At 46.3% G+C, this 144,179-nt stretch overlaps 1 protein-coding gene across 2 annotated transcripts; it reads left to right on the forward strand.

Annotated features, from left to right (window-relative positions):
• Positions 1–10,360: 10,360 nt before the first annotated feature.
• Positions 10,361–94,213, forward strand: LOC144784359 (hemoglobin subunit beta-1-like). Of its 2 annotated transcripts, XM_078663085.1 has the most exons (5): positions 10,361–10,445; positions 72,854–72,973; positions 86,287–86,405; positions 93,499–93,709; positions 93,926–94,213. In XM_078663085.1, the coding sequence occupies exons 3-5, from the start codon at positions 86,317–86,319 to the stop codon at positions 94,052–94,054; spliced, it is 429 nt and encodes a 142-aa protein (XP_078519211.1). In that variant the 5' UTR covers positions 10,361–10,445; positions 72,854–72,973; positions 86,287–86,316; the 3' UTR covers positions 94,055–94,213. The 2 variants fall into 2 exon arrangements, with proteins under 2 accessions (XP_078519211.1, XP_078519210.1); XM_078663084.1 differs by lacking the exon at positions 10,361–10,445 and having other exon boundaries at positions 72,803–72,973.
• The last annotated feature ends 49,966 nt before the right edge of the window (positions 94,214–144,179 follow it).

Consider the following 144,179-nt stretch of genomic DNA (forward strand, 5'->3'; position numbering starts at 1 on the left):
ACAGTTGTATTGGGGGTCCTTTTTAGGTTTCGCCCTGGCGTTGCAACTGCGTAGCAGTTGCTCCGCCCAGAGCGAAATCTCATGATCCTACATATGGGGCTTCGTTCCGCCTCTGTCTCCCATTGGCTAGCTCCATAAATGGAGGCTAGCCATTGGGAGACAGAGGCTGTCAATCACGCTTTCCCATGAAAACGCGATTCGGGGGCATTTCTTGGTCTTTTTTTAAGTCCTGCCCCTTTGTCCTGGGCCGCGCTGTCATTGGCTGGCCGGCCCGGGACCTGACTTGTTATACTTGTTAACCATAACTAGATTTAAAGACACGTTGACTTTCGTCTACATTAAAATAATACATCATGAGTTCATAACCTCTGTTTCAGAAGAAGACAAGAACAGGTGCAACTGCACTTCTGTATTAAAATTGTTGTTTGCTTTTATGTCCTTTAACCGGAAGCCCGTGCCGTCTGCTTTGGTAAACCCCGTGCTGAATATGCGCATGCTCTTTGAGAAACTACGGTCGGAGACGAGAGGAGTGTGCACATCGTTTCGCGTCTGTTACAGACTTAAAGTAAGTCTATAAGGCTGCATATACTGACATTATCCTGGCGTGTTGATTTGTTACAACTGTGTCCTTCTTCCGAGCCTAGTGGTTTATTAAAACTCTTGCCAAGGGCGGGTGCGGGCCATCATTCCACACCCTACTCGGTGGAGGTTACGGTAGTGCCCCCGGAAAGCCGACCAGTGACGCAGATAGGAGCTGTCAGGAAATCCAAGCTCTTGTCCCGGTACAGCACGTGTACAAATGCTCGTGGGGCCGTGCGCATGGCATTAAGGACACGTATCTAAAATAAATTGAAATGCTTTCGACTGACTATTTTTGAATGGGGCAGAGCTGGAAACGTGGTTGTTTCCCACGGTGAGATTAAGGTTTACTTCTCAAAATTGTAGTCTCAGGCAGGTCATAGTTGCTTGTGTTGAATTTAGCATCCGTGACGTGTTATTTTGTATACACAATGTGTCATTTGGGTGCTAGGGCAAACTGAGGTCACGACTGCAGTTCTTATAAATTCATCGTTTATCGCTTGCCATCTATGGCCCCAATACTACATGCTCATGGTGCTATAGTACTCTTCTCTTGTTTACACTCCACCCCTAAACTTCAACTTTGATAACTATATCTGTTGAAGAGCTTTAACTTGATGCCTGCTGTCCGCTTCCTCCCAGTAAATCAGACACATTGCTCTAAATCCTTTAATTGACCTTTCGTTTCTTCTCAGTCACCGTCTCTACCACATTTATATTCCGAAAAGTCTCAATATCCATCTCTGATATTAATCACTACGGCCAGCTTGGACGCCTAGTCTTTCTGATAAGATAAATTGACAATCCTTGAGGTGGGAAAAATGAACACATGTTCTGAACATAGACATTGCATAAAACGCACTGTTCTAAAAGAAGGGCATATTACTAGTAGCCATTCTCTAATCACCTTTCTAAATGAACACCTGCAGGCCTACCCTCTTCTGTGTAAGTGGCGTTTAACCTTGTTTTCTCGAAGTTTTACCTACACCTTAAAGAAGACAGCTGCATAGTTACCACATCCTTGTGACTGGGGGTGAATGTTTACATTGTTCAGCATTCCGTCCATCGTTTGTTCTTTTGCTTCCGTTGTCCTAAGTGGTCTGAGATTGTGTGTCACATGTTGCAAACCTGGCTGGTGATGTTAGCCTCTCATCCTTCCAGACTGGGAAAACAATCACCAGTTCACGAAGCTAACACATCTATGGAGTACTACATGCATGTGTTGCTGCTTCATGGAGTGTGCATATGCTGTATATTGTGTGGTAATCACTTTTCTCATATGTAGTGCTGTGCTGCCGACACATTAAACAAAAAAGTATAATTTACAGTGGCCCACTATTTGCCCATCTTAATAGTGAACACAATGTTAGGGTAAATATGTAGCAGGCTGGAGAAATAAAACACAATACATTCTACACTGTTTAAACCTTTTCGTGTTTTGGTTACACTGATTATTGGAATGAGTGGTCGATTAATATATATTTGAGCCCTTCTTAGAGATTTTATGTTGTGATCATGTTCTTTATGGTAATATATGTTCCGAAATCTCGATCACTGGTCTTTAACGTAATTTCGTTTGATTTTGAGGTTTCAAAAATAGCCATTTCCCAAGGGACCGGGTGGCACAGCATCCGGAGTCTATACACCTCTAGGTGATAGCTCTAAAACTGCCAAAGTCAGCAGGGAGTGTTTTTATAAAGGTGCGACCCTGAGGAATGTTCTTGTAAGTATGAATGCACAGTGGGAGGTGCGTCTGTGCCAATGTACCTGAATGCGTGCGGCGCGAGGGGTGTTGCTCCGAGTGCAGAGATTTCTGTGCCAGTGCGGGGTGAGTGGTGTTCTACAGGAGAAGGGGTGGGCCTGTGTGGATGCAGGAGAAGGGGGTGGCCCTGTGTGGATGCAGGAGAAGGGGGTGGGCCTGTGTGGGTGTAGGAGGACGGGTGGGCCTATCTGTGAGTGCAGAGGCAGGGGGGTTGCATGTGTAAGTGCTGATACAGGATGTGTGCCTATGTGAGTGCAACAGGAGAGGCGTTTGTGAAAGCCAGGGGAGGAGAAGTGGTTTCCTTGTGCAAGTGCAGGGGATGAACAGTGCTAGTGTGAGTTCAGAGTGATGAGTGTGTCTTTGATAGTGCAGCCAATTATTTGTACTGGCCATGCTTGTTTCTTAACTTCCTGACATTTTGACGCAGCGTGAACACATTACTTTTTGTGGTCCAGCCCACGTAGTTCAACTTGTCTGATTGCAAAAGGCCTACTGTGTGCCTACAACCTGTCCATTGCTTACCATTGGTTGTGTTTATTGTCAATCTCATTTATTTGCTTCTTATTCGATGGCTTTTTTTGTCTCGGATTGTACTCCGTGAGAGTGCATAGGTTTATCAGCTCTTTTCTTCTGTCCCCAGTGTGATCCCCACAAAATTTCCACCCCCCTATGTTCAATGTTTCTCTCTCAGAGCTGTTGGCAATGTAAATAACAATGCCATTTATTTATAAGTAAAAAAAAAAAAAAGAAATGTCATGAGCAATGCCAATAGCTCTAACTTTTCCAAAGGCGAAACCATTGTATTGTAAATGCTTGTTTCACTATGCCTTTCCTTGGTCATATTTTTTAGGCTTTTAACAATTTTTGCTGTCGACCGTCATTTGCGCTTTATTTTAGTAGGATGTTAGTTTGGGTTAGGGCGTTGTTTTACGAGGATTGGGCTTGTTATTTCTCTACTCGAGTGGCCGGCCAGTAAAGTCACTTTGTAATTTTGTATATTGCCTCTCACAACATGTGGTCTCCTTTATTAATTACAGCCTGTTGCCCCATCCTGTGTTGACCAAGAATATTTTTAATTGCGCACTGTGGTCAGTCAGGGCATACAGGACTACAAATCGTTGATTTCAAATACTCTTTATTGTATTATACCAATATAGGTCAGGTCAGGATTATAGGTAATAAAGTAGGAGATAGGGAAGAGAGTTCATGTTTGAGCGGGTCAGTTCCTTCACTGTGTCCCAGATTAACTCCTTTCTATCTCTGATGTCTGGTTCTTCGGTACTGGTTCCTGGTCATTCCAGCAGAAGAGGCGATATGATCTACTTCCCTCAAAATGAACAGATAGGACAACAAGTCAGGCGTCTGTACAGTCAGTCTTAATATGAAGGTGAACCCTTCACCGTCATCCAGGGTGCTCTGAAGTACCTTAAGCTGCAAGCACTGTCGTTAGTGTCACATATGACCACAACCTTCTAGTGCCTTTAAATACACATGCACATGCAGTGGCGTACCAAAAACCCTAAGGGTGCCCCTTTTTCCACCTGTTTAAGGAAAAGAGGCCCAAAAATGGTACTTGCCTTAAGCCACAACCATCCTGGGCCAAGGCTGAGGAAGTCCCACCGCCCTGCTCTTCTTCTGGCCGGTTTGACTCTGGCGCAGTGCATCCTGTTGCTATCCTGCCGCTTCCCGTCGATAACTCCTCCGTCTTCTGGCTCTCGTTCTGGTCCTCGCTGTCTCGCCTCTCCCACAGTGTCGTCTGTGCTCCTCCTTTTCCCCTCAACTCTGCTCCGGCGTCTTCCTGCTTCACCTGATCCTCTTTGCTCCTCAGCCTCTCAACCGACGTCCCGCCCGTCATTTACGCCTTCTTCCTCACGTCCGCCTGCAGTGCTGTAACGCCGACTCCCTCCTCTGAGTGTCCCGAGCCTGCTGCCATATTGAAAATCCTGTCAGAGGACGTCACGGGATTACACGCATGTTTCCAGGCACAGCGAGGTTCCTCCTGCATGATGTTGACAGCCGTGGGTGGAAAGCGGTTGTCTGCAGATATATCGGACTTCTAGGTTGCAATGCGGGTTTATCAATCCAAAAAATGCGCAAGTTACCTTCAATCTTATCGATTCTTAAATGCGCGAGTTATGTTCAATCTTATTGATTCTTAAATGCGCGAGTTACGTTCAAGCTGCGTGGCGTACGGCCGGCGGAGGGTTTTTTATGCGGTACTGGACGAGCGTTGTTGGGTTTCCAAGTGTGTGGAAACAAAGACAGTTCAGTTCTAAACACCAAAAATAAATTTGGGACAGTCCCTTTGTCCGATGATTGAAAGTGTGTGCCTGAAAATAATGGCTGTCGTGGCCGGGACCGCCACAGCCGCTGCAGTGCATTGCCTCACAGTGCTGACATGCTGCACTACACCAGACTGCCTGTGAGGCACCGCAGTTAGGGCCCAATTACAATGGCAGGTGGACAAAGTCACGGAAAACGGGACCGACCACCAGAGGTGGGACGGTCCGGTGGGGGCAATCAAGATGCGACTGCCACCCTGGCGGTCGCATCCCGCACCTTTTGCAATGCACCGCAATGTAAAAGTGGCATGTTGTGCATTGACATGCACAACGTGACAGGCACCGCGCGGTGCCTGCCACCTTGTTCATGCCAATGTAGGGGTGTACCATGGGTACCCCCCAAGTGCACCTCCACCCCCGAATACCCTTCGGGCCCCCAATGCAAAGCACAGCATGCCTTTCCATGGCAGCATTGCCGCCATGGAAAGTCCCTAATCCACCCACATCATAATATGGCGGGCGGTGCCTGCTAGGCACCGCCTCCATATTATGGGACCGCACGGTAGGCAATTGTAACGGTCTTTCCGCCCGCCGCTGTACCCCCACCTTTGTAATATGGCGGGGGTAATGGAAGGAGGGGCGGACAAATATGTCAGGCAGATCACCACCGTACATAACCTGGAGGCAGCCTCAGAGTTCGGGACACACATTTGTTTCATAGCAGGTTCAGGTGGATTGTGTTGGCCTTATAACTAGAGTAAAGTGTTTTGTTTGGGCGCTGTTTTGCCCAATCGGTTTTATGAGTCTGCATCTCAGGACTCCCCCCTCCCTTCAGCTGCCACATGTTGACTCTTAATTTTTCGGTTCCCACAGTAAATGTATTCCAGCTCTGGTTGCGCACTTGTCTCATTAAAGCAGCTTTTGCACCCACTTGTGTAGCAGTTTATTAGGATGCGCCATCTCTCCCGATATCACACTTACAGTTGTAGTATCATAAACCTCAGCAGGCCCTGAATGTTAGATTCTCTCTCCCTGGTGGTGAGGTGCATTTGAGGGCTCTATAATTGGAAGATGAGTCCCGCAATTACAAAACTGGTGCTTGTTTAAATATTTAGAATCAAATGTTGTAATGAATTGCGTTTATCAGTTCACAAGCAGGAAAACCAAAACATTTAACTAGTGGTTATATGCAACCGAGTCACAGACGAGTTACAGTGTAATGCGTGAGGGTGCAAACCATAATGGGACGCTGACTGGGCTCTTCCTTCAGTGGGCAGAGCATGTGATGTTAATAGTATTGAACTCCGCAAGGTGGTCGAGAAATTAGGAGGTGAGGCTTGTTTGTTTTAGCACATCTGTGATTTGCTTGCACTTTGGTGCCTGCCTGGGTCCCTGCAAAACCTCATCTTCATAGAGCAGGGTACTTTTCTGGTCTCTAGAGACGCTCCATTCCGCGTGCCCAATAAAAGTCTCGTTCAGGGCTTTAAGATGTCCGGGTCACCGACAGTTTTTAAAAGTGGGCATTGAACCAGAGGGAGCCTGCTCTGTTTTGCCCTGGTTTTCCCCCACACACCGGAGTCGAGGTTCACATGGAAAAAATTCATGTTACAAGAAACGTGGGGGAATATCAGCAAGGGCCTGCAATAATTATCGCTCAGCACGCTTAGCGCGAGGATAATTATCGCCGGCTAACGATGAATTTTATCGCTGAGATAGCGTGCTATCAGCAAAGCTTATCTCAACAGCGATAAAATTCCAGGCGCTAGCTGCCAAATGTGCGATTATCGCTGGAAATCCAGTGATAATCGCACAACGTTTGGCGATAGCTTTTTGCTAGGGCAGGGCAAGGCAGGGCAGACTCAGCCATGATATCCATCTTCCATTGGATGTCATGGCTAAGTCAGATGAAAAGCAGGCGTAAGGAAAGTGGCGATAACCGCGGTTTGCGCTACTTTTCTTATCGCTCTGCAGGTTAGGGTGAGACTAGATAATAGAAGAAATGTCGCTTAGCGACATTTCTCACGTTCTTTTGGGAAGGAACGACCACTTTGCATCTTATTAGAGATGCAAAGCTGGGCATTAATGGAAAGGGAGCTAAGGCAAGGATTCAAGTGATAGCGTGACCTTGCTAATAAAACAATAAAATTATCGCTGCTTTTTGGCCAAAAACAGATGCAAAAGCGGCGATATTTTTATTGCGCCACCTTGATGATATGCCCTGTGATTGTATAACCAAACAGCTCTACAGCAGCGCATTGATTCATTACCCAAAGCCAGTCTTTAAAATTTCCAGCTGACCTTCTGCAGACTGCCCTCCAGCTACATAACAAATCTACCACTCATTAAATGAATGAATGAATGAATGAATGAATGAATGAATGGAAAGAGCATTTGTATATTGCGGCGTTCACTCCAAGGAGCATCTTGGGGCTTTGCGGACAGAGAAAGAGAGGAGTCTGGCGATGTTGTACAGAGGAAGGGGAACTGAAAGAGGGAAAATTAAATTAGTGACAGATTAAATTAGTGAAAGCGCTAGGTGGTCAGGGGTGGCAAAGATCCATGTTTTAAGGAGCTTCCTGAATGTGAGTTTCGTATGAGTGTGCCTCAGCTGAGTGGGTAGGGTGTTCCAAGCTTTTGTCCCCAGTACCGCCATGGTCTTCCCACCTCGGATTTTTAATTTGAAACTGGGGACAGTTAGCAGATTCTCTGATGTGGACCGCAACGTGTGGTTGGTGTTATAGGGCTTGATTTTGGATCTTAAATATTCAGCGCCAGTTTCACTTATAGCTTTGTAAGTGATGGTCATGATTTTAAAGAGAATCTTTTTGTGGACTGGTAACCAATGAAGTACTTTGAGTGCCTCAACTGAGGAAGAGTGCCAAGGGGGCCTGATTACCAACCTCGCCGCAGATTTCTGGACCACCAGCAGTCTTTTTGTGACCATCCTTTTTGTTCCTGCCTATAGACTGTTGCAGAAGTCCAAAAGAGATAGGAGCAGGGCTACTGCAACAGTCTTCCTGGCGGGTAGTGGGAGTAGGTCAAAACATTTCTGGAGAGTTTTTATAGTTTGGAAACACATGCCTGCGATGATAAGTGCTTGCTTGTGACAGAATAGTGTGGGGTCGAATTTTATTCCTAAGTTTCTAGCAGTGTCAACTGTAGTAGGTGGGGCATCAGAGACCGAGGGCCACCATTGGGTGGGTCTAAAAACTTTGGACTTTCCGAAGAGCATGATTTCTGTTTTGGAGCTATTACATATGAGGTGATTTAGTTTCATCAAGTTCATTACTGCGGTGAGACAGTGATGGAACTTCTCTTCTAATGCTGTGGGATTTTTGTCCAGGGTGAGGATCAGCTGAGTGTCATATTCTTATGCAATTGATTCAATATCGAAAGTCGCTATCAGAAAAAGAAGTGGTGACATGTAAAGATTAAAAATGGGTAGGGCTCAGGGATCAGCCCTGGGGAACCCCCGATGACAGCCGCTTTCCTCCTGATTTGTAACTAACTAGTGTTACAATCTGATGCCTTTTGCCTACGAATGATGTAATCCAGGCTAGAGCCTTGTCTTTTATTCCGTTGTTCTTTAATCTGTCTCTCAGAATGTCATGAGAGGCAGTGTTGAACGCTGCCGATAGATCCAACTGAATCAGTACTGCCTTCCTTGCCCTGATCCAAGTCAAACTTGAGGGTATCGGTGGTGTGTAGCAGCACTGATTCAGTTGTGTGGCCTGGTCTGAAGCCTGATTGCTTGGGATGTAGGGTATTAGATTCCTGCAGAAACTCATTAAGTTGTGCATTGACAAATTTTTCAGTAATTTTGCTAAGACAAGGTAGTAGTGAAATAGGTCTGAGGTTGGAGAGGGTGGTGGGGTCCGGAAGTTTCTTTTTTTGAAGTGGCTTGACAGCAGCGGTTTTCCAGATGTCAGGGATTTTTGCCAGCCCTAAAGTGGCATTGATGATGTGGTTGATAACGGGATTTACTGTGTCTACTAGTGCATGTAGGATTTTTGGCGGTCAAGGGTCGAAAGGTGAGCCTGACTTACAGGAAAGGATGGCCTGCCTGGATTGTTCTAGATTCATTTCTTTAAAGCCTGTAAGTTTCTTTTTTGTTCCTTCCTCCTGGGTCCTGATTGGCTGGGGTGTTATTTCTGAGAAGTCTTTCTTTAGGTTTTTAACTTTTTTTGTCGAAGAACTCAGCAATCACATTGCATAGTTCCTGTGAGGGAGGGATTTCACGCTCTAGATTTGTAGGGTTAATGAAGGATTTTACTATATTAAAAATAGTTTTCTGATTGTCATCCGCCCTGTTTATAAGATTGGCGTAGTGATTGGTATGCTTTAAGTGCTGATTTGAAAAGCTTCATATCTTCAGCCTCATAGTGTTTCCCCCACTGTTTTTCCGTTTGTCTACACAATCCTATCAAGTCCTTCATGCGAGGGGTGAACCAAGGGGCTAATTCATATTTGATGGTGTTTTTTTTGTGGAGCTAAAGTGTTGGCCATTGACGGCATCCATTCATTAAATAGGTTATTGTCGGTCTCCAGATTTCTGGTGAGTAAGGGTTTGGTGACTTCCGCCAAGCTCTGTAGGTTGTTGTTTTCTATCATGCTCTTCCATTTCCGTGTGGGGCCCGAATTACTGGATTTGTTTGTCATTTGGGCATTCTTATAGACAAAATTGAAAGGATTTAACTTATGGTCTGACCACGTTATCGAGACCAGAGTGTCAACCATTAGATCAGTCACGTTAGTGCATATCCCATCCAGGGTGTGTCCTGCTAATGTGTGGGCCCTCAAGTCTGTTGTTTTAGACCCAGAGAGCTTATGATTTCTAAGAAGGTCTTGGTGTTAGGACTATTGGTGGCTTCTAAATGAAGATTGAAGTCACCTAGGATGGTAAAATAAGAGTATCGGACCACAAGGGAGCTTAGACTTTCTCCTAGGGTGTCAAATTGCCCACTGATCCCGGGGGCCAGTAGACAAGGGCCCCAGCGAGCGTTGTACAGTTGTCTAATTTGAAGTAAAAGCAGAAACGTTCTGCGTCCTTCAGCTCAGTGATATTAGTGATAGAGCATTTCAAATGGTCTTTATAGATTATGGCTATTCCTCCTCCCTTTCTACAATTTCTATCTAGTCTAGAGATGGTATATCCCTGGGGGAGTGCCTGTACTATGTCTGGGTTGGAGCATTCTGTCAGCCATGTTTCTGTGACAAAAAGGCAGTCGTGATTGTGGTCTGTCAACATGTCGTGGTTGTGTAGGGCATTTTTTGCTAATGATCTTGCGTCTATAAGGCCGCAGTGAAAAAGTTCATGAGAAGTTTTGTCCTTGGGAGGGATGCTATGCTCCACCCTCGTGCTAGACTCGTGATTGATAGAGCATTTGAATGTGTCACAAGTGAGGGAGCCTTTACTGATTTCCGTAAGTGATACGGTTTGGCAGTTTCTAACCTATGAGTTAAGTGCACGTAATTCGTCCATGGTGTATTGGATATTTGGTTTTGTGCTGGCAGCATTTCTGGCCCTGGCCACGATCTGGATGTGGAGGGGCCCAGACGGGCTTGCCTTTGGCGCGCCTTCGGTGTGCCATTGGTGCACCCGCTGCGCGCGTCTGCTGCGTGTCCGGTGCAGCATTCAGTTTAAATCCCCTCGAGGTTCCTGCCACTTCGCCGGCGAGCTGCCCGGGGGTGGGCATGTCCTCTCTGGGCGGAGCTGTATTTCTCTGCACAAGTGGCACTAGGTAGCTGTGGCAGACCGGAAACGCAGCCCTGACTGCTCAAAAATTTTGCAAGTGCGCGGTGCAGAAGAGCCTCTATCCAAGGTAAGGGCCTAACAAAGCGGCCGTTTACTGGAGTCAGATGCAACAAATGTGGGCACAATGAGATTCAAAAAGGCAATAGTGCAATTTGAGGTAACTTTGAAAAGTTAACAACAACAGTACTTGCGCAGTATTAAAAAGCGTTTCTCGCATTCCTCATTCGAACGCGAGGCACACAAATGTGTTTGGTTTTATGGGCGGCTCCCGAAGGCATTTCTTCAACTAAACTAATTACATGCTTAGGACTCTGGCCAGGGTGGCGAATCAGATTAGTCTCTCAATATTTTGTTGTGTACTAGTTTAATATCTTTTCTAATTCTAAGCCATTCTCGTGTACGTATTTCTATTTAAATGATTCTCATAGTCTTTACTGCAAACTTCAATGTACGTGGGTCTCTTTTATTCCAGTTACTTTTAAGCATTAATTCCCTGTACATTTTTTATAACCAATCAAAAATGCATATCACTACATCTGCCCGATGTTTTTTCTTTCTCTAATTGCCAGCACTTACTTTTCCTTCTAAAATGTTCCATGACTGCACATGAACATCGAACGCTTATGCTTCAGCATTTAACAATTTACTAGCTAATGTATGACATTTATGCACTTTTGAATTGACAAACCTGTGCTTTTAAAACACGGATATAATTCTGTGGTGTCACTTTGTGCTGAATTTCTCAAGTTAATTTTAATTATGTCCCTTCCAAATTGTATTTGTGCTGCTCCTAAATCCATAGTTACAAAGTGATGCTTGCTTGTTGACAAGAGCAATTCCCCGAGGAAAGCTTAAGAAGCTGTCATTGCAGCCAGTCACCTTAGCTTAAAAGACAATTCGCATTTTCAATGTATTTATTGTGCAAATTGATTCAATATTACTAACCATCCAGGGGTGACCTCAAAGTTCTATAGGAGAGGATAGTTCATCAAAATGAATGTGTTGAATAGCACCACATACGCCGTAATTAAATAGCCATTTAAACATTATCTTGGTCAAATACATGAAAGTGCCTGGTTATGTGGAAAATATACCTTGACACAGTACTCCTAAGAAAAGGTAGGTTAATGCGACCCCCTCCACTCCCCAAGTTGGATCTTCCTCACCCTACTATGTCCTTCATTCTGTGTCTTCTACCTCATTCCTTTTCACTGGATACCTCTGCCTCATCCCTCTTGCTCCTTCACTTCCCCTTGGTCTTTTCATGCTAGCATCCTCTATTCTTCAGTCTCGTCTCTTCTCCCTTTGGCTCTTTTGGCTCTTTTTTTCTGCTTCACATGCCCTTTTTAGAGATCCCGTCCCCCAGTTTTTTCACCCAACTTAAAGCCCTGGACATCTCATTTTTTAGATCGAACTTGAACAGCGCATGCGCTGCTCAGAGGCATGCAGTAGTAGAGAATGACTTTGAAGCCCCGTCCATATTTTTAATTGTCTTGAGACCTTGTCCTTCATAAATGCTGGCTTCCGAGTCGTTATTAGGCTTGTTAGTCTCTCCTTGGTACCGCCTTGTCTGCAATTGTTACCTCCCATAACAACTAGACCTTTTACTGGTGGTGTTACATTTTCTTCTATATGTTAGTGAGCAGAATTTTCTTTAATGCTCTTCCCCTATTCCACGCACGACATCGCATTAAAAATAGCAATGCCTTTTATATATGTGTTGGGTTTAGAACACATAAATAAAAGGCATTGTCATTTACAGTGCCAATAGTTAAAACGCTTGCAAAAGGACACCTACTGCATGGAAAATACTTGTTTCCAAAGTTGTAAGTATGCACATTTCCACTGAGACACTGTTTTTGCTTGGTCGTTGTTGGACGGCGACCTCAGGGGCGAGCAGGAAGTGTACCTGACCACCCTGGGGCCCACCTTCCTAAATACAAAGACAAGCACTGGCGGGAAACTTCTCAGGGGGAGAGTCTCGAATCTAGGATCGTACACACTATACCAGCACCACACGACAAAGAGACACCACACCGTAGCTTCTTAAGAACGTTTCTTTATCTCGTGATTCAAAAGGATCTTTATGATCGGCAAAGGCAGGTATTTACAAATAGGGCGAGGGACCATAGAGTCTCGGTCAGGGTAGGGGTAGCGGGGCAGTTTTATGATTCAATGTCAATATCGGTGCGTATCCGGCGCACAGCTCTCAATCCTCGAGCCGGGGGATACGATGCAATCTTTGGGGTCCAGCCGGACCAGGAGAGTCAGGGAGCCGCAAGTCACTCAGCAGGGCTCCAGCAAGATGTCGGAGGTCTTACGATCTTCAGGGGAGCCGCGAGTCACTCAGCAGGGCTCAGTAGTTCCAAAGTTGCAAGGGGAGCCGCGATGCACTCAGCAGGGCTCAGATGTTCCGAAGTTGCAAGGGAGCCGCGAGTCACTCAGCTGGGCTCAGTTGTTCCAAAGTTGCAGGGGAGCCGCGAGTCACTCAGCAGGGCTCAGGTGGTTCCAGCAGAAGTCCTGCTCCGCCAAGCGAGCCGCGACCACGTCAGCAGGGCTCTCGTCGTTCCAGAGTCGAATCTGAAGATAGCATCCCCAGTTATAGGACTGCTCCTCTTTGATCTCCGGAGTTCTGGTATGCGGGGGTCGTGGCACCTGGAGGCCGCTTGTTGGGGTTTCCTGCCACGCGGCCCTTTGATCCATTCATGTCAGGTTCGGGATGAGTCCCAGACACACAGCAGGCGTGGAGCCAGCCTTCAGGGTGGCCGGAGGGGCGATCGAAACCCATCTCTCGAGGAGAGGTTGGAGGTGTGAGAGAAACTGCTCCTCCCTCTCTCACTCAAGGAGAGCGCGCTGTCCTCCAGCAAGGGTGGCGCCTCTCGAGCCTAGGCCACGGATCTAGCAGCCATCTTAGATGCCGGGAAGTGGGCACACAGGGCCTACGGGCCAGGAAGATGGAGGAGTCCGGGGACGGGTGTGGGTAACATGGAGGGAAGGGTTGGCTAGGTCGGGGGACTCAGGGGTCGGTTGTGGGGTACAGCTCGGGAGGGGGCGGCTAAGGGTCAGGGAGGACCACGCCACGAGGCCGGGTCTAACATGCGTCCCCCCCAGCTAAAAGTCGGGGAGAACTACCCATCCTCTTGGGGGTTCTCTTCGCTGAGGCGGAAGAACCTGGAGAGGCCGTCAGCGTTGGCGTGGTTGGTACCCGGGCGATGTTCTACAGTGAAATTCATCCCCTGGAGGGAGATCGACCATCGCAGCAGTTTGGGGTTCTCGCCTCTCATCTGCATCAGCCACCGCAATGGTCGATGATCCGTCTGGACTCGGAAATGGGTTCCGAACAAGTAGGGCCGTAACTTCTTTAGGGCCCAGACTACTGCGAACGCTTCTCGTTCGATGGTGCTCCACCTCTGCTCTCTGGGGAGTAGCCTCCGGCTAATGAAGGCTACAGGTTGGTCTAGACCTTCCTCATTCATTTGGGATAGTACGGCCCCAATGCTGGGTTCCGAAGCATCAGTCTGTACCACAAACTCTTTTGAATAGTCTTGGGGCTCGTAGCACGGGGGCGGTACACATGGCTTTCTTGAGGGCGTCGAACGCCCCCTGGCAGGCTGGGGTCCACTGCACCTTCTTGGGCTACTTTTTGGACGTTAGTTCTGTGAGGGGACCTACGAGGCTGCCGTAACTCCTGATGAACCTCCGGTAGTAGCCGGTGAGGCCCAGGAAGGCTCGTACCTAAGCATGAGCGTCAAATCCGTTCCGCTCGCGGATTTCGCGGATTTTCGGTAAATCCGCAATCCGCGAACTCCCGCGAATTTACCGAAAATCCGCGAATCCGCGAGCGGCGGATTCGGGGGGCAAAAGTTCAAGCCTTCAAGCTTGAAGTTGTAACTATTTTAGGATGGCGCCGGCAAGCTGCCAGCGCCATCCTAAAATTGTTACAAAGTCAGCTAAGTTAGCTTCAACAGGAAGCACTAATAGATAAAATAAAGCAGGTGCCTGAGCACCTGCTTTATTTTATCTATTAGTGCTTCCTGATCGGTCTCTGACCTTTTATACACACAAGAGGCATGGACTCGCATGGAAGCTGGATAGAGGCCTTTGCCACCTTGACTTTCATGAGCGCAATCCTCGTGCTGTTCCTGTGGCCAGGAGCTGAAGGGACCCCTGCGTCCTTCGGGGCTATTGCATGGTAACACACACATGGTCGCTGGAACTAGCTGAAGCTCAAATTCAGTGACTCATTCATCAGCCCAATAACAATCGTGACCGTCGTCGAGGCTGGGCAGGTGTGCCTTCTTCCCAAATCTACCGTCGAAAATCAGCTGTGATGCTGGATAGAGGCCTTTGCATCCTTGACTTTCACGAGCGCAATCCTCGTGCTGTTCCTGTGTCCAGGAGCTGAAGGGACCCCTGCGCCCTTCGGGGCTATTGCATAGTAACACACACATGGTCGCTGGAACTAGCTGAAGCTCAAATTCAGTGACTCATTCATCAGCCCAATAACAATCGTGAGCGTCGTCGAGGCTGGGCAGGTGTGCCTTCTTCCCAAATCTACCGTCAAAAATCAGCTGTGATGCTGGATAGAGGCCTTTGCATCCTTGACTTTCACGAGCGCAATCCTTGTGCTGTTCCTGTGGCCAGGAGCTGAAGGGACCCCTGCGCCCTTCGGGCTATTGCATAGTAACACACACATGGTCGCTGGAACTAGCTGAAGCTCAAATTCAGTGACTCATTCATCAGCCCAATAACAATCGTGAGCGTCGTCGAGGCTGGGCAGGTGTGCCTTCTTCCCAAATCTACCGTCGAAAATCAGCTGTGATGCTGGATAGAGGCCTTTGCATCCTTGACTTTCACGAGCGCAATCCTCGTGCTGTTCCTGTGGCCAGGAGCTGAAGGGACCCCTGCGCCCTTCGGGGCTATTGCATAGTAACACACACATGGTCGCTGGAACTAGCTGAAGCTCAAATTCAGTGACTCATTCATCAGCCCAATAACAATCGTGAGCGTCGTCGAGGCTGGGCAGGTGTGCCTTCTTCCCAAATCTACCGTCGAAAATCAGCTGTGATGCTGGATAGAGGCCTTTTCATCCTTGACTTTCACGAGCGCAATCCTTGTGCTGTTCCTGTGGCCAGGAGCTGAAGGGACCCCTGCGCCCTTCGGGCTATTGCATAGTAACACACACATGGTCGCTGGAACTAGCTGAAGCTCAAATTCAGTGACTCATTCATCAGCCCAATAACAATCGTGAGCGTCGTCGAGGCTGGGCAGGTGTGCCTTCTTCCCAAATCTACCGTCAAAAATCAGCTGTGATGCTGGATAGAGGCCTTTGCATCCTTGACTTTCACGAGCGCAATCCTTGTGCTGTTCCTGTGGCCAGGAGCTGAAGGGACCCCTGCGCCCTTCGGGCTATTGCATAGTAACACACACATGGTCGCTGGAACTAGCTGAAGCTCAAATTCAGTGACTCATTCATCAGCCCAATAACAATCGTGAGCGTCGTCGAGGCTGGGCAGGTGTGCCTTCTTCCCAAATCTACCGTCGAAAATCAGCTGTGATGCTGGATAGAGGCCTTTGCATCCTTGACTTTCACGAGCGCAATCCTCGTGCTGTTCCTGTGGCCAGGAGCTGAAGGGACCCCTGCGCCCTTCGGGGCTATTGCATAGTAACACACACATGGTCGCTGGAACTAGCTGAAGCTCAAATTCAGTGACTCATTCATCAGCCCAATAACAATCGTGAGCGTCGTCGAGGCTGGGCATGTGTGCCTTCTTCCCAAATCTACCGTCGAAAATCAGCTGTGATGCTGGATAGAGGCCTTTTCATCCTTGACTTTCACGAGCGCAATCCTTGTGCTGTTCCTGTGGCCAGGAGCTGAAGGGACCCCTGCGCCCTTCGGGGCTATTGCATAGTAACACACACATGGTCGCTGGAACTAGCTGAAGCTCAAATTCAGTGACTCATTCATCAGCCCAATAACAATCGTGACCGTCGTCGAGGCTGGGCAGGTGTGCCTTCTTCCCAAATCTACCGTCGAAAATCAGCTGTGATGCTGGATAGAGGCCTTTGCATCCTTGACTTTCACGAGCGCAATCCTCGTGCTGTTCCTGTGGCCAGGAGCTGAAGGGACCCCTGCGCCCTTCGGGGCTATTGCATAGTAACACACACATGGTCGCTGGAACTAGCTGAAGCTCAAATTCAGTGACTCATTCATCAGCCCAATAACAATCGTGAGCGTCGTCGAGGCTGGGCAGGTGTGCCTTCTTCCCAAATCTACCGTCGAAAATCAGCTGTGATGCTGGATAGAGGCCTTTGCATCCTTGACTTTCACGAGCGCAATCCTTGTGCTGTTCCTGTGGCCAGGAGCTGAAGGGACCCCTGCGCCCTTCGGGCTATTGCATAGTAACACACACATGGTCGCTGGAACTAGCTGAAGCTCAAATTCAGTGACTCATTCATCAGCCCAATAACAATCGTGAGCGTCGTCGAGGCTGGGCAGGTGTGCCTTCTTCCCAAATCTACCGTCGAAAATCAGCTGTGATGCTGGATAGAGGCCTTTGCATCCTTGACTTTCACGAGCGCAATCCTCGTGCTGTTCCTGTGGCCAGCAGCTGAAGGGACCCCTGCGCCCTTCGGGGCTATTGCATAGTAACACACACATGGTCGCTGGAACTAGCTGAAGCTCAAATTCAGTGACTCATTCATCAGCCCAATAACAATCGTGAGCGTCGTCGAGGCTGGGCATGTGTGCCTTCTTCCCAAATCTACCGTCGAAAATCAGCTGTGATGCTGGATAGAGGCCTTTTCATCCTTGACTTTCACGAGCGCAATCCTTGTGCTGTTCCTGTGGCCAGGAGCTGAAGGGACCCCTGCGCCCTTCGGGGCTATTGCATAGTAACACACACATGGTCGCTGGAACTAGCTGAAGCTCAAATTCAGTGACTCATTCATCAGCCCAATAACAATCGTGAGCGTCGTCGAGGCTGGGCAGGTGTGCCTTCTTCCCAAATCTACCGTCGAAAATCAGCTGTGATGCTGGATAGAGGCCTTTGCATCCTTGACTTTCACGAGCGCAATCCTCGTGCTGTTCCTGTGGCCAGGAGCTGAAGGGACCCCTGCGCCCTTCGGGGCTATTGCATAGTAACACACACATGGTCGCTGGAACTAGCTGAAGCTCAAATTCAGTGACTCATTCATCAGCCCAATAACAATCGTGACCGTCGTCGAGGCTGGGCAGGTGTGCCTTCTTCCCAAATCTACCGTCGAAAATCAGCTGTGATGCTGGATAGAGGCCTTTGCATCCTTGACTTTCACGAGCGCAATCCTCGTGCTGTTCCTGTGGCCAGGAGCTGAAGGGACCCCTGCGCCCTTCGGGGCTATTGCATAGTAACACACACATGGTCGCTGGAACTAGCTGAAGCTCAAATTCAGTGACTCATTCATCAGCCCAATAACAATCATGAGCGTCGTCGGGGCTGGGCAGGTGTGCCTTCTTCCCAAATCTACAGTCGAAAATCAGCTGTGATGCTGGATAGAGGCCTTTGCATCCTTGACTTTCACGAGCGCAATCCTTGTGCTGTTCCTGTGGCCAGGAGCTGAAGGGACCCCTGCGCCCTTCGGGGCTATTGCATAGTAACACACACATGGTCGCTGGAACTAGCTGAAGCTCAAATTCAGTGACTCATTCATCAGCCCAATAACAATCGTGAGCGTCGTCGAGGCTGGGCAGGTGTGCCTTCTTCCCAAATCTACCGTCGAAAATCAGCTGTGATGCTGGATAGAGGCCTTTGCATCCTTGACTTTCACGAGCGCAATCCTCGTGCTGTTCCTGTGGCCAGGAGCTGAAGGGACCCCTGCGCCCTTCGGGGCTATTGCATAGTAACACACACATGGTCGCTGGAACTAGCTGAAGCTCAAATTCAGTGACTCATTCATCAGCCCAATAACAATCGTGAGCGTCGTCGAGGCTGGGCAGGTGTGCCTTCTTCCCAAATCTACCGTCGAAAATCAGCTGTGATGCTGGATAGAGGCCTTTGCATCCTTGACTTTCACGAGCGCAATCCTCGTGCTGTTCCTGTGGCCAGGAGCTGAAGGGACCCCTGCGCCCTTCGGGGCTATTGCATAGTAACACACACATGGTCAGCCCAAATCCGCAAAATCCGCGGATTTTGCGGATTCACGATCTGCAAATCCACAAAATCCGCGGATCGTGGATCCGCAAAATACGCCCATGCTTACTCGTACCTCTGTTTGGGTGGTTGGTGGTTCCCAGGCTAAGATGGCGTTGATCTTAGGCTGTAAAGGGGCGACATGCCCACTCCTGACCTGCTGTCCCAGGTAGACCACCGATCCTTGCCCAATCTGGCATTTGCTAGCTTTCACTGTGAGGCCTGCCTGGCGCATGGCCATCAGCACCTTCTGGAGGTGCTGGAGGTGCTCACTCCATTCTGAACTGAAAAACGCGATATCGTCCAGATATGCAGCGCTGAACTCTTCCAATCCGGCCAGGACTCTGTTTACCAGTCTCTGAAAGGTGGCCAGGGCTTTTTTCATCCCGAAGGGCATCACGCAAAAGCGATAGTGCCCATCCGGGGTGGAGAAGGCGGACCGCTCCTTGGCTCCCTCTGTGAGCGCAATTTGCCAATATCCGCAGGTCAGGTCAAAGGTGCTGAGGAAATGAGCAGACCCGAGACGGTCAATGAGCTCATCGGCGCGGGGGATAGGGTGAGCTTCGGCTCGGGTGATGGCATTGAGCCCCCGGTAGTCCACGCAGAACCTCAGTTCAGGGGCGACACCCGGGGCAGCGGCTTTCCGGACCAGCACCACTGGGCTGGGCCAGGGGCTGTCTGAGGGTTCGACCACCCCCAAGGACAACATCTTCGAGACCTAGGCCTGTATGCAGGACCGGACTCGATCGGGGACTCGGTAGGCTCGGTGTCGCACTGGCTGGCTGTCTCCGATGTCCACGTCGTGGACACACCAGTCGGTGACTTTGGGGATGAGGGAAAACAGGTCAGAGAACTGCCCCAAGAGCTGGCGGCAGTCTTCGTGTTGTTGGAGAGTAAGGGAGGGAGGGAGGTTCACTCCTTCCACGGAGCCATCTTTCTCTTTGGTGCACAGGAGGTCAGGGAGAGGCTCCGTTTCCTCTTCCGCCCCGTCATCTGTGGCGAACAGTAAACTCAGCTCCGTCCGCACAAAGTGAGGCTTGACGCGGTTCACGTGTATGACCCGCAGGGGGTTCCGGGGGGACTGGACGTCCACCAAGTACGTGACTTGGCTTTTCCACTCGATCACCTTGAAGGGCCCCGCCCACTTATCTTGGAGGGCGCAAGGTTTTACTGGGGCCATGACCCATACCTGCTGGCCCGGCTGGAACTCGACCAGAGTGGCATTCTGGTCGTACCAGCGCTTCATTTCTTCCTGGCTCGCTTCCAGGTTGGCCTCGGCCAGCTCCCGGAACTTCAGAGTCTGGTTTCGGAGGGTCAGGATGTACCGGAACACCTCCTGAGGGGGGTCTCGGGGTGCCGTCTCCCAACCTTCTCTGACCAGGCTGAGGGGCCTCCGGACAGGGTGTCCGTACAGTAATTCAAACGGGCTGAACCCCAAGTATTTCTGGGGGACTTCCCGGTAGGCGAACAAGAGGCAGGGGAGCAGGATGTCCCACTTACGCCTGAGGGGCTCCTCTAGGCCCATGATCATCCCCTTTAGAGTCCGGTTAAACCGCTCTACTAGGCCATTTCCTTGGGGGTGGTACGGAGTGGTGAACCGATAGGACACTTCGCATTGCTGCCAAAGGGACGTCATGTACCGGGAGATAAAGTTCGTCCCGCGGTCACTCACAACTTCTCGGGGAAATCCTACACGGGAAACGATTCCCATCAGCGCCCGGCCCACCACGGGGGCCGTGACGGTGCGTAGGGGGATGGCTTCAGGGTATCGAGTGGCATGGTCCACTAGGACGAGGATGAATGAATGAATGAATGAATATTGCACTTGGTATAGCGCATGGCTACCCTAAGGCATCCCAGCGCTTTGACCCAGGGCACGTCACCACCACTCATCGGAAAAGTAAGGTCTTTAGTTGTTTCCGAAACATAAGATGGTTCGGTTGAAGTCGGATGCTCTCAGGAAGACTGTTCCAGAATTTAGCAGTTTGCAAAGAAAACAGCCGTCCCCCCATTCGGGATCTTTTGATCCTTGGGACTGTCAAAAGATTAAGTTCACCCGACCTGAGGGTTCTAGAGGGTCGATATGGGCAAAGGAGTGGGCACAGAATATCAGGACTGTTGTTAGTGATGGATTTGTGGGCCATACACATGGCCTTGAATCCTATCCTCTCCTGAATCGGTAGCCAGTGTAGTGCACGCAGAGCAGGCTTAACCGAGCTGTGTCTGGGTATTTTGACCAATAATCGAGCAGCGCAGTTCTGGACTGACTGCAAAATTTTGATAGTGCCCATCGGAGCTCCAAGATAGAGTGCATTGGCGTAATCCAATCGAGAGATGATCAAAGATTGGACCAGGAGACGTCTGGAATCCGGTGGAAGGACGTACAGAACCTTCCTTAGTACCTTAATCAGGCCATAACATGTTGCGGCTACCTTCCTTGCCTGCACTTGAAAACAGAGAGCGGGGTCAAGCCAGACTCCCAAACTCTTGATTTGTTTTTTGGGGGTCAGGGGGGACCCAGGCAACTCGGCCACCATGAATTGAGGTTCATGGGGGCCTTGTGCCCCATGATCATGATCTCAGTTTTTGTCCCATTCAGTTTCAGAAAAGAGGCTTCCATCCAATTACAAACCCTAGTAAGACAGGGGGAAAGATTGTTTGGTCCAGAGGTTCCATCCTCAGACCTCGTTAGTGAGACCACTAACTGAGTGTCATCGGCGTATGTGACCAATTTGATTCCCCAGGGAAGCACCACCTCGGCCAAAGGCCTCATATAGATATTGAATAAGGTGGGACTTAATGAGGATCCCTGGGGAATGCCATAATGTAGGGGGAACTGTCTTAAAGTAAACTCCCCTTCAAAAACAGAGAATGTTCTTTCTGCTAAGAAGGATTGTAGCCATTTGAGGGCCACCCCAGAGATACCGGCCTCGCCGAGACGGCGGATCAACAAGGAGTGGTTAACCGTATCGAAGGCTGCGCTGAGGTCCAAAAGGACCACCGCAGTGCAGCCTCCTGCATCTACAATCTTCCTCGCTTCCTCCACTACAACAACCAGGGCGGTCTCAGTGCCCTGTTTTGTTCTAAAACCAGTTTGAGTAGGGTGAAGCACTGCCTCATTTTCAATTAAGGCGGATACTGCTAAATTTACATGCTTCTCCGTGATTTTACTTATCCCTGGCAACAGGGAGATGGGGCGATAGTTTGACCAATCCTCAGGGTCTAGATAGGCTTTTTTTAATAGAGCTTTAACTCTGGCCTGTTTCCACAATGGGGGGACCACTCCGGTGGAGAGGGAAAAGTTAATCACATCTCTCATGATAGGTACAACCACCTCAGAGACTTGTTTCAAGACAGAGGGCGGAGCCATATCCGATGGAGAGCCTGACTTAAGATTCTCCAAGAGTTTTTCTACTGTGGGATAGTCCATCAAGGGCAGAACATCCAAAGTTGGTGAGGAGACCAATCGAGGAGTGAGCTCAGTAGGGAGTCCATAGTCATTTACAGCCTCCTTCGCACAGAAGGCGGAATAGATGGTAGCAACCTTTGAGCTAAAGAAATTGGCTAACTCTTCACAACGTTTTAGAGGATCAACCACGTCATTCAGGGGACTAGACGGAGTAACTAATGACTTGAAGATCTTATACATTTTTCTCTAGGGGAGTTAGCGGCTTTAGAGATCTCCAGCTGGTAAAATGAAACTTGAGCTGATTTTAATTGGGTCTTATATACCCTAAGTGTTGCTCTATATTCCATTTTATCCTCCAGGGTGAAATTCTTTCTCCATTTCCTTTCTAGCCTCTTGCAACTCGGCTTGAGACATTTCAATTCTGCCGTATACCAAGGCATTTTATTGGAACCTCTGCGGTGCACTACTTTGCGTTTAGGAAGGGTAAAATCAAGGGCGGACTCTAGCCACTTGTTAAAAGCCGTATACGCTTCAATCGGGTTATCCTCCTTAATTAACGGAAGAGAATCCTTTAAGGAGGATGCCAACTCCGCCACCGGGAGTTTTGACCAGATCCGGCCTATCTTACTAGTTGTTATAGAAGGATGGAAAACATCAGCAGGTGTCCATGCAAATGTGAGTAGCGCATGATCTGACCATGGAATAAATTGCGACTCCTTCCACTGCATATCAGTGAGATTGGTATAGAAGTGGTCGATCAAATGGCCAGCAGAGTGGGTAGCTCCCTCTACAATTTGTTTCAGTGCTAAGGTCCCCAGTCCCTCAAGAAGATTTTGAGAAGTCAGAGCTTCCGATTCATCAATATGAATGTTAAAATCCCCTATAATAGAAAAATTAGGGGAAGTACTACTAAGGTGAGTAATTTTATCAAGGAGGGCATTACAAAAACTATTGTAGGGTCCTGGAGGGCGATACAATAAAATACCCGAAAGTGTACAGGTTGGGGAGAAGGAAATAGCAAATTCCAGACTTTCGCAGTCTGATAGCGGGTTGTCAATAGTACGACACTTAAATGAGTCCTTACAAATAATTGCTATACCTCCGCCCCGACCCTTTGGACGATCGAGCCTGCTTATGACGTAACCCTCGGGCAAGGCCCTGACAATATCCGGGCCTGAGACCTCTGAGAGCCAGGTCTCAGTAAGAAATAAAACATCAGGACTATGTTCCTCTAACATCAGGTGGATTTCGACGCTATGTTTCGGTAGGGACCGACAGTTCAGGAGCATTAGGGAGTATGTGTTCAGATTGCAAGTGGATGAGGAGGAAGGATCCTCCTGCTTTTCTCCACAGTGCGGACAGGGAATCAGAGGAAGATTGGAAGGAGTTATAAGTGGGCAGGACTGACCCCTGCCATCACTAAATGCCAACAGTTGATCCCTACCGTATATCAAATCTTCATCTCTCCTGATGTCTGTCCCCCTAGCCCCTGGTCCCGTCCTGTCATGGACGGGCACAGACGGGCTTTCCTTAGGCGCTCCTTTGGCGTGGGACTGGTGCATCTGCTGCTCGCGTCCGCTGCGCGGAGGAGTAGCCATCTTAATTTATACGATTCAGCCTACCTCCTTCCCCACCCTAGAACGCTGACCTGCCTCCACCCAATATGGCCGCCTCCGCGTCCCAACACCACTCAGTTACCAAATAGGCTGAGAGGGGTCACACTAGTCCAGATATACGGCGCAAATAAACTAAAATGCGTGCGGTTTAAAATCAGGACTATACACATTTTTTAATCAATTGTGCAGCGTGACAAGAAAATTAAAAACAATGCTACATGTGGCAACACAGTTTTACAATATTTAAAAAGGACGAGCTAACTCCCGGCTTCCGCCTCAGGAGTGGGATGATGTGCAAGGGTCTAACCAGAGCGTTTCACAGGGCTCAATTTATACGATTCAGCCTACCTCCTTCCCCACCCTAGAAAGCTGACCTGCCTCCACCCAATATGGCCGCCTCCGCGTCCCAACACCACACAGTTACCAAATAGCCTGAGAGGGGTCACACTAGTCCAGATATACGGCACAAATAAACTAAAATGTGTGCGGTTTAAAATCAGGACTATACAAATTTTTTAATCAATTGTGCAGCGTGACAAGAAAATTAAAAACAATGCTACATGTGGCAACACAGTTTTACAATATTTAAAAAGGACGAGCTAACTCCCGGCTTCCGCCTCAGGAGTGGGATGATGTGCAAGGGTCTTGAAGCGGTGACCTTGAGAGGTCTTGGGGTCCAGTGGCCCCACAATGTCAATTCCCACCCGCTCAAAGGGGGTACTGAAGACGGGGAATGGTTAGAGGGGAGCCTTGCGCTTTCCTCCACTTTTTCCACTGGCCTGGCACGTGGGACAGGACTTGCAGCGGGCCTCTACGTTTGCTTTCATTTTGGGCCAATAGAAGTGCGTGACCAGGCAGCTATACGTCTTGTCTTGGCCCAAGTGGCCTGCTAGGGTTACATCGTGGACCAAGCCCAGGAGGAAGTCTTGGAAGCATAGGGGTACCAGCAGCACGCGGGCTGACCCTAGCCCCGCTGACTTCTGTTCGCTGTAAAGGACGTCATTCTCCCAGTACAGCCAATGTGTTCCGGATTGGTCGCCCGCGGCCTGGGCTTGGGCCTGTTGCCGGGGTCCGACCAGGGAAGGACAGGTAGCTTGCTCCCGGCAGAACTCCTCTCGGGAGGGCAACCCCTCGTGGCGCCACTGCGCCAATTCGGGCGGATCACCCAGCTCGGTGATCTGTGCGGGGTCGGGGTGTATGGGTTCGTTGTCAGCGACATCTTCTCCTCGTGGGCAGAGGTCGGAGGTCTCGGCTGGATCGGCCCTGTTGTCATCCACAGGGGGAGGCTGGCAGTTTCATCCTCGACTTCCCCGTCGGGGTCAGTCGGGCTGCCATAGATCGGGTGGTGGCGCACACCCACTCGGGGAGAACCATCATCCCGAGGTGGGTTCGTCGCTCGACCTGCTTCCATGGATAACTTTCCAGGTCGTTCCCCAGGAGGCAGTCAACAGGCTCGGAGGTCCGTACTGCTACTTTCAATTTACCTGCTACTCCTTCCCACTCAAATGGTATCAGGGCTACCTTACACAAGCTCTCAACGTTATCTGCTGAAATTACAGGGCACAGGACATTGGGGAGGATCTAGTCTTCTCGTACTAAATGGCTAAGGACACCTGTGATGCTGGCTCCGGTGTCACGGAGGGCCTCCACTCGGTGGCCCTTTACTGTTACTAACTGGCGGTACTTCTTGGTGTTGGTAGGCAGGGCATTCCCGGGGACCATCTCCCTTTCTCCCAGGGATACTAGGGTCATGGCAGTAGGTTCCCATCCCTCGGTGTCCTCAAATTCCTCCCCTAGAGCTACATTCGCTATCAGCCTAGCCGGGGGAGTTGTGGTCAGGATACGTGGGGTCATTGGGCACTGGGGATCGCTAGCGTAGTGCCCGGGCTTTTGACATCTCCAACATGTGAGGGTCACTCGGTGCTGTCTACCTGGGGGACCGGCAGCAGCTGGTGGAGGTGTGGGGAAACTTGGCGGTGGGTTTCTCGGGGGGCTATGCTGGGGACCGGACTGGGCGTCCCTGGGTCCTCCCGGGTTTCCCCCCCCTCTCTGGCAGGGTGGTCCTTGATTGTTGCAGGGGTAGTCACCTACGGGGCCCCGGGCGACCCGGGTGCTCACCCAGCGATCCGCCTCGATGGCCAGCTTGCTCGGATCTGCGAGCTTGCTGTCGAGCAGATGCTGGCGTAGCTCCACAAAACAATTCGTGGACAACTGTTCCCACAGCATGAGGTCAGTTAGTTCTTCTATGGTGGTCACTTTGCTGCCCTTGACCCATCCTTCGAATGCTCTGCTAAAAAAGTTTACGTATTCCACCCAGGTGGTGCCAGGAATCTTTTTGCAATCCCGGAACCGCTGGCGGTACATTTCTGGGGTGAGGCCGTATCTCGTCAGGAGGGCCTCCTTCATGTGGCTGTAGGAAGTCTGCACGGAGGACGGGAGATCAAGCAGGGTGTCTCTCCCTTCGCTCAGGAATCGACCCCACAATCCGGCCCCCCAATCTTTCTGTGGGACTCGGTGGGATGTCTGGGCAACTTCGTAGGCCTTGAACCATTGCTGGATGTCGTCATTTTTGTAATATTCTTTGACCACATCTTTGGGGATGTGGACCTTCGGCTCTGCCGGGCGTCCGATCTCTCGGTTCCCTGGGGGCCGGTTCTCTTCGTTCCTCGCCTTGAGCTCGAGCTCCTTCAAGCTTCGCTCGTGCTCCAGCTGAAGTCTCTTCCCTTCATGCTCCCGCTGGAGTTTCTTCTCCTCCAATTCTCCTTGTACGATCGCAAGTTTCTTTTCTGCCAATTTTATACCGCCTTCGATCTTCAGTTTAGCCATCTCAAGCTCGTGGTGGCGACTTCTTTCTCGATCCGCGAGAGTTTTCGGGGATAGGCCCCCGTCTGGCACGATGCTTCGCACCTGGCTGCTGCTTTCTGTCTGGGGGAGTCCCGGTTCGTCTGGCTGCGCCGCCGCTCCTTCTGTGCGGGGGACTCCGGACTCCACCCAAGCTTTCAATGCTTTCTGCATGTTTTCCTTTGTTTTGAGGCCAGTGGTAGCGATTCCCAGTTCTTTGCAAAATTCCTTTAGCTATTTGTGCGAGTACTCCTCCAGTTGTTCTACACGGAATGCGGTACTCGCATCGACTTCAGTGGTACTCATGGTGGCTTCTTCTGTCGTCTTTGCTTGGTAGTGCGTTAGTCGTGTACTGTACGATCTCTAGATTGTGGCTCGTATCCCGTCGCTTGCCACCAATGTTGGACGGCGACCTCAGGGGCGAGCAGGAAGTGTACCTGACCGCCCTGGGACCCACCTTCCTAAATACAAAGACGAGCACTGGCGGGAGACTTCTCAGGGAGAGAGTCTTGAATCTAGGATCGTACACACTATGCCATCACCACACGACAAAGAGACACCACACCATAGCTTCTTAAGAACATTTCTTTATCTCGTGATTCAAAAGGATCTTTATGATCAGCAAAGGCAGGTATTTACAAATAGGGCGAGGGCCCATAGAGTCTCGGTCAGGGTAGGGGTAGCGGGGCAGTCTTATGATTCAATGTCAATATCGGTGCGTATCCGGCGCACAGCTCTCAATCCTCGAGCCGGGGGATACGATGCGATCTTGGGGGGCCAGCCGGACCAGGAGAGTCAGGGAGCCGCGAGTCACTCAGCAGGGCTCCAGCAAGATGTCGGAGGTCTTACGATCTTCAGGGGAGCCGCGAGTCACTCAGCAGGGCTCAGGAGTTCCAAAGTTGCAAGGGGAGCCGAGAGTCACTCAGCAGGGCTTAGATGTTCCAAAGTTGCAAGGGAGCCGCGAGTCACTCAGCTGGGCTCAGATGTTCCAAAGTTGCAGGGGAGCCGCGAGTCACTCAGCAGGGCTCAGGTGGTTCCAGCAGAAGTCCTTCTCCGCCAAGCGAGCCACGACCACGTCAGCAGGGCTCTCGTCGTTCCAGAGTCGAATCTGCCGATAGTCCCGAAGCATCCCCAGTTATAGGACTGCTCCTCTTTGATCTCCGGAGTTCTGGTATGCGGGGGTCTTGGCACCTGGAGGCCGCTTGTTGGGGTTTCCTGCCACGCGGCCCTTTGATCCATTCATGTCAGGTTCGGAATGAGTCCCAGACACACAGCAGGCGTGGAGCCAGCCTTCAGGGTGGCCGGAGGGGCGATCGAAACCCATCTCTCGAGGAGAGGTCGGATGTGTGAGAGAAACTGCTCCTCCCTCTCTCACTCAAGGGGAGCGCGCTGTCCTCCAGCCAGGGTGGCGCCTCTCGGCCTAGGCCGCGCTAGATCGGGCGGCCATCTTAGATGCCGGGAAGTGGGCACACAGGGCCTACGGGCCGGGAAGATGGAGGCGCGGGCGGGCAGTCCGGGGACGGGTGTGGGTAACATGGAGGGAAGGGTTGGCTGGGCCGGGGGACTCAGGGGTCGGTTGTGGGGTACAGCTCGGAAGGGGGTGGCTAAGGGTCAGGGAGGACCACGCCACGAGGCCGGGTCTAACAGTCGTTAATTGGGTGCCCACTTCCATGACAGCTTTACTTGTTAGTCGTCGCCTCTCTGTTTCACAAAGGAGACAACTGTTGCGTGCTCCTGTTTACCTTCTGTGCAAAGGGCTATGAAGCCTTTCTCCTGCCACTTCTTCATCACTTGGCAACATACACAGTCAGTGGGTCAGGTGTCGTTAGCACACAATGAGGCCTACAGAGAGCTGCGGAGTATTAGTGCAAGGGTATGTTCTCAAACCCTCCTCCTCTTGAGCGCACATGCAACACTATCAGCTAGTGCAGGGGCGGTCTTAGTCATGTGCAAGCTGTGCACCTGCACAGGGCTGCCAAGCCCCAGGGGCCGCCACGCCAATATATGTCCTTAATATAATAATCCTCTGAGGATGGATGCATATTTGCGTGGCGGCCCCTGGCAGGGATTTGGCGGCCTCTGGCTCTGTTCAACTTCCAAACACCCTGACCCTCCCCCTCTTCACTGGCCTCCGCACCTACGTTCCTCCTGGTTCCTGATTGGCTTCTTTTTTTTCCTACCCACTGCTGGCCCGCTGGTACAGGCGTATATAACATTGCAAGCAAAATGAAGAGAATTTGAGTACACCAATCTGGTTATTCGAAACGAAAGAGAAAGGCAGCTCAGCAGGCTTTCATAGCGTCACAGGAAGGTGCAATCTGGCTCCTCCTCCTAAATTTTATCATTCTGAGACAAATTCAGAAGGGTAAGAGCAGCCGTAGGTACTGGTCATCTAACCCCTTTTCAGGACGCTTTATTAAAACACCTTCCTGAGCTCCGGGGGGCTCCGCACCGCCCGGACCCCTCTTCCGAGGCCCCCTACCTACGCTTCCTGCCCATGGCCGCCATGAGCCTAGAGCCGCCCCTGGCTAGTGACTTCCCCAGCCAGCATAAACCAGTAGAGAGACGCTGCACCACTAAGTGGACTGAGCTACCAGTGCAGCCACTTTTGAAATATCATGTCAAAAGTAGGACCTAAAGAGAACACGTGGTTTTAAAGTGCTGCTCTGGATGATGACTTCACATGGCACACGACATACAGTGATCACTGCTCTAGTATCTTCTCCAAGACTAATACACATGTGCAGTGAGAGAGTGTACACAAGCATCGGCTTTGTGCAGGGACAGTGACGGACTGCGATCACACACATTAGCCTTGTGCACTCACAGTGCACTGCACATGTATTGGAAGTTGGAGTTGAGGCAGAGTGAAGCAGTGGGATGTTTGCCATCTGCCGTGATATGAATGGTGACTGTAAGACCTGCTGCTAAGGCCAAATTGCAGGTTCATTACAGTCTGCAGTTGGTTGATGATTACATTGAGCCTGAAACATCTCATTACTGGTGTTTCTGTCTGACGGTGTGTTGCACGCATGTTCTTGTTAAATCAGTCCCCTTACAGGGGGCTTCCTGGGACGCGAGTAAGAAATGCCTGATAAAGCTGCCTCCAAAATGGGTCTCTTTCCCTCCAGTCCTCTCCCCTCCCTATCATTGGTTTGCGGTCCTTGCTTCATACCCCTAATGAGCCGCAAGACTACATGTAGTGATTTGCCCACAACCCTTTTTAGATTGAGTCTGGGCAGCGCATGCGCTGCTCTGCAAGGCATGCTGTATTTAAGTATAAACTTGGTGCTCCAGCCATATTTTTCATTGGGGTGTATCATTGACCCTTGTAAAGGCTGGCTTCTGAATCGTTAGTAGGCTTTTTAGTCCGTCCTTAGTACAGCCATGTCTTAATTTGTAACCTCCCATGAGGACTGGCCCGTTTAATTCAGTTGTTACATAGTATGCCTTATATAGTCTGTAAGCAAAATTTTCTTTAATGCGTTTCTCTTACTGCAGGCATGACATACTTTCCTGCAACTTTTAGTGCGTCATGGGTGCTTTTACTTTCCAAGCAGCCTTGGACAATGGCGGTTGAGGTCTTGCATTTGCAAGAGTTTGAGCTATTGGCATTGTAAATGTCAATGTCCTTTATTTGTGTTAATTATCCAAACAAATAAATAAAAGGGATTGACCTTTACAATGCCAACTGCTTAAACTCTCTCAAATGTGAGAACCATTGCACTGCAAATGCTTGTTAGGAACTGTGACTCTTTTTGTATCATCAGAGCAAGAGACAGAAAGGCAGAGAGAGGAAATGGAAGAGTAAGAAACACATAGGAAAACCAGTGCTTAATTTGCAAAATAATAGGTGCCAGGGCCAGACCAGAAGGAGCCTGCAGCTTGTACCACCAATTAGCCCTTTTATCGCTGACCATCTCTCTCGCCTGCAAGTGTGACAGTTCAAATTATTCCAGGTCCCCAAAGCTAAGGGAATGGCTGGGAAGTCAGGAATTAGTCATTTTTGAAGTATATTGTATTCATAAACAATCATTGTTCTGTTAATTTCTAAATTACATGAACAGCGCCACCATGTGGCAGACTATCATAAGTGCTGTATTGACAATTCAGGCCCTATGCCGAGCACCGAAAACCAATTAAGTGACGGTGCCAAACACAAGAAAATACTGGCACAAGTTAAGCGCTGAGAAAAACAGTGGCAAAGTCAGAAATAGTGGAAAATAATACCCTGCATGAGAAAGCAGAAGAGACTGGTAGTGTAGAGAGGTGGAGACGCAAGGCTGAAAGTAAAATCAATAGCTTGGTTTTGCTATTCAGCAATACCATGACGTGTAAGTGACTGCAATCGGCTGCTGCAAAAACACTTGGGTTCTTACTTTTTTTTTTCACAAACTCTGTGCTGTTTAAAGGGTTATGACTGAAATAAATAAAAGAACGAAAAGAAAACGTATTTCTCTGATGCTACCTTAAATCTGAAATGTTACATTATGTTGGAGAAAATTGACTTTGCCACAGGTGTGCTTTCCATTAAAATCAACCCAAAGAAGGAGTGCACGCGCCGTTGCCTTCTGCCCTTGAATTGCTGCATTTGGTTTCAGTGCACCTCCACCCCTTCACCAGACAAAGTGTTGTCCTCCTCTGACCTGAAAGTCTAAGCTGTAGCAGACAGCTGTGTTCCACTCTGATGCTGGAGCACTATAGACTTGTCTCACTGCAGCCAATGATCAAAGTGTGAGATCCTCACAGTTGCGAAGAGTGACACAGGAGGTTAGGGTGGCAGTGGGAGCTACTTTGGCTCCCCTTTTCTTGACACTCCACAATAAATTCAAGGACCTCATGGTTGCTGAACCTGTTGTCATACCAGTCAGAAGCTTTTATGAGGCCCAGATTAAAAGGTTTTTGCTGGGCCCACAATGGCTTTCAACTCATATCTACCAAAGATCCCACTATTGTTTCAAATTATCGCCATGTATATTTAATTAATCAAGAATGCAAATGTTTTTGCGTCTATGGTTGACACTCATTCATTTTGATCAATCTGGCTTAATGAACCATAGACATTCTGTAAACAACACTAGATTATTATTTCATGTGATAGAAGCTATGGCATTCTTGACTCTACCCTCGGAGTTCTGGCATTAGATGCTGAAAAAACAAACAAAGTCCATTGGCAGTATGTATTTCGTACCTTGACGGCATTATATTTTGGCACTTCATTTATTTCTTGACTTTATTCTGGTCCACCTGAAAAATGTGTTATGAATGATAAAATCTCTAGTATTATTTTCCTTGTTGGAGGCACCAGACAAGGGTGTCCCTTATCATCTTTACTTTTTCTCCTTGCTATTGCACCTTTACTCATTGTCATCAGAATCTGTATGCAAATCGAAGGCTTTATTATTGCTATAAAACTTCAGCCTATGCTGATGATATACTAATATATATTAGTAATCCTTAATCTTCCATTCCTCCTCTATTAAATCTAATTTAAACATATTCTCATATTTCAGGTAGTACAATTAACACTAATAAAGCTGATCATTTGTCCCTTCAATGTTCATTATGCCTCTGATATGCTCCCCAACATTGAGATAATATGACAAAAGGAAAAACCTAAATATCTTGCAATCATATTTTCTCCATTAAACAATCAATTACATTGCAATGTAAATGCTATCTTAATCATAACAAAGACAAATTTCATAAGTGGTCAGTCTTAAATCTATCCTGGTGGGAAAAGGATGATGCTATTAAAATGGTTATTGCTCCAAACATATTTTACCTCTTTTCTATGATACCTATTCAACTTATTCTTAAGTTTTATAAAAATGTAGATAAACTTTTATCTACATTAATTTGAAATAACAAAACTCCTCATATAAGTTATAAAAAGATTTTTATAGCAACGTGCAATGGTGGTTTTGGTTTGCCTGATTTTCTTAACCATAATAAGTGTTTATTGTGAAGCAAAGAGCCTTTTGGTTTAATGCTACAGGGCTTAATAATCCACTTTTTTCACAACTTCTCATTGAACAAAGTTTGATATTACCATTTCCTTTATCTGCATTACTGACTATGTGTAATTCAGCCACTCTACTAAGAAGGTTCATTACTCTCAAATCTAAAAAATTAATATACAGGACTTGGACTGTCTTTTTCAATCCCCTTTTCTACATACATTCAACTTGTCATTGTGGTATAATCTATTGTTAAAACTTGATAAAAGCTGGTATTTTTTTATTTAAAATATGTATATCATAACTACACTTTTTACATTTTTGATGAATTGCAACAAATAAATTCCTTTACCTCCTTCGGATATTTCTAAATATGAACTTTTATGTAATCCCATCCTTGATTCCAGTCCAATTCAATACTTTATTCAGTTTAAAAAAATCATAAAAGCATACAGTAAATATTTAAAATTTCAGATCATCACACAAATATATATACAGTAAAAATATATTATAATACAAAGATCAGTTAAAAAACCTCAGTGGAAGTTTGAATCAAATGAAGTGCCTCAGTACACACATTCAGATCAATAGGCTATTAAGATAAAACAATGAATTCAACAAAACTTTGTCCGTAGTTGGTAATAAAACTTATCATTACTTTCCCAATATTTTTTCTGAGCTTTATAGCTTGAACAAGGACTCCATGTACAGCCATACATACTTGATCTGTCGGGAGCAATTGTAGATACTCTAAAGCCTCTTTACATTTCCTAATATTCAAAATTTTCAGAAGTGGCTTTAAAAACCTTTTGTCTCTGTTCATTATAAAGACAGAAAAAGCAAATGCAATTGGGATTGAGGTGCACTACATTACATGGGCATAAATCCAGATCCTTCTCAGAAAAAAAAACATGAGACGGAAAAGGCACCAAAAAATGGGCCATGCCTAATCTAAACCTCAAGAGGAAAAATCTCTGATCTATCAATGGTGTACAGTTTATTCTTTGTATAATTCAACTATCTAATCTTGTGGGCCTTTGAAAGTTTTAAACAGTCACTAATTATTGATTGTGTCAGTGCTATCTCAGGGCTTGACCAAATAGAGTTTCAGAGCAAAATTGGTGCTGTTCTTATAATACCCCCTAGATTCAGCAATCCTTTTTCCTTATGCCCTATTGACGATGGGGAGCTACAGGGAGGTGACAACAGTGAACTCAATAATTTATTTTCACTAGTTTGTAATACCGTGCAGTCTATGTATCCCCATAGACCGGCACCATAGGTTGAAATTGCTATAGATATGGCTCTGTACATAGTGAGTGCAGCATTCAATGGCATGGCTGCTAACTTGGAGCCAAACTTAAAAAAGGTCACAATGGCCTGCTCCCACTGTGTAACCCTTACACTTTTCAAGTGCACCAATGTGCTCTAACAATCAAATGGGATCCCTAAGTAAATAAATTTGGAAACAAGTTTGAGAACAGTTTCACCAATATGAACCAGAGAAATTCGACTATTTAGTTGGCCACATATCATAGCATATGACTTAATTTTATTTGTTGACAACCCTTGGTCAGACATAAATCCCACAAAACGGTCCAATAATTTCTGGAGTCCCGTCCCTGTTTGCGCCATAAGTACACAGTCATCTGCATACATTAAAACAGGTAGGTAACAAATCCCTATCCTGGGGTGGTCTGCATCCACTGAAATCAGATTTTCTTCTAACTAGTTGATCTAAAAACTTAATAGAAAAGGAGCCAACATGCACCCCTGCCTGACTCCTTTTTGGATCCCAATGTCTGGAGTGTGCTCCCCTTGAGCCCATTTCTTTGATTCATTTCCCAGCATTTTTCCTCTAAATGTAACCTCTGATTTAGACATCTACATTCGAACAATAGTTACATCATAACATGCTGTGTCATTGTTTTAAAAACTTTTAACAATTTTGCAGGGGATAATATTAACTCTTGCTCTACTTTTTGGAATACAGAACTAGATATATATGTTTCTCAAGACACATGGAAGGAAATATGGATGAATATTATCCCTGTTTGGTTGCTTGTGTCTTCATACCAAACCAATTCCTACATAATATTTAATTGCCAATGAACTCCTTTAAAGTTATTCAGCATAAAACCTTTACATTTTCCTAATGGACGGCACTGTAAATTGAACTCAGGGTCATTAAAAGGTATGCTATATGATTGTAATATTGTTTCTAATTTTTGGGATGTCATTACAAAAATATTTAACATCTCAGATAATGTTTTGTATGATATGGTGATATACAAATCTATTTCACTTTCCACAAACATGTCTAATTCAAATAACAAACTTCTTAATTTTCTACTCTCTGCTTCTTTAAAATCAATTACTACCAGTTGGAAAAATGTTTCATTATTATCAATCCATGTATGGTGCTCACGGATAATTTTTACTAGAGACAATCTGACTCTGTTGGGAGTAGTTCACACCTACCTATCACTTATTTAGGAAACAGTTTGATGGTTATATAGCATTATATTTAGAAATAAGTATTACTAATATGATATATAATTGTTTAATCTGTAAGGGCTTTGAGGTTAAAGTGAGTAGCTCTAGTAAGCTTTCTCTCTGAAGACGTCCCCCACTTTTATTTATTTTATTTTTTTATATTATATTACGATTGCCATTCTATAGGCACATTCATTATCTAAATGTTATTTAGCAATTTTGTACGTTACTCTTTTGGTACTCTTTTTAATTATGGTCTATTGCCTTATCATAAAATTCAATAAAATATTTAGAAGTAAAGAAGTCGGAGTGCTGCGTATACATATTTGAAAAGTATTGTGAAATATCCCAAGATGCTAACCGTAACATCAATGCGCAGGTCAATGACCCAGACACAGAACGCTAAGTGTGTTGCTTTCAGGCATCATGGCCCAGTCCAGACTTTAAAATACTGGCAAGACGTGATTTGGCTTGACTCCTTGGGCACAAGTTTTAAGCTGGATCCCCAGCAAATAAATCTCTCCAATTGCGTTTTTTTCAAATTTCAAAGGTTTTTATTATGCTTCTCATTTTTCATGCCATTAATCCATTTGAGTTTTATGTCACTCATGTGGTAATATTTACAGTGATTTCATCGTTTTATACTTTCAAATTCGTACGTTAAAGTAGCCTCCCAATGCATTTCGGCGTCACAGCGCCTTTATCAAGGGATCTGTAAATCAAGGATGAAGTTAATTAGTACCACTGTACTATCGTCCACTATATACATCATATTATGCATCTTCATCAGTTCAACCGTCACAATTCACATTAATATTCTCAACATAATATGCATAATATACACTGAATCTTGTAAATATGTCTAGTTGACCAACTTACGCATTGCCTGTGTATCTCATCACCAAATAGAACATCGCACTTATATCGTCTCCCTAATATCAAGTTTGTCATGGCGTAGAAACGCATGCGTTTTATCCCTAAAACAGCACTGTGATTTCTGTGGGTATATTATAAGTTGCTCTAACATTACGCCATCTAGCAATATGACTGCGTGACTGCATTATCGCTTTATCGCTTACCGTTGTTTCAAAAGCTCCATAAAACTGGTTTAGCTGCAGCTCCGCTGAACTCCGACCTGGGCGCACAGAGCCGCGGGCGGGAAAGTTTTGCTCACAGGAAGCTTACCGTCTATGTTTAATGGTTAGGGATGCCGGGAAATGTATTTCACCGGTGATTTAAAGGGGCAGAGGATAATTTCAATGTAAACACACCACAACGGGTGCGCAGCTAGATATATAAGCGGTTTGGGATGCAATGCGCTAAATTAATTAAGTTACGACAATAATGCATTCAAAGAATCAGAAATTCTGAAAACAAAAGTGTCATGAAAAAAACATATTAAGAATACATATTAAGAATATAGGTGACGCAAAATGATCAACACGTAGTTCCATGACAAGAAATTCATAAAGTTCATAAAGTTCAAGATCTTCAATTTACAAGTAACATAAAAATTCCACTCTCTCATTTAATCCTCCCGGTTTCAGTGTTCTCAAATAATAAATCCAATGGTTTTCTCTTTTTAATAATTGTGATTTGTTGTTCAAACCATCGTGTCTCTGTACAATTTCAAGGATGCATGCTTTCAGATCAGTTATGTCATGTTTGGCCTCCATAAAGTGCATAGCTACTGTTGATTTAAGCATCTTTGTTCTTATGTTGCTTTTATGCTCATTTAATCTGATCTTTAATTTCCGTTCTGTGTGGCCCACATAGTAGAGATTACAAGGGCAGCTTAATAGATAGATAATGTTCATTGTATCACACGTGCCATTAACTTTCAGATACACTTTTTCTTTGAGGTTTGGAGGACGTAACTCATTACCTTTCATGATGTTAGGACAATTGTGACAATTCATACATGGTAAGGTGCCCTTAAATTTGATCACATTCTTCCTCTTACTGCTCGGTTTTAATAGTTCACCAATATTTCTAGACCGAGTATGGGCAAACAACGGTTCCTCTGCAAATGCTCCTTTGAAATCTGGCTCTGCACGCAAAATTGACCAATGTTTTTTAATGATATTTTTGAAAGCTTGACTGGCTGTTGAGAACTTACTGACGCAAGTAATCCGTTGTTCTTTAATGGTAGGTTTATGTGTCAAAAGTTCTTCTCGCGTTACCGTATCTATTCTTTGTCTTGCTTCATTGAGTATGGTTTGGGGGTAGCCCCTTTTGTGGAATCGTTCTGTCATTTCATTGAGTTGTTCCTCTACATTATCGTACCATAACATCAATGCGCAGGTCAATGACCCAGACACAGAATGCTAAGTGTGTTGCTTTCAGGCATCATGGCCCAGTCCAGACTTTGCCTCTCGCGAGTCATAGTCCCTTCTGACATTCATGAAAAGTATCCTACGGGATGCTATCTTGTCAGTTAAAACCCTCAGATTAATGCAGTTAGGGCTATGATATGAAACATAAACCCTGGAAATACTCCAGTTAAGATTAGCTTTGAAAACCATAGCTTGCACACCTACCATGCAAACCACGCTGTTTTCTTTCTTTTCCTTGCCTGCAACTGCCTGCCATTGCTGCCCTTTGGGGGACTTCAAGCCCCAGAACCCCTTAGCTCATCCAGGAGGGAGGAGCCTGCACTTCTCTAGCACTTCAAAGAGCACCAACGGTAACTCAGCGTGGGATGCTGTTTTCTTTCTTTTCCTTGCCTGCAATTGCCTGCCTTTGTTGCCTGTTGGGGGACTTCAAGCCCCAGAACCCCTGAGCGCATCCAGGAGGGAGGAGCCTGCACTTCTCTAGCGCTTCAAAAAGCGACAATGGGAATGCAGCGCGTGTTTTCTTTTCCTTGCCTGCAACTGCCTGCCATTGCTGCCTGGTGGGGGACTTCAAGCCCCAGAATCTCTGAGCGCATCCAGGAGGGAGGAGCCTGCACTTCTCTAGTGCTTCAAAAAGCACCAAGGGAACGCAGCTCATGCCGTGCCCGGGCGAAGCCCGGCCATGTGCGGGCCTGTCCCGTGCCTATCAGTGACAGGAAGAGGCACGGCAGGGCCACCCCCTTGGTTCCACGCACTTGACGTGATCTGAGGAACTGAAGCGGTCCGTGTTGAACCTGCTACTGAGTAAGTGCCATCCGGCTGTTCAACTCCAATTGAACTACCTAAGACTTATTTGGGTTTTTCTGCCATTGACTTTGACTTATTGACACTGGGAGGTTATTTGGGGGCTTGTGGTGATTTTGTTTCTGCTAAATAACTCAGCTTCCTCGTCTAACTTGGTTTCATTCCTATCTCTGGACATGGTCAAGAGGAAACATCCAATTGGGCCTGCTAAATCACAGAATAACGCCCATCCTCCCTCTTCCATCCTGGATTACATCACAGGTGCAATGGGGGTTTTGGAGAAACACATTTTGAGTGAGACAATCTGACTCTGTTGGGAGTAGTTCACACCTACCTATCACTTATTTAGGAAACAGTTTGATGGTTATATAGCATTATATTTAGAAATAAGTATTACTAATATGATATATAATTGTTTAATCTGTAAGGGCTTTGAGGTTAAAGTGAGTAGCTCTAGTAAGCTTTCTCTCTGAAGACGTCCCCCACTTTTATTTTTTTTATTTTTTTATATTATATTACGATTGCCATTCTATAGTCACATTCATTATCTTAATGTTATTTTGCAATTGTGTACGTTACTCTTCTGGTGCTCTTTTTAATTATGGTCTATTGCCTTATCATAAAATTCAATACAATATTTAGAAGTAAAGAAGTCGGAGTGCTGCGCATACGTATTTGAAAAGTATTGTGAAATATCCCAAGATGCCAACCATAACATCAATGCGCAGGTCAATGACCCAGACACAGAACGCTAAGTGTGTTGCTTTCAGGCATCAAGGCCCAGTCCAGACTTTGCCTCTCGCGAGTCATAGTCCCTTCTGACATTCATTAAAAGTATCCTAAGGGATGCTATCTTGTCAGTTAAAACCCTCAGATAAATGCAGTTAGGGCTATGATATGAAACATAAACCCTGGAAATACTCCAGTTATGATTAGCTTTGAAAAAACCATAGCTTGCACACCTACCATGCAAACCACGCTGTTTTCTTTCTTTTCCTTGCCTGCAACTGCCTGCCATTGCTGCCCTTTGGGGGACTTCAAGCCCCAGAACCCCTGAGCGCATCCAGGAGGGAGGAGCCTGCACTTCTCTAGCGCTTCAAAGAGCACCAACGGGAACTCAGCGTGGGATGCTGTTTTCCTTCTTTTCCTTGCCCGCAACTTCCTGCCATTGCTGCCTGGTGGGGGACTTCAAGCCCCAGAACCCCTGAAGCGCATCCAGGAGGGAAGAGCCTGCACTTCTCTAGCGCTTCAAAAAGCGCCAACGGGAATGCATCGCGTGTTTTCTTTCTTTTCCCTGCCTGCAACTGCCTGCCATTGCTGCCTGGGGGGGACTTCAAGCCCCAGAACCCCTGACCGCAACCAGGAGGGAGGAGCCAGCACTTCTCTAGAGCTTCAAAAAGGGCCAAGGAGAACGCAGCGCGGGACGCTGTTTTTTATCTTTTCCTTGCCTGCAACTTCCTGTCATTGCTGCCTGGTGGGGGACTTCAAACCCCAGAACCCCTGAACGCATCCAGGAGTGAGGAGCCTGTACATCTCTAGCGCTTCAAAAAGCGCCAATGGGAATGCAGCGCGTGTTTTCTTTCTTTTCCTTGCCTGCAACTGCCTGCCATTCCTGCCTGGGGGGGACTTCAAGCCCCAGAACCCTTGACCGAATCCAGGAGGGAGGAGCCTGCACTTCTCTAGAGCTTCAAAAAGGGCCAACGGGAACGCAGCACAGGATGCTGTTTTTTATCTTTTCCTTGCCTGCAACTTCCTGCCATTGCTGCCTGATGGGGGACTTCAAGCCCCAGAACCCCTGAACGCATCCAGGAGTGAGGAGCCTGTATATCTCTAGCGCTTCAAAAAGCGCCAACGGGACTGCAGCGCTGGATGCTTTCTTCTTTCTATTACTTGCCTGTAACTGCCTGCCATTGCTGCCTGATGAGGGACTTCAAGCCGCAGAACCCCTGAGCGCATCCAGGAGGGAGGAGCCTGCACTTCTCTACCGCTTCAAAAAGCGCCAACGGGAACTCAGCGAGGGATGCTGTTTTCTTTCTTTTCCTTCCCTGCAACTGCCTGCCATTGCTGCCTGGTGGGGGACTTCAAGCCCCAGAACCCCTGAGCGCATCCAGAAGGGAGGAGCCTGCACTTCTCTAGCGCTTCAAAAAGCGCCAACGAGAACACAGCGCGTGATGCTGTTTTCTTTCTTTTCCTTGCCTGCAACTGCCTGCCATTGCTGCCTGGTGGAGAACTTCAAGCCCCAGTAGCCCTGAGCGCATCCAGGAGGGAGGAGCCTGCACTTCTCTAGTGCTTCAAAAAGCACCAACGGGAATGCAGCGCATGCCGTGCCCGGGGGAAGCCCAGGCCAAGTGCGGGCCTGTCCCGTGCCCATCACTGACAGGAAGAGGCAGGGCAGGGCCACCCCCTTGGTTCCACGCACTTGACTTGATCTGAGGAACTGAAGCGGTCCGTGTTGAACCTGCTACTGAGTAAGTGCCATCCGGCTGTTCAACTCCAATTGAACTACCTAAGACTTATTTGGGTTTTTCTGTCATTGACTTTGACTTATTGACACTGGGAGGTTATTTGGGGGCTTGTGGTCATTTTGTTGCTGCTAAAAAAACTCAGCTTCCTCGTCTAACTTGGTTTCATTCCTATCTCTGGACATGGTCAAGAGGAAACATCCAATCGGGCCTGCTAAATCACAGAATAACGCCCATCCTCCCTCTTCCATCCTGAATTACATCACAGGTGCAATGGGGGTCTTGGAGAAACACATTTTGAGTGTGGAGGAGTCTTTAACATCTTGTACTGACAGCATCTCAGGCTTAACTCCTTCTGGCATAGCTATAACTACCAGTGATTATCCTGCTACTAGCTCTAGTTCTGACTGTGCTGCTAGTTTACAGGCGTCTGGGCAGAGGGAAGGAAGGAAAGACCCCAATAAATCGCCCAGTTCTGTTGCCCAGATACTCAATCAGCTAACCAACCCCCTAGTAAACGATTTAAAACTCCGTCCATTGCACTGTCAGTCCTGCTACCTGAACCTAGTGAAGAAGAGAAAATGGGAAGAGCAGGCAGGAGTAGCCAAGGCTCTAAGAACACTCATAATTAATCCCTGACAAAAATGCCAAAGAAATCTGGGGCAGCACAGCAGCATGCTGACTATGCTGCTTTGTTCGCCTTAGTTCAATCCTTAACAGAATCAGTAAGGACCGCTTTTAGTTTACTCACTGAGCAACTAAAGATTAGATTTGCGTCCAACTAACCAGCATATGCCGGCAAACTATCAGCACCCTCAACCAAACACAGATAATAGTGTCAATGTGCAATCTTCTTCCTTCACTAATACCTGAGGTACAACTCTACCCTATCGTAGAGTGGGTGGCGGTTTGGGGGATTTGATAAACACTGACTTAAGCACCAATTCAATACAGGGTCCCCCCTTCTCCCCCTTCAAACCTTGTCTTCGCGAACTGGGTCGAACAGTGGTCCCACGATTTCATCCTTCCCCCCACATACTTTAACTCATACAGACCCAATTACCCCGGGCGACAGGCACACCTACCCGGCAACAAAAAATAATTGTTTAGAGCTTCCACCTGCAGCTACTGCTTATGTACTAATCTTAGCAAACGTCACGGTTCTCACTAACTCTGTACATGAGTCATGGGAATCTCTTAGGAACAAATCCCTAAATTGGCTCAAAGCAAGGATAGGGTTGGGGGGCACTCTTTGCCGACCTAAAAATGATCAGGAGTGTTGGATTGGTGGGTACAGGAAATAAAACGTTAGAGGGTGATTGTGTTGTGCTTTCATTCACTTCTCCCAACTTGGTGAATCTCATTCTTGAGAGTGCCAGCCTCCCCTCTCTCGCACCTAAACAGATAATGGTTCTACCACTTGGTTTCTTCTATCATCCCTGGCCCATTTCAAACAGCTGCCATTTTCAGTAGGGCCTCATCACCAGGGGTTCCGGTTAACGTATCTACATCCAATTGAAACCCATATCAGGTTTGATTTTCTCTCCCCTTTAAAAAGTGTGGACTGACTAATGGAACCGGTGGAATTCATCGGGAGAACCAGTCCGGCCCGGTGACTGTTACACCGCACAAGAGGGGGCTACTAGCAGAGTTAGATGAGACGTTAGTGCATCCAGTAAACTTGGACTGTGATCTTGTGGGACAATCCATCACCTTTGTTACCAGCAGACTCCCGGGATGGTACTCCTGCCACAGCCCTGAAAGTCATTTATTCGAATGTGGCTGGTCTACGTCAAAAACACCTCATGGATGAATGGGTCAATTCCACGTCTAAATCTAACATTCTTTGCCTACAGGAGACTTGGGCTGTTGAGCCCATCCATATAAATGGCTTCAAAACCTTTTACAGCCCAGCCATAGAGTCCAATCATGGGCGACCAAAAGGGAGATTGTGTATTAATGTTTCTAAGATGTTGGCTCCTTTAAGCTCCATAGCGACTGTTACAAGTGTTAACTATCAAATTGTGTCCTTGGTAATTTCTGTCCATGTTACTTTAATTTGTGTTTATTTTTACAACAAAGCATGTTCATCGGACTTCATCACAGTCCTCAAACTATTAGATAACGACTTAGAGAAGGCTTCTTTCACCAAGTGTCGTGATCCCATCGGATGTATGAGATTACAACGCATGCTTTTACCACGCATGCCTTTACAACGCGGTTTTTACAACGCATGCCTTTACAACCCATAGTGCTTTGGGGCGCTGGATAGTGAATAGTTTAATTTACTATTCCAACTCCAGTCCCCGTGGATAGTAGGGAAGGTGTTGGATAGTAAATTATACCAATTCCCTATCCTAGAGCTCCCCCCAGCGCAATGCATTGTAAAAGTTGGGTCGTAAAGGCACTGCGTGGTAAAAGTTGCGTTGTAAAGGATGTTTACCAATCCCATCATTCTATGGGGCTGTGACTTAAACATACGCACATGCCCCATGATAACGAACAAGACGTGCGGCATGACTTCCCCTGATTTCTATGAGATAACCCACTTTTTCCACTCGGAGTATGGGGATACTCTAAACAAGCTAATTTTCAAACACAATTTGGAGTTTTGTAACGATTTAGCTGTTTCACCGACTACAGTGAAGTGTACTTACAACGGAAGGGGAACAATAGTGTGATAGACTTTTTACTGTTCCCCCAGCGTCATTCAACACTGGGCTTGGAGTTTATTGTGCATGATATAGCACTTATTGATCATTACCCGCAAAGTGTTACGCTGAAGCTTGATCTTACCGGACAGCTATGCGGCAAACCCAAAGTCATTGCACAAGAGGAAATTGTGATCTCTCGCCATAATGGGTATGCGCTAAAGTGGTCCCCAGTGGATCCTCTTAACTTTCTTGAAAAACTGATTCAAAAAGAGAGGGAGGCTTTTGAAGTCTGTTCGGATGAAACCACAGAGGCGCACAACTTTATCTTAGAATTTATTCAAATAAAAAAGGGTGTGGGTGAGGGCCTTTCTGCAAAACAGAAAATACGAAAGGTGGGTGTGTGTGGTTGGTTTGATCCAGCATGTACTAAAGCCCAAAGAAACTTGAAACAACCCAGAACTGTAAGGAAAGTCCCTGAGTGTAGATTGGCCTACAAAACAGCCATTAAACTATGGAAAATAACTTTGAAAGAGGATAGTTGGAACAAGTTATTGGAGGCTAGTCTATCTAAAGGCAACACTTCATTTTGGCTTGTGATTAATTCTCATTCCTACTACGTTTCAGACTCCCCATGTGTAGAAATAGCAATCACTGAGGAAGCCTGGATAGCTCACTTTTCTAAACTATTCTCCGCTAAGGACAAGATTGTCGCTCCCACTGCTAGCACCTTGCCTCATAATGAGCTCACGTCTGTTGTTAATGCTCCCGATCCCAATGGCCCGTCAAATGTGTGTAATTATCCAGAATTTTCCTTGGACGAAGTTGTACTGGCGCTGAAAGAAAGCAAGGGTAAAGCCCCAGGGCCCGACGGGATCCCTATTGATCTGTTTAAATTTAACATTGAGCTCTGGGGCCCTATCCTCACTTTGCTTTTAAAGGCTTGCCAAACCTAAGGTTTTTTATCTACCTGGCCTGAGTCACTTATCATCCCCATTTTCAAGAAGGGCGAACGTAACAACCCAGCGCAATACAGGCCCATTACCCTCTTGGATTGCCTGATTAAGGTTGCTGGTCTCATGCTTTTGTGACGTTTACAGGATTGGGCGGAATCAAATAATATCCTCTCAGACCTACTATACAGGTTTAGGGCTGGGCTGGGAACCGTAGAGCATGCTATAAATTTAGATGTATTGGTAAGTATGTGCATATGAAAGGTGTCAATCTTTTTTTAGTTTTTGTTGATTTATCTTCTACTTTTGATTTGGTAGCTCATGATAAGTTGTGGGCAACAATGACGATATGGGCGTGGATGTTAAAATTGTGAACTTCCTTAGAGATTTGTACACCCAAGGCAGAGGCAGAGTGCGTTATGGCCTTAATGGCACCTGTAACAAGTCATTTAGTATAGGAAGAGGGTTGCGCCAGGGATGTGTTATAGCCCCCTTCCTATTTAACCTTTATATTATCAGCATAGGAGACATACTGCAAGTAATTCTGCAGATCTACCCCAGGTGGGAAAACGGCCTATTCCAGCATTATTTCATGCCAGCGATGCAGTGTTAATGGTCCGCACTCCCATTGCCCTGCAGCGTCTGGTGGACGAATTTGCTCAGTATATTCGCAACCTGGGGTTAAAAATCAACATAGGTAAAACCTTCGCCATGAAGATTGGGAAGAAGGCCACCCGCTGTCGGAACATTTTTATTGAGGTTTCGACCATTCAGTTTAGAGTCTTTTTCATATTTGGTCATAGTTTTTCATCAATCAGGGTATTGGCAACGGGCTATTAAATCAAGGCGTCTCCATTTTATGGAAATTAAAATAGCCCTACTGAGTTTTGCCAGTGAGTTTGGCTTCAAACACCCAAAGGAGATGATGACAATTTACAATGTAAAGTCTAAATCCTCTGCTATGTATGGGGCTGAGCTACGGGAGCATGGAAAGTTTGATATATTACAACTTGAAGAAAATGCTTTTCTCTGGTCTCTCCTTGCACTGCAGAAAAGTAGCCCAACATTTGTGTGCCATTCTGAATTAGGTGCCCCCTGCCTAGCAAACTTGATTAGGATCCAACCAGTGCTATTATGGCACAAAAAATGGTCATCTGAACACACTATTTTAAATCGAGCCATAATTGCCGACTGCCAAAAATCGCCTAAGGTTTTGAGAATTCCGTGGCTCAAGTATGTGTACAATTTCTTGGTAAACCTCGTCCATCGTGAGAGCTTGGCAACATGCAGAGGAAAGCCATGAAATTGAAATGTATTTCTTTATTGGAAGAAATCAGATTAGCATCTGAAATCTGTAAACCGTCTGTGCTGAGGAACCAATTGATCTTGACTAGTGTTTATATGGAACCATACCTAGCTAACGTTTATAATCCTCGTCACAGGTTTGTGCTTACCCGCTTTCGGTTGGATATTTTCTATCATTTAATTAGCTTCCCTAATGCTAATAATTGGTCACCTGACTTGGGGAACTGTACGTGTGATGATATTTCAGCTCAGAACACCATGCATACTTTACTTTTCTGTAGACACTTCTCATGGTTGAGACAGAAATGAATAAAACCCTTGTTACTACAGCTGGGGTTTAGACACTGCCGCCTGGCGTATACTCATTTGCAAACGTTCCCAGACATTTTTACTGGTTTTGTAATGTAGCGTTTCTTGTTGGCTGTCATGAACTATAGGAAGCAGCTGTAAATAGTAATCATATCATTGTGCTGTGATGACAGTCCTTTTTTAAATACTCTGAACTTGCTTACTTTTTATAAGAAAGAACTTTGTATTTTGTTTTAAATTGTATTCTTGGTCATTTTTAATCATTGTTGCTGATGTATTATGTAGCTTTTATGATTCACTTTGTCACTTGGAATAAAGCTTATTTTGATTGATTGATTGATTGATTTTGTACCTCTAGTAAGCTTTCTCTGTGAAGTCATCCCCCCTTTTTTTAATGTTTAATATTATATTACAATTGCCATTCTATAGGTACATTTTTTATCTTAATATTATTTAGCAATTTTGTATGTTACTCTTTTGGTACCCTTTTTTGTATGGTCTATTTCCTTATCAAAGCATCCAATAAAATATTTTGAACTAAAGAAGTCGGAGTACTTCGTATACGTGTCCGAAAAGTTTGGTGAAATATGCCCAGATGCTGGCAGAAACCGGTGCCCGGAAGCTTGTCTCCTTTCTGGTGAAGAATTGGCTTGGTAGTTTGGTCTGCCCTGTTCCCATGATGCACTGGGCCAGGGACAGACTAATTTGCATATAGCCAGGTTCTGAGCTGGGATGGGGCAGTGAGCTAAATAACGGTGATGGATCAAGCCCTGATCTTTGGACTGGGTAAGAGTGGTCTGCTTAATTCAGACACTCTGTTCATCACCACCCCCTTTTTTGAATCATTTTGTCCACCATAAGCGTGGAAGGGTATACTCAGACATGAGTCCCTTGCTCACTGCTCCATCAGGATTCAAGCAAGCCGGGCCGACGACGCCTGAAATGGCAGAAACCGGTCCCCGGAAGCTTGTCTCCTTTCTGGTGAAGAATTGGCTTGGTAGTTTGGTCTGCCCTGTTCCCATGATGCACTGGGCCAGGGACAGACTAATTTGCATATAGCCAGGTTCTGAGCTGGGATGGGGCAGTGAGCTAAATAACGGTGATGGATCAAGCCCTGATCTTTGGACTGGGTAAGAGTGGTCTGCTTAATTCAGACACTCTGTTCATCACCACCCCCTTTTTTGAATCATTTTGTCCACCATAAGCGTGGAAGGGTATACTCAGACATGAGTCCCTTGCTCACTGCTCCATCAGGATTTAAGCAAGCCGGGCCGACGACGCCTGAAATGGCAGAAACCGGTCCCCGGAAGCTTGTCTCCTTTCTGGTGAAGAATTGGCTTGGTAGTTTGGTCTGCCCTGTTCCCATGATGCACTGGGCCAGGGACAGACTAATTTGCATAGAGCCAGGTTCTGAGCTGGGATGGGGCAGTGAGCTAAATAACGGTGATGGATCAAGCCCTGATCTTTGGACTGGGTAAGAGTGGTCTGCTTAATTCAGACACTCTGTTCATCACCACCCCCTTTTTTGAATCAGATGCTAACAGTAACATCAATCTGCAGGTCACTGACCCAGACCCAGAATGCCATGGGTGTTGCTTTCGGGCAGCATGACCCAGTCCAGGCTTTGCCTCTCGCGAGTCATAGTCCCTTCTGACATTCAATAAAAGTATCCTTAGGGATGCTATCTTGTCAGTTAAAACCCCCAGATAAATGCAGTTAGGGCTATGATATGAAACATAAATCCTGGAGGAAATAGACCAGTTGTGGGTAGATTTGAAAACCATAGCTTGCACACCTACCATGCAAACCATAACGCACACACCAAAAGCTATATTATAGAAAGAGAGAAATACTAAAATATTGAAACTAGTGACAGGATAAAAAAGGAAACTCTTGATTTATATTTGATAATGCCACTGAGGTGTTTGTAAAGTGGTTTACAAATGTCAACAGAACCCCGAGATCCCTTATTCAATATTAATCATGCTGCATAACACAAGTTAGCAGTTATTAATATTTCAACTAGCATCTTTTCAAATAAGTCTTCTGAAAGTAGAACTACGGATTATTTTATTATTGTGTAGTAATACACTAAGGTTGAGTCTTTTCATTGGATAAACACATGAATTCCCATTTGTATTTTTGGAATAACATCACTTCCAAAACTGCAAATTGTTAATCAGTGGATTAAGAAAAGCTAAACATGTTTTACACAGTCGCATGCATCCAAAAATACAGGCAGACGTCAAGAAGGTATTGTAGGTTGCAACTCACAAGCACTAACATTTTTAAACCTGTAAGTCACAGAACTATGTAACAGTCATGCATTAATCCTTTAGCAAGTTATAAAAAATAGATAGACAGACAGACGGACAGACAGACAGACAGACAGACAGACAGACAGACAGACAGACAGACAGACAGACAGACAGACAGATAGATAGATAGATAGAAGGATAGATAGATTGCATCAAATGCAATTTTAGATTGTTTGGGGTCATGCTTCCCCACCATGAACCCATAAGGTGATCCGCCGGTCTCCACCAACTGCAGGGAGGTCCAACAGAGGTAGTGGCTTTGCTTCACTAGAACGGCACACCAGTGAGACCAAGCAACGTTCTATTCAGGTTTGATACTACGAGAGACTATGGGGCGAGCAGGCCGCCAGATGTGAAGGCAAGCAGTAATGGCGGTGTGAGCAAATAGGTCCATTGGGGATAGGCAGGAGAACAGCTTTCCATCTAGAGATGAGACCTACCAGGCTCTTAGGCAGGCAGGGAGCAGCAAGTCACACACTGGAGAACCCCAGCACTGGCTCCCCAATGTCAGGCCTATAACCCGACTGCAGAAACAGTGAAATGTCAACATCCGGAGCTGGTCGGTCCCACCCCAGACGCAAGCGCCGTGACTTGAGCTGCCGAGGCCCGTCCCCTAATGTTAACGATACGCCACAGGTAACAATTGCTGAACCTCCTCTTACGTCTGCAACATATTTCTCGGGTACCGAGGGGCAGCACTTCGCAGTTACACACAGAATCCATCCTTAACTCTCAATCTGCCGTTCAAGCAGAAAATGGGGGGTTGGCAGAACCACACGGAGCAGTGAAAAGGCTCAACCCAAATTCAGGAGCTGTGCAGGACAGATGGACGCACACAGCATGCCCAGGTTGCAGTAGGTGGCTCCTCTGCCAAGGTGTATCTGCTGTGCATAGCGCCCTGTTGCTCAGTAGGCCCCATGCTCTAGTGTCGTCATTTTCCCTGAAAGGCTACAAATTCAGGCCCCATGGAACTTTTAAGACTATCATAAGTGACATTTTGACAACGCGTCGGCTTTTTTCCTCTTCCGTCTACGAGGGATCCATACTAAGTGGGACTCTTGTGAGGGTTCATCAACAAAAAATATACCCCTAGAGAGAACAAAAATACTGAATTCCCCGTAGCGAGTCTGCTTTTGTGCTTTGGAAAATAGAACAAGTGCAAAAAATCCTAGCCCAGGCAGGCTGACTACTAGTGTAATTGATTGGTGTAACCATGTAAAAATGTTTAGAAGGACTAATGTATTGTCTCAATGATTTTGTTATATTTTGCACAAATTTATGTCACTTTGTTAAATGAGTTATGATCTGCATAATGAAATGTGTAACCTTGAATGCATCAAAGAAAAATGATGTTGTTTAAAAATGTATTGAATAGATTACAATTGATTATGTAAAGTGCAATGACCGAATGTTTTGTACCCAAAATCTGCTGAATAAAAAAACTATTTTGTGAATTGGAGGCTTGGTAATTTTCCTTGTGTACTAGTTGAATATGTCCTACCAGGCCCCTGGAAATGGACGTGACCCCTATTGTTTAAATTGATTAGAGCGGGTGATTCCCGCAAGGGTATTAGCAGGAAGTAAGCTTTTAAGAAACATTCATTAATTTTTTGTTAGACTGACCTAGTGTCTAGTCTAATGAAGAACATGGCAAAAAAGGATGTCCTTTCATTTGCGGATGCACAAATTCAGAGTCTAATGTCCAATCCTTCCCCCTTCTCGTCGATAACCTTAAGCACAACAGCAAAACAGCAGAATGAGTCTGAGAAATTAATTTGTTTACATAAAAAGCACATTAGAACAGAACTTCACGGTCACTTTCTCCTCCATCATCTGAGGGCAGGTACAATTCCCTGGGGGATACAGGTTAAAAATGTCCCTGTAGGTTTCACTGAAGATCCTGAATACAAGAAGGGATTCAGTTTTATAAGCACGAAGTGCAGTCACGACCTGATGGTCCACACCATAGAGACAGCAGCACGTATTTGTCAAAAGGAACTTGAAGAACTTGAAAGTTTAATGCAAGCAATTAAGAATAATGAGACTAATTCCGACGCCTAAGCACTGCTGGAGAAAATTGACAAGGATATGCAAACATTCAAAGATAACACAATCAACTTCAAGACGAGCAAATTTGAAAAGGACACAAACAATTTTAACATTGAAACAGTTTACCCTTACCTCAAGGAGGACTACTATACTCAAGTGGAGGCACGAAGAGCTCTGACCCAGTACCAAGGGAGGTCAAAAAATGGATTCACTACATTTTCTGAATCGTCTTCTGATTCATCTGGAGATGCAAATCCCGATAAGGGCCATCTAAAAGACAGGGTGCTTTTTTAGAACAAGGCGACCCAAGAAACAAAGTATGTTTCAAACCGCCGCAACCTCAATGGGAAATGAGAACTCGCAAGAACTTTTACAAAACCTAAAAATGACCACAATGGTAAACCTGTCCCCAAGAGTATTGACAGAAGCTTAAAAATCCGTCTTGGAATTGGGTATCAAATTCGTTCCATCAACCGGTACTGACTACGCCAACTTAAAAAATTGAGGCCTTGGAATTTTTTCGTAAGATCAGATTGCAAGTCTTCTTTTCGGGAAAAGAAAACCAAGGAAACACTGAACCTGGAGCGCGCCCAGCTTCAGGTTTAGCTAAAAAGTCAAATTTCATTCCACCGTCTCATATGAAGCCAAAACAGGTGATCGCATTCGAGCAAGCAGTCTTGTCCTCTATTGGTCAATTGGAGAAACATAAACAATTTTCCAAAATGAACATTACAAAACAACAACATGAAGCCATAAGGCACTTACAAAAAGAAGATTCAGTTATCATAAAACCGGCGAACAAGGGTGGTGCCCTGGTTGTGTGGGCAAAAGACCTGTTTGTATCTGAAGCCAAAAAACAAATCCTTAGCAAAGAATGGTACAGACAATTGAGTGAAGACCCTATACGTCTAATTGAAGGGCAAATAAAAGAAAAATTGAAATGGGGCCTAGAACAAGGGATCCTGTGTCCAAAAGAATTTGAATTTTTAAACAAATCAAATCAAATCCCAGGACGCCTGTAATTTATTTTCTCCCGGGAGACCAATTGTCTCGGGGTGTGAATCTGTGTTGAGCCAGTCGCAAAGTACGTTGCCATTTTCCTGAAACCTTTTGTCAACCAAGTACCATCTTATCTTTGAGACACCACTGATTTTTTAAATAAAATCAAAGGACAAACATTTGATGCAAACACACAATGCTTAGTCTCATTCGATGACCTTCGCCTGGCCTGGTAGGTCGCTCCCCCCCCCCCCACTGCAGCTGCACCAGCCCTTGTGCCTGACCCTGGCTCCTGCCTCAGACATTCCTACTGCCCATTCCTGGGTGTTGTTTTTTCCCTCCCCCCCTGCCCACAGCCTGCTTTCCCGCCGCAGCTGCCCCTGCGGCCCCGCCCCCATGCCCATTCGCCCACTCGCTCAACCCCTGCCTCCCGCCTCCCAGCTACTCCGCCCCCCCTGCTCCCTTTAAATCTGGAGACAGCGCGCGGTGAGGAGAGTGACCCCTTACTTTCGCCTGGCCTGGTAGGTCGCTCCCCCCTGCTGCAGCTGCACAAGCCCTTGTGCCTGACCCTCGCTCCTGCCTCAGACATTCCTGCTGCCCATTCTTGGGCACCGATTTTTCCCTTGCCCCCTGCCCACATCCCGCTTTCCCACTGCTGCTGCCCCTGTGGCCCCACCCCCCCACACCCATTCACCCACTCGCTTAACCCCTGCCTCCCTCCTCCCAGCTACTCCGCCCTCCCAGCTACCCTTCAAATGGAGGTAGCTGCGCTACAGTGCTGCAGACGCGCGCAGCGGGCGTGTCACTGGCACGCTGATGGCGCACCTAAGGCAAGCCCGTCTGCCCCCATCCACGCCTGGAGCGCGCCCAGCTTCAGAACCCCTGGACCCCGTGTACGCCACGACACCAGACTCCACTACGACGCCAGCAACCTCCACGCACTCAACGCCAGCCAAAACCACACCTGCTTCCAGGCCGCCCCGAAACGGACCCACAGACCCTTCTCCTGCCACACCTGCAGCTACACCTGCGACAGAACCCCCAAATTTTTAAGGACTGGACCCAACCACCTCCGCTGCATACTCCTCAACACCCGCTCTACACGCAAACACGCCATCGAGCTCTGGGATCTGCTCGACACCTCTGCCCCAGACGTGGCCTTCCTGACCGAGACCTAGTGGAACGACTCCTCAGCGCCTGACATCGCCATAGCCATCCCGGATGGCTACAAGATCACCCGCATGGATTGCCCCAACGGAACCGGAGGAGGAATAGCCATTATCTATAAGTCCACCCTCAAGGTCACCACCCACGCAGACGACACTCTTAACGCCGCCAAACACCTGCACTTCCTGATCCACACCGACCCCAACACCACCCTCAGAGGAACACTCATCTACAGACCCCCTGGACCCCGGGCCCAGTTCAGCAACTCCATCACCTACCTCACCAGCACCCACACACTCGCCTCCATGGACTACATCCTCCTCTGGGACATGAACTTCCACCTCAAGAACAACAACGACGCCAACTCCGCCACCATGATCGACAACCTCGCCAACCTCGGCCTCAGACAACTCGTCACCCCACGCACGCCGCCGGCCACACGCTGGACCCCATCTTCTCCACAGGCACCCACATCGCCTTCAACCACACCACCGAACTCCACTGAACCGACCACCGATGAATCCATTTCACCTTCAAGAAACCAACCACGCACCACCGCACCCAACAGCTGCCTCGCCGCTGCTGGAGCAAAGTCACCAAAGACGGGCTGATCACCACCCTTGTCCAGAACCCACCCACCAACCCTACCAACCCAGACACCGCAGCTCGCAACCTCAGACAGTGGATCGACGACTGTGCCAACACCCTCGCCCCACTCAAGAACACTCCAACGACCACGCCAGCAAGAGAGCCACCTGGTTGGTTCACCGACAAACTCCAGACCTCCAAACACGCATGTCGGAAACTGGAGAAAATATGGCTCCACAAACGCACACCGACCAACCACGCAGACCACAAGGACGCAACCCTAAGACATCACCACCTCATCAGATTAGCCAAGAGATCCTCCTTCAAAGACCGCTTGGATAACAACACTCACGACAGCAAAGAGCTCTTCAGCATCGTAAGGGAACTCTCCAACCCCAGCGCCAACACCAACGACATCCCACCCTCTCAAGATCTGTGCGACTCACTAGCCATCTTCTTCCACCGCAAGATCGCTGATATCCATGACAGCTTTAAGACCACAACCGACCCGACTACGGCAGACCCCACCTCCCCTGTGAACAGTGCCATCCGCCTGACCTCCTGGTCCAAAGTCAACGACAACGAGACACGCAAGGTCATGAGCTCCATCCACTCAGGATCTCCATCAGACCCGTGCCCACACCACGTATTCAACAAAGCAGACCCAGCCATCGCACCCCAACTACGGAAGGTCATCAACATCTCCTTCGAAACAGCGACATTCCCGGTAAGCTGGAAACACGCTGAAATCAACGCCCTCCTCAAGAAGCCCAAGGCAGACCCCAAGGACCTCAAGAACTTCTGGCCCATCTCCCTGCTCCCGTTCCCAGCAAAGGTCATTGAGAAAATCGTCAACAGACAGTTGGCCCGCCACCTTAAAGACAACAACATCTTGGACCCTTCCCAGTCCGGATTCAGACAAAACCACAGCACCGAGACAGCCCTCATCGCCGCCACAGACGACATCAGGCGCCTACTAGACAACAGCGAAGCATCAGCCCTCATCCTCCTGGACCTGTCGGCCGCCTTCGACACGGTCTGCCATCGCACTCTAAAGACTCGCCTCTTAGAAGCCGGAGTCCAAGGGAAGGCCCTTGACTGGACCACATCCTTCCTCTCCGGCAGAACCCAGAGCGTCAGCCTCCCACCCTTCCAATCCGAAGCCACCGAAATCATCTGCGGCGTCCCCCAGGGCTCATCCCTCAGCCCGACAGTGTTCAACATCTACCTGGCCCACCTCGCACAAGTGGCCCGCCATCACGACCTCAACAGCATCCCTTACGCTGGCGACACCCAGCTCATCCTCTCCCTCACCAAGGCCCACACACCGCCAAAACCAACCTCCACGAGGGAATGAAGGCCGTCGCCGACTGGATGAGGGGCAGCCGTCTGAGACTGAACTTGGACAAGACGGAGGTACTCATCCTCGGACCCACCCCCTCAGCCTGGGATGACTCCTGGTGGCTGACCACACTGGGAGCAGCACTAAGACCAACCGACCATGCACGCAACCTAGGATCCATCCTCCACTCCTCCCTCTCCATGGCTAAACAGGTCAACACAGTCTCCTCCTCCTGCTACAACACCCTCCGCATGTTCTACAGGATCTACAAGTGGATCCCGACCGAAACAAGAAGAATGGTGACACCGGCCCTCGTCAGCAGCAGACTGGACTACGGCAACGTACTCTATGCATGAATCCCAGCCAAACACCTAAGACGACTACAACGCATCCAAAAAACGCCTCCGCCTGACTGATCGTCAACGTCCCCCGCCGCAGCCACATCACCCCCACCTGAGAGACCTACACTGGCTCCCTGCCGACAAGAGGATCACCTTCAAGCTCCTCACCCACGCACACAAAACACTCCACAACGCCGGTCCAGCCTACCTGAACAGCAGACTCAGCTTCTACACCCCCACCCGCCAGCTCCGCCAGCCTCGCCCTCGCCGCTGTCTCCCGCATCCAATGAACGACCTCCGGCGGCAGGTCCTTCTCCTACCTCACCGCCAAGACATGGAACACCCTCCCTACCCACACACAGCAGACCCAGGACCTACTCACCTTCAGAAGACTCCTCAAGACCTGGCTATTCGAGCAGTAGCAGCACCCCCCTCCCCTCAGCGCCTTGAGACCCTCACGAGTATGTAGCGCGCTGTACAAGTACCATGATTGATTGATTAACATCTCTATTCACTCAAATTCCGCATGGTGAAGCATTGGAATCTATGGAATACTAATTAGAGACACAGATAAAACCCCAAAGAGTACCAACTGAGTTTGTATTAGATGTGGCTCGCATTGCACTTAGAAGGAAAATACATTTTACATGCAGGTCAAAGGCTCTGCTATGGGGTGTCCTTTTGCTCCGAAAATGGCCATTCTGTTCATGGCACTATTTGAAAAAAAGATTAATCATTGATAATAACCCTTTCAGTGAATCGTTTGTACAATGGTACAGGTTTAGAGACGACATCTGGTGCATATGGTGTGGAACGAAAGGTTGTCTTGAACAGTTCCATGAATGGCTCAATACAAGGCATCCAGATATTAAGTTTATATTGACAAGGAGCAGGTCGACTCTTATTTTTCTGGATGTAGAAGTATTTGTGGAGAATCAGAAACTCACAACAACTCTTCACTGTAAACCAACGGACAAGAACACTATATTACATTACCAAAGTTTCCACACCAGCAGTTTAAAGAATAATCTGCTGTACGGGCAGTTGTTGAGAATCAGACGCAACTGCACAAAGAAGACTTCATGATAAACGCGACCATCTTTTGTGATCAACTAAGAGACAGAGGCTATCCGCGGAAACTGCTAAAGCCTGCAGTTAAACAAGCTTTGTACACATCACGTGAAAAACTACTGATGAAAAAAGAAAAAACACCTTTGAATAAACTAGTGTATGTGTCCACGTTTGGGCCGCATACCAATAAGTACCAGAAAATTATTCTTACCAACTGGCATCTTGGTAATTGGTAACGGAGTTGGAATTCCCCATGGAAAGACCATTATTTTGATTTGATTTGATTTGGATTTGTAGAGCGCGAATTGCTGCCCTGAGGCGTCCAAGCGCTAGCAATAACCAAACCTACCAGAGAGACAGATGGGGAAGGGGGAAGGTCTAAAACGGTGAGTTAAAAAGGAAGGTTTTAAGCTGTTTGCGAAACGCAATGAGATTGGAATTGGCCCTGAGGTGCAGTGGAAGGGCATTCCAAGTTCTGGAGGCGTTATGGGCAAAGGACCTACCGCCGGATCTGGATTTTTTTATTCTGGGAGTCACTGCTAGAAAGGTCTGGCTGGATCGAAGACTTCTGTTGGGGATGTAATGAGTGACTAGGTCGCGAGTAATACTCGGACCAGTGTCCCAGAAGGCTTGATGGGTAATACACATTGCCTTAAATAGAATTCTTTGGCGGACCGGTAGCCAGTGGAGGCTAACCAGTCCGGCCCTCACTGATTGTCTGCGAGGGATCTCCAGCAGTAGACGGGCTGCGCAGTTCTGCACTGTTTGCAGCCTGCGCAGAGTGTACTCTGGGGCGCCGAGATAGAGCACATTATTAAAATCAAGGCGAGATTGTATAAGCCCTTGTATAGCCACCTGTTTGGCTTCCATGGGAAGGAGGGGGAAGATTTTCTTCAGCATCCTCATGATGCCAAAACAGGTGGCAGACAGTTTTGTGGCCTGCACGTTGAAGGAGAGGGAGCTGTCCAACCAAACTCCAAGGCTTTTGATATTATCTTTAGGAGTTGGTGGAGGGCCCAGACACGGGGGCCATAGGGCGTCGGGGAGGCGAAGATCTGGGGGGCCTAGGAGCATCAGCTCCGTTTTGTCCCCGTTCAACTTGAGGGATGAGGAGGACATCCAGGTCTTCACCTCTTCTAGGCATTCTCTGAGCCCAACTGACGCAGGTCGGTTGTCCTCCTGCGCCAGTGAGACCACCAGCTGTGTGTCGTCCGCATACGAGATGATCTTAATCCCGAAAGGGCGGACGACTTCAGCCAGTGGCCTCATGTACAGGTTGAAGAGTGCGGAGCTCAGAGAGGAGCCCTGGGGGACTCCACACTTCGGGGTCTGCTGGAGGAGACAGACTCACCTTCAAAGACTCTGAAGGATCTGCCTTCTAAAAAGGATTTGAACCATAGCCAGGCTTTGTCCTTGATCCCGGCACAGGACATTCGGTGTAGCAGGGTGTCGTGGCTGACCGTATCGAACGCTGTGCTTAGGTCAAGGAGGATCACTGCCACTGACCCTCCTTGATCCAGGATTTTCCTAGCTTCCTCGGTGACCATGAGGAGGGCGGTCTCTGTCCCGTGTTTCGGTCTGAAACCCGTCTGCGTGGGATCTAGTAAGTTAAAGCTTTCCAGAAAGTTAACTAGATGATGATTTACATGTCTTTCTAGGATCTTGCTCACCCAGGGGAGCAGGGAGATGGGTCGATAATTGCCCAGGTCAGTTGGATCTAGGCTGGGCTTTTTTAGTAGAGCTCTGACCATGGTCTGCTTCCAGACGACCGGAACGGTACTGGAGGTGATTGAAGTGTTTAATACCTCCCTAATTATAGGCAGGGTGATCTGGGAGGCGGCCATTATTATGTCTGGAGGGGCGGGGTCGTCAGGGGATCCATATTTAACTCTCTTCGCTAAGGATTCAAGGGTTGTGAGGTCCAATAGGGGAAAGTGAGTCAAAGTGGATTGGGGTAGTAGGGGGGGGGTATGGTGCTGGGGATTTATTCGGTTGGGTAGAAGATGTGATATGTTTCGGGGGGGGGGGAAGGCTGAGTAGATGGTGTTTACTTTTTGGAAGAAAATTTTGCCATGCGAAAAAACAAAAGTATTAGACAGAAAATAATCCGGGCAGACATGGCCTCACCAGTAATAAAACTACAGATTTAAGAGTACAATAGAATTTACCACCTATCCAAGACCACCACAAATGTGGCATTTGCTCAGCCTGCAGCACGACAATTGAAGGGCAAGAGTTTATTCACGATTCCATTAAATGGACACATACAGAATTTACTAATTGCAAAACAAAAAATATTATTTACGCAATCAAATGTCCTTGCTCTAGAAAAATCACACAGCAAATCAGCCAGCGAATAGTACAACATCACTCAAGCATTAAAAATTAAACCATGGCGGTGCCAATGGTACAACATTTTGTGGATTACAACCACTCTGAACGTGACTTTGAATGGACTGTTCTATCAGGTATGAAACCGTCACCACGTGGAGGGCACTTGGAAAGCACCTTATTAATGAGAGAGAGGCTTATTTAATTTTCAAATTTCATTGTACAACAAAAGGCTTAAATGAAATGTTAGAACTGAATCAAGCGATAATATAGAGGAAAAGGACCACATGTCCCACAAAGCCTTGAAGTTCCTGTAAGGAAGCCAAACTTGACAATAAGAAAAAGATCATAAGCACATGAGAATACGTTGTCGTCCAATTATAAAGCAACAATGTAAAGGAAGCAAACTATATGTTCCATAATGCCTTCAAGTTTCTGTAAGGAAGCTACACTTGATGAACACATGAGAATACGTGGTTTTCCAACTATAAAGCGATAATGTAAAGGAAACTAAATAAATGTCCCAGAATGCCTTAAGGTCCCTGCAAGAAAGCCAAAATTAACAAAAGGAGAGACAGCACAAGCACACAAGAATGCGTGGTTCTCCAAACTGCAAGGTCGAGGAATAATGTGAAGCTGCCTTGAGTGTAAGTGATTTGAAGTAAATGCGCTGAACAGTTTCATAAAGATCTAGAGATATACCGCTTCAACGAGAAAGGGTATGATATGCTGCCAAATGCCATCATACGGGAGCGCTTAGAAATTATGTATTGGCAACCGTTAAGTACCCCAGTGAATTGTTACATTGTAGCAAGCAACACTATTGTGGAACAGTAACAAAAAAGCATTTACGAGCTGTTGAACCGTTTTTATCATAAGAGCGCGTGTAACAAAGGCACGCGAAACTGAAACAAGGAGCGGTGAGTTAATAATATTGTAAAAAACAGCGTTCTTCTTGAAAGAGGCCAAACGCGCATTGACGAACAATTTAACTAAACGCGCATTGACAAATATTTTAATTGAACCGGCAGGCGGCAACGTGCGAACATGAACCGTTGGTCCCAAAGAAAATGAACTAATATATGGAGGACAACAGCATCGCTTTGTACAAGAATACATCGTTTTCAAGTAAGACGAGTGACTTGTACAGTTCTTGCTGTAGCATGAAAACTAATGTACCATTGAAGTGCCAATGTTTTGAAACACATATCTTTCAGGATAAAGTCGATACCTTTTTGCGAATAATTGAAGAAACAGGCATTGTGATGGAAATGTCATCATGTGGGGCATGACAGCCATTTTGGGAACACGCTCAAAAATACCTAGTAAGTTCCCAATAAGTGAACCATGATACCCGTACACGATCTTTCACGACTCATTCATTCAGTTATTTATACAGTGTATTTTGGATGTCTTTAGGTACTCGCAAGCAATACAAAGAAGGTACACACTAGGAGCGAGTTACTTTCATCAGGTACATAAACTGTAATGCAAGAATCTATCAAGTATAGATGGGGGTTGTATAAATAGAGTTATAATATGAGGTGTTGGTTTATTTTACCCTTCCCCTTTTTGTATTAAACAATACAGATTAAACCGCGGTTCAGCCCTGACAATAATTCCCATACTCAGAAGGGGATTGGAAATGCGTCGGCTTTTTTCCTCTTCCATCTACGAGGGATCCATACTAAGTGGGACTCTTGTGAGGGTTCATCAACAAAAAATATACCCCTAGAGAGAACAAAAATACTGAATTCCCCGTATTGAGTTTGCTTTTGTGCTTTGGAAAATAGAACAAGTGCAAATTATTCTTAGCCCAGGCAGGCTGACTACTAGTATAATTGACTGGTGTAACCATGTAAAAATGTTTAGAAGTACTAATGTATTGTCTTAATGATTTTGTTATATTTTGCACAAATTTATGTTACTTGTTAAATGAGTTATGTTCTGCATAATGAAATGTTTAACCTTGAATGCATCAAAGAAAAATGATGTTGTTTAAAAATGTGTTGAATACATTACAATTGATTAAGTAAGGTGCAATGACCAAATGTTTTGTACCCAAAATCTGCTGAATGAAAAAGCAGTTTTGTGAATTGGAGGCCATTTAATTTTCCTTGTTGTACTAGTTGAATACGTTCTACCAGGGCCCCGCAAATGGACGTGACCCCTATGGTTTAAAGTGTTGACAAGTAAGGCACTGTACCGATTACCGGAAACCAATTAAGTGAGGGTGCCGAACACAAGAAACCACTGGCACAAATTAAGCACTGAGGAAAACAGTGGCAAAGTCTGAAATAGCAGAAAAAATAATCTGCAAGAGAGAGCAGAAGAGACTGGAAGTGTGGAGAGGTGGAGACAGGAGGCTGACAGTAAAATCAATAGCTTGAAGTCTTGTTATTCAGCAATACCACCGCGTGTAAGTGACTGCAATGGGCTACTGCAAAAACACTTGGGTTCTTACTCTTTTGTGCTTCTTTTCTTTACAAAGTAAGTTCTGGTTAAAGTGTTATGATTAAAATGAATACAAGGGGGGAGGAGCTACGTCAGCAAACGAGATGGCTGCTTAGGCTCCCGGCTCCGCCGACCTCCTATCCCGCCGCAATATCCTGTACATTATCTTGATTTTACGGCTAGCCTCTGTGTACATGAACTGTTCCGCACTCCGATGGTGAAATCCAGGAACTTTTATCAGCTGGTTTGACGAAGTTACATCGAGTTGACGATTGTGGCCTACTCCACCGGTGAAGCCGGGGCCTCGAGTATTTTCACAGCCGGGCTGCAGTGCAACAACATCGGCCGGGAGACCCAGGCTGGGTCTGGTCAATCGGAGTGGAGGCTTTGTTTAAGCCCGAATTTGGCGGTGATCGTTTCTATTGCTCAGCATCGATGGAGGAGTGACTCTGCTTGCTGTTGGCTGCGGGTGGGGGTCCCCGTCCCGTGGACCTTTATTGGGCCTGCCGGGGTTCGGTGGGTCGGGGTCTCTGGCCTCTGGCCTGCGACCTTAACCGGGTTGACCGTGGCTGCAAATAAAGACTGGTCACCCTCCGCATCTGCACATTCGTGATCCTGTTTGTCCCCCCGAGGATGCCATATTCACCCGGGGAGGTGATTGTGATTGGTGTCGGGTGTGAGATTATGGATCGAACGGTGCTTGAGCCATAGCTGAGGTCAATATTGGCAGAAATTAGGGCGTTTCATTCACATGTGGATGTCTTATTGTGCAAATTGGACACGCGCCTATCTGAGATGCTCCTGGTCGAACCAGACCCAGCCTTACTGTTGGAACAGCAATCTGCAGCCATTCAAACCACGGCCATTTTGACTCCGTGCGAGAAGCCCGTGAGGAAGCAAGTATTGAAACCATCGGATGGTGCCCTGGAGGAAGGTGTTCTCGAGGTCGTCAGTGTATTGCCGAACCTTCCTCCACTATCGACTTTGGAGGTATCGAAAGGCGTTCCCCTCCCGGAGACTTTTGTTCTTGACTTTCCATTCATTTTGTGGTCGTCTTCTCCTTTCTTGGTGACTTTACGACTCCTGAGCAAGATACATTGGGACTGTCCATCTAGGAGGGAGGGTTCTTCTGCGTCTGAAGTTCTTGTGGACTCACTGCCTACGAGTCGCCATAGATTGATTCTTGATGACTCCCTTCTCCTCTATTGCTCCTTTGTGTGCCTTTGGGTCTCGCTGGGGGGGGTTCGTGTGCTGATTCGGAAGGGCCAAGGTTAAGATCAACGAGGTCGGGACGGGTTGGAGTGGCTTTTACGGGTGTTCCACCTGCAACTGTTTGATCTAAAAGGCTGGGCGGTGTATTACGGTGCCCCCTAATTTCTTCTATAAGTGTTGTCGTACGTTGGTCTTTTAGTGATAGGGGGTGTCTGTTTCTGGCGGGGGGACTAAAGGGGCTGGGAGCCCAAACGGATAAGCCCTCTTCCACTCTTTTTCCTACTTTTAGGGTTTTAGTTATTAGGGGCGACAGGCACGCTGCTAGTGGGGTTAGGCTGTAGCCATTTGCAGGGGTGCAGGGTGGGGGGTTGGAAAGGGTTTTTTATTTTGCCTTTTTTATTTCTATGGCCTTTTTCTTTCCTTCCCTTTCTCTTTCCTAAAGGATCAGTATAGCTTGTGAATCATTCAGATTCTTATCGTGTACTTGTATTTAGTGCTTATACCTTTTATGATATCCTGATTCCCGGGTGGGCAGGCCCTGAGAACTGGCGCTCAACATTGAATGTATATTGTATTGTCGTTTGCATCTATCCATATGCTTTGGCGCCAATGTTCCATTATAGCGGTTCTTACGTGCATATCCTGTCTCTTGCCCTGTCCCCCGTAATCTTCTGTTTGATTGTATGGCACCTGTTCCTTTCTTAAATAATATAAAATGGAAACTCTGTCTCATCCTGGGACTCAGTTGTGCATTCTAATACAAGTTCTATCCTGAATCGCTGCCGGACCTCAGGTTGTCGGCTGATGAGCTGTGTCGTACTGTGATATAGGGGGTCTTAATTTTGTTTAGCGTCCGGCCCCTGCGGTTGTAGGCCCACGCTTGTATTTTTATTGAATGCTACAATAAAGGTTTTTCCAAAAAAAAAAAAAAAAAAGAATGCAAGAATGAAAAGAAATTCAGTCCATGATGCTTTCTTGAATCTGAAATGTTACATCATGTTTGAGAAGATTGCCTTTACCAAAGATGTGCTTCACATTAAAATCAACCCAAAGAAGGAGCACAGGGGCGGTTGCCTTCTGTCTTTGAATTGCTGCATTTGGTTTCAGTGCTCTTCCACTCCCTTCACCAGCAGAAGTGTTGTCCTCCTCTGACCTGAAAGTCTAATCAGTAGCAGACAGCTGTGTTCCACTCTGATCCTGGAGCACTTTAGACTTGTCTCACTACAGCCAAAGATCAAAGTTTGAGATCCTCACAGTGCGAAGGGTGACACAGGAGGGAAGGGTGGCAGTGGAAGCTACTTTGGCTCCCCTTTTCCTGACACTTCACAATCAATTCAAGGACCTCATGTTTAATGAACCCGTTGTAATAACAGTCAGAAGCTTTTATGAGGCCCAGAATAAAAGGTTTTTGCGGGGCCCACAATGGCTTTCAACTCATAACTAGATGAAAATATCCAGGAGAGAGAAAAGATAAGTATTTGTGGGCACCTAATCTCTGGGTTAGCTACCTCCGCATGCATAAGTAGACTGGGTCTGCTTTTCTTTATTATTATATAAATTAATTATATTGAAGAAGTGCAAGGCCCAGGCAAGGACCTCCAGTGTACTTCTGTTTGGGAGGGGTCCAGCCTGCGCAGTTTTGGCTTCGAAGAGAGTCCAAGGCACTGAAGTCAGGAGACTGTCCTGCTCTTCATAATACTTTAATATCCCAGGCAGCCCATGCACTGGGTTTATGCCGCTTTGTGAGTAAAGTTACTCCTGACACTTCTTAAAGGGCCGAACGTGAACACATTCTCCATCTTAAGCAGCCTGGAGGACATGACTCTTTTGCAAAGCAACACACGCACGCTGTAACCATGGACACATGCCTGGTTTTCCATAAGTCTCAGCTTTTCAGAGCTGAGACTATTAGCACTTTACTTAGATGACACTGGGCAACTTTCGCTTAGTGAGCATTGAGTGCCAGTCCTTCCATGAGATATCATCGAGGGCAGGAATAGAGGGCCCGAGAGGGGCAAATCTTAACCACCATATTTTAGTTTGCTGAGCACAGACAGGACCTGACCCTCTTAAGACACTGAGGGCAGTCTTATAAATCATATACATATGCATCATATACATATTATATCCCTTTTAACTCACACTAAAAATGCACTAGGGCAGTTCTGGATTTATCTTGGCTGTTCAGTGCACCACTTGGAAATAGGTGATTACTCAAATGAAAGAGCAACTTGTTTTTTAATGTTTTAAATTCCTTATGTACTGATACTGATAGCAAATTGTTGTCATCACAGTAGCAAGAACAAGGAAAACATACACTATCCTACCCCAATTTACACTCCTCACACTTCACAGACATCAGAGGTACCTTTTCTGGAGAAGAGATGAATTCCTTTTAAAAAACAGTTGCCAGTTCTTGAACCAATTCCAGGTTCTATTCTAAAACAAAGTAGGTGGTGGCTGGCATGTACCGAGGATGGTGAGGCAGGGGGCATAAAAAACATCTATTTCCCTTTCTCGTTTGCAACGTGACGTCCTACTCCCTCGAATGTCTTCTCCGGAACCAGGAAACTGTACAAACCAATCCTGGTGCTGCTCTCGCAGCAAGACAGCAGCACTAAAATTGGGGGGAGCTGCCTCAGTGAGCGCTCTCAAGAGCACTGGAGGCCTGCGCTTTCCTCTAACCCTGCTGTCGGAGACAAATAGGTTAGAAAAGTTTAAAATGCACGTCTGGCTGTCCATCGCAAGACAGGTGTCCAAAGAGACATGCACATTTTAAAGCGCACAGCTCCCTGCTGCTTCCACTCGGCAGCACTGGCCCTGCCCTGTCCTGATACTTGCTCGGAAATAGCTGAAAAATAAAATGGTAATATATGAAATTATTACCATTTTATTTTTCAGCTCTGGGGCTTCTGGTGCGACCTATCTCTGCTCAAATGGAGGAGCCCCCTCTAAACATAGCACAGTCCAAATTGTTCTGCTACAGAACAATGCCACACATAGAGACACTGCAGCTTGTAGTCTAAACTTGCAAACAAAAATACATAAAATGATTTGACCACCCTATACTTAAATAGGACAACAGTGAGATGTTTACCTGGAAACCTGGAGCATGATTCTTTAAAAGTGTGTTTTTGATTGTATTTGTTAGGACTCGAAAGAACATGAACTCAACATCATGGCTATGGGTGGTTTACACTCGCCTTTATCTGGAAATAATTTCGAGAGGGTGTTTGTTTTAACAATTGAGTCCCTCATCGTCAAAGCTCTGAACTGTTTCTAAATGTATCCACAGCTGTTCAGTTTATTGGCATGAATTGAAGGTTTTGAGAATAATTAAATCAAAATATACATTGAAAGGAATGTGTTACCTATGTAAAGTTTTTGCCTAATGCTGTGAAACGTATGTTAACTAAAGCCTACCACTAAGGGTCAGTAGAGTATTTGAAATTGTGTAGATGGTGGCAATACATAATTTGCTTGGTGTATTTATAGAGAGAAGTCTAACAGCTTGATCTAGAGAAAGGTGGGCACCAAATATCTCTCATGAAATAGCATCTTCTTTAGTCACACCTCTGGCGATCAAACTGCTTCTGGGCTTACCAATACTGCAGATTTGTCCTCTGCATCACCATCGGTCTCCCAAAGTTCCTAGTTTATTCCATCTCAGATAATGGCTGATCAACCTCTGATCTACAGTGACTTTTTAGCCAACATATACGCATAGGCACTGGAAGTAGAAGTGCAGAATAACCGTGCTGAAGTTCAGAAGGTGAATGGGCAATAAAGATGCCTGTAAATTGTGTTTTTAACTTGTCACATTTGATGTGCCTTCAAAAAGAGAGGTCAAATGTCAGGCTACTTATTATGACAAATTGCTGCTTATTCTTTGAACATGGAGGTTGGTGTTTACTTTCCCTTCTGTGAATTCAGTTTAATGGGATTTTATAAAGTGAACTATGAGCTATGTGACAATCTCGACTGGCATACATGGAGTATGAAAGGAAAGACTGTAGGATGTCTAACACACAACAACATATATATTCCTGTTATTGAACTGTACATCTATTTCAAAATACATCACTCCGTAGGAATGCAGAAATGAGACACATTTTATTGTATTTCTGAAGTGTTATGGAAACAAAGTTTTTAATACAATCAAAACAAATCAAGACACCTCTCCATGAAGCATATATGGAAAATACCAGCTGAAACTCCACCCATTAGCAATCCTTTGTGCCCTACATACGCATCTCTACCAAGTTTCTCAGGTCCTTGCGTGATGTGCTGCTCCAGTCCAAGTTTTAACTTTGAATTATGGGACTTGTAGTCTTGTTTATTTAATTATAAAAGCCGGGACTCCAAGTGCCAGAATTCAAAGGGAAAAACCAGGAGCAGAGCAGCACATCACACCTGGGAAACCTGGCAGCTATGCTTAGTTTTATCAGTACACTGTATGTATGCGCATTTAGTGGGCATTGCACTGGAAAATATGCTATTATTAAATGCCGGTGTGCTACTACAACATGCTTTAATGATATATTTGTGATAGTGTGCTCTAAAATGCTCTGCAGGCTGCAAATCACATCCTTGCCACTCCTGCTAAATGGGATGCTTGATTTGATACATTTGTTCTTTATGTAATATGTGGATTTTTCATAAACTCTATGCTAACCAAAAAGTAAATTTATTTAGACCTTTGCTCTTTAAACCACATAAAACATGATAAAATATTACATTTTGTTTTAAATTCCAACAAATTATTACAGATTCGTCATTTCATTACAATATGAGACTAATTTTCTTAGCATCAATCTTAATTTTGTTAAAAACAATTCCATACATAAGTTATGAACACATTCAAATAGCTAAAATAACTAAAATTCTATTTTAAAACATCTAAAATTATACAGTTTAAAATCTCTATTTATCATTACTCAGTCCATCCTCCATTCCTTGTACCATAAACAACCTTTTAACAGCCTGGATAAACTTTGCCACAGCTATTGCAATATCGAGATAATGCATGTCCATAAGGAGCTCAATTGCTTGCGTATGTGACCTAGTATCATACTTTGAGAAAAACGTTCGTAAAACCTATTTTTGCTGGGCTAACAAATTTTGACAAGCCATTAAAATGTATAAACAATTGCATTTCATGCCTATCCTGCATGTACATCTACCATCTGGTTGCATCAGTTCCCTTTTTATTTTGTCATTTGATCGAGCAGGTTTAATACCAACTCTAACCCTTAGTAAGTTCATTCTGTTCCATTGATTAGGTAGGGTGTCTAGATAGGGATACCAGTTTTCTTTCCTAATTTAGCCATTTATCATGAATTGCACTGACTCTTTTTGTATCAGGTACTCCATATCAATGAGTCTAGACTTTTCCTTCCATAAAGATTTGAGTACACTTTTTGGTTCATCAATATGCAAGGACTGTGGATCAATTTTCACCTTCAAATTATCATAGATGGAGTAGAGTTTCTTTCTTATTGCTTTCGCCCACTTTAGTTCAGTCTGCTGAATCTCCTTCATACACCATCGTGACACTTCCACATTTTCTCCTGACCCCAGTAGTTTCCAAAATCTAAGTAAACTCACTTGGACCATGACGTTCCATGATGTCACGTCTAGCTCCAGCCTAATTGCCTGCCATTGATGAGCTTGGCAGTGGCATCGATGCTTTTAAGCATTTACCTTCCTCACTATCCCAGGTACTTTCCCCTCCTAGACTTATAATTTCTGCTCCATACTGCAATTGTAGGGGATTATTGCATTGTAGGCCTTCAGCAAAGGTCTGTGGGATATAGCGCCATAATTACGATTTACATTTTTCAACCCGCAAACAGAGGCTTAGGCTTTAGCTTTCTGGGCCTCTAGGTGCGTGTCCCATTTTAGAGACTTGTCAAAGCATATTCCCAGATATTTATACACGTTGACAATTTCTAATTTTGTTTGCCCCAAAAACCAATTGCATTTTTGATGTCTCTTCCTGAAGCACAGGATTTTTGTTTTATCCATGTTCACTGCGAGATATTTAGTTGCACAATATATAACAAACACATTTAGCTTCCTTTGCAGACCCAATTCTGTCTGATCAAGGATTACTAAATCTTCTGCATACAGTAGACAGGACAAATGCTTCCCATTTACTTTTGGGCTTGCACTTCTTTCAGTCATCAAAAAGGAAAGTAGATCAGCAAGGAAGATTGCGAAAAGAAGCGGGGCTAATACGCAACCTGTCTTAGGCCGTTATTAATCAATATCTCTGATGTCAAGCCCCCCCATTCTATCTTTGATGGCCTGTGCCCATTTCTGACTATGCTACTCCTGGATTATTACTAGGAGTTCTTCAGGAATGTTATAACTTTTTAACGTCTCCCAAAGACACTCCATGTCTACTAGATCAAAAGCCGCACGAAAGTCAACAAAACAGCAGTATAATCTACCTTACTGTTCCAAAGACTTCTGAGCTAATGCCCATAAGGCAAAGCAATGGTCAATGGTTGAGTGCCCCTCCTTAAACCCTCCTTGTTCCACTGGCACAATCGAGTGTAGCTCAACCCACTCCTTCAGTCTGCCACGTATTATTTTAGAGAACACTTTCACTCCAATATCTAACAGATTAATTAATCTGTAGTTCTTAGGGTCCTTCCTGTCCTCTTTCTAGTGCAGAGGCCTAATCGCAACCCGCCCTCCACGATGTTGGGATAATTCCTGAATCTGGGACAGCTGAAAACATCCTAGAGAAGAAATGTGCCCACCAGTTTAGCTCTGTTTTAATTATAACAGCAGGTAGGTTGTCTGGCTCTGCGGCTCGAGTTAAGTTTAACTTCCTAATAGTATCCTTCACTTTTTCTAGCAAGAATAAAGGTATTAGCTCTTTGCTTCCCTTTCCATAGGGACTCTTTCCTTGCTTTTTACGGGCACATGGCTTGCATTTATTAATTGGCCTAGGTACTCCTCCCAAGATGCCTCATCAACTACACAGCTCATGGTTCCCGGGGTCTGACCCAAGGTGTCTTGGATCAACTGCCAGAAACCTTTGATATTTTTTGTTTCTATTATTTCCAATAAGTTATCCCAGCATTTTTCTTTAAATCTCCTCTAATTATTTCCATACATATCCCACAAGGAATTCATATCATCTTTAAATAGCCCCAATTCTCTTTCATACACCTCTTGAGAGGCCCGTTGTATATAGGTGTTCACCACAATCACACAGTAATTTAACCTTTCAGAGACCAGCAGGGATAACTCACTAAACAGCACCCGTTTGCACTTTTTTCGCAATCCTTGTGGAAGTGAGTGCCATAATCCACCCAGGTGGATGTCCAAATCTTGTATTACTGGTTTATATAGATTGGACACACCCTTCGATTACCGGGGTATTGTCGCGTAGCCATGTTTCCTGCAGACAAATAATGTCTGCCTGCCGTGAAACATTTTTTATACTGTCAGTCTTTGTTTTCCCTATAAATCCATTTATGTTCCATAAAATTATTTTTAGGCTACACAACAACCCGCCTCCCTAATCAATCTCTCTAAGGTGGCCAGACTGACTCAAAGCCCACGGGGGGGGGGCTTATGTAACTGTCTCCCAAGCTTCAGTTACCCCAGGTTTTACAGGGCTCCGGGTTCTCTACCACTACGTTAATATTTGTTCTTTCCCCGCATGCCCCTGCTATCAATCTTACTTGCCTTTTTCCCAGACCTGCATGACATTTCAGGAAGGCATTGCCAGGCAGGTTTACCCTTTCCAATTCAATCTCTCGTATTAACCTTATTCCTTCTTTTAGTATTTCTTTTTCAGCATTTAAGATTGCCGTTTTTACCAGCTCTGAGTCGACTTCAACTTTTGTAAATTCCTTGCCTTTATTATTAAGGCTGAAACCTACCTGCCTCAGATCTTTAGATCCAATTTCTCTCAGGTGTGGGCATTTTGAAAAAGAAAATAGCAGTTGGGAGCGATTATGGGGAACAATTTTCCTTAGCTTTGTCCTCCCCTTCTCTACTTCAGAGGGTTCAAAGTATATCCACTTTTTGTCTCTTGAATCTATTACTTTTAATCCAACATTTTCCTTTTTTCTGGCATCTTTCTTTATATTTTGAGTTTTTGGTCTTTTTCCACCCCTCCCTGAATTCTTAGGGAGTTCTTCCTCCCCTGGAAGGTTACCCAGTTTCCGAACCTTTTCTCCTCTCTTTCTGCTTTCGGAGTATTTTTTTGTTGAACCCTTTCCCACCTTGTTTCCTCCTGTCTCATAGTTAAGGGTCTCACCCTGTTTCCTCCTGTTTCATAGTTAAGGGGCTCACCGCAAACTCTATGAATTCAGTGATGTAACACTGATGGAAGCACCCCCACTCTGAAACTTTTTCCAGCACCACTGCATAGACGATGTAATTAGCTGTATAAAAAGACAGATATGGAAAAAATGGCATGAGTTCACGACAGGATAAGTGTTGTGTTACTAAGAGAACAGATTAGGAAACACTACCCAGCCTGTTGAGAAAACCATATATGCGAGTGCTGGCTAAATACCTTTTGATAACGCCAGATGAACTAGGGGACAGGTCACAACTAGTGGTCACAAATGATGCACCCATTATTTGCAATTTGTTACTGATTATTCAATGTAACCTGTACACTAATAGGTCACGTCAAAACATCTTCAGTCGCTAGGGGATCACAGAATTAAATACCTACTCAATATTAATTTGACAGGTCACTATTTGCATCCCCGTGGGATTGGCTACAATTACAGAAACAATTGCCTGTAAGTAACAGAAAACCACCCAGTGTTTTCATCTCCTAATGGATTTTTTTTTTTTACTTAAAGGAACTTGTGGTACTTTTAACAAATAATGGGGCATAGTACCAAGGGGGCGATAGACAATTATCGCCGATTTAGCGGCTGTTTTCGGCCGCTAAGCGGCGATAATTCTATCGCCCTATTAGCAAGCTGTCGCTAACTGTTGTTAGCGACAGCTTATAGGCGATAGCAAGCAGTTTGGGGCCCGCTTTGCATGTTAGCGATGTTTATCGCTAAGGACATGCAAAGTGGGCGTACCCAACCCGTTAGCGACTGAAAGCATTCAATAACGTCGCTATCGCCTATTAACAAGGCAGGCGTAGCATTGGAAATATACGCGCTAAGCGCGAATATCTCCAAAAACTAACGCCTGCTCAGACCAGTTCTTAGCCATGTTATCCAATGGGAGGTAGATAACATGGCTAAGAACATTTTGTCGCTAATGCGTGAATATCGCTGTATACTCAGTGATATTCACGCTATCGCCGGAAAAATTATCGCTTTGGAGATAAACCTTGCTAATAGCAAGTTATCTCAGCGATAGTTTCCGGCGATGCTTAGCGATAACAAATTCGTTGCTAAGCCTAGTTAGCGATAAATATCGCTGATCGTTGGTAATATGCCCCAATGAGTTTTCCATTATGAACCATATTAGTGTAGTGGGCAGTGGACTCTTCCCTGGGTTGCATCCCAGAACTGTGCTGCTCCCCTCGAGACTGCTTATATGATTTACTGCAGAAATAAAACTTGTGTTAACTCCAAGATTCCCATTTGTGGACCTCGAAATTATATATCACACTTACCGAGGTTCATATCTGCGGAACTCATGCTCCTGTGTACCTCTGCAGTAGATGCATTAACCGACTGAGCTTTGATATTAGCAACTGGAATTGACGGAGTTCAAAAAACATTATACCAATGCCACTAGTAAACTTGCAGTTTGTACCACTGATTTTTTAGATGGGTCAAAATGTAGTTTAAGCACATTTCAATGTGCAGACCGCATGAACAATTCTACGTTTTATATAAATCCTTGTGTATTTACTTATTAATGTTTTTTGGGAGGGCCGATAAGAAACAATATAAAACATATTTTCCGTAATGTAAACAATGTTACTGTTTTTTTAAAGTAATTACCTATAAAACAAATACATTACACGAAAATGAAGCTAAACTACCACTGTAAAACGTAGAGTTTTATAACTCAAATTAGTTGATGGAAGAACTATGCCTATGTACTGTAGTAAAATTCTAATCAAGAGGAAAAAGATTTCCCATGTGATTAGCTGCTGACATATTCACTGAAGCAATTTTATAATTCAAGTAGCACCAAAAAAGGAACTAGGCTAAATAGTTCACATTTTTTATATTATCCTATTTTGTATCAGTTCTTATGGTCAGGTTTTAAAAGTTAATCCTATAATGTGTTTTTCTTTTTATATATATTTAGATAGCACAAACGTTATTTGCTTGTTTATGGTGTTTATATGTGCAACCTTAAACACATTTCAAAATGACTGCCATCAGTGAAATAGAAAATGTATTAAAAAGCCCACTTTTTTTTCTGGACAATTTAATGTAAATTCAGTTGATAGCTTCCTCTTGAGCACAATCCTAGCTCGTCAGCAGTGAGATAAGCTAGTGAAATGTATCCACTGTTACAGAGTGACATTCATTTATTTAAGCATTTACCGCAGTGCCAAATATGTCGTCTTGTAATTCCTTCATGGCACTTCATTGGCTTCAGCATGCCCTTTGGCTTGCTGTGTTCATGTAGGTGATGTACACAGTGTCAGTGATCGATATGGCACCCTGCATGGCAAAGGTGGCAGCGTGCTTCATGCCACCTTGAAGCCTGTTCAGTCCTTGATAATGCAAGTGCAGTTTGCAATGGACTCCTTTTAAAAGCAGGCCATTTGGGGTGAATCATGAGGTTTCCGGTACCATTTCCTTGGAGCTGGAATGAAGGAACATGATTGTGGCATTCAAGCAGCAGCAGCATTGTCCTTGGGGGTCACACGAGTGGACGCCTTTCTAGCAGCTGATCTTCACTTTTCGGATTCTGAGGTGCATTTCTTCATTATTTTTCCTGGGCGTGTTTTTTTTCACTTGCTAGATGTAGCGTGTTTTAGCGAATACATTGAATTTATGTTATATTATATATTTTGGGTGATTTTAGCAATAAAAGTAGCTTCCCACAAGGAAAAATTTCAGAACTTCCATTTAATAAGAAAATATACAGAAAGGTGTTTGCACCTAACTTGTTCATTTTTTAAATACTGTAAAAAGCGCATTAAAGCATATCAAAAATGGTTGTTTTCGAGAACTGAAGCGTCTCTGAGCTGGTAAAGGCTTGCTTCTGTCAAGCAGCCAAACCACACCCACACTTTTGACGTTTCAGCCAATATATGAGCGGGAAAAAGTGCCTGCGTTGTGCGCACTCTGAAGCAGGGACATTTATAATTGCTCTGTTTTTGCAGAGGGTCTCAGTGTCGTCTTACAACAGCCACCGGGCCATTTACAACTGGAGAGAGGAGATTCATTCACGACGTCTGGATCAAAACACATGCTTAACAAATAGGAGGTGAATGTCTTGGGAGGTAAGTCAAACACGTGAATATTTAACTGTAAATAGAACGCAATGTATAGACCAGAATCTCTCGCTCTCTCCCACATTCACACAGACACACACCCCCACACAATCACTCCCACACACACACACACACTCTCCCACTTCAACACCACACACACTCTTGCACTCCCCCCACACAGACACTTTCTCACTCCCTTCACAAACACACACACTCTCCCACTCCCCCCACACACACACACTTCCACTGCCCCACACATAGACTCTCCCACTCCCCCACACACACTCTCCAAGTCCCCCCAAACACACACACACTCCCACTCCGGATGTATAAAATTACAACGCATGCTTTTACCACGCATGCCTTTACAACACGGTTTTTACAACGCATGCCTTTACAACGCATAGCGCTTAGGGGTGCTGGATAGTGAATAGTTTAATTTACTATTCCAACTCCAGTCCCCGTGGATAGTAGGGAAGGTGTTGGATAGTAATTTAAATCTATTCCCTACCCTAGAGCGCCCCCCAGTGCTATGCGTTGTAATGACATGCGTTGTAATAGTTGCGTCGTAAAGGCACTGCGTGGTAAAAGTTGCGTTGTAAAGGATGTTTCCCTCCCACTCCACCCACATACACTCTCTCATTCCCCCACACACTCTCTCCCTCACCCCACACACACTCTTCCACTCCCCCAACACACACTCTCCCACTCCCCTACATACAAACTCCCATCCCCCTGCACACACTCTCCCATTCCCCCCACACAGTCTCCTACTCCCCCACACACACTGTCCTGCACACACACTCTCCCACTCTCCTACATACAAACTCCCATCCCCCACACACACTCTCCCACTCCCCCACATACTCTCCCACTCCCTCACACACACACTCTCTTACTCCCACTCTCTCTCCCCCACACATATACACCCACACACTCTCTATTTACAACTGTACTAATAAAAGCACATTCGCATGTATCATGTAATGATCCATCATTACATTACAAAAGTGAAGAGGCATTACTTTACAAAGGTGAAGTTCCAGTTTGACAGACAAGAGCAACATTGGAAAAAATAACTAGAGTAAAACACAGTTTACTGCCTCACTGGTTGCACGAATTACTTTATACAGTGAAACAGCGCTATTGCTAATCTTTACGTTTCTTCTAAGGCATTTTAGCTTACTTCATTGCGTCTTTGGGTAAATACATTTTTAGAAAATAAATATATACTTGCATAAATACACTGGTTTAACACATATGTGCAGAGTGTAATAGATGGAGGGGAGAGGCATCATGACCCCTCAATGCTTTGTCATTGTCTGCCCGGCGCTCATTAAAGGTAATAAATAGCATATTACCTCGTCAGTTAAGAAACACAATAAAAATACAGCTATGAAGATGATTACCCAAATGCCCAAAACTGACCCTGAACCCTAAAAATACCCCTTTACCCAAAAACCCAAAACTGACCTGAACCCTAAAAATACCCCTTTACCCAAAAACCCAAAACTGACCCTGAACCCTAAAAATACCCCTTTACCCAAAAACCCCAAACTGACCCTGAACCCTAAAAATACCCCTTAAAAAACCCAAACATATAACATTTTAAATATAATTATATACTTACCAATACTTACGTTGTAATGGTATGCGTTGTAAAGGTACCTGCGTTGTAAAAACATGCGTTGTAAATACATGCGTTGTAATGGTTTTTGCGTTGTAAAAATTTCGTTGTAAAGGTATGCGTTGTAAAAGTATGCGTTGTAACGTCATACATCCGGTCAGTAATAACGACCAAACAAGTTTTTCACGCAATCACATTCAAACACATACACGAGCACATATCAAGAAGGCACTGTAGGTTGTAACTCAAAAGAACTATCATTTTAAACTCTTAATTTTCGTAACTATGTCACAATCATGATTAAAGCTTTAGAAAGAGATAGATAGATAGATAGATAGATAGATAGATAGATAGATAGATAGATAGATAGATAGATAGATGCTGTTGCCTCTTCTCTTTCTAGAAATGTGAGTGTCAATCCATAGACAAAGAGACACCACAAATAATTCACTTGGTGCAATGCGATTCTGCACAACCCTAATGTTTCTGCACAAGGTACTGAGGTGCAGAAGTTCATAATGGAGACAACCAAACACCTGGATGACCTGAAGACATAGGACCCCATTAGGATGGCGTGAGGACGTAATAGACACCGCCACCATATTAAACATTTTCAGCCTGGTCGCCTTGCGACCGGGGCGGAAAAGCGGCGGACGGTCTTTCCATCCGCTGCGGTCCCCCCCGCCATTCTAATATGGCGGGGGGGGGAATTTAGGTGCGGATGGCGGGCGGATTGTCCCCGCCAGGCTGGCGGTGGCTACCGACAGCCTGGCGGGGGCAATCCGCCCGCCATCCTAATGGGCCCCTTAGTACGGTATTTCTTATGTGGATCCTGCCGTCTTTTTTTTTAAAACATATTTTATTGATTTTTAATCGTCATACAAACCAACAGAGCTTCCACTTCACTTAAAACCATCAAATACGTCTTCATATGTACTCCCAACTAACCCCTGGATCCCTCTCCCCATGGGGCAATTGGTGCGGGTACATTCCAAATACACATATCATAGCATAACATCAGTTATAAGGATAAAGTTTGTAACACAATGCGCACATTTAAGTATCACATGTTGTTTTCTTACGCTCTAGCCCTTCTCCCCCCTCTGTAAGTCCAGCAAAGCCTGCACCAACGTGTCCCAGGCCCTGGCCATATCCAACGCCTTTTCATTAGCCGTGCGCTTGGCCTGTCGAAGCCTAATGGAGCTCTCACTACTAGCCCACTTATACAGCTCAGTTCTCCATCTCTTGCTCGATGGCCCTTCCTTCGATTTCCAGTGCCAGGTAATTTTCCGCTTCGCCAAGAATAACCCCAAATTATGAATTTACTGGTTACTTTAGTTTTGGTCGTATGTGGGAACCAGTGTAGCAAGCATACTGCCATGTCAAAATCTAAATGTCTATCTGTGACCTCATTAAGGAGCTCCCCTACCTCCACCCAATATCTTCCCAAAGCCGGACAGTTCCAGAGCATATGTTCTAGCTCCACGCCTCGTTCCAAGCACCTAGGACACGCTGCGTCATAGGTGCGTCAGATAAGCACGGTGCAAAATAAAAAATTGCACCTGCTGGAAACGCGCATTTCTGCTCCCCTTCCATGTTCTCCTCAGAATGTGGCCCCATACTGTGTCTGGTATTGGCCTGCCTATGTTCGCCTCCCACTTTAGTTTCAGGTCAGCTAGTGGTTGGAGTCCCTCGCGCAACATCCGCGATTGCAGGTATGTGACTGGCTTAAGGGTTCCCGCGGCCATTACAGCATATTGGCAAGCCATGGTAGTCACCGGTTCCACCTGCCCCCCTTCCAATGTTTTCGAAGCACCACTGTGACCGCCGCATAAATCAGGAAGCTACCATCTGGGAGATCATATCTCTCCTTCAAGGCCTGAAATGGCAGCAGCCCCCCATCTTCATATAAATCTCCCACCATTTGGAGTCCCAGTCGTTCCCATTCCATGAGGGAGGACCAGTCCCCACCATGTGGCAATGCTGTCAGCATCCCCAATGGAATCTCCGGCGCGTACGGGTGTGCTACCCCGGCTCTACGCTGGCTCCTGTTCCAACAGAGCCTCATGGTTTTCTCTTCCATCGTCAAGTCCTTTAAATTAAGTTTTTGTTGTAAGACTATGTACGAAAGGACATGCCTCTGTATCCCTGCGCCTCGCAATTGTTCAGGACCCCGAAATTCCGCCACAACGTTGTGCGTAAGTATCTGCAGCTGGGCAGCTAAGTAGTAGAGCTCAAAGTCAGGAACCGCCATCCCGCCTGGATCCTGCCGTCTTCACATTAAATCCAAACATTGTAGTCTTTCTTAGTATTGCTTTAGAGTAATATTTAAAGTGTTTGCTTGTATACCCAGCATGTCTTGGATATCGATTTGTGATTGTTTCTTTGTGAATAATGTTCATGCAGGTATGTTTTAGTGTGACTGCATCATGCAAACAAGCAAATGGTTAGTGAGTCAGTTCAGTTCATAAACTTTATTCAGCTAGTTCAAACTAGCCATAAAAGTATTAAAACATATAATAAGAACAATCTAAAACATGACCAAATAACAGATTTAATAATAACAATGTTTTGACATATCCAGAAAATACATATTCAGTAAATAGCCCATCATCATCTTGTAGTCATAACAAATTCTAAAATTCAAGATCGGCTAATACATGACACTTTTCTTCAAATTAATCAGCTTCAGGATAAAAAGAGGAACATTACAACACACAATGGGTTAATTTAATGCAAGCAAAAACTTCAGGGTGACATTATAGGATCAAATATTCTGTGCAACAAGAATAGGTTTAAGATAAAAATTCCTATAGCTTAGATAAAAATTACAAACCAATAGAGAGTGCAATGTACTCTCTTTACTCCTACCATCACGTGGGTAAGATGTCATATCTGGGGGGGGGGTCAAGATTTCAGATTAGGAAAAGCAACCAAATGATGCACGGTGCCAAATCTAAGTCTTGTCAAGACGAATGGATGCTGAATATTGGTGACACAAGGTAAATACCATTTGCACCCCCCCCTATCAAGTAAAATATAAAAGGCAACTGTTTATTTAGGGCCAGATGTAGGTAATTCCTATTTACCGACTCTTAAATAACGAATCATACCGATTCGGTATTTAAGAGTAGGTAAATAGGAAGGAGGCATATGTAGGTAAATCTCATTTCTAATTTACTGATTCTGTAACAGTCGGTATTTACCGATTCTGTAAATATCGAATCGGTATTTCACATTGATTCCTATGGGCCTTGAACCCCATAGGAATCAATGAGAAATACCGATTCGGTATTTACAGAATCGGTAAATAACTAATCCTGCAAGGGTGCAGGGGGTGTCACTTTGACACCCTCTAGCACCCCAAGTACAGGCATGCAGTGACATGTGGCACACATACATGCCCTAATGGCATGTCTGTGTGTCAAATTGCACAGGTGTGCATGCACAGATGTGCATGCACACCTGAATTCGGTATTTTACCACACAATAGGATTGTGTGCTAAAATACCGACTCTTAAGGGCCTGTGGCACTCTTAGGAGTGACAGCTACATATGGATTTACAGAATCGGTATATTTACCGATTCGGTAAAATACCGAAGTGGTAAATTTACCGAATTGGTTAATATACAGATTCTGTAAATAACGACCCACCTACATCTCAAAAGCCAAATACCGGTCGGTAACGGCCGAAATCGGCCGTTACCGACCGGTATTTGGCTACCTACATCTGGCCCTTAGTCATTTGCCAATTCCCGGTTCACTTTAATGCCGGAGAAAAGTTCATGTAATAGTCTTTTTAGTGAGTAATCACACTTGAGTGGGATCTAACTATGTGGAGAATTTAAGCAGTGTACTATTAGTAGCAATTAATAAATGCTAGCCAAGGGATTCGTGAAACGTTATCTAAGTTTAAACAATCAAGGATAATTGATTTGTTAAAGCTGGTTTCCTCTTTTACCCATATAGTAAATCATAATAGCAAATACCCATATAGTAAATCATAATAGCAAACATCTTACCAATAATATATCCTCCAAATACAGTGAGCCAACTTCCTGATTTGCAATTGCAGTTGAGCCAGAAACAGGAAGGCATAATAGTCTTTAAAAGAAACTATTTTCCCCAACTTGCAGTTCTGTACTAGGAGCATACCCAGAAAGGCTGGCCCCATAATTAGCAGTAGCCACCCATCTAGCCTTATATATTTTACCTTTTCTCCGATAGGTCGGCTACCTAAAGTGGATGAGAACCTTAAAATCCCGTTAGAATTTCTACTTGTTTTAACTTTAGCATTTAATATCTGTTGTGTCCAAGAACCATTTCCCCTAAATAAAATCCCAAAATAACAAAAGGAATTTACATTAGCTATTGGGGTATTATCAATACAAAAGGTTCTGCATGTTTTTGGTTTATGACCACAGATCATAGTAAGATTTTTAGATGTGTCAATTACCATTTTTATGGACAACATAACCTCCCCAAAAGCACTCATCAATTTCTCTAAGCCAACCGGGTGTCCTAGTCAGCAAAACAGTGTCATCCGCATATAACAACACTGGTATAGAACATCCAGTTTGCAAAGACTGTAGAAATCTATCAACCCATTAATAAAAAGAGAAAACAGTAAAGGGGCCAAAACACAGCCTTGACACATAACCTCCCCAAAAGCACTCTTCAATTTCTGTAAGCCAACTGGGGTTCTAGACAGCAAAACAGCGTCATCCACATAAAACAGTTTAAGGTAAAGGATGTCTACAAGGGATTTGATTTATGAACTACTTGAATTGATTTAAAGGCAAGCGTCTGGAGGGTCTGTTGTGAACAAACTAACCCAGATGTATCCATAGGATTACTACAGTGAATAACAAAATTAATCACAATACTGAAAATAGAAGGATCACACGGAAAAACCTATTTATGTGAAAATATATTATTTTATAATTCAAAAATTAGTTCAAGGGGATACAATCCACATAAAACAAGACTGATATGGAACACCCAGTTTGCAAAGACTGTAGTAATCTACCAACCCCATTAACAAAAAGAAAAAACAGTAAAGGGGCTAAAACACAGTCTTGATGAATACCTGCCCCGCTCTAAAAGTGGGCGAACATTCACCATGTGGGCCAAAGCAAACTTTAATGGACAACTTATCATAGTGGCGTGCAAGGAATGCTATAGTTGAGTTAGGGTATCCAAGAGAAATCAACGATGACCAGGGAATAGTAAGGTCAACTAAGTCAAATGAGCTACTTAGGTCGGCAAAGCAAAGATAAAGAGCGACAGGTTTAGCTCTAGTGTAGTTCCCTATCTTAAGTAGTAAGTAATTTTTTATTGTTTAGGTTAATTAAAACCATTACAAAAAATGCATTAAAACAAATTTCCACAGAGAAGTAAAAAGAGAAAATATAAAAGCAAGAAGTTTTAGTTAAAAGGTAACAATACTAAGATCAGTCAAAAATGAGGATGGCATATTGTTCATAGCAGCTGGTCAGGGCCCGAGGTTTTCTCTTAGCCAACTACCTGGCATGGTTGTTTCCGTTCTCCTATCAACAAATCCAAGTTTTCACATTGCTTAATGGTTTCTAGGCACTTTCTGGAATCGAACTGGACAGGTGATAAAATAGAACTTTCTTGTACCCATTCTTTTAGCTTCATCGGTAGGATCCTACTCATCACTTTCAGCGAGGAATCCAGGAGCGATATAGGATGATAGGTTTTAGGGTCTGATTTATTGCCTTTTTTATAGATTGGTACAATTATAGCAGTACCCCAGGAGGCTGGTATTGTATCGGCAGAGCTATGTTGGACCCTCTTGCAAGAATAGGCCCCCATAATTCAGTAAGAGATTTAAAAGCATCTACCAGCACCCCATTGGGTCCAGGGGCACATCCACCCCAGTACTAACCTGCTAGTCCTAGTGAACCTCATCAAGGATTATATCCAGAGGAAAGGGTTCCCATCTATACATCACCTTACAACCTTCTACCCCATTATCACATTTATTCCGTTTAAAAATTCCAGAAAGTGTGCAATCCAAGCCTTACAGTCAATGAAAGATCAGAACTCAGGGCTAGTGTCATTTTTTAAAAATAGTGCAATGACCGTGTCCCAAGATCACTTAATGTTATTAGTTTCTGCTGCTAGGGTAAATTTTGTCCACACCTCGTCCTGAAGTACTCTCTTCCTGTTGGTGAGGGCCTATTTATACTTTAAGCAAGGGGACTTAATAACCATTATGTCCCAAAGGAGAACTGTTCAAAGCTTGTTTCAAACACCGGGAGGCCTGAGTTCAAGCATGATTAAACCATTCCCCACCCTTTTCCCCAGTACCAGTTTGTGAGCAGGTCAGAAGTAGCTTAATATAACAGCAAATGTGATTTAATGTATCCATCAGCAAATTATCGAACACATGGTCCTGTAAACAGTAACTTATTTCAGAGCAGTTACGTTTTACTATTTTTTTGCAATTTAAGTTTTGGATCAATGCCTGCCCACTGAATTCGTACACCATTAGGCCATTTGGGGGTAATATTATTAATTAATGGAAATAATTCACATTCCGTACCCCAGAAGAAGCAAGCATTTGCAATGTAACAGGTCTCGCCTTTGGGACCTTATTTGTATTTAGCTATGCAGCACATTAGCCTGGGTGCTGAAACATTTACTGTTCTTTAACATGGAGGGAAAGTAAGCACCAAACTGCGTGACACGCCTTGTATGGGAACACATGGAGAAAAATATTGCCTTTCAGCGGGAATTGGTATAGTCAAAAGCTCTGTTTTTAATATAAAAAAAAGGGCCTTCTGTGGTCATATCAATGAAAATACAAGATTTGAAACAAATATTATTTTCTACGGATGATTGTGGAAGACAATTTCTATGGACTGGAATCTAGAGAATGCTAAAGTGATTCTGGTATTTTAATGACCTTTGCTAATCGTTTTCTATCAAGAAAGTTAAATAGAGGCAATTGACAGAAAAAAAGAAAGTCCCTCAGCAGAAAGCAATTCTTGTATTTTACTGACCTCTTCTGGTCGTTTTCTATCAAGACAGTTAAATAGAGGCAGTTGAACAAGCAGAAAGCAATTCTGGTATTTTACTGAATTCTTCTGGTCATTTCCTATGAAGACAGTTATATAGAGGCAGTTGAACAGAAAAAAATGTCCCTAAGCAGAAGCAGACAAGTCCTAGGACTGATCTCCAGAGCCCACAAAGTACATACACATATAAGTATAGACTAAAGTATATACAAGAATGCTCAACCTAAAAAGGTAAACAATGGTGACTTTGTCACTTAGTACGGACTGAACAATAGTAAGGATGCCACACATACTACTTGCAGAGGCAGATACCAATATATGATCAATGACTGAAGGGCCATTTCTTCCAGTAAATGATGGGATGTTCTTCCCAGTAGCATCATGTTCACACTTAAATACCTCCAAGTCATATTTAGAAATAATGAAGTTCAATGCAGCTCCTTATTCATTATGACACAAATTAACAAAACCCACCCCTTCCTGATTAGTATTATCACATACACATGTTGCCAGAAAAGGGCAAGTGTGAATGTTAAAATCACCAGCCCATAATAATGCAAAATTGGTATGGATAGGGCGTAAAAGGCTTCCAGTCCATACTCTAATGCTTTTACTACCCGACTGCATGTAGCTGCAAAAACGTTCTTATAAGCATTTACCAAAAACAAATCCTGTCCGCCATCATGGTTAACCGCAATAATTGAGATTAGGGACTAACCAAAGAAGACTCTTTGACCCTTACTGGAAGTTTAGTAGAAATGAGAATCTGAAGCCCTTATTTGGCCCACCCAGCATGGGATTGCATAGCATCCATAAAATCGGAAGAGAAACCCTCCACAAGTGTTGGGTTTGTACACCAAGTTTCTTGTGTCACATTGAAACCAGGTACAGTATTAGCCCAATGAATAGTTCCTGGCTTGTTAATTGATGAACCCACCTACCAAGTTACAAATTTGTAACACCTCCCTCTAAAATGTGGTTATTACCACATGTAATAGGCACATTGGTATGCTGTTGGCTTGAGCTAGGATTAACCACAATATTGCTCACCATAGACTTATGAATACGCATATTAAAATTAATTACCAGCCCGGGGTCGCCTAAGAATCAATCATATGATATTTCAATTACAGGGTCCCTCGTGATACCCCCAAAATCGTCTTCGCTCCACCCCTGATCATTGTGCCCAGTGTTATCAAGCCAATTGTTGTCTTATAAAGAACTCAGAGACTGGTAACTAGTAGACCAACCAAAGGAGAATAAGGAATGGGATTGTTCCCCGGCAGTAGATGTAGATGTAATGTGGCATTATGTATTTGTACAGAGTTTTCTAAGTGGCAGTAAAAATAACCAGGAGGAATAGAGCCATATTCTGAACAAATGGAGAGGGCAGCACTAGCATATCTAGGGTGCTGGAAGTTTATGACTATTCAGTCTGCCTTCAGATTTTTCAATAACAGACCAATCTATTCTACCCTCTCGTAATCAATATTTGGTGCTCTCTATCAGATGGAAACAAACCTTTGATCTAACCTAATGCACCACCTAATCTTCAAGGATTCAGGGCTTTCACTTATCCGCGGTTTCAGTGTGGGAAAATTAACCTGGACAGCCACATAAGGACAACAGACTGGAGGAAGATTCATTGTTACAGGAACACTAGGTGGCATTTGAACATTCAAACCAACATGGTTTGCTACTGGAGCTGTTGCTGGATGCCAGAAGAATGCAGCTTATTCGGATAAGAAAAAACTTAGAGGGTATCAACCCAGAAAACCCTAATGCAGTCCTCTGCACATGCCCAGTCAAAGAGCCCTGAGAGGTTTGCACCAGAAAAGGGCGGGTTCCAGGTAAGGCCCTACCCAACGGGCCTATGTTAGAGACATGATCAACCTGTACATGGTTTGGTGGTGAAACTCAATGACCGTGCCATTTGATGTACCCATATCTGATGTTTTCTGACAAAAGGAAGTTTATTTGTCTATTTCAACCTCCAACCTGTCCAACTTCTAAGCGGGAACAATACATCTTTAATGGTAGCTCTTAATTTACTCCAAAACGGGGCCCAGGAGAACTCATCTGAAGGGATAGAATGGTTAGCAGGCAGTTTTTGCTCCTAAAACAAGTAGGCTTATCAAGGGAACATGGGCCACCAGCTACAGACTTTTGCATTCAGCTGCAGGTGAAAGGACTAAGGAAGAAGAGGCCATAGAAGAGGCAACTGCCGGTGTTACACAAGGGGTTGCTGGTTAATAGAAGCATCCAAAACCTCATTAAAACTGGTACTGTGCCTCTCATCCAGCTCCTCGTCCTTGTCCATGGTCAATCTGGGCCCAGTGTCCTCAATGGCTATCACTCTGTCACTGGCCCAGCCATACCAAGGGAACAACCCTGTTCGTCAAATCTATTTCTTTTGATGTAACACCCACAACGCATGCAAGGAATGACTCAGTAATTGTCAAATTTTGATCAGCTACTGGCTTGGCGTTTCCCGCCTTATGCTTACCCATATTGGCAGTTAAACCCCTCAAGTCTAGTAAGTGTTTACAACAGGACAATATAGGCCCCAACACCACCGGTCACCTGCAATACTACTATGCAGCGGGAAAATACAAATAGTAGGCAAGTGGCACTTATTTCCTGCTTGAATAGAGGTCCAGCCAACTATGGGTCACACTGCTGAAAAAAACAGATTCCATACACAATAATTGTCAGCAAACAAAATAAAACAGCGAAATAAAACCAAGAGGGAAGGCCCAGCCCAGCCTTGCCCAGCTGACGACATACCTCCGCGCCTCCTGCACTAAATCGGGACGTCCCTCCTCCTGCGGCAAAGGGCACTCTGGGGGACCGAGGCCACCCCAGCAAGGCAGCAGAGACTGACAGGTTGTCGATGCGAGGCAACCTAGGCTTATCTGTTGCCCATCTCATTTGTATCTTTTAGGAGGAATGCTAGCATTGATCTGGGCATGACCCCCAGTGAGGAAAACACACCTTCTGTGCTGGCTGCTGTTGAGAAGTTCCTGCAACACATTGGAACAGTCCGAAGCCAGCCACGGCCCGTGGAGGGAGTTTCGGTGGGGCGGAGAGGCAGGGCGGGGGAGGGGCAGGGTGGGGGGTGCTAAAAACTGGAGTATGGATAATTGAAGGTAAGTAAACAATTTAATTAATAAAACGAATTTCGTAGCGCGCCCTGCATCGCAAAGCACTGGGTACCACTGTCCTGTGAAGAAGCGCCTCTCTAAGAGTCCTGCTGCTATAGAATGCCCACCATGAGATATGCTCATCAACGTATATGAATTAAATATTGTTATTTGATGTGTAGTTGTATTTGTAGCAGCAACACCAAGCCACTAAACATACCAAGATTAGTAAAGACAATAGTTTGGACTTTTGAATGATTTATGTCTGCAAGACTCAGACATGGGCTCATATCTATTTTGTTTGAAATGTCTCATTGGCTGACTTGCGGCTTCCATGGCCCATGCAGTATTAACCCAGGATGGATACCAAACACAAGGAACTTTAATGTTCCTCAATTTATGGTGCAACTCTTTCAGCATATCACTCTACGTCAGAACATATATGTGTTATATCAGGTCTACGCTGAGTAAGCAAGCTTATGTAGCTATACCTGGGTATATGGGAGCATTTCTTCACATTTGGGGCCTGATTTACATAGAGCCTCTGCACTCGTGGCAAAGGCCCCGCAGTCATGGGTGAATCTCCACACGGAAGTAGGTCCTCGTCAAAGAATTCTCATTTCAGAGATTCCGACCCGATTGCGGAGACTCTCCCACCACTACGAATCAAACCATTGGGTTGCATTAAGTATGAAGAGCTATGATTGCGTGCATTTATCGTATGGGGTATTAATGAATATGAGCAGCCACGGCCCGTGGAGGGAGTTTCGGTGGGGCGGAAAGGCGGGGCGGGGGAGGGGCAGGGTGGGGTTGCTAAAAACTGGAGTATGAATAATTGAAGGCAAGTAAACAATTTAATTATTAAAACGAATTTTGTAGCGTGCCCTGCATCGCAAAATGCGATGCAGGGTGCGCAACGAAATTAGTTTTATTGAGTTTCTGATATCCGTTATTCACTTTTCAGATTTTAGAGTGCCTTCCCTCTTATTTTGGCTGTTCGTATTGCTGGATCTATATTTTGTTTCATGCAATCAGTTGTATTTATAATATGCTTTATTTTTTACGCGATTTACACTCTTTGACAGGTAACTTCCCAGAAAATAAATTTGCCTAACTTCCATATAAGTAAAATATACAGAAATCTGGATGCAGCCGAAATAACTGTTTTTAAGCAAGTCAAAAGTGCATCTCTTCTGCAAATTATCTAGAAAAATTCTGATTACAATTTATTACACATATCTTGTATATGATAATGTGCTGATTCTTTAAAAAAACGTAAAATGATAATTGAATCACAGTTATAGGTACTTTAGTGGGAGATTTCAGTTTTGGTATGTTTCTAAAAGATTTTCTTTTGGAAAACAATAAATGTTCAAAATAATTATTTGGAGGGCTGAAGCTTCTCTGTGCTGGTGGGGACTTGCTTCTTTCCAGCAGTCAGGCCACACCCAAACATCTGACGTTTCAGCCAACAAATATATTCATAATTGTTCTACTTTTTGCAGAAGACCACAGTGTTGTCCTAAATTTCCACCATGATATTTACAACTGATGAGAAGTGTTACATCCATGACGTTTGGAGCAAAATTAATATTGATCAAATAGGAGGTGAATGTCTTGCCAGGTAAGCCAAAAGCATGTGAATATTTATCAGTAAATAAAACATATTTACTAGTCCATTGTTCTGTATAACATATCACACACACACCCATACAGACACACACATTTGGGCTACAGTGGTGAAAATAAATTCTCATTAAGTAGAGATGTCTTGTCCCACACAGCAGCATGTTCATGCAGGCTGCAAGGAGGTGGTGGCAGCAGCCGCCACAATATCTCACTCTGTTGGAGGCCCCCAAGGAGGTGTGTAGGGCTGCAACCCCACCTAGACATTACCACTGCTTGATTGCTGGGGCCTCACTTATTGTCTAGGTCTTTGCAGTTGGGAAACTAAGGAGCTTGAATTGACAGAGTGGGTCATTTGTTCTTGGACCTTCATGTTACTCCACATCCTCACAGCGGGTGGCTCATCTCGGCTAAGGATTGTAGGGAGCCCCACTTCAAGTTTATTGTACCCCACCTATGCCTGTTACTGGCCCCTGTCGCTCTGCATTGCCAGAAGACTCCTCTCGGCCTCGAGCAGAGTCATTGGGCACTTCCTACACTTTAGGAAGGATGCTGCAACTGGAGTACTCCCTGCTTCTACTCCGGCTCGTCCTTACACACTGGAAAGTATCTCGGTTGTCATTGAATCCACCAGAGAAGCACTTAAAAGCCAAATCAATTCTGTGTCTGTCGATATAGGGCATTTGTGCGGCAACTAAAGAAGAATAGCGTAGTGTGTCAAACATGTGGAATCAGACGTGTTTGAGCTGGGACCAGTTTCGCAATCACAGGCTGTGAGCTCAGTACAATCTTAGCCAGGGTCAAGATACTTGAAGCCTGGATTGAGGCTCGAGGGAAAGGCCTGTCAAAACAATATTAGAGTGGTGGACTTGCATTAGTGAATCAAGGCCTCATTCATGCTCTTGTCCCTGAAGGACTGGCTGCAGTAGATGGTGGCCCTGGTAGGTCTGTCTAAATACTACGCAGTTGAACGAGCTCACAGGGTACCCGGCTTGCTCCCCATCACCTGGAGTGCCACCAAGTCCTTGTGATGGAGCAGCTCTTGCATTTCAGAGACAGGGACTTCCTGCCCTCTCAGGCACGCATTATGATCCCTACCAATTGGACAATGCTTAAGTCTCAATTTTCCTCGATTTCATAGCCACAGTCCATAAGCGGAGAGCATCCTCCCTGACTGCAAAATGGTGACTTCAGCACCTGGTAGTCTCCTATGCACTGCTGTTCCCAGCTAAGCTGTGGGTCCTCATGGATGGGAAGTCCATGTTTTTACTCAACCCCAGAGGAGGCCTGGCAATGCTGGATGAATATAACATAACTGGCTGCAACTGCCCTGCCCCGTCGAATGTCGAAAACACACGAGGACCCATTCTCATTAAGTAGGGATGTCTTGTCCCACACAACAGCAGGTTCATGCTGGCTGCAAGGAGGTGGTGGCAGCAGCCCAACAATATCTCACTCTGATGGAGACCCCTGAGGAGGTGTGTGGGACTCAGAATCTAGCACGCTCCTGCAAGACGTCACCCCTGTCATGGCTGACAAACTTATTTAACTGTACATTTGCCATTATCATTCCTTATTCTTCTAGAGTTGTGTCGTGACTTGGTGACCATGGGACCATATTTTGGACCTCAGTTTACTTCGGGGGCCTAGCTGGGTGCCCATTTCGAGGTATCTTGAATTACAATCCCCTACCCTACTGTGCCATAGCTGGATGACCCCATATCGCCCTTTCTGAGGGCCCCTTGATAGTGTGTTTTTTCAATGGTCTGGATAAGGGACATTTATTTAATTGTCCTGGGAGGCATCAGTTGGGAGTTTTTTTCAAAGTTTCTTGTTTGACCCTGGGTGGGATTTCCTCACTGTCTCTGACCTGGGGGTATGGGATGGGGGCAGGGACCTGGGGCCCATGGAGTATTGCAAAGTACCCCCTCCATGGCTAGCGTTGGATCCACAGTCTGTCTCCTCACTTGGAATGTGAGGAGCCTTGGTGTACTGAGTAAAAGATGCAGGGTTCAAGCCTACATTAAAAGATGCAAAGTACAGGTACCTTTCCTACAGGAAACCACCTGAGTGAGTCACAGGAACTTGCATTAAAAAAATGATGGTGCACCGTGTCTACTACACAACTTTCTCTGTCTTCTCCTGGGGCTGCTCCTTTGGGTCTTGCCTGGGGTTCCCTTTCTTCTGCAGATTGATAGGATAGACCCGATGGCAGGTATACCATCTTTGGGGGAGGGGGTAAATTAGAGGGAAAGGATGTTGCACTCATAAACCTATATGCCCTGAATATTGACAAAACTGCCTTTCTTTCCTCTTCTCCACACACATTTCCACACTATTACATTACCCACTAGTCACAAGGGGCACCTTCAATTGCATTGCAGATGTATCCCTAGACAGGTCCCACCTGTCCGCTCCCCGCCTCTCTGGCCCACGCTGTTGCAAAGTTCTTCTGCGGTTGTATGCTGTACTAGGGGCAGCTCCATGAATATTCATACCATTCGGGCTTACATGACCTTTCTGTGCACAAAGACCCCCTGCTGTGCAATGGGCTTCCCTGCGATATGACAACCCTTTCAGAATAACTTGCTAAGACTCACTCATATCACAACCCTTTTCTGTTGACCCTGTACTTGGACTCCCTTAGACCCCCAATCCCCACATGGAGATTGAACACGAAGGCCCATGAGGACCCTGCTTTGTAAGACTCTCTGAGCACCATCTTGCATGATTGCCTAGCAGAGAATGAGGGTACACTTTCCTCATTTGTGACTTGTGGTATGAGGCTATTGTATAGCCTCATTGCTCGGAATATTCTAGGAGCTTAATCACAAAATTCTGCAGCAGGAACATTTCCTAGACTCCCTAGACAGACTTGGGCCCCATGACAAACAATCGCTTATGGGCTGGGCCAGAGAGTGAGAAGCTGCTTGTTTTAATTAAATGACTTAGAGGCCCGACTACTGCCATTATATCAGCAAGGTGCATAGTGAACAGGACAGGGCCGGGTGATTATTGTCAGGGCTTGCTAACCCCACTAGGCACCAGACCTCTATGGTCTCCCTGGCTGACCATACATGTCAAGGTTTACACACAAACAGTCATAAATGCCATGCTTCGCGATTACTATGCAGCTCTGTTCTCCGCCCGTCCCAGGTCCAGCCCACATGAATTACATGCTTATGTTATAGCCACTGGGATCAATCGATTACTTCATGATATGGTTGCACTAAGCAGCTATCACATACTGGCTCTGGAAGTGATGGAGTCTATTAAGTCCCTGGCCAGGCGGAAGGTGCCAGGAACGGATGGATTGCTGATTGAGCAAGGTATTGTGCCCAGTCCAGTATATGAGAGGCCAAGCTTCTCCCTTTCCATAAACAGGGAATAGAGGCACACAGCTCTCATCCTATGTGCCACTTTTGATACTGAATGTGGATTACAAAATATTAAGTAAGAATCTAGTTAACCGACTGCTGCCTCAGCTCTCAACCATGATACACCCAGACCAGTCCATGTTTATCCCGACTCGCAGCACCATCCCTAATATCAGATGACTCGTTCATAGTCTGCACTCACCACTCAGGGACTACCCTAAGGCCACTTTCCTAGCAGTTGATATAGAGAAAGCTTATAATTCCATAAGGCACCAGGAAGGACTAACCACTGTCTCTGGTGCTGTTCGCCATGGCAATTGAACCATTGACCTCAAAGCTCCGTCAGTGCAACTCTTACCCTGGGCTACACCTGGGTAGCATTCCATGTTATGTGGATGATATGTTGTTATATCTCTGTGGGGAGTGTTCAGAGGTACAGGAGGCTTGCTGAATTTGCTGAGTTGTTAACCCGCTCTGTTAATTGGATAAACTAGTGTTTCTGGTAACCTCTGTCTCAGAGTATAGGCCCTCGGAGCTTGGAGAGGAGATCAGTTAGGTGCCGCACAACTTTCGTTACTTGGGGGTGCAAAACTTTTGCACTGAAACCCAAGTGATCGAGGGTAATATTTGGGCAGAACTGGAGACTGACACAAACTGTTACCTTTAGGCACACTCTGGCCCTCTCCGTTATGGGCCAGGCTCTCTTCACAAGGATGGTAGGCCTTCTGCGTCTGTTATATTTCTCCGCTGCTATTCCTGCGTTGGTACCATGGGCTCTCTTATGGGAAATTGATGGGCTGTTGACCTTGCTGTGCGGCAGAGGAAGACGTGGGGTTTTGTTGGCCAAGCTCATGCTCCCTTCTATGAGGGCAGCTTAGTAGTCCTGGAGTTTGAGCTTTATTATTTCTCTGCGCAATTTGTCTGGGTGATGCGGTGGAGAGTGACTCCAGATGGCGTGCCAAGTGTAGAGACCGTGGACACTTCTATCCATGCTACTTTCTTACATTTGCTACTTAATACCACAGAGTGGTGATGGAGTACAATGGAAGATATACTTCTTGAAAGGCAAGTTGGGCCTGCACTCTTCAGTGGACACAATGTATGCTCCCCTATGCTCCGGAGCTCCCACTATCAGTCTTGCCTGCTTTGCACCCTCTGGCCCATTGGGGTGGGTTAGGGGACTGCTTGAGGCTGGGCACTGGTGCTTTGGGAGATCTGTTTGAAAATGGCATTTTCCAGGATATTTAGACCCTTACAGAAGAGGTTGCTTCCCCCACACCCATTTCCTTTTATACAACTCTGCTAGGGCGACAATACACGCCCACTGGAGGCTTGGGTCAACTGAACCTCCAACTCATGCTGCCCTTCAGGTTATCTGCATGACGCTGGGTAAAACTAGGACAATCTCCCTACTTTATAATGCATTTTTACAGCAGGCCATATCTGACCTATGTCAGCTGCAGACTCATTGGCCTGAGGACACAGCTGCCCCAATCACAAATATTGGAGTAACATGCCACTCACCACATATCCAGAAACACCAGTGTTCAGCTTATTCAATATTATTTCCTAACAGGGCCTACCTCTTCCCAAAGAGAATCAACTCAATGTTCTCAGGAGCACATGCTGTGAGCTCCAGATGTACTGAGGAGGCATGGACTTTCTCCATGTGATTTGGTCTTAGCCCTAAATCCACTCTTACTGGGACAAGGTGACTCAATTTATTGCAGAAGCCATTGGGCAGCACATCCTGAAAACCCCCATCTATTTTTTGTTGGGACTTTTCCTTTGGCCTCGAGTGAGACTCCTGACGATTTAATTCATAGACCTGACATTACTCTTAGCACGACAGCAGCTGCCGATGATCTGGAAATCCCCTCAGGGAACTAGCCTTAAACTGTTGCACTCTGAGGTCATCAAGCTGGCTCAGTATGAGGGCGTGGCTTTCCGTAGGGAAGCGTGGTGTGGGATTTGATCGCCGGACCATACGCATGCATGAGATTCAATACTATGGGACTGTCCCCAACTGAATTATTTCAGTGGTCTCCAATTTCTCCCTGCAATCTGGGAAGGAGATCCTGACTGATTATACGCCCCTACTCACCGACTAGGTGTGGTCCTCAGGTCTTCATATTACCTCTTTTCCCCTGGACTCTTCCCCTACCCTGTCCTGACGTTCCCCCCAATGTTATAGCGCTGACACCACATCACCCTGGTAACTTTTTTCTTCTGCTCTCCTTTCTCTCGTCTACCCCAGCAGGTTATTTAGTTTCATTGTTTTTCTTTGTTTTAGTGTGGATCTTCAAATACTTACAATTCCTTTTTCTGGCACGAGTGGATAAACCCTGTATACTGCTCTGCCTCTGTATGGTTATGCCCTTGGAGTCCTCGCTGCTTGTCCAGGGTTTTCCTAGGCTAGACCCGGACCATCCACACTTTTTGAACGTGTAATACCGTTTATATTGTTTGACTGATGCAGCTTTGGGTGGGAGACTAAAATGCCATGTATATACTGGATGTTATCCCATTTGCACAGAAAATCAATAATGTGTGTTTAAAAAAGATACAAACCTTTTATTTTTGAAAATGTCTTTGAGGGGGCTTGTAAAATTCTTTGTAAATGTCAACACAATCCCTAGATGGCCTTATTTGGTAGCAATCATAATGTACAATACAGTATATCAGTTATTAATATTTTTCCAGGCATGTCTTCCAAATAAATCAAAGTGCATTGAATGCAGAACTACAGATTATTGTAGTTCAGTATACTTCCCTGTATGTAGAACGAGGCTGTTCATTGGAAAAACGTGATTGTTAACCTGCATATTATTGAGATGACATGAGGGCATATTTACAAGTCCTTAGCATGGCCGGCTTGTCGCTTTTTTTGATGCTCTGGTGGTGCAGTGACATTATCCTTATTTACAAAGTGGCGCTAAGCCACTTTGCATGGCTTAATGCCACCTTGTATATATGCCCCTTTCTGACGCAGTCCTTTGTGGCCAAGGTGCATAACATGGGTGTTGTTGTGGGCATTCCACCACAACACCCATTGCTTTTTGATGCTGCAGTGGATTTTCAGGCTGAGGCAGCACCAAACACTAACGCCATGAAATACCAGGTGTTAGAATGGCACAACGAGGATAAATTATAACTTTCTCCTCGATTTGTGCTCTTTCCATATGTGCTACTTTCTGCAGCACACATAAACAGGTTTCCCTTCCAGCACATAAACAAGCACCCCTGCAGCACAGGCGCCCTTGCAACATGGCAGAAGGGTGCCTGCACTGGCGGTAGGCAGCTTTTTTGGCACCAGCGCTAGGGGAAACACATGGGTGCTCAGTATTCTTGTTAATACAGCACATCCCAACGTTAAAATTGTCAGAGCACAGCGCTGCCAAATTTGGCAGAGCTCCAGTCTCCGACATTTTCTTGTGAATATGCCATATGATTTCCAATTCTACAAATTGTCGTTTGAGGCTGTAACAAAAGCCAAACATGTTTAACACACAATCACACACACACAAACACACCTAGACCTAGAAAACATTGTAAGTTGCAAACCACAATATTTAAACCCTCAGTTCACAGAAATGTGTCACAGTCATGAATTATAGCCTTTAGCAAGGGAAAAAACGATAGATAGACAGAGAGACCGACAAATGCACTTCCCTGTTATCACCACAGGCTGCTGGTTGCTTTTGTTTTTTCTAGAATGTTATGCGTCTATCCATGGATGAAGAGATACTACAGTACAATCGGTGATTTGAGCAGCTGTGATGCTATCCTGCACAACCCCAAAGTTAATGTCTTAGGTGTGGAGAAAATTAAGTCCATTGAGGAGGCAGTTAAACACCTGGAGAACCTGGATGCATTGTATGTCGGTATGGGTATAACTTCCCCTGAGGATCCTGCCGTTGCCCCGGTAAATACAAATACTCTACTTTTTATCGGTACTGATTTATGGTAGTATGGATTGTGTTTGCTTGGGCTTTATTATGCGTTACTTATTGGTTTGTGATGGTCTCTTTATGAATAAGGTTTGTGTAGATTTGAGTGTGACTACAGCTGTGCTAACACACAAACACGTGAATGCTCAAGCAGTCAACTAATGCTTACCTGTTGGCCATCTCTTTTGCAGCTTTACTGTGGAATCATTAGCATTGTCCTGGCAATGACTCTTGGTGAGGAATACACACCTCTGAGGCAGGCGGCTGTTGAGAAGTTCCTGCGACAATGTGTCAAAGCCTTTCACAGTAGGTACTTTTGACCTACGAAGAAGCACCTCTATACGCCTCCCATGGCTACAGAAAATCCGCCATTAGATACCTTGATTAAAGTACATGAGTTGTTTGTTTTTTTCTGATGTGTAATTGCACTTTTAGCAGCAACATCATGCAACTAATAAAACAAGCACTGGCAAAGACAATAGTTTCGACTTTTCTATGTACAGCTGAAAGACCTAGAATTGCTCTCAGATCTATTTTGTTTCAAGTGTCTCCTTGGTTGCTGTTATACCTGCCCCTCAACCAGTCTTGCTGTGGTGGTGACATGTTCGTGTGTGAGGTGGCTGTGGAATGTTGGTGAGTAAGAGACTCAGTTTGGGGATGGGCTGAGCAGCAAGAAGGCTGCCCCTGGTGGGGCTCTTCATACCATCTTACCGAATAAACCTACGTATCCAATCTACTTTGCAACTCGACGTGCTTTCATCCCCAACAGTTGCCTTACTGTTTCCCTCGTCTGTGCAGTAAAAATTGAAGATGCACAACTGGTACCAACAACTTCAAAGTTCCTCAGCATATAGGGCTATACTTGAGCGTGTCAATCTAGATCTGAACTTAAAGAGCTATACTAAGCAAGAAAACATATGTATCTATACCTGGTTATAGAGGGGCCATACCTACACATTTGGACATCAGTAGGCATAAAGAGTTATCATTGAGCACTTGGTGGTATAAGTGCGCCTATTATTCTGCTCAGATCAAATGGGGCTCTACATGAACACAAATGGCTAGTCCTGTGACTATTTTAGGATAAAGCTGAATATTTTGGAAGGCACGTAAAAATAGACTAGCAATCAGTGGCGTAGCTAGATCTTTGGCTGCCCATAGCATCTCCTCCCTTTGCCACCCTCATCTACATTGAAGAGCGGGGGTGTGCTGTAAATTTCCACGATTGCGATTGCTGCCCCGTATCTGGGCGGCTGATGCGATTACCGCCCAAGACGACAGGTAAAAACACGTGCCACCTGTGGCGGACCGCAACCCCTGCACCCCGGTTGCTACTCCACTGTTACCATTTGAGCTTGTGACTTGGCATTTGAGGTTGTGTAATTGCATGAGTAAAGCTCTCTGGAAGGACGAGGCTGTACAAATGCATATCAGTATGTAAGTAGGGTTGGAGTCTAAAAATGGAAATTTAAATAGTTAATGTGACATTTGCGGCTACACTTGATCACTTAATGGGCACTTAAGGCAGCACAGTAAATTAAAGAGCACTCTTGGGCACATGAGATCTTGGTGCTAATTTCAGATACCTCACTTGAACAAGGTGTCCAATCTCTGGTAACTAACTGTGTTCTTCCTGTGGTGGTTCATTTCTCTCAGATTCCAAAAATTGAAGTCATTAAGTTGGGGGGGTCTATAATATCAGACTTTATTAAAAACAATAAAGTGGCATTTGCTAATTTAAAAACACCCAATTTTTTTAGAGCTCTCTCTCATGCGCAAGTAAATTCGTGAGGCTGCAACATTACTTCCTAGGAGGGTTCTTGAGATGCATCAAGAAAATGAATCAGAAGCAACAGGGAAGAGACTGGTTTCACATTGAGGCAAGAAAATAAGCTTATACGTTCATCATACATTTCACATAGAAACAATGGAGAATTGTGCTTCATTTAGAAAATATGCCCAGCATTTATCCTGTTCAAATAAAATGAAAAGCGCGTATATTTACTGCCGCAGTGGTGGTGATATCTCTCACTAGTCCTGGGCTAGTGAAGACCCACCAAAGTTCCTGCCATCATATGCAAGACTTCTGCCTAAAGAGATCTGGGAGCATACTAAAATATGCATCCGAGGATGTTATCATTGACAGCAATGTGCAATTCAATATTCCATATCGGCACACGTGCTGTTATGTGTAAGCATTGGGGTACCCGTTGATCAAAAAAATTAACTCATTGGACATTTCCTGTTGAGGAGCGTCACTTTATGCAAAGACAGACATATTGTCAGACTAGAAATGTAATTAGTTAGAAGGTTCTGAGAATAGGATTACATTCACTTTAATGTCCTGCGATGCCATGCAACCATCACACATTGCTCTCAATCAAAGCCATTGCCAAAAGAAACCATCACAAACTCAGCCCCAGGGTCCCAAGACACCTCTGGTTATTACTGAAGTCCTAACTGACAGTCACGCTACAGTTAAAATATTTTCCAAGGTCTGTCCCACGGTCCACCAACACCTCACATAATCCATACACAGTCTCAAGCCACCTTGGAATGCAATATCATTCTATCAATCTCTGTGGCAGGGCCCCCCAGAACTTGCCATACCCTTTTATGTTCAGTGTCAGGGTATCCACAGAGTGTATATTCATCATCCAAGCTATCACACTATCCCATGATAAGTGTTACACTCAAGTAAAGTCTCTGACCACGCCACAAAACCCTTGATCACCACCCAAGAGCCTTCTCAAACAGATCCCACAAGGTAGTGACAGCAATTAGAAGAGGGACCTAAGCTACAAAACATCCCCATATCATGAGGAGTACCTCTGTTCACTTTCTACCACTTACCGTCTTCCCCTGTCTCATAGGGACTCACGAATACAGTCAACTTCTAAGTCCAGCTGACTAGAACACAGTCAGGATCACCTCACTGGAAAGAAGATGGGGAAGGGAGAGATGCCAGAAAATGCAAGAGCCTTCGCCCAACAGCTGTCTGACGTTAGTTACATGGCCAGTTACATCTACATTGTCCTACGTCTCCAAATGGCCACTTCCACCAGTCTAGCAAAGAAAGGAACAAGGGAAGTAAATAGTGGCAGTGTAGAAAGTAATAAGGGACAAAAGGAGACTAGGAGAGATGATTTGGCACAGCTTGATCAAAGGAAAACGTAGGATTGGAAAAGTAGTGTTATGTGACATAGGGACATAAGATAACCTCGCATCTTTTTGGAGTGCTGTTTCCTTCATTACAATAATATTTACATAACCATACATTATAAATTGTTGCCTATTGCATTAAAGGTAGTGTCTATTCTCTACTTAGGGACACTGAGGGACAACAGTACGCATTTTTGAGAACCATTACTTTTTCATTCTCAGGCTCTGACCCACAGAAAGAGATCGATTGCCGAAAAGGTGAATGAAGGGGAAGAGAAAGATAGGAAAAGAGTAGCAAAGTCAGAAAAAGAGGATTAAAAAAGAACCTACTAGAGGGATTTGAAGAGACCGGAAGTGTACGGAGGTAGAGAATAGAGGAAGAAATTCTAATCAAGACTGGGCAGCCTTGGTATTCTGAAATCCCAACAGTTGGAATCGACTGCAGTGGGTGCCTGAGAAAACATTTGGGTCCCTACGCATAGATACGTTTAAGTACTGGTTAATTGGCTATGACTATAATTTAGCTCTCCCATTTCCTCATGCCTTCTTAAATCTAAAATGTGACAGTATAATGGAGAGGATTGCCTTTGCCACAGGTGTGCTTCCCATAAAGATCACACGCAGGCAGGGGCAGTTACTTTTTGCTCTTGTATTGCTGCATCTGGCTCCATTGACGAGAGAACATTTCCCATCTCCACCCCTCTTTACCACCCACAGTATTGTCCTTGTGAGGCGTAAAAGACTAATCATTACCTGACAGTCCTATTACACTCACATTTAGTCTGGTGACACTGAGTGCAGCCAATGATCAGATTGTGAGGTCCAGTGGAGGGAACGGTGGCAACTATTTTGAATTTTCTGATACTCTGCAGTCAATACCAGAACCTCCCTGACTGCTTAAATGAACCTGTTGCCAGACCAGTCAGAATATTTTATGGGCCCAAAATCAAAAAGGTTTTTGTGAGGCCTCACTTTGGACACACTGTGGCTTTCAGCTCATAAAAAGAAAAAATGGTACACGGTCACAGAGAAAAGATAGTATTTTTCAGTATCTAGTGGAGTTGGTGCATTAGTTGCCCCACCACAGGTGATCAGGCTTGTCAATGTTCTTTATTGTTTATTATATAAATACATTTTATTGAAGGGGAGCTGGGATGTAGGCAGGGATCCCCAGTTTCCCCTCTGTTTTTGACGGTCCAGCCTGCTACATATATGACTTCCTAAAGCATTCAAGGCGCTGAAGTCAGCAGATTACCCTGCTCTTCATAATACTCTAAAATACGTGCAAATCCAAGAACTCAGGGGCATATTAGCAAGAAACTTCTTTAAAATTATCGCAGGACATCTAACCTGGGATTCTATAGGAATTCTATAACGCATATTAGCAAGCCCATTATTGTCGTTTTATCAGCAGTTTCCTGCCGATAAAACGGCGATCATTTTAATGAGGTTCCTTGCTAATATGCCCCTCAGTTTGTGTCAACTTGTGAAGTACGTGTAGTATCCTGTTCATGTGAATGTCCTGCCATTAACTCTCCCCCTGCTCAGCCAGTGTGAAAGTGCTGTGTGCTGCATGGAATGTTGGAGTGATGATGCGCATTTGAATGTTGGCTTCCTGTGAGGTGAAGTGAAGTGAAGATTTGAAGAATGGGCTGAGCAGCAGGCAGGCTGCTTCAGGTGGGGGTGCTACACTAGAACTCGCCCACATGTAACTTACTTCAATAAATCTACTTAAACTACATCCTACTTGCGTGGACTTCATTATTACAGTATGTGATGAAGAAAAAAGTAGCACAATTTTACAAAATACAGGTGCATGTGTATTTAGCACCTAACCACTGTTAAGGGGCCCAGAGTTTGAAGAATCTTGGTATGAAGAGGCATAAGCTTGTGGTCGTGGCTCTTTTGAAAACCCGATTCAAAAGGGGGTGGTGATGGACAGAGTATCTGAATTAAGCAGAACACTCCTACCCAGTCAAAAGATCAGGGCTTGATCCATCACCGTTTTTTAGCTCACTGCACCATCCCAGTTCAGAACCTGGCTACATGCAAATTAGTCTGACCCTGGCCCAGTGCATCATGGGAACAGGGCAGACCAAACTACCAAGCCAATTCTTTACTGGAAAGGAAACAAGCTTCCGGGGACCGGTTTCTGGCATTACAGCCGTCTTCAGCCGGCTAGCTTGAATCCTGATGGTGCAGTGAGCAAGGGACTCATGTCTGAGCATATCCTGCCACTCCTATAGTGGCCAAAACGATTCAGAAAAGGGGGTGGTGATGGACAGAGCATCTGAGTTAAACAGAACACTCATACCCAGTCAAAAGATCAGGGCTTGATCCATCACCGTTTTTTAGCTCACTACACCATCCCAGCTCAGAACCTGGCTATATGCAAATTAGTCTGACCCTGGCCCAGTGCATCATGGGAACAGGGCAGACCAAACTACCAAGCCAATTCTTTACTGGAAAGGAAACAAGCTTCCGGGGACCGGTTTCTGGCATTGCAGCCGTCTTCGGCCCGGCTTGCTTGAATCCTGATGGTGCAGTGAGCAAGGGACTCATGTCTGAGCATACGCTGCCACTCCTATAGTGGCCAAAACGATTCAGAAAAGGGGGTGGTGATGGACAGAGCATCTGAGTTAAACAGAACGCTCATACCCAGTCACTGGGCGCTGAACGTTCGACGCTGCGAAGGTGTTAATTGAACCATTAGTCAGACTCTCTTATGAGGTCCAGAAGAAAAGTATATTGCAGGTCTCCACTAGAAAATATAGAGGAATATTTACAAGGAAATGTAGTATTGCGGAGCTTCGCTACATTTTTGCTGCGCAGAGCTCTGACATTTCCAAAATGCAAGGATGTGCTGTATTTACAACAATATGGTGCACCACTGTGTTTTCCCTGGCACTAAAATTAGTTGTGCAGTACCAACGCAGGCACCCTTGCACTGGTGTCTGCGTTTCAGGGAATGATTGTTTATGTGCAGGATTTACATTGTGGTAAATCTGGGGCAGAGTAAAAAAACAATGGATGTTGTAGTGGAATGTCCACAGCAACTACCATTGCACACCAAAGTGATGCGTGTTAAGGGGCCATATTTACAAGGTGGCATTAAGCCACTCACAGTGGCTTACCGCCACTATGTAAATATGGAACAGGGCATAGCGCCACCAGAACATCCCTAAAAAATGTACTTCATAGTATTTATCTGTGCCCTGGTGGTGTGACTGTGTTAGCTGCCTTATCATGAATGAGCTTTTTTGATAACTTATTTTTGCTGAAGAAGAGCAGGGCCCAGGGCAAGAATCTCCAGTGTCCCTCTGCTTGTGATGGCCCAGCCTGCATCAGTTCTGGCTTCCTAAAGCAAGGCACTGAAGCGAGAAGACTTCCCTGCTCTTCATAATTCTGTAATATACTAGGCAGTCCTTGAACTAGGTTTGTGCCAGACTGTGAAAATGATGATGCAAATATAGCAGATGCACATTGCACAGCTCTACTTCTCTGGTGCTTGCACCTAACCTCAGTGTGTACAGAAACTGAATATCAAGAGGCTTGGTCTGGAGGCCAGACTCTTTTGAGAAACCCAACACACAATCTGACCCTGTGATCATGGGCAAATACCTGTTCTTTCATAGCTCTCAGCTTTTCACCCCTGAGACTATGAGCCCTCCTCCTTGATGACTCGCAGCAAATGCCTTGATATGAGTATCGGTGGCACATATTCAAAGGAATGTTATCAAGGACAGAAATAGAGGTCCCACTAGAGTAAGTACACTTTGGCAATATTGAATTTATTTTGGCTCTTCTGTGCACATCTAGGAAATGGGTGATTACACAAGCAAAAGATCAGCTTCTTTTTCTAACTTCTTTAGTAATTACAGTGATAGCAAATCGTCGTCATTACCACTACTTTCCTGATCTGTTGATGAGACATTGTCCCACGGGATCCAGTTGTGGTGCTGAGGCTCAGCCAAGTTGTCTCACCACCTGCTGTAGAGTTTGAGATGGCCCCACCTTTGAATTCAGCATTTACCACTCAACCTTTGTAGTGCGGTGACATTGCCCACACTGTCAACTCTTTAGGGTTACAAGAAGAAAAGAAATATACACGTTAGCACCCATTTTCCACCTTCTCTCATCTCCCATTACATATAAATTGAGGGTGCTTCTCTGGAGTACAGATTCCTTTCTTTTAAAAATCCACCACTTCTTCAAACGTTTCCAAATTCTTCCCTAAATTAATTGGTTCAAATCTTTCAGATGCAAAACACTGCAAGAGCTGGAGACATTTCACCTTGTAGTCTACGCTCGGCAACAACAATACAAAAGATGGTTTGATAGTCCTATGCCTAAATGGCATTGCTATGAGGTATTGACATTTAATCCTGGAGCATATTAGTTTAAATGTGTACATTTGACAAGAGAACATGAACCCAATAGCTGCACGTATCACTACTCTGGCAATAATATTGAGAGGGTGTTAGGGTTAACATTTGAGGCCCTTAATTTCAATGTTCCTCAACCATTTCTAAAAGTAGCCATAGCTGTTGATTTTATTTTAATTATTAGAAGGTATCGACAATAATGTAATCAAACTACAATTTGAATGGAATGCATTTCTTATGTATAGCAAATCCTCTGCAGTGTGAGACTTGTGGTACTTGAAGCATGCCGGTGCCTGTAAGGGTCGGTATAGTGTTTTAAAGATGACCTTCTCAGAAGCTTCAGTGTGGTAGTGTTAGAAGGGCAGCAAAATTAAAGGGAGGATGAAACGTCAATTATCTGAAATGCAATGGATGCAGGATCTTGAAGACTGTGACAATTCTTAATTTGCTCTGTGTATCGATAGAGAGAAATCCAAATCTTGATGCAGAGGGGTGTGGCACCGAAAATTTGCCAAGATTACTGTTGATTTGTTCCCAGTGAAGAATCACCCAGCTTCGCCATCATGCCTGCCAAGGTGCAGAGTTAACTCATCCAAAGATAACAGCAGATCCATCCGATCTTGAGCAACAGTTTTAACAAACTATGGGGTGTGATTAGTTGTATATAAAGGCAGCCATGGAAAGAGTGGCATGATTTCAGTACAGGATAGGCATTGTGTTACTAACAGAACAGGTTAGGAGACACTGCTCAGCATGTTGAGGAAATCAGATTTGCGAGCATTGCCAAAATACATGTATTTTGGTGGTATGCATATAAGTCCATATGAACCAGAAGACAGGTTGCAACTAGTGGTCACAAATGAAACACCAATTATTTGCGCCTTGTCACTAATTTTGCAAGGCAACATATGTTCAAGTTGGTCATGTGGGCAATTCTTCAGTCACAAGGGATCGCATAATAACCTGCCAAATAAATATTAGTTTAGCAGCTCGCTATTTGCTACCCCATGTGATTGGCTACAAAAACAGCAATAACAGCGTGCAAGTAACATAAAATCACCACCAATGTGGTTGCACTTCCAAATGAAAAACCTTTTTTTTCAACTGCCCTTGTTTAAAAAAATCACAGTTGCTACATTACATTTTCAAAAAGCGTTTCACTTTTGGGAGTACTTCAGGGGCAGCAGGCAGTGGGCCACTCCCTGAGTTGTTGGCTAGACCACTGCTGCTCCCACGGCCTTCGCGAGTAGTTGTGTTGCGCTCTCTGCTGTGGTTCTCTTTGCCAAAGCGCCGGGACACCCCTTGGGGTAGCCGTGCGCTATAGAAGAGACCTAAACATAACATAACATAACGAGGCTGCTTACATGATCCTTAAAGAGTCCCTTCCAGTTGGCAAATCAGTTACCACTTCTAGTGATTGGTATCTCATCAATTGTTTGCGTCCACAAACGCAGAAATAAATACTTGATTCATTCATCTTCAAAATAATAATAAGAGGACATCCCTCTAATGCCCACTCCTATTTGTGATTTGAAAACAATAGCAAAAGCCTGATAATGAGCCCCAAAAAAATGTCTGGCTCATAAAAGAACTTTATATATTCTAAAAAGCTCCACTGTTTTAATAAAACTTGTGATTTTGTAAATTGCACGGTTTGCAAAAAGAACAAACATTTACAATGCAATGGTCTCGGCATTATTAAAGGTAGAGATATTGGCATTGCTCATGACATTTTTTTTTTTTTTTATATCATAAATAAATGGCATTGTCATTTACATTGCCAATAGCTTAATCGTTTGCATATGCGAGACCTATTGCATTAGCACCCAGGAGAGCAAGCACAAGCAACGAGGGGGCAGGGGCAGGAGAGCAAGCACAAGCAACGAGGGGGGGCAGGAGAGCAAGCACGAGCAACGAGTGGGGGCAGGAGAGCAAGCACAACGAATGAGGGGGGCAGAACAGCAAGCACAACCAACGAGGGGGGGCAGGACAGCAAGCACAACCAACGAGGGGGGCAGGACAGCAAGCACAACCAATGAGGGGGGGCAGGACAGCAAGCACAAGCAATGAGGGGGCAGGGGCGCAAGCACAAGCAACGAGGGGGCAGGGGAGTAAGCACAAGCAACGAGGGGGCAGGACAGCAAGCGCACGCAACGAGGGGGGGCAGGACAGTAATCACAAGCAACGAGGGGCAGGACAGCAAGCACTAGCAACGAGGGGGGGCAGGAAAGCAAGCACGAGCAACGAGTGGGGGCAGGACTGCAAGCACAAGCAACGAGGGGGCAGGACAGCAAGCACAAGCAACGAGGGGGGCAGGAGAGCAAGCACGAGCATTGAGTGGGGGCAGGACAGCAAGCACAAGCAACGAGGGGGCAGGACAGCAAGCACAAGCAATGAGGGGACAGGACAGCAAGCACGAGCAACGTGGGGGCAGGACAGCAAGCACGAGCAACGAGGGGGGGCAGGACAGCAAGCACGAGCAACAAGGGGGAAGGACAGCAAGCACAAGCAACGTGACCTGGAGCAGTGGAGTAGCAAACATACCATGGGCCCTAGAGCAAGCAAAGAAAATTGACCCCCGAACACTGGCTGACAAATTAAATATGGCAAAGTTCAGTGGGTCCCTGGGCCCCTGTGCCACTGCACCTGCTGTACCATTGATAGCTGCGGCCCTGGCTTAGAGGAAGAGAGGAAGAGGGGAACAGGAACATTTAAGAGCTAAGAGAATGAGCAGAGATGGGGTGCAGTATGGAAAGGAAAAATAGGAAAAAGTGCCTTTATGAGGGAGTACAAAGGAGCATGTCATAGAAAACTAAAAAACTACCACCCTCCACTGTTCCCTGACTCACCAGATCTGAAGACAGGCGAGTGCTTCCCCCGACACATCAGCCTGCCGGGCCTTGCTCACCACTGCTAGACTGCCTTGATGTGAATGTGTTCCAGTGACTAAATGGTGGAGCTTGAGGCCCCAAGAAATGGGTGATAATCCCAGCATCTGACCGAAAAGTGTGATTTTGAACAAATATACAACTGTGTAACTGAACATGTAATAAGCAATAGTGTTGTCAAGTATTATACCATCTACGTTCCCCACGCCTCTTTCCATCACATACTAATTACTGTCATCAAACCTTTCGATACACAGACACTCACCTATAAATCTGTTGTCGGTGTACCTCTGCTGTAGTACAAATATTGTCTTAGGGTGCTCCGTGGTGATACAAATTAAATGCACAAAAACTTATCAAAAGTGGCTCTACTGTTCTATCCCACAGAACGGAAGATTTTGAATATAATTCTCAATTCCGATCACATTTTAGATCTATTAACCGGACATTTTGCAAATGTGGCTGAAAATATTTTCCATCTTTTTGCTAGCATTGGATTAACAGAAGTATCTCAGGGGCTCCTTCTGTCTGCGGCATCTGCCATTAACTCTCGCATTGCTCGGTAGCCTGAGGGGTTAAAGTTCAGCTCCCAGCAGGGCACGCGCTTTCATCGGAGAAGCAAGGATTAAACAAGGGCTGGGTGTTTCCTTCTCCTTTTCGTGAGAACTAGTGATTTATGGAGCGGTGGGTGTTAATGTATTTGTATAAACTGCCCGCATACCAAATCGTAATCGATTTTCGAACTCTGGACATTGATTGCCAACACATGAAGATATTCCCCTTCCTACATCCCTTCAACCCCCTCTGGCGTCGCTCTCTTTTCAGCCATTTGGCGCTCCTGCTCCGCGTGACAGGCTGTGTCTGTCTGTATGTCTATGGGTAGAAGTGTCAGGTATGCACTTTAAGGTCGTGTGAGGTGCTAAATGAAAAATGTATTAAAACGTGCGAGAAAGGATGTGGCAACTGGCACGCACAGACAACAGAGAGTATCATGGCTAGCCAAATACACCTGCACCCTAAACCGAGACTGAACCCCAAGGAGAAGCTTAAAATGAAAAGGGGGGGCCCTCGGCCCCCCCGCACGCATGGCGGCGCGGCGACCGTCTCACCCCCATTCTCCTTCGTTGTCTCTCGGTGGTGGGGGCGGGCCCTCGGGGGCGCGACCCACCACCGATTGGCCGGCGGCCTCCCTGACCCGGATACCAGGTAAAAGGTCCGGGTCAGGGGGGGCCGGCTACAGGAGGGGCGGGCTGGGGGGGGCGTGCCCCCCCCGCCTGGCCCCTGGAGAATAAAGAGGTGGGGAGCGCCCAGGAGACCCCCTTGTCCCTGGACGCTCTCCCACAGCACCGTGTGCCCCGCGCTCGGGGCTTCTTTGTTTTCCCACCCACCATCCCTTAGAACAAAGTTTTGTGGCATTCATTATGTCCGGTTTAATGGTAAGTTTGCGAAGGTACTGTCCACATGTATTACATGGTAATAGTAATGGATCTGTCGGTATATTTTGATGATGCTGTATGTTTAGGAATTTTTTCCCCTTTTTCACGAATTATGTGTGAAGTACTTTTTCTTGGATGCCAAGTGTCTTTAGGCCTTTTTTCCCTTTGTAGCTGTACGGTAATGCTGTTATTTATTAGCCAGTGTAGCTGTCCTGTAGAATTTTTCCCATAGGTCGTCGTATTTATTAGGTATGGGGCATGCGGTAAGGTCATTATCGGTGAGCACATATTTGAGGTCTGAGGGGGCGGGCATCATCCTATGGAGGTTCCCGCCCAGGGGGAGGGGCCTGCGGGCCACTCCTAGAACTCCAGGGGCAAGGTAATGGATGCTGCAAAGCAAAGGAGCGCGGGTAGGAGTAGTTCACGCTTTCCTTAGGCTGGTAGCCACCCCGCGCGCGTGGACTCATGACGTCACCGGATGGCGCAGAGTAAGGGCCCTCCTTTAGTGGGTAAATGGAGTTCAGGGCGTAGACCGGGCAATTCCCGGGGTAACACTGCGCATGCGCACGTCTCTAGGGGAGGCGCAGCTTGTAGGACCTGACACCGGTAGTGACCTTGCCATATGGCCAGAAATGTACAAAAATCAAGATGAGGATGTTAGTCTCGGTTAGGAAACAACATGTATTAGAGTTTTGTTAAGGTCAGGCTCTCAAACTTGTTGACAATAATTTTGTAACTAATGTCCTGCTGATTTTTGTATAAATTGTTGATCATGCAATTAAAACCTTTTTTAATTTCATATCTTAATAAATACGGCCGGGCGACTAGCGCCCGCCTTCCAAAAAGTAAAGAAGTCTCGTGTCCACGTTTCTGGGTGTTGGGTGCCGGTTTGGGGGGGAGGCGGCAGCTAGTCGCTGACCATGTAAGAACGGGCTCCCCACATACAGAAAGACTCTTGGTTACGACGGAAATAGCCCACAAAGGAAATCCTCTAATTTGTTATTGTCACTTACAAACAGAATAATAAAACCTGTGGAACTCTGTTTCTTCGTAGTTTTCTTTTGCCTTCCATACGGTCAACAGCCTTTATAGCTGACACAAACATACTTACCCAAGCACTTTGAGGCAAGAGGGATAGTGGAGATTCTCTGTTCCCGAATGAAACCAGTCCTGCAAGGATGACGGACACAAATTATATGACTGCCTATCATAGTGCGATGTGACCGCTTGATCAAACATACTGCCTCGATCTATAGTTTACACAAATGACGTCAGCCTAACTGCTGGGCCAAAGCCTCTATGTGGTTCCCTCGGTAGATGGAGGCGTGTCGCACTACTCAGAATGATATAAGAGCGCCCCCCCCCATGAAAAGCGAAATAATTAGAAATTATCGGTATTAACCGATGGTGACAACCATTCCCGGCCGGCAATGTTTTCTGTGAGGCTAGTCCACAGAAACACCACTCGGCTATCAAGTGAGCTTGTGAAATTAGAATGCCTGGCTTGTGTAAGTAACTAGGATACTAAATATCCGATACAGAATAGCCAAATATGCAGCAGTACAGAGGCCTCTTACCTTAATAAGAGCTACATTGATATGCTGCTTTCGTCCCCGCGCAGGTCATCCGATTGGCATGTCGCCTCCGTTATGGGATATGCAGGGGAGTAAAATCCCTACTCTCTGCAGAGTTTCCTGGAGGGCTAAAGTGTATCGCTGCCTACTTAATGAATGCTGATGAGCATGGCGTGCGCCGTCAGCAGAAATCGCGTCGCAATCTGCTTACGCCTATGACGAGAGGTAGTGCGCCTTGGTGCTGCCCCATTTAAAGGTAGTGTGCAAGTAATCGCGCATGTGCGTATTTCTGCGACTGCCCACTGAGCTGTTGCATAATGATGCAATGATGGCAGATTGTGGTTGCCTCTCCTTGTATCTGCACCTTACACGGACACTATAAGGATAGCAGTTTGGTTATGGTACACGCCATACTGGGGCGGGGTGGAGCTTTACATATAGGGCAATGTGGGTCCTAAATTGATTTATGGTACGCAACATACTGCAGAAATGTGGAAAATGTGCTGACAGTGTACTTAGACACTGTTGCGATGTGAATGCTGGCTTTGCGGTCGGGCTGAAATGGCTTCAGTAAAGCGCGGACATTTTCCGATTCGGGGGCGTGGTTTTCGTTCTCTCCTCTTCCCATTGGCTGGAAGGTAAAAAACCAGCTAATGGGAAGAGGGGAGAAAGAAAACAAGAAAGAAGCTTAAAAAAAACGCCCCCGAATCGGAAAAAGACGGGACTTAAACGGAGTGATGCCCCTCTCCTCCAATGGCTGGCCTCCGTTTAGGAAACATTAAATCTTCGGACCGAACTGCGCAAGCGCTGCCTAAGGTCCTCGACCTAAAAAGGGCTTTGTAAACTTGGTCAATAAAGCCCTCATTTTGAGCCCACATTTGGGGCCTGCATTAAGAACCGTTTTTGGCATAGCACTTTACATCATTCCAGAAGATCTTTCCCAGAGCAGAATCCAGCTTAATGGTCTAGAAATGACCGGTTAGTCACCGGTAATATTCATTACTCCGAGTCGTAGCCCTCCCCGTCCCAGTCCTAACTAAATGAGCCTAGCTCCTCCCACCAGAAACTCCCAAGCAACTTGAAACCCATCCCTTCCCTCCAGGCCACACGCATACCCTGAGGCATATAACCCTGTGACCTGCCACTCAACAACCTGTACCTAACAAGCACAAGAAGCTGAACAGGGAGGGAGGGATGGGTACAAGGACTGGGACGGGGAGGGCTATGACTATGAGTAATGAATCTTACCGGTGAGTAACCTGTCATTACCTCCTCGTCAGCCCTCCCCGTCCCAGTCCTAACTAAATGATCAGATACCAAAGCAATAATCGGTTTCACTCAGTAGCAAAAAAGCAGACTTTATTAAAGCACATAAAGAGTCACACCACCGGAGCAGAATGCAACACAGCATCCCCAAACCCAGCAGAATCAGTCCCCTCAACCACCAAACGATAATGGGACATAAAGGTGTGTGGAGAACTCCAGGTAGCAGCCCTGCATATCTCAGCCATAGAAGCCCCCTGAAAACAAGCCCAGGAAGCTGCCACCCCCCGAGTCGCCCTCCCCTGAACAGACCCAGGAGCCAACACACCACAGGCCTCATATGCAGCACCCACAGCCCACCGCAGCCAACGACTGAGGGTAGTCCCAGAAGGCTTCAGACCTTGACCAGCCATTCCAAAGGTCACAAAAAGGGATTCCAGCTTACGAAACGGCTCAGTACGCATCAAATAGATCTCCATAGCCCTCCGAACTTCCAAACAGTGCAGCCGCACCTCAACCACTGAAAGAGGACCAGGACAGAAAACAGGCAAAACCAGATCCACAGAGCAGTGAAAAGAGGAAGGGACCTTGGGAACAAAGGAAGGATCCGGCCGCAGTACCACCCGATCAGGAAAAAAACATAAAAAAGGGGCCGAACAAAGTAAGGAGCCCAACTCCCCAATCCGTCGAGCCGACGTAATAGCCACAAGGAACAGCACCTTGATCATCAGAAACCTCAAAGACACCTCTCGCAGAGGCTCAAAGGGACCCTCCTGCAAAGCCCCCAAAGCCAGAGGCAGATCCCAACTAGGAGCAAAGGACCAAATGACAGGCTTCTGAAGGAAGCAACTCCGTAACAAACGGGACAACAGAGGAACCACCAGGTCACAGACCGAACCCCGAAAGGCCCGAACAGCAGCCCACTGCGCCCTCAGGGAGGACACAGCCAGACCCACGTCAAAGCCGTCCTTCAAAAAGTCCAAGACATGCACCGGATCCACCTCCAACGCAGACCACCCACGCGCCATACACCAAGACTGAAAAGAAACCCAATACCTGGCATAGGACTTGAGAGTCGAAGGGCGCCTGGACCTCTGAATAAATTCAGCCACCGAAGGAGAACACCCCAATGCCACAAGGTTCATCCTCACAACAGCCAACCCACCAGTCTCAGGCGGACCAAACACTCCCGAGACAGAGGGGGAAACGACAAGGGACAAGGGACCACCGGCAACCTCCAGCAATGCCCCACTGCCAACTTCAATAACAGAGGGAACCAAGGTCGCCTGGACCAATCCGGAGCCACCAGGATCCCCGAAGCCTGATCCAGTTTGACCCTCAGAAGAACACGCGGCAGCAGGGCAATATGGGGAAAGGCATACATCAGGCCCCCCCTCCCACCGGAAGGACAGGGCATCCACCCTCCAAACCGCGCAGACCGAACCAGAGAACAAAACTTCTCCCTTAAGGCGTTCCCCGGGGTGCAAACAGGTACACCACCGGGACCCCGAACCGGGACATCAGGCAACCAAACATTTCCTGAGACAGGCACATGTCCGAAAAGGAGGGAAACACCCTGCTCAGGCGATCCGCCTCCGAGTTCAAAATCCCTAACAGATGAAAAGCCCTCAGAGACAACAAGTGAGACTCCGCCCACAGGCCGATACATTGAGCCAACAAATTGTGTGAAGCCACCCTCGCGTTCCCCTGGCCGTTGATATAACACACTACCACTGTGTTGTCCGACCGCACCATCACATCCCTCTGGAGGACCCAAGGCAGAAAATGAGCCGACGCCAACTGAACCGCCTTTAATTCCCACCAATTCGAGGACATTTCCGCCTCCGGCACAGACCAAAGACCCTGAACCGACTCCTGACCCAAGACCGCACCCCAACCCAGTTCGCTGGCATCGGTTGTCAGGACCAACCCCACCTGGGACACAAAGGGCGAGCCCTGTAAGAGGTTCTGATCCACCAGCCACCAGGACAACTCCCGGGCGCTGGACACACTCCCCGGAATCAACAGCTCGTAATTCAGAGAGGCTGGATCCCAATGCTCCAGAAGATGATTCACCAGGGGGTATAAGTGTAAACGGGCCCGAGGAACAATCATCACAGTAGCTGACATCAGTCCCTGAACACGCAGCCACTGGCGAGCCGTGGAAGACCGAGCCCCCAACACCTTCCTCAGTTCGTGCTCAAGAGTCAGTCTGCGGGGCTCCGACAGGAAGACCTTTCCCAACCTGGTGTTGAACACCCCCCAATGAACAGAGGTTCCTGAGTGGGGCGAAGATGGGATTTCTCCAAGTTCAGAATCCACCCGAACCATTGAAGGAGACCGCAAACCTCCCGGGAATCTGTCTGAGCCTGAAGGAAAGAAGAGTAAGAAATCAACCAATCGTCCAAGTAAGGGAAAACCTGTGTACCCCGAGCATGCAACAAACCCACCAAGGGTGCCAACACTTTAGGAAACACCCTCGGAGAGGCAGACAGGCCAAACGGTAATACATGGAACTGGTAGTGATCCACCCCTACACAGAAATGCAGGAACCTCTGTGAATCCACGTGCACTGGTCCATGAAAATAGGCGTCTGGGAGATCGAGAGAAGTCAGGAAATCCCCCACCGACAGGAAGGGAAGAATCAACAGTAGAGTCACCATTTTGAAGGACCGATGAGGAATACACAAGTTCACCGCCTTCAGATCCAGGACAGGACGGAAGTCCCCATTTGGCTTCTGGATCAAAAACAGGATTGAGTAAACCCCCCGACCCTGTTGACTGACAGGCACTCTCACCACAGCCCCCTTTGACACCAAGTCCTGAACTCCGTCCAATAAAGCACAACATCTTGCCTGAGACCTGGGAACAGGGGTAGCCCTGAACACATCCACCGGAGGAGTCCCAAATTCTCTTATGTAGCCCAGCCGGACCACCTGCAGGACCCATTGATCCCGAATTAACTTCTCCCAGACTGGTAAAAAAGAGGTGAGGCGACCCCCAACTGGCACCTTCAAGGAACTCATCACATAGTCACAACTTGGAGGGACCTGCAAAAGAGGAAGCACCCTGTTGACCCCAGGACTTGTGGAAGGAAGGGACACCCCGGCCACGTCCCCAACCACGAAAGGTCTGAGCTGCCATCTTAGATTGAAATACCTGCCCAAAAGCCTGCTTATAACCCGCAAACTTCCCTTTCTGAGAAGAGCGGACTGGAGCCAACAATTTCTTGTCCTCAGCTGTCTTCTTTATGAAGGCCTCCAACTTCTCCCCAAACAGCTTAGAGCCTGTGAAGGGAATATTCATCACGGCTGCCTTCTGAGCATCGGGACATCAGGCAACCAAACATTTCCTGAGACAGGCACATGTCCGAAAAGGAGGGAAACACCCTGCTCAGGCGATCCGCCTCCGAGTTCAAAATCCCTAACAGATGAAAAGCCCTCAGAGACAACAAGTGAGACTCCGCCCACAGGCCGATACATTGAGCCAACAAATTGTGTGAAGCCACCCTCGCGTTCCCCTGGCCGTTGATATAACACACTACCACTGTGTTGTCCGACCGCACCATCACATCCCTCTGGAGGACCCAAGGCAGAAAATGAGCCGACGCCAACTGAACCCCCTTTAATTCCCACCAATTCGAGGACATTTCCGCCTCCGGCACAGACCAAAGACCCTGAACCGACTCCTGACCCAAGACCGCACCCCAACCCAGTTCGCTGGCATCGGTTGTCAGGACCAACCCCACCTGGGACACAAAGGGCGAGCCCTGTAAGAGGTTCTGATCCACCAGCCACCAGGACAACTCCTGGGCGCTGGACACACTCCCCGGAATCAACAGCTCGTAATTCAGAGAGGCTGGATCCCAATGCTCCAGAACATGATTCACCAGGGGGTATAAGTGTAAACGGGCCCGAGGAACAATCATCACAGTAGCTGACATCAGTCCCTGAACACGCAGCCACTGGCGAGCCGTGGAAGACCGAGCCCCCAACACCTTCCTCAGTTCGTGCTCAAGAGTCAGTCTGCGGGGCTCCGACAGGAAGACCTTTCCCAACCTGGTGTTGAACACCCCCCAATGAACAGAGGTTCCTGAGTGGGGCGAAGATGGGATTTCTCCAAGTTCAGAATCCACCCGAACCATTGAAGGAGACCGCAAACCTCCCGGGAATCTGTCTGAGCCTGAAGGAAAGAAGAGTAAGAAATCAACCAATCGTCCAAGTAAGGGAAAACCTGTGTACCCCGAGCATGCAACAAACCCACCAAGGGTGCCAACACTTTAGGAAACACCCTCGGAGAGGCAGACAGGCCAAACGGTAATACATGGAACTGGTAGTGATCCACCCCTACACAGAAATGCAGGAACCTCTGTGAATCCACGTGCACTGGTCCATGAAAATAGGCGTCTGGGAGATCGAGAGAAGTCAGGAAATCCCCCACCGACAGGAAGGGAAGAATCAACAGTAGAGTCACCATTTTGAAGGACCGATGAGGAATACACAAGTTCACCGCCTTCAGATCCAGGACAGGACGGAAGTCCCCATTTGGCTTCTGGATCAAAAACAGGATTGAGTAAACCCCCCGACCCTGTTGACTGACAGGCACTCTCACCACAGCCCCCTTTGACACCAAGTCCTGAACTCCGTCCAATAAAGCACAACATCTTGCCTGAGACCTGGGAACAGGGGTAGCCCTGAACACATCCACCGGAGGAGTCCCAAATTCTCTTATGTAGCCCAGCCGGACCACCTGCAGGACCCATTGATCCCGAATTAACTTCTCCCAGACTGGTAAAAAAGAGGTGAGGCGACCCCCAACTGGCACCTTCAAGGAACTCATCACATAGTCACAACTTGGAGGGACCTGCAAAAGAGGAAGCACCCTGTTGACCCCAGGACTTGTGGAAGGAAGGGACACCCCGGCCACGTCCCCAACCACGAAAGGTCTGAGCTGCCATCTTAGATTGAAATACCTGCCCAAAAGCCTGCTTATAACCCGCAAACTTCCCTTTCTGAGAAGAGCGGACTGGAGCCAACAATTTCTTGTCCTCAGCTGTCTTCTTTATGAAGGCCTCCAACTTCTCCCCAAACAGCTTAGAGCCTGTGAAGGGAATATTCATCACGGCTGCCTTCTGAGCAGCTTCTGCCTTCCAAGACTTAAGCCACAACTGTCTCCTAGCAGCAACCGAGGCACCAGCAGCCGCCGCCAAAGCACTAAGGGAGTCGAAGGACAAATCTGGCATGAAACTCAACTGTTGTTCCAACATGGACTAAGACTCAGAGGGATCCTCATCCTGCATGAGCTGCTCAGAAATTCCCTGACAGTCTTTAACAAGCGACTGAACATGATAGCTGGTGTAAGCTGCAGACCGAACTGCAAGATTAGAGGCTGCAAAGGACCGCTTCAAGGACCCCTCAACACGCTTTTCCCCAGGATCATAAGGCACCGCATCCTCAGACACCACCAGGTTCATAGACGCCATACCAGCCAGCAGGGAATCACTTTCACCACAGCCGGAAATTCCTCTGCGAATCCCTGCAAGGGATACCTCTTAGCCAGAAACCGGGAAAGGCATGTTTGTCAACATCCTTCCACTCCCCCTCCAGCACCTTCCTCACAGATGTATGAATGGGGAGGCTTTCAGGATCTTTCTTTAGGGAATTTGCGAAGAAGTCTTCATGCTCTCCACCCCCCACTGGACCAGGGAACCCCAGATTGTCTCGAACATGCTGCACAACACAGCGAAGGTCAGCCCCCTGGATAAAACGACCCTTCACCTCCTCATCAGAGTCAACGTCAGGATCGACCTCCGCCGAGGCATCCAATTTCTGCCTCTTAGGCCCCTTGGGATCACAAGCCACAAAGGCCGCTGCCACAGCAGCCTCAATCATTTTTTGAATATCTGCCACGGAAGGAGCAGTGGAAGAACCAGCGACCACCACCTCATCCTCACAGCCGAGCTCACGTACGTCTGCACCTCTACCCTCCATGTTGTGAACAGGAGAACAGAAACCCAGACCCCAAGATATACCCAGACCAATCAAAGCAAAAAACCCCAAGGGCCAACCAGGGAATGCCACTCGGACCCATAGCCAATCCCCAAACAGGACCGAAGGCCGGCCTCCAAACCGCCCAATCAGAGACAACTACCAACCTACAAAAGGAAAGACTGAACAGGCCCAACAGTAAGGACACGAAGGAACCCAGAAGTCCCCGCCCCAGGAACCAGTGAATCCAAAGGTAAGAACTCCCCATAGGCCCAGCAGAACCGCAGGAGAGTAGAGCCTTCAAAACCCCACATGACCCCCAAAGACAGCAGAAACTGGACACAAAAGCAGATCAGCAAGAGGCCAAGACCCGATATCAAGCCTCTTGTAATTCTCCCCCAGCAACACAAAAACAGTAATTATGTATATTGGACTGCCAGTAGAGGGAGCCTGAACAACATAAATGCTGGGAAGATAACATTAAATCAGGAAAAGAACCGCATAAGCAGGACTGAACCCCAAACAACGGGCCCCCACTGAACAAACTAAGGGAGACCCCCCTCGCAACCCCAGACTCCACCAAGGATTGCAGGAAAGCAAATCGGGGGATCAAATGTAACGAGCAGCGAGACAGCAAAAGAGACTGAGAAGCCAAATCGCCACACCCTCGGCGCGCTGAAAAGCCTGCTGCGCCCACACACCTCCCCTCCCTCCCCGGGTGTTCCCGCTAGAGCAGGGAATAAACCCGGAAGAGGGGAGGTCACAGCAGGGAGTCACCACCCCACACCTGGCAGTCCGGACCCCCAACCCCACGGTCCCGCTACAGCAAACACTCAAAGCACATGTTATTCCCACAAGGTAAAACAGGCACAATAGGGGCTAAAAACGGGCGCTTAACATCCCGTTTCCCACTTAACCGATAGGAGGCCAATTCCAGCACCCTCCACAACGAAGTCTGCCAGGAAGTGATTCCGCAGAAAAAACAAACAGGTTGTTGAGTGGCAGGTCACAGGGTTATATGCCTCAGGGTATGGGTGTGGCCTGGAGGGAAGGGATGGGTTTCAAGTTGCTTGGGAGTTTCTGATGGGAGGAGCTATGCTCATTTCATTAGGACTGGGACGGGGAGGGCTGACGAGGAGGTAATATGTTATTTGTCTTCTAGCAACTCGCTAATCTTGGTATAATCCACTCTTTCTGACAGTTTTCTGAAGCTCTTGGAGACTGGTCTGTAATTGGTAGCTCTGCTAGTTCTAGAGTCTTCCTCTTCATAGAGTCCTAAAATAGGATATCTTGAGGTTGGAAGGGTATGTGTCTGATAATAGAGAGAAGTTGATGAGGTTCCTTGCACAAGGCAGGGTGGAAACTATATTGAAAGGAGAATATCATTTAATTATTCACAAAAAAAGGAATCAAGTGGTGATTCAGCTGAGCTGCTTGCCTTGACCATTTGTTTAGACCGGAATGATGAAAGTTGATTAATGGAGGCACGTTTCTGATATGTGACAGTGAATTTAGATTCCTACACCTCCATCTAAATGAGATGGATACCAGTGTTTTCCCATCATCATTGTCTTTGAAATTAAGTATTTGGCAATGCTATTAGAGGAAACCTGAGAAGAGAAGATGCTTGGTCAGGATTCACTCCAGATTGCAGAATTACATGATGGCCCTCCAAATTCTCTCGTAATGGCATTTAGCCTTGGAGATTCAGTTGGAACAGTTGTATCTTTGTGTGTTCTTTATTGAATATTTGCAGAAACTACTTAAATCATTGAAGATGAGTTATGTCAGGGCATCTTAGATTTCTTCCAATAACCTTGGAATCCAGTTATTTTCTTCTCTCTCCCTTTGTTGAGCCAAGCGGTCTTCGGTCAATGGTGTGGCTTCATGGACATCTTGAGGAACAGGCCTCTTTCATACCCTTAGAAAAATAATATTAGCTGTGTTTCAATCCTGTTATGGGAATGAGATTGTAGATGGCTGCCATGCCAGTGCAGAGATTTTGAGCTTTTTCCGTTGTAACTAGCATTGTTGGTGGGGCCGTGGCCACGGAGGCAACCAAGATGGCTGCCTCTTACTGAAGCTCCGCAGGTCAGGCTCCCAATCATCCCTTTTTAAATGATGTAAAGCATTTATAAGACCTGCAACACACCTCCATCCTGAAGCAGGGACGATCGGCTGCCTTCCGGTGCCGGAGCGTTGTGTGGGGAGGACGCCGTCCTCCCGCCCTCTTTGTGTACTTAATTGATTCCTTCGCAGCGCTCGGTGCCCTTCAGAAGCTCTCCCTGGTGAGGGGAACTGGGGCTGCGAGCTGCTGATGATTTTAACGCACGTGATATTTTAAAACCCAATTTTAGAAGTGTGATTGTTGCACTTGGAGCGTCTTTTTAACTATTTCACAAATCGTCTGCTGTTTACCTTTGGGGGCTTTTAACATAAGGGGAATTGATATTTTAGGCATTCTGACACCTGAACACCTTTCATTCTCCTTCAATCTGCCCAGCCGCTTCTCAGCCGATACTCGGCGGCGGTGGGCGCCATCTTGAGTGAGGCAGGCGGGGAGAGCGCTCTAGTCGCGCCGTCCTTCCACCCTCTTATCTCCCTACATGATGTGTAGGGCGGCCAGATGGCGCAGTGGGCTGGCGCAGAGGGCGCGCCGGGCGTGCGCCGAAGCCGCGCCTAAGCCAAGCCCGTCTGCGCCCGTCCGCGACCGGACCGCGCCGGGCGCAGGGCATGCTGCCCATTCTCCTCCTACCATCAGGTATGACTTTGATGAGCTGCGTACACTATACGGTGTAACGGGAGTTCACCACTGTAAGGGCTGCCCCCCTATTGACCTCCTATGGGGTCCATTCTCATGCCGATACTGTAAGTGGACGTCCCTGGGTATCACCCCTGGAGCACCCAAATCAATGCCTACATCAAAGAATAAGCTCAAAACCTTTAAGGGAGGGCTTATTAATGCCAGGTCCCTAGCTTGCCATGGTCAAGACATTCATGACCTAATCCTATTTCATGGCTTGGATGTTCTTTTCATAACCGAAACCTGGCTCAATGATTCATCCAACCCAGATTTAGCAACTGCCCTCCCCCCAGATTTCACCATCTTTAGGCGGGATAGACCCATCGGGAGAGGAGGGGGGGTAGCTTTTGCCATCAAAAAATCTTTCACGTGCCATACCTTCGATCTAGGCCATCTTAAGGACAGTGAGGGCATGGGTTTTTCGATCAAAATTAATGCCTCGACCTCCTTCTCAGGGGGACTTATCTACCGCCCTCCGGGTAACGCCACCCCCTTTTTGGACTCTCTTGACGAGGCTTTGGGGTCACTTATGACTCACTATCCCACTTTTACCCTTCTAGGCGACATGAATCTGTATTTGGAATCCTGTACGGACCCCTATAATATTAGCTTTCAACAATCACTAAGCATTTTTGGTCTCTCCCAACTTGTTACTTCCTCGACACACCGGGCAGGCCATACGCTAGACGGTATCTGCTCTAATTTGACAACCTTAAATACGTCCCCCCCGATCCCTCAGATATGGACCGACCATTGTCTCATCCCTTTTTTCATAAAGGAAAATCCCTCCACGCCCTCTAACGCTAAGCGCTCCCTTCCTTCCTTCTCCACCAATTGGAAGAAAGTGGCTGAACGTATTAAGTCAGACCCCCGGCCTCTGGCCCCGACCCCCACATTAGTCGGAGATGTAACGTCCGACTCCCGCAATTTCCACATCTGGATTGACCAAATTGTCTCCGACAACTCTAATCTAAAGGCCCACCATCCAGACCGCCGTCAAAGAAAGCCCAATGCTCCCTGGTATACCCAGTCCCTCACTGAAATCCATCTCCTCTGCAGGATTCAAGAAAGGAAATGGAGAAAAACCTATGACGAAACCTCAAGACTACTCTATATCCAGCAGAGGAAGTTATACCTCTCTAGCATCAAAGCGGCCAAAAAGGAATACTTCACCAAAGCTTTAGATGAAGCCCAACAAAAACAACAAACCGTCTTCTCCATAGTCAAGTCCTTTACCCATCCCAAAGCTCTCCTACCTGAAATTCCCCCATCCCAAACCCTGTGCAATCAAATCGCCGATTTTTTCATAGATAAAATTGCCAACATTCAGAAGGATTTCCCCCAACCCCTAATCACTACCTATGAAGCCGTTACATATCCATTCACCCTGGGCAGTTTCTCACCAGTCTCCCTTTAACAAACTCAGAAGGCAATCCTGGCCTGTAAATCGGGAGCTCCTACGGACTCATGCCCTCCTAGCATTCTTCACCACCTTATCGAGGCTGTAAATCCCACAATTAATGCCATCATTAATGAATCTCTTGGCTCAGGTATTGTACCCGATGACTGGAAAAAGGCCATTGTAAAGCCCCTAATGAAGAAGCAGAATAAATCCCCTACTGACCTCACTAATATGCGTCCGATTTCTTTATTACCTGCCTTAGGTAAAATCACGGAGCAATTAGTTTATGGGGAGTTAAAAACCTTTGTAGAGAACAACCATATTCTGCACCCACAACAATCAGGGTTCCGCCCCGGCCACTCCACCGAAACTGCCTTGATAGAGTTATCGGACTCTATTAAGTTCTTGCAGGATGAGGGGAGACAGGTTGTACTCATCCTGCTCGACCTCACAGCAGCGTTCGACACCATCTCGCACGCCATTCTCATTAATAGAATGCGCGAGATTGGTGTGGCAAACACAGTGTTGACATGGATAACTTCATTCCTGTCCAACAGATCTCAAACAATATCATTAGGCCCTTACCTATCCAGCGAAAGATCAATCACATCAGGAGTCCCCCAGGGGTCCATACTTAGTCCTCTCTTTTTTAATATTTACATGGCCCCCCTCCTTGCAGTGATAGAATCTTACGGAATCCTCGTCACATCGTACGCTGACGACACTCAGCTTGTCGTCACCATTGATAAAAAATGTACGGATGCAGACCTTAGATTCCAGAACTGTCTCTCTGAGGTCTTCTTATGGCTGAACAAAAATCATCTCAGATGCAACAGCGCTAAGACTGAAATAATACCCCTAGGGAAAGATATGTCCTTTTGCCCAAAAGACTGGTGGCCTAAAAATTCAGAAGCCCCTCCGAGTGCTGTCTCCTCGGCACGTAACCTTGGCGTTCAATTTGACGCATCCCTCACCTTCGATGATCACGTCTGCATTACTGCAGGATGCTGTTTTAGCATTATTAGATCACTGAAGAAATTCTTTGACTTTCTCCCCATTGCAGCCAGAAAATCAGTCGCGGTTGCTTTAATTCTCTCCCGACTTGACTATTGCAACGGACTAATGGCAGGAGTGAAGAAGTCTACCCTCAGGAAACTACAAAGTGTTCAACACGCCGCGGCTAGACTCGTGCTTAAACTCCCCAGAAGGTCTTCTGGCTCAGCAGCCCTTAACGCTCTTCATTGGTTACCGCTCCACAAAAGAATTTTGTTTAAACTTTTGCTCACTGTATTTAAAGCCACTAGAAAAACAGGCCCCCTCTACTTTACCAAGCGTTTTATGCATTACAATCCCACACGCTGCCTAAGATCCTCAGGAACAAATCTTGTCATAATCCCAAGATTCAAGTTAAAAACTAGGGGGGGGGGAACTTTCTCTTTCCTAGCTGCCAGAGCCTGGAACAGCCTCCCTGTTAATCTCAGGTTAGTCGAAACTGAGAGCCATTTCAGGAAACTTCTGAAAACCTGGGTGTTCCAGCTATCCGATACCTCGGTCCTAGCAGCCATATGATCCTTCTTATCACTACGTTTTTATTTTCTGTACGCTCAGCGCCAAGATGCTCCATCCGGAGCGATAGCTGCGCTATACAAATTCCCATAAAAAATATCAAGGGAGGAAGATAGGCAGAGGGGATCGAGGGCCTCTATATCCTCCTCGGCGCGATCCCTAGCTGCGCCCGACCGGTTGGTGAGTGCAGCGGCTGCGGGGCCCCGGCTCTGTCCTGCGCTCGATCGTGGCGCTCAGTGCGCCCTCTCATGCTCCCCGGTTCTGGTGGTGGGCTGTGCTGGTCCCGGTCTCTGGGGCGCGTTTACGGCATTTGGGCCTGGGCCCGGACCGGGGCCTCGATTTGCAGCTCTGCCCGGCAGGCTGGGGGGTCTGTATTGGGAGTTCTGAGGGCTGCGGTGGGGCGCGGTGGTGGCGGTGGGTGCTGTGGGCATGTGTGCCGCCCCCGGCTTAGTGGTGGCCCCGCCCTCCCTTCGCCCTGGCCGTGACTGGGGATAATCTTTGGATCGGCTCCGGCCTCCCACACCCCATACTGGCTGACGGTCCCTGGGGATGACATTGGAGGAGCGTGGTGGGCAGGCCTGCTGCTCTCCCTGAACATACCGCCACAGCCAACTTGGATCATTGTTCCTGCAACTCATAAATACACGTTTCTGGTGGTGCCTGACCTGGGGTTGAGTTGGGTCGAGTAGGTGGCCATCCCCCACCGGTGTGCCATTCCAGGGACATGCAGGGCTTGCTGCCGGGATTGCCACAAACTCAGTCTGCCGCCCCATGTCCTCTGACCCTGGGTCTGTACGCCATAGCGGTTTCCTGCCTGGTTGGAGGTTATATCGCAGATTTTGGTGCGCTGCTTGTGCGCCTTGGCGCTGGTGTCCCTTGATATCTTGCTGTTCGCCCATGCTTCTGCCTGTACCTCTGCCAATTTGTTAATAGGAGTAGTGGGTGATCTCGCGCTGTCCCCGGCCTCCCTTCTGCTGTCCGCAATCGTTGTTATCCGCTGCATTGCTGTTTTGCTGCTGCTTACCGTCCTCCGGCTTCCACCATGGGGAAGAGAGACCCGAATCAACGAAAACTCAGCTTTGATAAAGCCTCTCTTCTGACCACTGATGCCCCTCCTGGTTCCTCCACGGGCGCGATGGAGTCCTCCGATCGTGAAGATGCGACCTCTTTGGTCACAGCCATGATGAGTGAGATGAGGGCCGGTTTCAAGTCGCTAGACAGCCGATTTGATAGTCTCGAACAAAAACTGGCCGACAAGGGGTCTAAGGTGTAGGCTCATGACACGCGTTTGGAGGTTGTGGAGTCCAGAGTTTCGGATATAGAAGATAGTGCAGCTAAATCATTGAAACGACTAGAACGTGCTGAAAAAATCCTCAAAGAAGTAGCCATCAAGAACGAGGACTTCAAATCGCGTGGTAGACGTAACAACATCTGCATCATTGGCGTGGCAGGGACGACACCAACTGGATGCATGAATGTCTTTGTCGAGAATCTCCTCATCGAGCTGTTCGGCTGAGAGTCATTCACGCCGGGGTTTGTTGTGGAGCGTGCTCACAGATTCTTGGGCCCCCATCCTCGTCCCGGCCTGCCCCCACGCCCCATCATTGTGAGACTTATGAACTTCCGTGACCGCGACGCTGCTCTTCGTGCTGCACGTGAGAAAGGCGAAGTCCAGTGGCAAGGTAGCGCATTGTCTCTCTTTCCGGACTTCACCTTTATGGTCCAGGAGGCATGACGTAAATACAACGGTTTCAAGGCCACCCTGAGGAACCTGGGCTTAAGTACGGTATGCTCTACCCAGCACGTCTAAAAGTTGAAGTTGCCGGCAGGTTCCGCATTTTTGACACTCCTACAGAGGTGCAGGAGTTTTGCCAGAAATACAAAAAACATGGGTCATCTTCAGGTGCTGCTTCCGAGGTGACTTCTCCAGAGCAGAGCGATTCACAAAACAGCGTTGAATTGTTGATGGACCCGGGAACTGGCTGACGGTCCATCGTGCCATATCCCTTTCTTACTGCTGTGTTGCTTGATTATGTTCATTATTGGTTTATTCAGGACTTGTCACATTGGTCTGCCCGACCGACGAGGCGTTGCTGCCCCCATGGCAGATACCTTCGTTTTCTTGTTTCTTGCAGGTTTCATTGATATAGTGGATTGCTTTCGTAATATGTCAAAGTCATGTATCTTGCTACGTTCCACTAAAAAATTGCTATGGGTTTGCTTCTTGGGGGTTGACAAGAGGCTGGGTGGCGGGTGGGGGGTGGGGTTTGTTTTGTTTTGTTCCATTCTTGATTGTTGCATCATTTGTCATGCCGTTGAGTGGGGGGAGAACTACGCACAGTTTAGATTATTTTTGCAACGGTCATCCATATGTCCAAGCTAGGTCTTCAGCTCGGTCCTTCTGAGCTTTCGCTGATGTCCTGGAATGTTCGGGGGTTAAATAGTTCTAAGTGTAAGCAGGTTCCTCAATTATATGGCTAGGCACAAAGTTGACATAGCTTTCTTGCAGGAGACACATTTGTCACCCTCTGACTCATCTCATATTGCCAGAAGCTGGGGTGCCCTCCGGTTTTTCTTCCATTATAGCAGCTATTCAAGAGGAGTAGCCATATTGATCCATAAGCGTGTGCCGTTTTCTCTTTCCAATAGCATCATTGACAAGGAGGGCAGATATAGAATAGTCACGGGGACCCTTATGGGACACAAGGTCACATTAGCCGGGATTTATGGCCCTAATACAGACTCCCCTTCCTTCTTCCAGGATTTGCAGGTGCACCTCTTCAAACTTGATCCAGGATTGTTAATTGTTGGAGGGGACTTTAATTTGTTATAGCATCCCACTAGGGACAGCACCTCCTCTTCTCCCGATGCTAAAACCCGATCACACCCGGTGCTGCTTGTGCTTGACATATGTACACACTTCTCCTTAATTGGCATCGAAGCAAAGCTGCACCCATTACTGCCTGCCTATACCCATTATTCCGGGTATCACAATACCTGGACCAGAATTGATTATTGGCTCCTCTCCCCTGGGGTTGGTGGTTGGGTGGATGACCTTCTTACGGTCCCACGTACACTGTCGGACCACTCTCCCATAGTTCTTCAATTGAGGATCCCTAAATTGGGTGGCTACGAGAGACAGTGGCGATTTCCCGGGGGGCTCTGGCTGACCCCGTTTTCACCGAAGAGGTTAGACAGGCCATTGAGGATTATTTTGACCTTAACACTGGTACGGTAGATTCCTGGGCAGTTCTTTGGGAGGTGTTCAAGGCTACCATTCGTGGTGTCTGTATTGCCAAGCATGTTGGCATATTAAGAGACATCCGTTCCACGCTGTCCCGCATTGAAAGAGATATCTCTGCTCTAGATGAGGAACTATTACATACTCACTCCGAAGAGAAAGAAGCCAAACGGCTGAAGTTAATGTTAGAGTTTAGAGACGAAGCAGATAGGGAGATGAGATTTCTGACCAAACAGTACACAGCACGGCAGTATGGAGAGGGTGACAGACCTGGCAAACTTTTGGCACAATTGCTTCGCCCCCCTTATAATTCGTCTTACATCACAGAAATTGTGGGGCCACGGGGTGACATACTCCACTCAACGCCAGAGATTTGTAACGCCTTCTTTTCCTACTATAAAACCTTATATACATCCACACTGTCAGATGACCAGAGTGACCAGGGTGACTATCTTAATGAGATTGCTATGGTATATCTTGAAAAATACATGCAGGAATTCCAGCTACTCCCATCACACAAGACAGCATCAATCAATCAATCAATCAATGCATTTATATAGCGCACTACTCACCCAGAGGGTCTCAAGGCGCTAGGGGAGCGGGGTCCGCTACTGCTTGAACAGCCAGGTATTGAGTTGCTTCCTGAAGGCGAGGTGGTCCTGGGTCTGGCGGAGGTGGGTCGGGAGGGAGTTCCATGTCTTGGCGGCGAGTTAGGAGAAGGACCGTCCCCCTGTGGTGGCTCTTCGGATGCGGGGGACGGCGGCGAGGGCGTGGCCGGTCGATCGAAGCTGGCCTTTGGGAGTGTAGAAGTTGAGGCGGCTGTTGAGGTATCCTGGGCCTTGGTTGTGTAGGGCTTTGTGTGCGTGGGTGAGGAGTCGGAAGGTGATTCTCTTGTTGACCGGGAGCCAGTGCAGGTCTCTCAGGTGTCCGGAGATGTGGCTGTGGCGGGGGATGTCCAGGATGAGTCGTGCTGAGGCGTTCTGGATCCGCTGGAGTCTCTTCTGGAGTTTGGCGGTAGTTCCGGCGTAGAGGGAGTTGCCGTAGTCCAGACGGCTGGTGACGAGGGCCTGGGTGACCGTCTTCCTGGTCTCAGTGGGGATTCACCGGAAGATCTTACGTAGCATGCGTAGGATGTTGAAGCATGACGAGGAGACGGCGTTGACTTGTCTGGTCATGGAGAGCGAGGAGTCCAGGATGAAGCCCAGGTTGCGTGCGTGGTCTGTTGGTTTGGGCGCGCTGCCTAGGGCGGGGGGCCACCAGGAGTCGTCCCAGGCGGAGGGTGAGGATCCCAGGATGAGGACTTCCGTCTTGTCCGAGTTTAGTTTCAGGTGGCTGTTCTTCATCCATTCAGCTACCTCTTTCATCCCTTCGTGGAGGTTGGCTCTGGCGGTGGCGGGGTCGTTGGTGAGGGAGAGAATCAGCTGCGTGTCGTCGGCGTAGGAGATGATGTTGAGGTTGTGCTGGCGTGCGATGTCTGCGAGGGGGCTCATGTAGACATTGAAGAGGGTGGGGCTGAGCGAGGAGCCTTGAGGAACTCCGCAGATGACTTCGGTGGCTTCTGATCTGAACGGGGGTAGGCGGACTCTCTGTGTCCTTCCGGCGAGGAAGGAGATGATCCATTCTAGTGCCTTCTCCTGGATTCCGACGTTGCTGCACTAGTGTACGGTGGCAGACAGTGTCGAAGGCCGCGGAGAGGTCTAGGAGGATGAGGGCTGCTGTTTCTCCGCTGTCGAGCAGTGCTCGGATGTCATCGGTGGCTGCGATCAGGGCGGTCTCGGTGCTGTTGTTGGCCCGGAAGCCAGACTGCGAGGGGTCGAGGGATCCGTTCGTCTCGAGGAAGGCAGCCAGCTGCTTGTTGACGGTCTTCTCGATGACTTTTGCAGGAAACGGGAGCAGCGAGATAGGGCGGTAGTTCTTGAGGTCGGTGTTGTCGGCTGATGGCTTCTTTAGTAGAGCGCTGAGTTCGGCGTGCTTCCAGCTCTCCGGGAAGGTAGCGGTGTCGAAGGAGGTGTTGATGATGTCCCGCAGGTGGGGTGCGATGACAGTGTCGGCCTTGTTGAAGACGTGGTGAGGGCAGGGGTCGGTGGGAGATCCGGAGTGGATGGAGTTCATTGTGCGGACGGTGTCTTCGGTGCTGATCGGGGTCCAGGTGCGGAGGGTGGTGGTGGGGGGCGGTGGTTCGGTCGTGGCGTGCGTTGGTTGAGTGCTGAAGCTGTTGTGAATGTCCGCGATCTTGTTGTGGAAGTAGGAGGCGAGGGAGTCGCAGAGGTCTTGCGACGGGGTGATGTCGTTGTTTCCGGCGTTAGGGTTGGAGAGCTCTTTAACGATGTTGAAGAGTTCCTTGCTGTTGTGTGCGTTGTTGTCCAGTCGTTCCTTGAATGCGGTTTTCTTGGTGGCGTGGATGAGTTGGTGGTGTTTTCGGGTGGCGAGCTTGAGGGCAGTCATGTTGTCCGGTGTTGGGTCTCTGCGCCAGGTTTTCTCGAGGGCTTGGCAGTTCTTGTTGGAGCTCTTGAGTTCGTTGGTGAACCAAGGGGCTTTCTTGCTGCCGGGTCTGCTAGGCTGGGTCTTCAGAGGGGCGAGGTCGTCTGCGCAGTTGCTGATCCACTTGGCGAGGTTGGTGGCCACCTGGCTTGGGTTCGTTGCACCGGTGGGGAGTTCATGCTCAGGGAGGTTGCGAGCTGGTCGACTGTGATCTTGTTCCAGCTTCTGCGTGCAACCTGTTGCTGGTGGTGGTGGATCGTGGTCCTTCTGAAGCTGAAGTGGACACAGCTGTGGTCCGTCCAGTGGAGTCCTGTGGCGTGGCTGAAGGCGATGTCCTTGCTGGATGAGAAGACTGGGTCGAGTGTGTGTCCGGCGTAGTGGGTGGGGGTGGTGACCAGCTGCTTGAGTCCCAGGTTTGCGAGGTTGTCCAGCAGGGGGGTGGTGTTGCCGTCGTTGTTGTTCTCCAGGTGGAAGTTGAGGTCCCCGAGGAGGATGTAGTCAACGGAGAGGAGGGCGTGCGGGCTGATGAAGTCGGCGATGTCTTCGCTGAATTGTGTGCGTGGTCCCGGGGGTCTGTAGATGAGGGTGCCTCTGAGGGTGGTCTTGGGGTTGATGTGGACCTGGAAGTGCAGGAGCTCGGCGGTTGTGAGGGTGTTGTCGGTGTTGGTCATGATGCGGATGGTGTTCCTGTGGATGATGGCGATGCCTCCTCGGGTCTGGTTGATGCGGTCCCTTCGGATGATCTTGTAGCCGTCTGGGATGGCGATGGCGATGTCGGGCGCTGAAGAGGCGTTCATCCAGGTTTCCGTGAGGAAGGCGACGTCTGGTGAAGTTGTGTCGAGCAGGTTCCAGAGCTCGACGGTGTGTCTGTGGACGGAGCGGGTGTTGAGCAGGATGCATTTCAGGTGGTTGCTGCTGTTGCGCGTCTTGGTCTTGGTTGGTGCTGGAGTAGTGCAGGTCCGGATGCAGGTGAACTTGCAGGAGGTGCAGCAGAAGGGTCCCTGGGTGCGTCTCGGGGTGGCTCGGTAGCATCCTGGGATTCGGCCGGCGTTGAGTGCGTGGAGGGTGGCGGCGTCGTACGTCCGGCGGGTGGGCTGGGGTCTGCGGGGGCAAGGGGTCCGGGCGCTGGGCGCGGTCCAGGCGCGGACGGGCGTAGACGGGCTTACCTTTGGCGCACCTTCGGCGCACATGGGGCGCGCCCGCTGCGCGTAAACGCTGCACGTTTGCCACTCTGCCATTAGAGGAGAGTGGGGGGGCGGAGCGAGGGAGGAGCAGCTGGGAGGCGGGAGCGGGGCGGCAAATGGGGATGGCTGTAGAGGGAAGGGGGCGGGGCCGCAGGGGGCAGCGGCGGGGAGCGGGGAGGTGGCGGGAAGCACGGCAGGGGCCGGGAGAGACAGGAGGGGAACAAAAACACAGAGGAGCAAGAAATAGACTACACGGGGCACAAGAAAATACAAGGAGCAAAATCACAGACAATCGCAATACAATACAATACGAACGCGGCGTAGGCGGGGCAAGAGCACCGATCAGCGGTGCACAGGATCACAGCTGTTGGCAGTGGCGGCGCTGGTGTCAGCGAGGGGCAGCCTGAGCTCACTCCCGGGGAGTGTGCACGGTGCGAGGGGGTGACCGGCCCAATGGGACAGAGGTCATAGTTGAAGCTATTGATTCATTGAGAGGTTCCTCGGCGCCTGGCCTTGATGGCTTCTCCGCTGAGTTCTACAAGACCTACAAAGAGATCTTAGTTCTTCGCTTAGTGGAAGTATATGCTGAGGCGCTTGAAACGGGCTGTCTGCCTCCCACATTTAGAGAGGCGGTCATCATTCTTCTCCCAAAACCAGGCAAGGACATCACCTTGCGCAGTTCATACAGACCTCTATCTCTATTAAATCTTGACTATAAGATTCTAGCTAAGGTCATCGCCATCCGACTCTCGTTATTGATGGAGTCTATTCTCCCCGGCTCAGTCCGGCTTTGTCCTGCATCGCTCTACTTCGCTCAACCTGAGGACCCTTTTCTCAGTATTACAACGTATAGATCCTTCCACTCCTGCTGCCGCGATCCTTCTTGACGCGGAGAAGGCGTTTGACTCCTTGGAGTGGCCCTTCTTCCATCATGAGACGCATGGGCATGCCTGAATGCTTTGTCTCCACAGTGGCACTATTATACACGTTACCAACGGCCAGATTGCGCCTTAACGGCACCATCACTGAGCAATTCTCTTTATCGCGTGGCACACGCCAGGGATGTCCTTTATCTCCTCTATTATATATCCTGGCAGTGGACCCTCTGGTCTGTCATTTCCAAGAATTCATTTACACCGTGGGCTCCAGTTTCGTAATCGTCCACTTTGATATTGTTATATGCGGATTATACGATCTTGTATGTCAGGATGCCTCACATTAACCTCGAACCATTGATTCTGGAGATAATTCGTTTCGGCAAATTCTCGGGTTTACGCCTTAACTGGCACAAATCAGTCATCTTCCCGCTCACCCCGTGCACTACTACATGCAACTGCACCTTCCCCCTTGAATGGAATCGTGACTCAGTTAAATATTTGGGGATCGATATCCATTTAGACGCTGCTTCCATTATTAGATTAAATTACGGTAGGGCGGTTGCTCTCCTAGAAACCCAGATTGAGAGATGGATTCACCTCCCCCTGTCTATGGCCGGGCGAATTGCCATAATTAAGATGGTTGCTCTTCCTCGCTTTTTGTATCTTTTTAATAATATCCCCATCCCCCTCACCAACATTTTTTTCTCCCAATTGCGATCATTGTTATTGTGATTGGTATGAGGTGACAAGAACGCGCGTGTGACTTGGCGGGTTTTGACGCTCCCATATGAACGAGGCATTCCTGATTTTTATCTTTATTTTTTAATTGCTCAATGTTCATATGTTTATTCTTGGTTTCACCCAGATGCCCGCATTCTGTATCTGAAGCCGGAAGCAGACCTGGTCCTTCCCGGACTATTATCCACTGTTCTCCCTGGGGGTTTCCCTCGAGATCCGCTAGATATTGAAACTGTTTCATCAACCTGCTGGGCATGGGATAGATCGCGCAGACTTCTCGGCTTAGACCAATTGTATTCGCCGGCCCTTCCTTTTCCTAACGCCTCTTGGTTCCCAATCACCGGGGAATCAGTAGTAAAACACACCTTGACCAAATTCCACATTTGCGCTATTGGCGATCTTTTTCCCGAAGGCCATGCTTTTTCAGTATCTGAAGATCAATGTTTCACAGACCGAGCGTTCATGGACTCCTTTGTTCTGACTAGATTACGATCCTTGTTGAAGGCCTCATTTTCTACATTTCCGCTTGCTCCCGAGGAGGCTACCCCTCTCACCTTTCTTATCCAGCACCCATCGGGTGCTCACTTAGTCTCCAAATTATATCGTATGTGTAGTGCTTCACTCCCCGCCCTTGATGCTAAGGTGCGAGATGCGTGGGAGGGGGACCTGGGTAAACCCATATTTGATGAACACTGGGAGCAGTGCTGCAGAGCCACGAGGGAAGTTTCACTAAACAGTAGACACAAATTAATCCATTTAAAATTTCTACAAAGGCTGTATCACACCCCGGCATGCTCACACAAAATTGATCCTAATCGTCCCCACCACTGCCCCAAATGCAAGGCCCCCTTCGCCGATTTCGCCCACCTCTCCTGGACTTGTCCACATTTGCATGAATATTGGTCCCTCATACATCACACTCTTGGCAACATGCTAAGCTTAGACCTAATCCCCACCCCTGAAATTGCGCTGCTGGGCTATGTTGCCAACTTTCCGTGTAATGTGCGTAAACTCGCAGCACTGGGTCTCTTGCTGGCAAAACGGGAGGTGGCGTTACTATGGTGTGGCAGACGACCGCCAAGACTGAAGTCCTGGCTCAGGAGCTTGGCCTTTTGTAATACCAATTGCGAGGAATATTCGAATCTAGTCCCCTGTCAATCCCGTCCTACTGACATTTGGGGCCCATATCGCTCATACATAGCTAAGATTGTGGCTGAACATCAGTCTCAGCTGGAAAATCACATCGTTCCGGAAGGAGTGGGCTGAAGAATTGTGTATTTTTGTATTTTGAGATTTGTATTCATTTGATCGAAGGATTATTTTTATCGTTTTGTTATTTGTGTGTGGTGTATAGATGGGAAATCTTTAAGGTGCTTATGTAAATCGTTGTTGCATTGCTTTTGAATATCCCCCCTTCTTTTTTCCTTTCTTTTTTCTCTCTGTTAATTTATATATTTAGAATTCTGTGTCTCAATCGGTCCCCATTGATAAGAATTGATGTTCTCTGTTCCCCAAACAACCTGAGATGTTTTTAATATATATTATATGCGTATGTATTTCTCTTCCAATAATGTGTATGCGACAATATGTAACGAAAAGATGCATCGATGTTTTTCCATTTTTTTTGCTATTTTGGAAAATGATAAATAAAGATTAAAAAAAACTAGCATTGTTGGCCATGGTTTTAGTAGCAGATTGTCTCAGAGAGAGATGAATAAACAAGGGATGATGTTTGTGAAAAAGGATGGAGAGTCTTCTTTGTAGTGTGTTTATTCCTAGAGGAAAGAAGGCTTAATATAGGTTGTGTCCAGCTCTCTGGGTAGAACAAGAGATGACTTGGGAGAAATTGATGGCCTCTGTGTAAGTGGTGAGCAGAAATCCTCTCGACTACTTTATTATAGATTTAGGCCATAGTACTGGGCTTATTTGAAACAAAGGACCATTTTAGGGCCTGCTTATTTTTTGAAAGGCATAATTCCCCCCGATACCCAGAATGGTGTACATTTCTTTTTTAGGTGATATATATTTAACCTTTCATTAGCAATTGTAGTGCATTGTGATCACTATTATTTCTTGCCAGGATCTTCATATACACCATATGTGGCTGCAATTGAAGAGATAACATTATATAACTGATTTTGCTGCTTAAAGTATGGGCACAGATAGAATTTGAGGGGTACTTACCATTGCATTCCCTGAGGTCAAAATGCAATGTTAGCCCCAAAAGTTGAGTAGCTACAGCAGTCCACCTTTTCACCAGTGGAAAGTCTAATTGTGGGATACCCTAAGCAGTGTCTTCCTCCTCAGTAATACTCAGGTCAAAATGATCAAGTGGCTCCAAGGTAACTTTAAAATCACCACCGACTATAATAGGCCCCCTTGGCATTACACTATCAATATATTGCATAAGACAAGAAAGAGTACAAGACTCCTTGTTCTGTCCCTGGGCCTATTGTAGACATTGAAAATGCAAAGATACTTACCATCTACTGAGGAAATCAACACCCCAAGTATAATAGGTTAATCTGAGGAAATCCTTTTGATACTGCAGTTAAAGGTGGGGTTTCCCCATACTATTAGATCACCAGCAGGTCACCCTTTCCTCTGAGAGATTGCTGCACAACAGAAATCTGTACACTTTGACCTATGAACTGATCCTACACTCCAAAACTCTTGAAATATGCAAATATCAAAGGAGTCAACAAAGGTCCCCCAAGCCAGGTCAATGATTATGGGTTTTAAACCAGCAGTGTTCCAAGAGGAGGCCCCAAGGTTGAGGGAGCAGAGTTCCTAGGGGTAAGCTCAGGGCAAAGAGGAGTTCAAGTTAAGACACAAAGTGCACCCACAGTGGCACAGGGACGGCCGGGTGTAGGTTGCTCTTTTGGCATTGGGTGCCCTGTTGTTTTCAATGGGGATTCTCTGGCCTCAACAAATACTGCAGGCTTGGGACGAAGATCTTCTGGAGGTGACCACCAGTTGGAGAGGTAAGTTTGGATGTCATGGGATGCTGGGACACCGTCAGGTGGACCACCTAAGGCCGTGGGGCATTGGATTCAGGGGTGTCTTTTGGTGTCAGGATTCTTTTACCGGCTCTAGTCGTGGTCAGGGGATCCTCCAGAAAGGGGCTGTAGGCTTTGTCAGTGGACTTGAGGTAGTTCAGGGAATACCAGATCCCAAGTCAGGATCGTCCAGTAGACCTGCTCTTGGTGTTGGGCACTGGAATTGGGCCGTGGGTATCAGGTGCAGAGTGGTGCAGATTTGCGGACTGGCCAGACCCAGAGTCTGTTGGTGAGCAAATCGGGTGCTCACGGGACACAACGTCCTGTTGGGGAAGGCAGGGCAGGTCCTCTGGGTCTGGGGGGGGGGGGCTGCTGGCTACAGGACATGCTGGGATTCCACTGAAGCATGTCGAGGCCCGTACAGGCTGGTAGGGCTGGGGCCAAGTCAGTTGATGTTCTCCTCTTCTTCCTTTAGCACGGCTCTACAGTCCTTCTTCTTCTAGTTCCTACTTGTCTGAGGAGGCAGGGTTCGGGGTTGACCATAAATATTAAATTTAGGGGCATTTAAGGTAGGTACAGGTTGGGACCAATGGGCTCCTTCCTATTATGCCACTGTCAGTTTGTCAGCAGCGCAAGAAGGAGTAATTTCGCCACTAACCTCTGCCTAGCAGCCAGCCGGGACGATGTCGTGCAGAGAAGCCTCCCTCCTCGCCAGGGAATTACTCCCCACAGTATGTTTTAAACACAGCTAAGTAAGAAAGCACCCCGGGGAAAAGGTAAGGGGACAAAATAACAAAATCCTCCCGGGAATACTTGCTTCCTAGGTCTGGTCTAGGTGTGTATACCTATGTACTGCATGGAAAACAAAAGAAGACAAACATGAATTGTATAATCAATGGCCACACCACATGCAGCAACAGTCAATCACTCTCTTTTGGTCATTCACAATTTACCGGTAGGCATAGAGCTGGTTTGCACAAAAATAAACCAGAAAGGATCCTCCAAAGTCACTGTAGCAGCCGCGGCCGGTAGTGGGAGTACCAGCCGGGCGGTGACGTGGGGAGGGAGAAGGGCAGGGTGGGAAGTGGTAATGTATGGATTACGGACTTTAAAAGGTAAGTAAACATAAATATAAATAAAACGAATTTCGTTGCTTGCACTGCATCACAAAATGCGATGCAGTACAAGCAACGTAATTCTTTTTTTTAATGTTTATGTTTACTTACCTTTTAAAGTCCCTAATCCATACATTACAACCCCCCGCCCCTCTTCCTCCCCACATTTACTTACCTTTTAAAGTCCCTAATCCATACATTACAACCCCCCGCCCCTCTTCCTCCCCACGTCACCGCCCGGCCGGTACTCCCACTACCGGCAGCGGCTGCACTGTAGGACTAACCAATAGTCCCTTAATTCCAGAGTGAAAGGCTGTAACTTGTCACTTCACCTGCTGTTACCTCACAGCCGGCAAGAGTGGGCACACAAACGGTTTCTTTCGCTGTACTTGCCTGCAGCGTATGAAATATCTAAAGCCCCAGCCGGTTCAGAAAGCCACCCGGGGTCTGCTGCGTGTATGTGCAGACTGCGAGTAACGGGCGCATTCATGTTTAGAAAACCTAGCAATAATGAACAAGATAAGTACATGAGAGGAGTGCTCCAGCACTTCTCTCTCTTTCAAAATAGTCACGGTACCTGCACGCCGCCCTGCAGGGAGACGTGAAACGCCGTCGGGCGGGAAAATACACACTTGAGTGTGTTTCGGGTTCTTGACAGTTCTCGGCTCGTCTCACATGACTGCTCTGCGGGTGACTGTCAACCGACGGGTTGAAGACTCCGCAGCTCGCGAATGTTCTCCCCGCTCTTGTGAAGTCCTCCCAGCAAGTAATCCTCGACGGAATGAACAAGGAAAATATTGGCCTAAGAATCTTTTCAGCGGGAAGGAAAGCGTCCGCCCTTCTCTTGGCTCAGAACCAGATTGTCAAGCTCCTTTCCCTTGAACCGGAAGCGTTTATATAGAAGGCGTGCCTACGAGTAAGGTTCCGTTTTGCACTGTGCAGCCCAGCTGCCTTCTGGGTACTGTAGTGAGCGGGCTGCCAAACCACTGCCCATGCATACAGGGAAGGAGCATGTGGTGTATGTGTCCCTGCCTTGCCTTCATTGCATGTAGGATCATGACAGCCACCCTCCAGTGGTAGGGGGGCATTAGCCTCACTCTGGTTGGTTGGGTCCCCTCATATTCAAGATGGTGGGGACTGAGAGTTGTGCTTCACTTCGCATCCCCCACCTGAGGGGTGGGGTTAGTAAAGATCAGAACACCTCTTCCCCCATCTTGGTTTTTCCCCTGCTTCTCCCGCCAAACGTGGGGGTCAGAACAGGTGGGGGTCAGTTGCAGGGAGCAGCAAATGGTTGGGTCCGCTCTCAAAAGCCGCAAGCCTGTGAAACTTCCCCATCGTGGACCCTCCCCATCATGGGGAGGGGGCTTGGCACCTCTGCCCAGGATGTGCTTTGTTGAAAGACCCTGAGAGTGAGAGGCTCTCGACCCAGGGGTCTGGAAATATGTCTGGAGGTAGGAGCTGGTGAGCAGACAGCCAGCTAGGATACTAGAGTTAAGTCGTTTTTCAGGGGGCATCTCTAAGATGTCTTCTGAGTGCATTGTTCATTAAATCCCACACTGGCATCAGTGTGGGTTAAATGTGCTGAGAAGTTTGATACCAAACTTCCCAGATTTCAGTAAAGCCATTATGGTGCTGTGAAGTTCGTAATGTCAAACTCACAGACCATATACTCTTTATTGCTTTACTGCACTTACAATGTCTAAGAATAGACCTTGACACTGTAGGAGTACAGGGCTCATGCACCTGTACCCTCACCAGTGACATAGTGCACCCAGCTAAAGGGGTGGCTGACCTATGCCATAAGCAGTGGGTTGTAGGCATGGCACACAGGGATGTGTTCCATGTCGACTCCTTACTTTTCTCTGTACCAGATCACTCAGCCTTCAATGGCACTGTGTGGGTGTTACGGTACACAACCTCTAAGAGTTGCACAATAAGTGCTACAGCACTTCGAGGCCTTCTCTGGTCAAGGGACTTACATATGGCCGGAGAGGTGCCAATTTGTGGGTACACAGTACAGTTTTAGGGAAAGAACATAGGCCCAGGGTACCTGGTTAGCAGGAACCCAGGGCACACTCAGTCAAAGTGCATCAGCATCAGGTAAAAAGTGGGGGGCAACCATGCAAAAACAGGCACTCTCCTACAGTTGGCAATTGGGGAAAATAACTGCACAGTTTTCGGAAAGAGATCTGGCACTGGGGATCTGGTTAGTAGGGACCCTGTACACTTCCAGTCAAAATCGCATCAAAAACCAGGCAAAAGGTGGGGGTGACCATATCAAAAATGGGCTCTTTCCGAAAAGTATTCACTAGATTGTTTGTAGGTTTTCGTTTACTTTAGAGGCTTATATCTCCAATTTTACCGAATGGGCATCCTCGTAGGTCCCAGGTTCCCCCTGGACCAGACCTGGTGTTTTTTTCACCCAGAGCAAGAGAGAGAAAGATAGAGAGCGGAAAAGAAAAAAGAAGAAATAGATAAACAGTGGTAAGGTCAGTAAAAAAAGGATTAAAATAACCTTCAAGGGAGAGCTGAACAGACAGGAAAAAAGGGCAGTGGAGGAAAGAGGCTGAAAGTAAAATCAAAAGTAAACAGTATTTTTATTCAACAATACATTGGAGGTGACTGCAAAGGGCTCCTGAGAAAACAATTGGGTCCTTACTGGTTAGAGGGTGATGACTGACATGTTTCTTATTTTCCTGATGCTTTCCTCAAGCTACAATTTTACATCATGTGGGAGATGATAACCTTTGCAGATGTGCTCACATTGCAATCACACAGAAGAAGGAGTGCAGGGGCTGTTGACTTTGCCCTCAAATTGCTGCATTTGGCTGTAGTGTTGAGAGAGCCTGTCTCATCTCCACACCTCTTTACCACCCAAAGTGTTCTCCTGAGGCATGAAGGCCCAACCATTGGCTGACAGTTCTATTAGATCTGATCCTGAAACCCTTTAGACTTGTCTCCCTGCAGCAAAGGATCAGACTGTGAGATTCTCTCAATGGTAGAGTGAAAGAAGAGGGAAGGGTGGTAGTGGTAGCTACTTTGGCTCACCTTCTTCTGACACCCCACATCACTGTAAATACCTTACTGACTACTTATCTGACCTAATGCAATGCTCATCATACGATTTTACGGGGCTTACGTTGTGGGGTGCCACCATGGGTATCAACCCATAAATAGAAAACATGTTATCTAGGCAAAGGAAAATATACTATTTGTCAGTAACTAAAGGCTGTGTTAGCTGCCTCAGCATGCATGAGCAGATCAGGTCTGCATATCTTTAATATTATAAAAATGTATTCTATTAAAAAAGAGCAGGGCACCAGGGAAAGGTCCCCTGGTTTCCCTCTGCTTCTGAGGGCCCAGCCTGCTGCAGCTCTGGCTTCCTAAAGTAATCAAGGCACTGAAGTCAGCAGTCTGCTCTGCTTGTCATAATACTGTACCATCACAAGCAGCCTATACGCTGGATTTGTGTCACCAAGGTAATTATGTTATGGAGAAAGCAGTTGCACAGTTCTACTCAGCTGGTGTTCTCACCAAAGTGTACAGAAACTCCATATGAAGACACCTGTTTTGGAGGATCTGGCTCTTTCAAAACCCAACACACACACACTGTGATTTTTGACACATGCCTGTTTTTTCAGAGCTGAGACTACAGGCGCTTTGCCTAGACTACACTCACCAGCTTTCTTATTAACAGCATCAACTGACAATTCTATTGCACGTCATTGAGAACAGAAATTGAGGGCCCATTAAAAGCAAGTTTCAACCACCATATTTTTGGTTTGCCTTCAACCTTATCAATCATGTACATTTCCTTTTAACTGACACAGGTAAGTATATTTGTGAAGTTGTGGATTTATCTTGGCTCTTCAGTGGACCACTTGGAAATAGGTGATTAATCAAACAAAAGATCAGCTGGGTTTTCTACTTATAGTAATATCAAATTGCTGTCATTACCACTACGTTCCTAATCTGGTTACTCACCAGGAATCAGTTCTGGTACTGAGGCTCAGCTAAGTGGTCTCCTACATCCATTCAATCGTAGCCTCTGAATATTTAAGTTGGTCCCACCATTAGTTTCACTGCTCAGATTTTGTACTGCAGTTGTGTCACCCATACTATTAACTCTTCATGGTAAAAAGAAAAATGATAGCACACACTTAAGCACCACATTATGTTGCTTCTCTGGAGAAGAGATGACTTCCTTTAAAAAAACTTAACAGTCATTGAAACTATTCCATGTTCCACACTAAGTGAAATCTCAGTCTATATTGTTCAGAAGCAGAACACTGCCACAGTAACAGCTATTCATCCGTGTTGTCTACACTTGGCAACAAAAACTCAAAAGATGGTTTGAGAGCTCTGAACCTAAATAGGATACCCAGGAGGTAATAGGATAACTATAAGGTAAATAGTATAACTATGTGGTGTTTCCATGGAAAGCTGGAGCATTGTGCTTCAGATGTGTGCATTTGATTGTTTTTTTAACCGTATTCCTTGATATGACTAGGAAAGATCATAAACCTAAAAGCAGGGTGTTAGAATGAAGAGACGTACTTGGTGATTTGAAGAGTCTTCCTTATTCCGTCTTAACACCATCACAGGTTCCAGTTAGTTAGCATCAGCTGTGGAATGTTCACACATTCTTGCCTGGTATGTAGCACTGGAGTGGAGGACAGAGGGGTGGGAGGGCCATACCAAGTGTGGATTACAACACATCTCCTTAAATAGGGAACAAAAGGAGGGATAGGAAAGGAGGTGGGGTGATGCAGGGGATACAAGGCAGTGACAGTACTACCTACAAGCTTGAAGATGAGATTACACACAATAGGGTCATAAGGACCCCGTTAAGTAACAGAGGAACACAGAATACAGTTTAATGTAGTACCATCAACTTTAGAGGTTCTCATGTAAAACAATAATCTTTTGTCCAACTAGCCGCAGCTGTAGGCTTTAACGATCTCCTAGGAGCAACATTTGCATTTCCACCCTTTTGAGCATCGACAACATTTGCATTTCCATCCCTTTGAGCATCGACTTGAGGAACCGACATTTCTCTATGAGGATCAATTCTGTCCATGCTCCAGGTTTGCCAATTTGCAAGCTGAACTACATTTCTTCCCACCTTGATTACCTTCATGGGTCCTGAGAACCTTGTGGCCTCCCTTCTGCGTGGTTTAGGAAAGTCCATGAAGACCCAATCACTTTCTCTGACCGTGGGAGATTTTACATGTTTAGTTACATCATACCTGACCTTTAAATTGAAATTGTTCCCTTCCAGGCCTAAAATCAATCTTGCTCTCCTTGGTGTGGTTTTTTCAGACCCCTTAGTTGTGAATGCATACATGAGGGGTTTGTGGTCGGTCTTCACAGAGAAGGGAATACCCCACAGAAAGAAGCACAAATGTTTGATGGCCCATGCACATGTAAGCACTTCTTTTTCGACCACGGAGTAATTTACTTCTCCTCCTTTAAGGGCACAAGAAGCGAATGCAACCACTTGTTCCTTGCTGTTGATGACCTGGGTGAGACTATAGCACCCAACCCTTTATTACTAGCGTCAGTGCACAGGACAGTGGGTTTAGTGGGATTGAATTTGCCCAACGATGGGGCGGAGGCAATGCTCTCTTTCACCGTGATGAACACCGCTTGACAATCCTCGTTCCACACAAAAGGGGTCCTTGCTTTAAGTAATGCCCTCAACGGCACCACGATACTCACATAATTTCTGACAAACTTTGTGTAGTACTCAGATAACCCCAAGAATGATTTTAAGTCTTCAACACACGCTAGAGCAGCTGTCCCCTGAATGGCTTCCACTAGGTCAATCTTTGGGTTTTATTCTATCCTGAGAAATAGTATGGCCTAGGTACTCTACTGATCCTAACCCAATATGACACTTGTCCTTCTTTACGGTCAGGCCTGCTGCCTCCAGTTTGGTCAACACACTCCTCAAAATGGTGTTATATTCTTCCAGATCTTTTCCATAAATGAAGATATCATCCTGGAAGCACATGGTACACGGGAGGTCCTTCAGTACGTGTTGCATGAATCTCTGGAAGGGGGCGGAAGATGAGGCCAACCCAAAGGGCATGCGACTGTACTGAACACTCCAAGAGGAGTTATGAATGAGGTTAAGTGGCGGGAGTCAGGATGTAGCGCCACCTGGTGGTAGGCAGACGAGAGGTCGAACACACTGAAACAAGTTGCACCTTTGATTAGGGTAAAGACCTCATGTATACATGGCAAGTAATGCCTATCCACCCATATGTTATTGTTTAGGTCCCTCAGGTCCACATATAACCTGATCTCTTTGCTGGATGCCTTGGTTGTCAGGAGAATGGGGACCAACCACTGTGCGCTTTCTATGGGTTCCATAACCCCTACTGACAAGAATTTGTCTAATTCTGCATGGAGATGTGTTTGCATCATATGTGGTATGGGCCTGACCTTGTGAGCCACTGGTCTAGCATTAACTTTGAGCTTAGTGGAGTGTTGGTAGTTTTTTAGTAGTCCTAGCTTGTCGGTAAAGACCTTGGGAAAGTCATTACAAACCTCTGTGTCCCCGCACTGACGGGTCCACTAGGAGAACTTGGTCAGGACAATTGGGATCTAATTTGATGCCCAGTTCCCTTTGGTGTTTTCACCCCAAGTTAGATCCTTTCTGCGTGATGTAGATTTTGCTCACAGTACTCCTTCCTTTAAACCCTATGTTCATGGTTGTCACTCCTATCAAGGGTATAAGTTCCTCATTGTAACCCCTGGATGGATGTCTGCATGTCCTGTTGCCATGAGGGAAACAATTTAGTAAACGGCTCAGTTATAGGGTAAGCAAGAATCAGCAAAAACAGTCACCTCTCTTTTTTCCAAGGTGATGGTACAAGATGGGAAATAATTTGTCTTGTCGTCGCTTTGTAGTTGGAACACCAGTTTGGCTTCTTGGGGAGGTTCTTTTTCGATAGCCAGTGTGGCTTTGGATTGTTGATCTCTACATACCCTGGCCAAATGACCCCTCCTTCTGCACTTATGACAGGTAACTGATCTGGCTTGACACCCTGTATAATTAGCCAGATGAGTAGGGCTACCACATCTATAACATTTGAGTTTGGTTCCTGTCGGGAGAACACTGAGTCCTTTGTTCTTACTCTCCTGGTGACTCATGTTTGCCTATAGCATTTATCTCTGTATTTTTGTCCCCATCCCCCTTCATCGCTACCATACAATCCGTAGTGTGCTCAGTACCTACAGCTATGTCTATAGCTTGCTTAAGGTCTGGATTAGCTACTAAAAGCCTTTCTTGGATCTTGGTGTTGTTGGTGCACCTTACCAACTGATCTCTAATGAGGAAATCTTACAAAGATTCGAATTCACATGTATTAGCTGGGCCTTTAAGGGCTGCAATATAAGTGTTTACTTTCTCATTCTTCCTCTGTACCCTCGCACACAACATTGATATTTTTTCCAAAATGCTTTTTGAGTCTATTAACTGCGACTAAGTACACATTCTCATCGTCGTCACTATCCGCACGCTACTCACATATGCTGCTGTTACCAGACCCAACACACTAACCACCCTCTAGGCATGATTACCCATCAGCTACCTCTCGGCAAGCTGCTTATTCCAGCCAGTCGCTCTTAAATGATCTTTTTCTGGGTTTTTCTTCAGTCATTCGCAACACACGATCTCTCACAGACCTCTAAATATTATATATGTTGTCACATTAAGTGTATCTGGATGTAATCATATCTTGTTTTAGCAACACCACTGGGAGTACACCCTCACTTATTATTGATGTGGCAATTAAGTATATAGGTACAGTGTTTAGATTATGATGCATTGTTACTCTTTTAGATTCAGACTGCTTACCTATAGTCCTGAAGATGATCTCAATGTCCTGAGATCGAAACGCCGCCGACCCCCTACAACAGGAACTCCTTACATTTTGTTAAATCGTGTGGAGTTCCATTTTTCTTTTTGTCAATGAGATGTCAAGATTTTAACTCACCCTCACTTTGTCACTTTACGCTTTTTTCACTTATATGTGAGCACCTGAATACTATTTAAGTATTAAGTATTTTCAACTGTGTTTTGGTAATAAATACCTTAGCTTACAAAACACTTCTACTCCTGTAAATCATTAGATACTCCCTATGTGATTAAATATCAATGACATTTTTTTTCCTGATAGTGTCCCACTTTGGAAGCACTAACTACATATATAGACCTCTAAACCATTGTTGTTTCTATGTATATACTCACCCCAGGTTTGCTTCTCTGGGTACCCTTCTTTCCCATACTCCCCCTACCAAAGTCAGCACCGGGAGCAGCTGCACCGGTTGCACAGCCTTGAAGCTGGCCCAGACCAAATATGTGGAGACAGAAAAAATACTTGTATTATGGTGGTATACATAAAAGGCCAGATGAACTAATAGACATGTCACAAGTATTGGTCACAAATGGTGCACCAAGTATTTGCCACTTGTCACTGATTTTTCAATGCAACTTATGTATTAATAGGTCAGTTAAAAAAGTCTTCAATCACAAGAGGTCTCAAAATAACCTGGTTAATAAATATACACTTGGCAGGTCGCTCTTTGAAATCTGCCGTGGCTGGCTACAAATTCAGGACTAATGGCCTGCAAAGAACAATAGATCACCACCTCTGTGTATTAATTTCCACATAGAAAACTTTTTATTTAAAAAAAAAGAACTACACCTGATCTACAAAGGAGCAGGTGCTACTTTTAACAAAGGAAAGGCTTCACACATGTTTAGTAGGCAGAGGATCACTCTAAGAGTTGTACCCTAGAACACTGCTGCTCCCCCAGAGGCTGTTGATATGATTCACAAAGGGGAAGGTGTTGACATTTGGATCACTTCTCATTGGTAAATCACTTACCACCTCATCTCAGGGATGTGTAATTAATAAATTGTTTGAATCTACAATTGCAGCTGTAAGCCCTTGATACTTTCGTCTTTGAACTAAAAATAAGAGGGCATCCCTTCAATACACACTCCTATTATGTTATTGGAAATAATGCTCAAAGTCCCTTTAGACGTAAATATCTGTATTCGATTTTGAATTAAAACCATAAAAGCACATCATATACAATTCATTGAAAAAAGGAAAAAACATTTTGAGAAGAGTAATTGGTTGATGAAACCGAGACTAACTGTCTCAGAGGTCTGGGTTAAGTTACTTTGAAATTTTAGTGAAATACATGATACTAGTACCATTTAAAACCAAAGATAAAATGTGTACTAAAATTAAGATATTTACAATTTTAAAAATAAATTCATCCATAGTGTATTGCAATAACAGTTGACCTATGCATGCTGTACACCTATAAACGAATTGTAATACCCCTCTAATACATTTGATCACGTAATGATAATAATAATTAAAAACAGAAAAAATTCCATCAAGTATAATACATGCAAAATGCCTTCTACATATTATCACAGTCTTCCTTTCACTTTAGATCCTTCTGCCTGGCCTATTTAGTTTTATTCATGATTTCATTATTTTTACTGTCCTGATTCTTATGGTCCATGTATAGAGCAGGTATTTAGATAGAGCAATGACCAGGTATTCTGTGGTGTCACTTTTCAGGATTCCAGTGATCTCGTTTAAGCGGGTAGCTGCTAAAATACAGAAAATGGGGTTTTGCCATATTCTTCTTGTTTCTTGATACATCAAACAGAATACAAGAAATGTGTTTCTGACTCGAGTACTGGATCACACAGAGGGCAACAGGGCGAAATATCAACCTCATTCAAATTGCTAACAAAACTATTAATTGGTAAAATACCATACCTACATTTGAGGTATAATATTTTATCAAGGGGCGGCTCTATTCGATTTAAAAAATCCTCTTGTAGCATGTTATCTTTGAAATTGAGGAACCTGCTTGTCAATTCACCTGCAGAACTCTTGTTGAGCCAGCTAACCATGACATGGTACCAATAATTCGTTTTAAAGTGGATTACCGTTCTTTTTTCAATTTTGCTAGGGGTAAGCATCAGATCAAACATACCAAGTTTGTTCAAACATGTCTTGATGTGGTTTAACCACTCAATGCGTCCTTTGATATCTAATAGTTGTATGTCTTGAATTGACTCTTGAGTAGGGATGAATCATTCGCCCATATGCGCATCCAATAGACTAATGGTCAGAGGGCGAGTAAGTGTGAAATGCTCCTTGTCCCTAATTCTAGTCACATGGGTATAAGTGGTGCGTTAAGGAGAAGTTCCATTATTGATCTGATAAAATATGTTCAGCCTTCTCAATGGCTGCTACATTTACATGGCCCCATAACTCTGCGCCGTATAGCGCTGCCCCTAGTCCCTTTGCCTGATACACTTGAGCGACTGGGATCAATGGTCTGAAGCTTGACTTTTTTTACTTTGTACATAAGGCCGATCCCACATGTTTTAGTGAGTATTGACTTTTTTGTATTTGAGGTGCCCACGATAGTGTGTTAACAAATCTCACTCCCAAGTAATCAAATTGATTAACTTTCTCAAGCACAGTTGAGCCCAGTTTTATATTTCGATTAAAAGACTTCTGATGATTAAAAACCATGAATTTCGTTTTTTAAATTATTAACTTCCAGCCCCTGTTCATCACAACCGCTCTCAAATTGATCCGGAAAATTTTGGAGCGCCATCTGTGACCTCAAAATTAGCAGGGTGTCATCTGCAGAAAGTAGTGCAGGCACCTCACATCCTGCAAGCTTGGGAGGGATCACCCCTCCAGTCCCTTAGCTGATCAATCAGGCCATTTATATAAAGCATGAATAATGTTGGGAGCCAAAACACATCCCTGCCTTACTCCGTGGCTCACCCCTATCCGATTAGTTAATCCTCTGTTGTTGCCCCATCTTATTTTGTGTGGAGTCTGATAAGGATCTGCAAAAGGTTTGGTGGTAACCCAAGGTTTCTCAAAGCTGTCCAAAATGTTCCCCCATGGTGCCAAATCAAACGCGGCCCTTGGATCTACAAACACCATGTATACAGAACCTTTACCTATTTTTACATATTTCCGCAGGATCAAGAGGAAGCGAAGCAACTGATCAACAGTGCATGTCTTCTCTCGAAACTCTGCCTGCAGGGGTGATAATAACTTCCCCTCACTAATCCATTCATTCACTCTCTTCAGCAATTGTCAACAGAATATTTTCTGTGCTACTTCAATAAGACTTATCGGCCAGTAGTTTGTCGGGTCGCTTTTATTTCCATTCTTGTGGATGGGCACGACTTCCGCACCCAGCCATGTATCTGGTATCTCTGCTCCACCCAATATGGCATTAATAGTGTAATTTAAGATCACACTTCATATT

The sequence above is a fragment of the Lissotriton helveticus genome, chromosome 10, assembly GCF_964261635.1.
Source record: "Lissotriton helveticus chromosome 10, aLisHel1.1, whole genome shotgun sequence".
NCBI lineage: Eukaryota > Metazoa > Chordata > Amphibia > Caudata > Salamandridae > Lissotriton > Lissotriton helveticus.

What these genes read in the sequence shown, in the direction of transcription:
- LOC144784359 (XM_078663085.1), top strand. Translation starts at nt 86,317, where the DNA reads ATGATATTTACAACTGATGAGAAGTGTTACATCCATGACGTTTGGAGC. An exon ending in GGAGGTGAATGTCTTGCCAG is followed by an intron (nt 86,406 to 93,498) that starts GTAAGCCAAAAG and finishes TGTTTTTTCTAG; the next exon opens with AATGTTATGCGTCTATCCAT. An exon ending in AGGATCCTGCCGTTGCCCCG is followed by an intron (nt 93,710 to 93,925) that starts GTAAATACAAAT and finishes TCTCTTTTGCAG; the next exon opens with CTTTACTGTGGAATCATTAG.